This window comes from Chaetodon trifascialis, chromosome 3, assembly GCF_039877785.1.
Source record: "Chaetodon trifascialis isolate fChaTrf1 chromosome 3, fChaTrf1.hap1, whole genome shotgun sequence".
Taxonomy (NCBI): Eukaryota; Metazoa; Chordata; class Actinopteri; order Chaetodontiformes; family Chaetodontidae; genus Chaetodon; species Chaetodon trifascialis.
In genome coordinates, this window is record NC_092058.1 from 28,007,312 (window position 1) to 28,151,490 (window position 144,179).

Here is a 144,179-nt window from a genome sequence, read left to right on the forward strand (position 1 = left end):
GCATTTAGCTGCTAGCATAGCTGTAGACTCTTAGTCCCATTTCAAACTTCCTCTTGTGAGCCCTCCCAACATAGAAATGAAACATTACATAGCTGGAGCAACCTTTAAGACTGAGCAGGATGGAGAAATGTTTTGTGTATGTGTATTTTCATGATGTTTAAACAAATGAACACAATGGAAGTTTAGTCAATAGATCTACCTTCAAACTCCAGACTAATTCTCATAGGTTACTTGTCTCAATGCAATCAATATTTGTGAAAGATGTGAAATCTTGCTCCAAGAAAACATAATTCTATACAAACTGCTTCACTGTTCATTGCTTTTAGATGGTTGTAACAGAACATAACCTTGGATTTCCTCTGGTTATGGCTTCTGGTGGCAAATATTTGCTTTACATAAACATAACTGTCCCAGGGAAATCAATCGACAAAAGGCTTCAGATTGGAATCTACCATCTCAAAGATCTCAGCAAAATCACTGAAAAGACCACGAGTAACTGAGTAACATGTGACATAGTGGGTTCCTGGCTGCGCCGTTAGAGAAAATGGGCCAAACCTCTTGAACAGGGAGGAGATGTAATCTAGATGGAAATTTGATCAGACAGTTGTATTAGCGTTTGCTCATGTGTTTGAACTAAGTTTGCAATTATTGGCATGCTTAGCATAATGTGAGATCTGGATCTCTATCTTTATTTGCTGGCAAACTGTTTCAAAGCAGTGTTTTTTATACCTAGACAGTCCAGATAGTCACACTTCTGTTGTCAGTCCTTCTCACTGTTTTCCAATCCACATGTGCTGACCTTGCCAGTCACATAGAAATCTGATCTGAAAACACAGAGCTGATGGTGTTGACTCTGTGCCTGATTTGTGAAGCCTTTGTTACACCTCAGACCTCATATAACAAAGTCCTCTTCTACAAAGATAGTTTTACTAAGCAGTTTTAATGACTGTTCGAAACTGGAGATCAAAGCGCTTTCCTGGCAGGGCCACAAAATAACTGAGAACAAATTTTGCATGAAAGTACCTCTTTTTCAGGGTAGTTGGCTAGACTTTGACTAAACATTGGTAGACCTTAGAGCTTTTGGTCTGTGGTCAAGTTGAATGTGTCATGAGTGATGTTGGCGAAGATTCAAAGTGACTCAGGCTCACTCAGTGACTTGAGGAAGGAATTAAACCAGCCATTTTGTCTCTCTCAACCCGGCTCTCCTGCCCCTGATAATTGGAAAGTGTGGTGAGCAGGGAATACATAAACTGTAGGTAGAACAGTTTCTGTATTGTTTTGACAGTTGGTGCCAGTGTTTTAGTGGGTGAAGATGCAGCCAGACGTATAACTAATGTGAAGCTGAGTTTTTTTCTCTGACAGTTTTGCCAAAGGGGAGGAAGCTTGAGCAACTGATTTGCATTCGCAAATAAAGATCAGGATAACTGTGCCTTTTTTTAAGATACACGTTGCAAAGCTATTCACCCTAACATAATGTTCTGGGGCTCATGGTGATGTTCAAGTAGGGGAATAAATCTTTTCAAATGTAGGTAATCCACACAGTCAGTGGATTTCAACCAGAGAGAGGCTTGGTATAGTCATTTTTAGCTGGTTTAAATTCAATTGGTGTCCAGCGCTGCACATCCACCACATCTAAGCAAACAGTAAGTTTGGGGGTCATTAGGGACTCAGCTCTTTTGCTGCTGGAAACAAGGTTGATGAGAGTTGTGAGACCAACCATTGATCACCAACAGTGATGTTGAGGGCCATGTAGAGCTGAGGGGAACTGCCGTGCCGAGTGATAATTCTTTATGGGTTCCATTGTTAACCTAAAAATAGTAATCATTGCAGCTTTAAGTTAACTGCTTCTGCATGAGTGTTTTTCAATAACAACTGTCGTCAAGTCCAATGTGACTCTCATGACTAATTGGTTAGAACAAAATAATGAACCCTTCGTTACAAAAAGTCACATTTTCTCCATTTGCTCCAATGGTCTCCCCATGCTGAGATGTTGGATTTTAGTTGGCCAGCTTTTGAAATATCCATCTATGAGAAATATATCAAACATTCTATGAAAACTGTTGAAAAACACTTGAGGGAAGTTAGAATTTCTGTCTTTCATTCTTTATTTATTGTAAATATGGGTGAATTTACCTTTTAACATTGGTATTGTTGAGCGCTGGTTGGCTGGTTGTATTGGTGGTCTTGCCAACCCTCTTTGACAGAAATACAGCAACATGTGACTCCATATCCAGTAGTATACAACCCTGATCTACACCCTGAATGGGAATGCCATGCCATTTGTGTTTTGCGATTCAAATGTCTATGAGCACTGACCCCAATGATACTTGTGGCAGACAGACCTCCTGGGGTGACCAACAGGGATTTTTTTCTCATTGTTTTCCTACAATTCAGCAAATGTCCCACAGTGGAATTTGTTTACTCTGTGATCACATTATTTCCCTGACTATCTCATTTTCCTTCTTACGCTACAAAAGATGATATCATTTGAGTACCTTGAAAGTTATTTGCAGAGGCATAGCTATAATTAAGGACACTGAGTTCATGGTTTCAGTATTTTATAAGGAGCAGTTTATACAGTTCTTGTGAATTTTTAAATAAAATCCAGTGTAAAAATGGCCAGGGCAGCCTGGGCTGGTTGCAAATGAAGGCCTGGTACACTTACAGTACCCACAGTGTAAAGTCAGCATATTGTACATTTCCCCAACACTTAATTAGTACAATAGTCAAATCAGACTGAATACTCTGCTCTTCAGAGTTTCTATTTTTAATAGAAACACTTTTTATGAACTAACCTTTTCCACTTGGCTCCACTAAGCTGCTGTAAAGGGAACTTGACCCTCCCTGCACATTTTTCACATTGAAAGTCTACCAGGAAAGGAAAGGATTATGCTGAGCTGAGGGATGACTTTTAATGAAACATGTTGAGTTATTGATGCTAGCTTGACAAGGATCCAAAAGTAGTAAAATCGAAGAAATCAATGGAAACAGTATTTTTGTCAAAAAATTTTGAGTTTTTAGAGTTAAAAATTAGTATTTAAATTAGAAAGAAGAATGTGCCATTGTTGTAAATACAATATTTTAGAATCTATGCTACAAACAAAATTACATAGATGTCATAGATGGATATTCTTGACTACAGTAAATATGTTTTAAACCCCTGAAACCTTGGTTTTATATTTTAAGCATTTCTCTAGAGCATTAAATATTCACAAGTCAACACACTCCAATAAAAGATAAAGAAAGATAAAGAAACTCAAAAACATACTGTCATTTTAATTCAAATATTGCTCCATCCTGATTGGTGCATGGAAATACAAAACATCAGCTTCTTCCAACTGAGCCACTTCAACCCAGAGACAACAGCAAAGAAGAAAACAAAATAAATACAGACATGCTGCATGTGAAAGAGCCAAAATCATTCAATTTTTTTTTTTCTGTGTGTCCGTATAGGACCACATTCCTCAGGCCCTTGAAATTTGACAGTCTTGTGGACGACATAATTAAATGAAAATGAATTATCAAAAAAGGTAATAGTATTTCTCAAGTGTCATTATATTCCTACTATTGTGGAGAAGGCTGTGAAACAGTATTTAGATCATCACGTTTACTGAAAATATAACTGAATATTTTAAAGAAATAAACGAAATAGGAGAAGTCAAAATAATGAGAAGATGTCACAGATTTTTTTTCTAAATCTTCAGGGTGTGGGGTTTTGCTGGGGGAGTTTGGGCTCATGACCTCAATCTTTAAGATGCTGGCAACAGTCATAGTTTTCTGCAAAAAAAGAAAAAAAAAAACCCCACACCCTTGCCTGTTGTGTATTTCACTCTCAAGCTGCTTTCTCACAGTCAGTGGTACATGGCAGTATTGACAACACACACAACGGTTCAAAGATGTGTTGGACATTTCCTCCTCTGAGGATTTTCTCCTTGTATCTTATCTCATTTTGAACATGTGACTCCTGGTGCAAAAATTATAGTCCAGACATTTGTTGCCAGTATCTGTATTGTGATTCATGATGTTAGGCCAAAAGACTGAAACTGGCAGTTGACTGTGATTTGCTAATATTTTGAATGGTATGATTTTGGCTGTCTTGCTGTTTGGCTAGCCCTTTCCCACCTTACTTTCCTACCACACATGAATTATTCATTTCTTTAAGTTGTAATACTGAACCCTAGCCAGCAGGTGGCCCAATAATGAGGGTAAATACTTTCTATGGAAAGCCGCACTCTTGCTGGGATGGGCAGGCCTTTTCATTGTACCAGATCACTTGGAAGAGAGTCATGCAATTGAGACTTCCAAACTTTTAGGTATGTGAGTGTTCTGACCTACAGAGAGCAGCAATAGCACTGCTTGGAACAACACAAACACTATGCAGCAATGAAGCCTCTTCACTTGTGTTGACCCTTGTTTGTTAACTCTGATTATTGAACATTTTCTCTGAAAAAATCCCACTATGTCTGCAATGGAACGAAAAGATTCTTCAAAACTACAGTAGACAGCAAAAACATGCACGGGAATGGAAAAGTAGAACTGCAGAGGAAAAAAACTGTGGTCATAGGCTCTTTGAGTAATGTTAGGCTGTTATGTAGATGGATGTGCCTATCGCTGGAGATGGTTTTAGAGTAGGCTTTGAGGAAGGTGAGGTTTACCTGGAACAGACATGAAGACTTGTCTACAGCAGAAGGGTTTGCATAAAAATACAGCAGGACACTGGCATTGGAGCCAAGTTTAAAATACATGAGGACAGCAAATCATTGTAAATCACACCCTCAAAGCACCATAATGTTATGTCAGTCAAACAAAAGGACAATAAGCTGTGAAAATGATGGACTTAAGAAATGTACCCCATGGGAGAACAACAGAGACCGCTAAATGTCTGCTGTTGGTTGAAAATTGCATCTGAACTTCAGAGTATTGTCAAAGATTTTTGTTCATGCAGGAGAGGCTATGTGAATACTATAAAATCTTCCTACAACAGATCAAAATATCACAGGAAAGGTACATTTTCCAATGATTTGGAGTAGTACTTTAGCTAAATAGCAACATCGGCATGCTAATGTGCTAACGTGCTAACATTTGCTACATAGAACTAAAAACAAAGGAGGCTGATGGGAATGTCATTTGTTTTGAAGGTGTTTGCTCATAAACTAAAATACTGGGCACATCGAAATTTGACCTTATGATGGTGCTAAGAGAAGGTTAAGGCTTTTTGGGGCTATAGATTTACTTAAAGCATGACGACCTGTGTGCCTCTCCATCTAAACTAATCTGTGTGATGTCGCTAACAATTTACTGAACTCACATGCTCTATCCTTCTATAAATCTTTCTTTTTCTGACATTTAAAAATTAACAAATTAAAAAAACCCTTAAAATTAGCAATTAATAATAATTTGTGGTTTTCCATGATTGAAAGTGCTCAATAAGTAAAAGGTATTATTATTATTATTATTATTATTATTATTATTATTATATAGTCACATTCAGGATTAGGACTGAAAGTTGAGAGTTACTGTGTGCTTGTTTAACATTCCAATATGGTCTATGGTTGCTCACAATTGCCTGTAGGTATCCAAGTTCCCAAGCACCAACAGAATCTGTGCTTATGGAGCCTGGGACAAACCACACAGTCACAACTCCACCCCATCATTAGTCATGTTTTCACATTTTCTGCTCTGCTTTTCCTATCATATCTCTAACTCTCCTGTCGTTGCAGATCCAACTACTCTCTCTTGCTCTTCCATTACCCCATACCTGCCATTCACTGCACCTGAGCTTCCCTGCCAATCTCCCCACCTGCATCCCATCCCTCATTAGCCCCTCAATATGTATACTATTTCCACCCACTCTCCAGATCATTTTGTGTGTCACCTAGCTTCGCTCTGTATTCCTGCCTGCCTGTTTCTGACCGTCCTGCCATCTTTGCAGTCCTTGGATTCCCCTGCCTGTCCATTATTGGATTTGTTTGCCTTATGAACTGACCTTCTGGCACTAACCCTTGCTTGAGATTTCTGAACTTGCCATTATAGTAAGCTTACCTAATTCCTTAACATGCCTGCATTCTGTACCGTACTTCTGGGTGCTAGTCTTCCTCCGGTCTGCTCAACTCCTGGATCCAGTCATTTTATTATAGGAATGAAATGAAAAAAGGTGAGAAATACAACCATAGCTGTGGCGGGGATTGGGGCTGAGAGAACAATCTCTTTCCCAGAGGATAACAGAGCATCTGTCAAAAGTTTGTCAAAAGTCTGTTTTTCGGGGTCTCTGACTGTTGGCTGTTGTGTCATTAGTTCCTGCATGTGCTACTTTTGTAGAGGATTCTGGATGCTGTTTTAAAATAGGAGGCAGTCTTTCAATGATGGTAAAGGAGTGTGCATCTGGGTGGCAATAGGTGCGGGCTCCCTATAACCTTACATCTCTGATTATGGAGTCACAGATGATAACTAAAGAAACATGCCCTGCATAGGGTGCCAACATGTCCATGGATTTGGAGGAAAACCGTGGCACAATGGTACTATCAGGGAGCTCAGACTGTTGCTCCTAAGTGCTGCTAGTGGCATTTATGAAGAGGTTTAGGTGCTTAGCCTTGGATGTTTCAACTGTGGAGAAGCCAAAGATAAGTTCATTCTTTTACCTCAGCTTTCTGTCAGGCGGCAGATGTACTCCTTAAGTTCAGAAATGACAAGCCAACAACTCTCACAGACCGCCATATTGGCCTTGTGCAGATCTTTTATTCATAGACACTTAAAGTAATTTTTGTCTACAGATTCAGTCCGGAGTTCTTTGACAAAACACCTCTTTCAGAATAAAGTTCTTCGGTGTGAAAGATTGACAGCTAGAATCTGTGAAAATTCTGAATGTGATCATTTGAAGCAGCGTTAATGCCAGACAGCAACACGTACCAAGAAATATTTTAATAATTAATCAAAACCATCATCACCACCATAAACCAACATCAACAAACTAATATAGTCAAAAGAAATAAACAGAATTCTAAACGAGAAATCCCAATTCCTCTTCGTGATGTGGTTGGCACTTGGTACAATCTGACTGGCCACTTTCTGTATTTAATACAAACAAAAGCTCTGCATCATCATTTATCAGTTTACTTCAATATGAATGTCATGTGCACATTGTCAAAAGATCAATAAACTTCATGAACTATTAAATGCAAAAAAAAAAAAAAAAATTAAGTTGAGTACAAGAGGGTTATCAACATTCAAATCAGCTGTGTGGCAGCATGAGGAGCCATCTCAATCCATTCATCCGAACAGTTGAAGACTGCTCATTTTAGTCCCCCTATTCCCTCTGCCAAAGAAACAGTTGAGATCATGTTTCATTATGTCTTCGTCTTCTTCTCCTAGGGGTTTTCTCCAAGGAGCTTCTGTCAGTCTGTCCTACAGATTGCACCTCACTCCAATGGCCAATCAGACCACATGAACATAGTGTTCCTGGGGTTATCAACCCCTGCTTTTCCGTGAGCAGCAGCATAAGGTCAGTGTCCCTTCTGTTCAGACTTCTGTCTGCCAGAAACAGCGCAGCTGGATCCAGGCTTTATCTGCTTGTCTGCATTCCTCTGACCACTACCAGAATTGCATCGACTAATGCCATCACCCTGCACCCTGATACCTTTCCTTGGCGGAACATCTGGCGTTCCACTTGGGATCTGCCCCCCAGTTGAGAGCAGAAAGCTGTCCTAGCTTTGTGGGACCATTGTCTCCAAGGCAATCAACCCTGTTGCTGTCTGTCTTTGCCTTCTCTGGTCCATGAGGATACACTCCGTATTCCACATCTCTTAGCTGAAGTCTGTCAAGGAGATTTTGCTACAAAGAAATCTCACCCCACAGCCAGCCTTTCAGACCTTGGATTCCACTGTCTGCCCTCAATTGGATTTGTTTGCCTTAGGAACCAACCTTCACATACTGGTCCCTGTTTGGCATTGTCTGAATTTGGCATTATAGGAAGCTGAAGTGTTTCCTGAACTTGCCTGCATTCTGTGTTGAGCTTCTGGGTTCCAATCTGTCTCCAGAGTTTGTCTTTCTAAAACTGCTGTACACATAATATAGCAGGCATAGTGTATGATGCAAGTAGACTACTGAAAGAGTAAGAGATCTTCTCATGGGATGTTTTCCCCAGAGTCCAAATAAAAGAATATGATGAAAGAATAAGTTTTTCTTTGGGCTCAGATAATCGTACTGTACAAATCAGGAGCTGTATTCAAATATCCCTTGATCCCACTGTGATTATTGGTGCTGGTGCACAGTAAGTGGCCTGCTTTCTGAGGCTACAAATTAAGGAGAGACAATGCACAGCTAAAATGTTCCTTTACTTTCTGCAATTCAGCCCATTTCCAAAATCTAGGCTATCCTTTTGTGGATTGTTACTGTTTGTGAAGTGATGTTATTCCCCTCCTTAATTTCTCACTGTAAAAAATGAATTTAAAGAGGATGTATGTGGGTACTGTATATTCAAGGTAGGTGGAGGCTGCCAGAGTGGAGGCCTCTGGAGCTGCAGGACCACACATGGCTCCAGACTGAGCTTTCATCCTTCAATCCACCAACAGCCGCAGAGACATGGCCCTCTGCCTGGATACAAACCGAACAATAATCTATCAAGCTGTTGACTTATTGCGCCAAGATACACTGCAGTTTTTCAATGTCTACAAAAAAGTCATGACTTTGTGTATTTGCCGGAAAAATGTTATCTATAAATCAGTTTTGTCAGAGATTCCCCGTCCTCTTAGCAGTTCCTGGAAAGTGGTTTCATTTTTGTTTTTTTCTTTTTAAAAAGGTTTGTAAAGGTGCACAAGTGTCTCCAAACAGCCGTGAGAAGTGTTTGAAAAATATGACCTTCAGTACCAAGAAATCATGTAATGCGATGCATGTGATGATTTTATACCAAAACATAAAAAGCCACGAGACTTTATTGAGTCCAGCATTCTTTGGCCAGAGCACTAACTGCTGTTCAGGAGACAGTTTATATTTCCCTCTTAGGAATGCTCCAACATTTGGGGAAAATTGTTGAAGTGCTGTCTTACTGGCAAGTAGAAGAGAAATTTAATGTTAAATCCATGCACTAGTTGAGGGTTAAATGAGATAACTTCTTGACATGTTTAGTCTCTTAGCTTATCCTTAGCACAACGCCTGGACACGGCGGGGCACTGGCTTGTATCAAAAGTTAAAGCAAAAAGCAGCATGTCCAAGACTGTCAGGGACAGTTTTACAGTACAAATAAGTTTAGTGTATAAGCTAACAGCTGCTTAAACCACATTGGTTCATCTCTATATGTATATACTACATGTAAACATGAAATCTGAGAATTTCAGAATACAGATTTTAGCTTGCATTCAACTGTGCAATGCTCAGTTGACACATCCTGGAACTCCCTATGCAGTGAATATTCAGAGGTAGGTAGGTAGGTAGGTAGGTAGGTAGGTAGGTAGGTAGGTAGGCAGGTAGGCAGGCAGGCAGGCAGGCAAGCAGGTAGGCAGGCAGGCAGGCAGATGTTCATATCAAGAATTTGTGGGAAATATGGAGTGAGACATCCATATTAGTTTATTCGTGTTTTGGGGGTTGTAATGTTGCTTTGTTTTGCCCCACCAGTGAGTGACTGAACAATACTTCAGCAGTGGTCACATACCTGGCAATCATACAAATCATAGATTCAAGAGTTGTAATTTCTGTGACTTGACTTGATTGATTTGTATAGTTGTGTTAATCTTATCCTCACTTGGTGTCATCATGGCCATTTTTCCTGTTGCTATTTCATTGATGAAGCTAGGTAGCTATATACGTAGGAACATGACATCCCCAATCATGGCTTCAAAGATCAGATAAGTCGATTGTTTCTCAAATAGATGGGGAGACAGACATTGTTGAGTACAACACCAGACATTTGAAGTGTTGAACAAATCAGAGAAGCAAGCATCGATTCAGTCTCTGAAACAAGGCTACAAATTTAGTCTCTTATTTGAGCGTCATAGGAAGAGATTCTGTTAGTTGTTCATATCTAAATATCTAGGGTTTCCATAAATTAGTGAAAAAGATAGAGAATGCAGCTAAGTCAGAGTATCGTTGCTCATGCAAAGGAAACAGATGGGGAATGTGTTTGCAGGCTCAGAGGTTGATTACCTGACCCATTAAACATTTTCCTCTGGGGAACCGGCTGCTCTTGCTGTGTAGACAGCAAAGAAGTCATGTTCTAGCCCTCATTTGATCAAGCTGCTAGTGGGCCTCAGATGGGTGCCAGGGATATTCTTTTCATCCTCCCCAGACAAAGCTTTCAGGGAAGTCTCTGAAACCGCCATGAACAGTTGGAGAAACCACTGTCCACATCAAAGCTGCCATATTCAATTAGAAGCAAAGAATTAGAAAAACAATAGGTCTTTCAAAACAAAGCAAAGTGTGTTAAGTCTGTTGAATTTTCTGTATGCTCCAAGTACTCTGTTGTTGTTAAATTGTATGAATCTGTTGAGAAGTTTGCATGATAGTGCTGTGCAGTCACAGAATACTTTAGCTGGAGGAGACTTTGCATGATAAAGATTTGATTAACATTAACTGTCACTTGTGTTCAGTGGCACAGCAAAATCAGTATTAATATGTTACCTCATAGTGTGGAGGGAAGTGGAATTAATTTCATATCCATATTTCCCAGAGTGGATTTTTATTGTGATTTATGGACATACCAGAAACATTTTTTTTTTTAATATCTGCAACAACCCTTGATTGATAACTCAGCCAGATTGTTCTCCAAAGTTAATTTAGGAGGCAGACGCTTTTGTAAATTCCACTTTCATCTTTGCCAGCTGTAAAACTTCCAGTACTTTAGTTTGATTGATTCACATACTGGCATTAAAGAAAAAAAAAAAAAATTAATAAAGAAAGAAAGAAAGAAAGAAAGAAAGAAAGAAAGAAAGAAAGAAAGAAAGAAAGAAAGAACAACCTCATTTTAAGTTTGGTATGTTTTCTTAGAGTTGTTACAGAACATATCCGGATGGTGCCACCTGGCGTCTCATTCACACTCCTTTTGTCACTGTTTAACAACAGGAAAAACAGATACAGTAAACCTGAGTGACAAAACCCAGTGCTGAATTCAAGCTACACGATTTCTACATAAGGACTTACAAATAAGCTAGAGCAAAGCTCAGGATTTAATGTTTTTTTATGTTCACAGAATACCTGCTGACTACTGGGATTTGAATTTGTCAAGGACTTTAATCAAAAGCAGGTTTACACTCAACTGACTCAAAATGTTAATGTGCTGACTGAACTTTGATGAATAGGATCAAGGATCAAAGGCAAGTCAATTTGTACTTACCTTGCAGAGGATCTTTAATTGCTCTTCTTTTAGACTAACATCATTTGACAGACCTTAGGTAAGATGATCAAGAGAGATGTAACAGGTACAGCTGTCAATATGATTTATTTCTAAACCCACAATTTAGATTTTTTGGGCAGCAAATTCTCCAAATTAAACCAAAAAGTATCCAAGGATGTTTAACTCAAGGGCAACTGGACTTGGCTGTAGAAACTTCAAACTGTCTCACCTCTCATCCACAGGGCCTCTTCAGGTCTAATTGACTGATGGGGGCTCCCTGGTTTTTAAGTTCTGCAGGGTTGCTGTCATGGTCTTAAGGTTGTCACACAAGACTTGGAAAAATTGTCAAAGCTCCTGGGAAGGGATGAAAGGACAGCATTGTAGGTGTACCCCCCATATCAGGATATTTAACATGTTTTTACATGTGGTTTCAAGGACCATGACAACAGCCCCACAGATATTAAATAGGTGTCCCCACTAGTGTGTTAGAACTGTAGAAGCCCCCTCCAAGTGCTGTAGTTCTTTGTAAGTGATCACCACAATAACACATGTAAGCGTTTTCTGATGCACTGTCAGCAGGATGCCAGTACTTGTCAGATGTCAGTACCTTCAAACCCCCAATCCTGAAATGGCATTGCAAACATAAAATCATTTTCTGGATTTGTTAAGTTTAGACACATACCCAACTTTGTCAGGGTTGGGGATTTTGCTTACAGTCAAACTAACTACTTTTAGGGAACGATTGTGGTCAGGGTTAAAAGAAACCAACATCAGGACTCCCTGGTGGCCTAGGTGTTGAAACCTACCAGGAATGGAAGTGGTGGGTGGGTCCTAAGGGGTGTAATGCAGAGCTACTATTTGTATCTGTTTACAAAAATATCTGAATAACAGCTTATACTCGAAACTGAATGAAATTGTCTAATCTGTTTCATTTTCTGCATTAAATTGTTTACTATGCTAACTTACTACTGAAGTATTTTTATTTATTTTATTTTTTTTCCATATATTTTTTCTGAGAGAGGGGGTTGAAGACTAATATTAGGACAAATGACAGCTGCATGAGGTAGATTGATTTGGGCTAATGTTTATGAGGACAAGAAGGGTCAGGATGTCTTTTATTTTTTATCATGCAGGAATGTGTATATTACTGCACTGTGCAATATTAATAAAGAAAAAACTGTGGCATTTCTAAGAAATGAAAATTTGTTTCCTGTCACTCCTATGCACAAATCTTCATTTGTCTACTTCCTATAAGAGAATGAGCGTGGGAATTAGTATTCTCCTGACTCAGCTGCCACACTGTCCCTACAGTGAAATCATAAATGCAGCACATGCTGTTCCTGCCATCTTTGAAAAATCTCTCGCTGTATATTAGCTGAAATAGAGGGACAGTCAGGGACTTTTACAAGGGTTATCAAAGTTAGTGCTGATGCCGGAATACCTTTAAGGAAGAGATCAAAGGGGGACCTTCTGTTCTGAAAATGAATGCTTCAAGCAGTTTTGTCATTCTGTAGCATATCCGCTTGGGTGTTTGAACTTCTCTTTGTGCCAATCTTCTCCCCTGATGCATCCCAAGTTCCCCTGTAACAGAGATAGAGGAAATATTAAGTCTTAGTTGAATGGAGAGTTGCAGATGGCCTGTTTATTGTCATGCTTAAGTAGATGTTTGAAAAAAAGGCATTTATGCTGGTACAATAGCACCTTAAGAGGGGAAAAACCTCTACAGGCTTCCTGTTTCTTTGCTTTCAACTAGAAACTGAAGAAAGGAAAGCACTCCGTCTATAGGGAGTGCAGGAAGTTGTGGGACACTGATTAGCTGCTGAGACAGATGGAGTTGTGTTTCCAGTGAAATCCTGCAGACTGCCCACAGCTTCAGCTCCCAGAGGGGCTCTGGATCACATAAGATACACCGTGGTAACATGCCAGAAGTCGGTTTCCTCACTTCCACAGCCACAACCAGTTCTGGGGACCACGTTTTGAGGCCTATGCAATGTGAGAATGACGTCAGTATCTCTATTGTTGCATACTTTGGAAGTTAAGATAATGACTGATCAGAGGCCTCACACATCCAAATGTTTTATCCACAGCTTGTTTTTGTAGATGAATCCAGCACAAACTGTATCATCTCAGGTGATGGATTCCTTCTACATATGTTTCATGTCATTAAATAATCAGGAGTGTTCAAAGAACATCAAGGAGCCTTCACCATTCTAGAATCAGCATTTGCTCCTCCCTGGAAAGAGGGAGATATTTGCTGGAAGTTGAGCCAGTGCAGATCAGGAAAGGTCCCAAAGCCTTAGCTCTGTGCCATGGAGCTCTCTTCTGACTACCTCAGCAATGAATGAATTTAAATCATGTAAGTGAACTGCAAGGCACTGCAGCATACAGTCAAGCCCTAGATTTGTTGATAAGAATATTTATCTAAGTCTGATCACAATAAAAAGAAAAAAGTTCACAATATAAATTCAAGCACCATGCAATGTTGTATGTACGAGAGTGAAATGTCATATAAGCGATACTTAATGGACTCATCCAGCTTTGTCTACCTTACAATTTTTGTCTTGCTCGACAGGTCTCATTTGGAGTATTGCCTCTTGTGCATTGCCATGCTCCAAGACTGAGGCAGCATCAGCCTCAGAGATTTCATGGGCTGAATCCTGGCTCACAGATTTGTCAGCATTTCTGATGGTGGGGATTATAGCAGTTGTGTCCATTACATCTTGGGATGGTGGAATACACATAATGGATAAATGCTTCTTTGGGTTCAAGTGCTCTAACTGACTGATCACACAGCCTTGACTCTTCAAGAAACTGCTATAAATTGAATGCATTTCACCCAGCTCTATTTTCACCCATTTCTCTCTGCTGTTGGGGGATAGTGTTTTTTTGTTTGTTTGTTTTGTTTTTTGTTTTGTTTTGTTTTTTTTACTGAGGCAGGACTGAGGTCAGGACAGTCCATGGACAGGGCACACGTGTATCTCCCTTGGTTTGTGGGGGCATACCTCTTCACCTGCTGAGACCCTGCTCATCTACTGAAGGGCATGAAAACAGCTATATGCCAACATGATTTCATACTTTCTGTCACACTGCGGTGAGGTCGTCCTGTCTTGGGTTATTGTCTTGTCATTTCCTGTTTTATTTTGAAAGTCTAACTCTCCTCTCGTTTCAGATCACTTGCCCTTCCTCTTGTGTCACCTGTTCGTCATCCCTGATTCCTGATTGTGTCCACCTGTTCCCCATTACCCTCATGTGTTTAAATAGTCTGCGTCTCCCTTTGTCCTGTGCCGAAGTGTTTCGTCTTATGTCCGATCACCAAAGCCTGCATCATAGCTCACAGCCACAGTCTGTATTTGTAAGTCTTGTTTCCTCGTCAGAGTGATTTTTTGTTGTAACTTCTGTAGTTTAGTTTAGCATTTATAGTCTTTTGAGTAATTTGCTTTCTTGGTTTGCCTCCCTTTGGAGTGATTTTCAGTTCATATAGTTCATAGTTGAAGTGAGTCTAGCCTCCATCTTTTAGGAGAGTTTTTTGTTTCTGTCCTGTTCTTTCTGTTTCTTTGTTAGCTCTTTCTCCATTCGGAGAGACTTTAGTTTAAAGTTTTGTAGCCTCTTGATTTTCCTCTCTGTGAGTGATTTTGATTTTGATAATTTTTATAGATCCGTGATTGAGATATTTTCCTCCTTTGGAGTGTTTTTTGTTTTCTCTAGAGTAGTTGAGTATTTTCATAGATCAGGTTTCATAGCCCCTTTGTTTGCTCTGCATAGAGGTTGTCTTGACTCAAATAAAGTCTGCTCACTGTCATTCTCTGCTCCTGAGTCCTGTTTTGAGTTCGGGCCTGACAGTACACTTCGGCCAGTATGGACTCAGCAGAGGCTGGCCGGTGGGCGGCCATGTTACAGGCTCAGGAAGCCCGCATCTCTCGTCAGGAGGAGTTCCAGACGGCGATGGTGGGTCAGCTTGGCCAGCTTTCGGCCCAGGTGAGGGAGCTGACGGACCACCTGCGGCAGACAGCCCCACCATCAGCGGCGCCGGAACCCCCAGCTCCTGCTGCGGCCGCGTCCCAGGGCGTGGCCGGGATGGGAATCAAGTTGGCTTCCCCGGAGCGATACTCGGGGGAACCAGGACAATGCAGGGCTTTCCTTATTGATTGTTCCATACATTTTGAACAGCTCCCGCACGCATTCATCACAGACAAGTCTAAAATTGCATTCATGATTTCCTACCTGACAGGGAGAGCCAAAGCTTGGGCCGCCGCTGAGTGGGCTCGAGACTCTCCGCTTTGCTCCTCTTTTACAGACTTCAAAACTGCTCTCATGATGACTTTCGATCCTGTGTCGACTGACAGGGAAAAGGCCAGGGAGTTGAGCAGAGTGACACAGGGCCGGGGCTCGGTGTGCGACTATGCTATTCGCTTTCGCACCCTGGCGGCGGAGAGTGGGTGGAATAACACCGCCCTGTACGATGTCTTCCTGAAGGGGCTGGCGACTCATATCCAGGAGCTGCTGTTGCCCCTGGATTTGCCTGCGGACCTGGATTCACTCATCTCGCTTGCCATCCGGACTGACAACCGGGTTCGTGAGCTCCGGCAACCGCGGAGCAGTGGTTCGAGGTCGGAGAGGGCTCCGTGTTTTCCTGCCCCGGGGGGGCAAGTTCTCCGTGATTCACCGCCTGAGCACCGTTTTCCCTCCTTCCCCACCAGGGAAGAGGAGCCCATGCAGCTTGGCAGGACACGGCTGACACCGGAGGAGCGACGACGACGCCAGCAGGAAGGCAGCTGCTTTTACTGCGGCAAATCTAATCACCTCGTCGCTACCTGTCCGGCCAAAAAGATCCAGGAGGTGAGTCAACCCCCAGCCACGGACCGCGCTCCGCGCAGCCTGACGCCTGTTAAGGTAACGCACCATGCCATCACTATGAACATTGAGGCACTCATAGACTCTGGGGCCGATGAGAGCTTAATTGACTGGGGGCTGGCGGAGACATTGGGGTTAAAATCGAACCCCCTGGCCAGCCCCATCAAAGCCAGGGCTCTCAACGGAAAAAAACTGTTTTTGATCACTCACGCCACGGAACCACTGGATCTGCAGATCCAGGGGCATTGGGAACTCCTGACCTTTTACTTGGTTACTTCACCCTCTCAGTCTCTGGTTTTAGGCTACCCTTGGTTATGTCAACACAATCCCCACGTGAACTGGATAACAGGGGCTATTATGGGATGGGGGGAGGATTGTGTGGACCACCGCAAACCGGTTCCGGTCCAGGGGAATAACATGACTGCTATTAATCACTTCTCTGTCACCTCTGCCACAGACTCTGAAACCTCCGACCTGAGCTCCGTGCCTTCCTGCTACCACCACCTCCGAGAGGTTTTTAACAAAAGCAAGGCCTTGTCACTTCCCCCACACCGGCCCTACGACTGCGCCATAGACTTGATTCCTGGCTCCCCCATACCCAAGGGCCGGTTGTACTCCATCTCCGGGCCAGAGAAAGCAGCCATGAAAGATTACATAGAGTCATCATTGAGGGCGGGGCTTATTCGTCCTTCCTCGTCAGCAGCTGGGGCCGGATTCTTTTTTGTGGGGAAAAAGGACGGATCTCTCAGGCCCTGCATCGACTACAGCCCCCTAAACGCCATCACCGTCAAAAATCGCTATCCCCTGCCCCTGATGACGTCTGTTTTCGACCAGCTGCAGCAGGCTAAGGTATTTACCAAGCTAGATTTACGCAATGCCTATCATTTAATCAGGATCAGAGAGGGGGATGAATGGAAAACAGGATTTAATACTCCTAGCGGTCACTACGAGTACTTAGTCATGCCTTTCGGTCTCACTAATGCCCCAGCTGTATTCCAGACTATGATAAATGAGGTGCTCCGGGATTTTTTAGACCGGTTTGTGTATGTTTATTTGGATGACATTCTCATTTACTCACCAGATCTAGAAACTCACAGAAACCATGTATCCCAGGTCCTCCAACGGTTGTTGGAGAATAAGCTCTATGTGAAAGCAGAAAAAAGTGAGTTTCATGCCGACACCGTCTCCTTCCTGGGCTTCATTGTAGCCCCTGGAAGGGTGCAGATGGATCCGGCTAAAGTGAGCGCTGTGGCCAAGTGGCCCACGCCTGATAGCCGCAAAAAAGTCCAGCAGTTCCTCGGCTTTGCTAACTTTTACAGGCGGTTTATCAGACACTTCAGTGCTATAGCGGCTCCGCTCCATGCACTCACCTCCACGAAGCAGCCATTCCTCTGGACTCCGGAGGCAGAGGCAGCCTTTCAGCACCTCAAGACCCGCTTCACCACGGCTCCCATTCTCACGATGCCTGATCCTCTGCGGCAGTTTGTGGTCGAGGTGGACGCCTCCAATGAAGGGGTTGGGGCAGTCCTGTCCCAGCGGTCGGAACAGGACGGGAAGGTGCATCCCTGCGCCTTCTTTTCGCGGCGCCTGTCCAGGGCGGAGCGGAACTATGACGTCGGCGACCGGGAGCTGCTGGCGGTCAAGCTGGCCTTGGAAGAGTGGAGACACTGGCTTGAGGGGGCGGAACATCCGTTTATTGTCTGGACCGACCATAAGAACTTGGAATACATACGTAAAGCCAAGAGACTGAATTCTCGCCAGGCCAGGTGGGGACTCTTTTTTAACCGCTTCTCCTTCTCTCTTTCTTACAGGCCGGGGTCCCAGAATGTCAAGCCCGATGCCCTGTCACGAATCTACGACCCCGAGCCTGTTGCCAAAGAACCAGAGCCAATCCTTCCACGGACCTGTGTGGTTGGAGCGGTGACTTGGCAGATAGAAAATGAGGTTAAGCATGCAAACGGTGAGAGCCTGCCACCTAGTGGGTGTCCCGAGAATCGATTGTTTGTCCCGGCTGAGCTGCGCCCACAGGTGATCCACTGGGCTCACACCTCGCTGCTTTCCTGTCATCCGGGGGTACGGCGCACCATGTATGCCATCTCCCGGAGGTTCTGGTGGTCATCCATGGAACGAGAGGTCCGGGAGTACGTCGAGGCTTGTTCGGTCTGTGCCAGAAATAAGACGTCCTCCAGGCCACGTATGGGACTTCTTCAGCCGCTGCCCATCCCCTCCAGACCATGGGCCGAAATCTCCATGGACTTCGTCACGGGGCTCCCGGTCTCCCAAGGTAACACCACGGTTCTTACGGTGGTAGACAGATTTTCCAAAATGACTAGATTCATAGCCTTGCCCAAATTGCCCACAGCCAAAGAAACGGCTGAGATTATGATTAACCATGTCTTCAGAGTCCACGGATTTCCTAGGGACATTGTTTCTGACCGGGGGCCCCAGTTTGTGTCACGTTTCTGGAAGGAGTTTTGTCGTCTCATCGGGGCCACGGCTAGTCTCACCTCAGGCTATCACCCGGAGGCCAACGGCCAGACCGAACGCATCAACCAGCAGTTGGAAACCGGCCTCCGATGTTTGGTGTCCCAGAACCCCTCAACATGGAGCAAACACCTGGTCTGGGTCGAGTATGCCCACAACTCCCTCCCCACCTCAGCCACAGGTTTTTCACCCTTCAAATGTGCGTATGGTTACGAGCCTCCTGTCTTCGCGGACCAGGAACCTGAAGTGTCGGTGCCCTCCGCCCATGCCATGATCCGCCGTTGCCGACGAATCTGGGCGGCCGCCCGGCAGCTCCTTATCCGCCAGGGAGACCGGGTCAAAAAGGCCGCGGACCGGAGAAGACGGCCCGCTCCTGCATACCAGCCAGGCCAGAGAGTGTGGCTCTCAGCCAAGAACCTTCACCTCCGAACCACCTCGAGGAAATTGGCACCACGCTTCGTGGGGCCATTCCCCATCACTAAGGTTATTGGTCCTGCAGCAGTTCGCCTGCGTCTGCCCCGGTCTCTCCGTGTCCACCCCACGTTCCACGTAAGCCAGGTCAAACCAGTCAAGGACAGTTCCATGGTCCCGGCCACCCCGCCCCCTCCTCCTCCGGAAGTTATAGACGGGGGTCCTGTCTACAAGGTCAAGAGGTTGCTGGCAGTGCGCACCCGGGGTCGGGGCAAGCAGTACCTGGTTGACTGGGAGGGTTATGGCCCAGAGGAGCGTCAGTGGGTCCCGTCCCGCTTCATACTGGACCGGTCCCTCATAGACGACTTTGTCAGGGACCATCCTGAACTTCCTGGGCCGTCAGGAGTCGGCCCTTAGGGGGGGGGTACTGTCACACTGCGGTGAGGTCGTCCTGTCTTGGGTTATTGTCTTGTCATTTCCTGTTTTATTTTGAAAGTCTAACTCTCCTCTCGTTTCAGATCACTTGCCCTTCCTCTTGTGTCACCTGTTCGTCATCCCTGATTCCTGATTGTGTCCACCTGTTCCCCATTACCCTCATGTGTTTAAATAGTCTGCGTCTCCCTTTGTCCTGTGCCGAAGTGTTTCGTCTTATGTCCGATCACCAAAGCCTGCATCATAGCTCACAGCCACAGTCTGTATTTGTAAGTCTTGTTTCCTCGTCAGAGTGATTTTTTGTTGTAACTTCTGTAGTTTAGTTTAGCATTTATAGTCTTTTGAGTAATTTGCTTTCTTGGTTTGCCTCCCTTTGGAGTGATTTTCAGTTCATATAGTTCATAGTTGAAGTGAGTCTAGCCTCCATCTTTTAGGAGAGTTTTTTGTTTCTGTCCTGTTCTTTCTGTTTCTTTGTTAGCTCTTTCTCCATTCGGAGAGACTTTAGTTTAAAGTTTTGTAGCCTCTTGATTTTCCTCTCTGTGAGTGATTTTGATTTTGATAATTTTTATAGATCCGTGATTGAGATATTTTCCTCCTTTGGAGTGTTTTTTGTTTTCTCTAGAGTAGTTGAGTATTTTCATAGATCAGGTTTCATAGCCCCTTTGTTTGCTCTGCATAGAGGTTGTCTTGACTCAAATAAAGTCTGCTCACTGTCATTCTCTGCTCCTGAGTCCTGTTTTGAGTTCGGGCCTGACAACTTTCTATGAAGACAGTGAAAAAACATAATTTACCATCTGACACAGTGAACCAAAAATTATACATAACAGCACATCTTTAGATTAGATTAGATTAGATTAGATTAGATTAGATTAGATTCACTTTATTGTCATGTATATATATATATATATATATATATGGGGGGGTGTTGCACTCTGACCATGACAATAAAGTTGAATTTCTCCTTGAAGTCCTCCTCTGAATGGCTTAACAAAAACAAAATTAAGCTTTTGGAGTGGCCGAGTTAAAGTCTGGACTTAAATCCATTTGAAATGCTGTGGTGTGACCATAAACGGGCAGTTCATGCCCAAAAGCCCTCCAATGTGGCTGAGTTAAAACAATTCTGTGAAGAAGAGTGGGCCAAAATTCCTCCACAGCGATGCCAGTTATCGCAAACGCTTGATTGCAGTAATTACTGCACAACCAGTTGTTAGGCTCAGGGGTCAATTACTTTTCACAAAGGGTCATGTAGGTTTGGATAGCTTTTTTTCCTTAATAAATAAAATCATTATTTCAAAACTGCATTTTGTATTTACTCAGGTATGTTTGTTACAAATATGCAAAAAAATAAGAAATCTAGAAGGGGGCAAATACTTTTTCACAGCACTGTACAGCAGAAAAGCTTGTGCCTGGCATGACAGCCAGGGCCAATTTCACCACCGAAGGTTTTGAAAAATTGAAAATGAAAATGTCATATCCAGCTTTCATCCTAAACAACACATTCATACATTTTGTGTCATAAATGTCAGATGTTTCAATGTCTTATAAAGACTGGACTTTTTCTTCATACAAATTACTGTCCATAGTCTGCGCCAAGGTGTTACCAGCATGCTAAGTGTTTTAACACTCAACAACCAGTGCCATTCAACTGCTGCAGCACTCTGGCATCTTCCCCAAAGGAGTGTGAGACCACAGCCTGGTTTGTCAACTTTGCCAATGACTGGTTTGATTTGATGATGTCAAGAGGTTGTCTTTACTTTCCATGCCCTTACGTTGAGCATGGAAAGTAGATCTAATCCTAAAACAAAGTGTCCAATTATGTCTTTCTTCTATCCTTCAAGGCTCTATCACTGATCCCAGTGTAAACTAATGATAGCCCCAAGACCAAAAATAAGAGTGTACACATGTTTTCACTCTCCAATTGAATCACTTGATACAAGGACTAACACTAGTCAACAGACAAATATTTGTTTTTATATTGCTATATTTACTGTAGTCTGTGGATGGAAAGGCTTGTTGAAGTTGCTGATGGTTGTAAACACTGGAGTAACAAAAACAATTATCAGTACCAGTACTATGGGTTCAATAGCGTATTTTCCATCTACAGTTAAAACTCTTGAGGAGTGTATGTGAATATATCCAACATTGATTTGGTGAAAAAAAATTACAGGTTGAGCCCAGCACGGTCAATATAAACAATTCCAAAATGTGTTTATCCGCCCTTGTCACACAGGTCCATACATCCGGAACAGATGCCCTCCTCATCTGTGAGACAAATTATTAGTATAAACTCCATATCGAAAAATCCATTCTGCAGCACTCTACCCACCAAATAATTGAGTTGGGGCAATGTGGAAGTTGGGGAGACTCTAACCGTCACATGGACAATCCTTGCCTTCAGATCAAAGAAAAAGGCAAAGGCTGAGAGTGACTATTTACAGCCACCTATTCAATTCAATTCAATTTTATTTGTATAGCGCCAAATCACAACAGAAGTTGTCTCAGGACACTTTCCATATAGAGCTGGTACAGACCAAGCTCTTTTATCTACAAAGAAACCAACAATTCCAATACCATCTCTTGTAGGAGTGAGGATGGCAACATGCACCCTGCTGGTGATGGTAACTCAGGAAGCGGACCTGCAGCATGTTCCTCCATTCCCTCAAACATCAGGCAAACGACAGAGTTATGCAGAGACACCCTGGAACATTTACACACTGGTGCCATCTCTACAGATGCTTTGCTCTCAGCTATGTGCACTTAACACCCATATGCACCCAACTGCAAGAGATTGTTGCTCCCGCCTGAAGAATATTGCTTTCAGCCAGTTTCATGGCAAGGCCACTGACAAAAGACTACCCTCATCGACTACACTGACACTGTTCCAAGACTGGCCAAAGACAAAACTGGAAATCCTAGAGCCTCCTAGAGACGAGGAGATGCCTCTGCCACTCCTAAAACTTCAGGTTCTGTACTATCTCACAGGATGAGCTCTTTTCAGAGAGTCGAGGAAGACCACCTATCATGTGTTTTCAGAAGTTTGGCTTTTGTCCAGACTGAAATATCTCAAAAGTGATTGCCCAACTTTTCTTTTAGTGCCACCATCACAATGGCATGTCTCAACAACTACTGGAAGGATTCCCCTACAGTACACACATGACGCATGACTTGCTGTCACCTTGAGGATCCACTATGTTTCTATCTAGTGCCACCATCAGATCAAAATTTCAGTTTGTCTGATACCTGTTTATGACCAAATACCTGCAAAATGAATGACATTCCAATCAGCCTCAGCTGCAATATATGTTTTTTTTTTTTTGTTTGATTGTTTGTTTGTTTTTTGCAAAATGGCAAATGTTAACATGCTGAAATCAGATAGTGAGCATGGTAAACATCATACCTGATAAACATCAGCATGTTCCAGAAGCAGTTCATATTCTAACACACTAAGAAGATGGTTTGGATTTTAAATCATGTTCTTACTTCCCTTATCTTGATTTTAATGTCAGTGCTGTAGATAGTCTAGATTTATTTCTCTTATATTTGTTAGGATCTAGATTATTTTGTGGTTAGTTCCTGTTTTATTTTGGTAATCACCCCTCATGTGTCATAGTTTACTTTACTTCCTGTATGTTTCCCACCCTTGTGATTGTGATTGCGTTGATTTGTTCCCCGCATGTTTAAGTCTGTGTGTTTCCTTTGTCTTTGCGGCATCATCTCCTTTGTGTGGTTTTCCTTGATCCTCCGTGGCTATAGTAGTAGCCAGAATAGCCAGTAGAATAGAATAGTATTCCTGGGGCCCGTTGCACAAAACTAGGATCAGGGATTAAGCCGGGATATGTTGGTTATCCTGGCTCAATTTATCCGTGATCCGGTTGCACAAAAGCAGGAAAGCTGAAAGTGGGATAAGTTATGGGATAAGTTACCATGGGGATTTATTCTGTGGAGCTAACCTGCTCCAGACCAGGCTAAGTTCCAGGATCTATTTAATCTCATCCCTTATCTCAGTCAGCAGTCATCACAAACGGAAACCAATAGTTATTCCACTGACCACTACACATTGTTATCCCATTCAACTAGATCCACTGTCATTATTTAAACATTGACACAAAACATAAGCATCATTCATTTCAATTTTAATTAATTTCATTAATTTCAATCATTGTAGATAAATGATGATTTTAGATGATGTTGCAATCATTAGATAGACAGTTTCCCATAGATTTTATATAAAATACACATCCAATATAAATATAAATACACATCAAGAGTAACATGATGTTCCTTTATTGAATCCGGATAAATCAAAGAATCAGTTCCTTTCAAAACTGAAGTCACAAAGTGACTCTACAAGATAGAAAGCACAGAATCAAAGCATATTATACAACACAACAATAAATACACATTCAAAGGTCTGTATATAATACACCCCACATGTCTGCACACTGATATAAATGCAGCACAAATCCGTACACAACAAATGAACAGACAAATGAATGGATGCAGGAGCCTGCAAGCTTGTATGCAGCACAAATATAAAGGGCCAAATCAATCTAACTTGATAAGATAAGATCAACTTTATTTATCCCAAAGAGAAATTATGTAAAGGATAATGCTCGATGAGGTGTCCATTATCAGAAATGAATGGACGACGTGGAGGCGTGAAGCGTCCAACGCGAAGCTCCACTTATACCACTTACGAAAGAAATAAATATTAAATCAATTATTAATACGTTAATGTTGTTTTTTACCATTAAAATCATAAGTTTTTCCACAAGAAGTGGACTATTTAATATCTCTCGTTGTGACGCGTTGCCAAGGTAACCGGCTCTGACCACAGAACCTGCAGCTCGGTCGGCCGCAGCTGTTATATTAGACCTAATCAGTGGAGGGAAGTGAGAGGATTGCTTAACGTTATGTTACGTGATACAAAGTATCATTTCAGAGGGCAAGTGCACCTCTTACCGCTTGTGTGTATCCAGAGGATGATGCGACATTTTGTTTCAAAGAATCAAAGTCCACAGATAGTTTCCTAAATCGTTTTTATTGCAAGAAATATTATCCACCATTCACTCTGATCATTAAATGTGTATCAAGCGAGTAAGTCTATCCTAAATCGTTTTTAGAAATATTATTTACCATTCACTCTGTATCAAGCGAGTAAGTAAGTAAGGTAAGCAAGACAGTTTCTGTTACCAACTAGCGTTTGAGCCAGCGCAATAATTTAGAACAATCAGGTCATTTGACCGGAACTTTTTTTATGGGTGTCCTACAACACTTTTTAACGGACACCCTGCAGCCAATCAGAATCGAGTATTCACCCAGACCATGGTATAACAAGGAGTTATACAGTCTGATGGAGTTACATTTACACAATTTCACTTACAATTTCAACTGATTCATAATCAGAGTACAGCTATGTTTTCGGAGATGTTAATCAACTATTTGGATTGTAATTGTGATGGTTTCAGCGGAGCAGTGAGTGGGTATTTGTGCGCTACTTGAACTCAGCTCAGTCACTTATCCTCGATGTCTTAATCCTAGTTTTGTGCAATGGGCCCCAGGTCTCGTCCTTGTTTATCCTGTTTGTTAAAAGTTTGTTGTCTTCCTGGTATCACTTTTGTTTTTTGGATTAGTAGATTTTGGTTGCCTTTATTTTGTGCAATAAGTTCAGCCTTTTTTGTGTTGTGTTGTCTGCACCTCTGGGTTCCCACCTTGTTTTTTTGCACAACCACTTATCATAACATTATTTTGCAACACACTAGTCTAGCTACTATGCAGATAAAGGCAACTGAACTGGACTAATACAAAGATATACACATGTAGATGACAGTTAAGCCATGTCCTGTATGTTTAAATAACCTTGGTCACCGCAGTGCTGTCATCGGCCCTGCCCCAGCAGAACAAGCAGTTTCATTCAGCCATGAAGCCCTGGGAAAGGCTTTGAATCTGGTGCTGAAACACATCAATGTCGAGACCGTTGGTCTCCTTTAAGCCCACGTTGCCTTTAACAAGACCAGACCTCATTACTCTTGAATTTTATTGGGTGATTCTTTGTACAAATGTACAGTGTGATTTGTAGGGTTTTACAGCCAATGCATAATGTTTTAAATAGTCTCAGATACTCAGTGCTGCCAAGCTGGCCTCACCAAACTAGAGTGACATGAGTTAAATATAAAACTCTCCCCATAATGTACCACATGGTTGGCACTTTGCCCTGGGCTCTTGCCTCCGACACCACTGACACTCAGGCCACAGTGACTGAGGCCCAGATGCAACCCTGGTGTTCCATTGTGTGTGTTCCTGTGTGTGCTCCTTGTACAGTGATTCAAAGGCATCTTGTTTCCAAATGCCAAATTGGAACTACTTTCTCTGAAAGAAATAGTCCCAATGAAATCTGTCCGCACTGAAGTCTGTTGATTATCCAGAATAAACGGGACATTGTTATTTAAGAATGACAAGAAAAAAGGAAGGACATCCAAACAGTTTTCCCATGAGAGGTTTTTTTGTGTGTGTGTTTTTGTTTGGTCTATGCTCTTGGTTTAAAGTGGATCAGTCTCAGTTATAAAAAAAAAAAAAAGTGATGTCACCAATTTCTTTGCACAAGTCAGAATTTAGCAATATGTTAATCAAACTCTGACAGTTCTTGATGGAACACTTCAAATCAGACTTGATTCAACATCAATTCTCTAAACAGACGAGGGGGCATTATTTTCTGCTTCTTACTCCAGTGCACTTTGTGCCAAACCACTCACTAATGTTTATAGGCCACTGGATTGCAATATGGGACATAACTGGCAGTTAAACTAATTAGTCTTGATGAAGGTCACTGTCTGACCAAACAGAAAAAAAACTGAGGCAAGTTTTGAGACAGGAGTTGACTGGAAGTCAGTGTGTTTGGTTGGTTGGCTTGTGACTGTTTTCAGTGCTCTACCCTGTTAACATTGTGAGTTTTCATGAAATACTTCACCTTTGTTTTACTAAGCAAATCATTTGGTCACTAAATCTGACCAAAAAAAAAAAAAGGTTTCATAAAAGATGAACTCAAAATAAGTCAAGGTTATGAGGATTGTACAATGTGCCTTCACAGCCTTTTTATTCCTTCACCATAGCATTATTAACAACTAAAAACTTTTGGAATCACACTTGTTGTGTGAATCTGTTTCCCTCCGGACCCCGAACATTTGATGGGTTATGTGTTCATGCTGCCTGGGAGATGCCATGGTAATTTAATCTGAAAAAACCACACTCACGTGGTCCTTCTAATGCATTTTTACTGACTTAATACATAATACTTTTTTTATTACAAACTTTTACTTTTTAATGTTTCACATTTAGTGTTGAATATTTAATATGTGAAGCCACGTTTTCAGAGGCTTGAACAATGTCACCACCACACATTTCTGAATGACTGTCTTTTCTTTTTTCAAACCTGGATGCATATAACTAAAATGTTCTGCATAGCTAGATTCTAAGAGATAAGTAGAAATATATGTTGTTTTTTGTTTTTGGGGGGGAACTGCTCTGTAATTAACAAGTTGACTCTTCAGAAGTGATAGTGTTGGTCAGATGAATATGTTGTTAATTTGCTCATATCATAAAAATGTCTGGTGTATTATTAGCTTCACTAAGTTTTCACAGCACTAGACCAAGACTCACATCTATCTAATCCTGCAGAGACAACAAAGATTCATTCCAGTTACAGACACAAGCAGATGTTTTGTGTTTTAGTGCCTCACAGCTGAGAACCTCCCGTATGGCTGCCTGGGGTTGCATTATGTCATCTAAAAGCCTTTTTTATCATCATGTTTGAATGTCCTGGAGCAAATACATTACATTAACATGTTTTGAATTCTCATTGATCACAAACAGTCCTTAAATGTAATGGAATTAGTACAGTCAGACATATGTTTTTGAGCAGGCATCTCACAGCCAGTTTGTCGGTACTTCTGTTCATCTGGGATGACTCAGGACAGCTATGCGAATTTCACGCATCATTAAGCTGAACACAGACCTACACTGGCCTATGGGAGCAGTCAGGCAGAACCGATGTGGCCCATTGGGTTTCATTGAAAGACTCCAAACTTTACACCATGCATTCCTAAACAGTTTGAAAAAAAAAATGATATGCAGAATACCTCCCAATTCTTCTTTAGGGACTTGGTGTTGTACTGCCTAGAAAAAAGTGATGCAACATCACATGGTGGTGTAATAACATGACTCTTGACAAGAACAATAGCAGTTTGAAGAGGATATGTTATGGTTTCTCCCTGTAGTTCCTGCTGGATCCCCTTTGGCAGACAGAGGTGTAGTGCTTGAGCCTGGCTCATGTGGATCTGCTGACCATATGGGAGGAGATTCGTTGTCCTATTTTATACACAATCACTGCCTGCATTAGGGGCTGCATAAAACATTGGCGCACTGTCGACATTCAGTGTGACTGTTGATTGGATTGACATTTGCAGAGTTCAAGGGCTACTCATTTGAATAGCTCTTATAATGCTGTTAAATGATGGGAGGGAAAAAAAAGACATGCTGGCAAAAGCAAACAGTTCTTTACAAATGAGCCAAAACGACAAAGCTTTATGTTTTTTAACATGTGGGCTTCAGCCGCTTTTAGCAAATCAATGTCACTGCTCAATACTGTTGTTTACATGCATTATCTGTAAAGTACAGATTAAAATAATTGGATGAGCATTCTGAAAACTGAGAGAAGGAATTTTCCAAAGCAGACAGGATCATATCTAACATTTACAGAGCTTGTCCAACTTTTTACACATCATCCTTTTGACTCAAAGTAAAGGTCCAAGTGTTGACATGATGAACTGTTCCACATTGCAGTAGTGTTTTTTTTTTTTTTGCATCCAGAAACTTTGCTGAGAGAAGGAACAGCAGAATCTAATTCAGGTGTTGTTGCTGTTTTCATGTTAAAAGTCTGTCTCTGTCCGTAGGCTTAGCATTGACTTATATCACCGCAAAGGGAGATGACAACAGAGGCTGTGGACATTCACTTTACCTGAGGGTCCATTCATCAGCTCATGACAGGAATGCATCTTCTTGTCAACACATGGCATTGAATTGGTGCTGCAGGGAGCCTTCAGAACCACTACAGTTAAAGGGGAGATGGAACATTTGAGGTAATGTGTAGCTCTTGATTTCAGAGTTTTACAATGTGAAACTTTTAAGCGGTAATGCCACAACAGCCTTTTTTCTGCAGTGTAGAACACTGAACACACAGGGAGCCAATTTGGAGCAATGCGTAATCTGGATGCCTCCTCTGCATCAAGCAACATCCCCTGGAAACCAAAGCTCCCTGCCGAGCACCTGCTGGTAGTCCATGCATATTTCATGAAATCAGAAGCTGATTAACTGAATGGGTGTGAATAGTTGCATTCAGCAAAACAATCACTAATATAGAGAAGGATCCTTTTCAGTTAAAATACCAGGTGGAACTAAGTTTTTAGATAAGACAAGGTCACACACTCCATTACCTCTGTGTTTCAGACATACAGGATGCAACATGACATAGAGAGTATAGCGAGTTGATGCAGACATGTCAGTTTCATGAATTTAAAATGAAATATCTCTTTAAATTGCTATTTTACAATCTAGGGAAAGAATCACTATCTAACAACAGTGACTGCATCATCAGTTACACTGTGTAAGCCCGGATGTTTCTTTTTCAATGCACATGAGCATATAGGAAATGTATTATAACGAAGGCTCCAAAGAAATCTACCAACAATTGAAAACTTGTCACACATGGAAAACATAAACTTCTCGCTACTTTTGCCAAGAAATGTTTTAAAGCTGCATTAACAATGGATCAAATAACTATGTAATGGGAAAGGAATGCATAATTCCATCATTCATTCAGCCATTTGTTTATTCCTCAGTAGTCAGTAACATGCTATTAATCTCAATGAGAGCATGGAAGATAAAAGTCGCTAGCATCCTGTTGACTGGCACAGGCAGTAGAGCACATGTCTGTCAAAGCCCCACTCCTCTCTTGCCCTGCTCCGTCCAAACACACTGTGCTGCCAAACAAGACAGGTCAGCCAGTAATTAAGAGAAGCTGACACTCTGAAAAACACAGATGAGGCATTATGACGCTTGTTTGCCCAATTTGGCAACTTGTATTCAGCCAAATTGGTTCAGATTTGGTTTGGTGAGTCACTGTTAATTAATCTAACTGGGAGGTTTAATTCCATTGTGTATAACACATCAACCCGAGGCAAAAAATGTATCATGGCATAAAGCTTTTGTTTATCCGCTCAGGTAACAGTTTTGAGTTAACTTGGGCCGTAATGCTGTTGAATGTGCAGCCCATTCTCTGGAGGCAGATGAAACACAGCATGTAGTGGTGTTAAGACTAGTGAGTCTAAGTATTTTAGATTTTGATCCAAAAAGGCAGAAAACAGCACGAGAACAAAGGGAGCCGTTCAAACACAAACGGTTTATTACAATCAAACTAGATAATTACAAAATACAACCAAAACAAACCCGACAAATAAGAAAACACAAATTCAGCCCTAAACTAAACTGTCTACTACTCCGTGTCGAGCGGGTAGGAAAAGACAAGCTCTAAAGTCAGACTAACTAAGGTAGGACACAAACTGAGGAAGCTGTACTAAGAAAACACACACACCAAGAAACAAATCGAGATCCGCACCATAGCAACTAGGAAACAAGCTAGGACACTCTAAGGACACTATGAGCACAAAGGACTAAATGGCTGAAAAGTCAAGGCACGAAGTGTGGACAATCTGGCAGTGAGGCGAAGCCACCATGCTGCTTAAGTGCAGGCCACATTAGTGGAGTCAGCCTCAGGTGCGCTGTCTGCCCGCAGCACGGCCAGGCCACACCTCCACTGCAGACACAGCGGTAGAGAGGAAAACACACACAAACAACTCACAGGACGACAAAAACAAACTCATATGTAAATATCTAAGTCTTGATCTCAGCATATATTATTCTTATAAAACAGTCCACTGACTGTGTGCTTTGCATTTGCTTTTAAAAGGGCCCTTGGTTACCTGACCCAGTGTTAAGAGGATCAGTGACATGGGGCAGGGCCGTTCTGTCCCCTACAGTGCTGGACTAATGGAGATTCCAGACCACAACACCTCCCACTTCCCTTCTCTCGTCAGAATTCACTTTTGTCCTGCAAATCACTGCAGGGTCGCACACATAACCCTGTAGATTTAGACCCATGTGATGGTCACTCTTTCAAGTCTATGAGGTCCTGCAATAGAGACTAAAATATCTTTTTGCAGAAGTAGGTTTGTTTCTGTGCTTTTACCACAAAGAGTCAGTGATTCTGCATTTAATCTTTGACCAGGTATTCACATTTCCTGTATATAGTAAACCCAGAGGATATATAGTGTCCTGTGTTCTGCAGGAAATAAGAATTTGCAGTTGAACTGGTGCCAGAAGTTAATTGCAACATGCTGCCACATATCACTGTCGATCACAGAGAGGCAGATATTTCCAAACTCTTTATTCTCCCAGTCAGTCAGTGATGGCAAAAAATGTTCCAGAAATATTCTATTTATACTTTCAATACACATTACAGTCTGAATATAGTTAGTCTGGAAGTAATTTCATGCATTTATTCACCAAAATGTTTTCACCAGCAACACACTGACTGGAGCAAGAACATTCCAGAAATTAAATATCTTCATTGTGTTTTCCTGTAGTTTATTTCCTCTCACGATTAAATAGTGACATTCAAAAACAAAACAAAATTCATAAGTGGAGACATGAGCAGAGTTGTACATTGCATTATGATACAGCTACCTAACATGGTGCATTGTAAGCGGTGTCCTGCCTTTAAACAGCACAGTTGATACATATGTAAAGGACAGGATGTGAAGATCATTTGCATGATAATCATTTCAGCTGCAGCCAAACAGGATATTGGTGACCTGTGTGTGAACTGCTCAGCAAATGGAGGTGGCATGTTGTATGTGACTTGTGACCCTGTGTAATGCGGTGCCTGCATCATTAGGTGGCTAATGTGCCCCATCCTGCCTTTTGTGTGTTGTTCCGGCAAAAGTTCAGCATTTACAGTGAAAAAACAAGCAGAACAAGGATATACTGAAGCTTAAGTAGACAATAGCTAGTTAGTCAACAGGAGGCACACAAACACATGACATGACGTGACGGGACAAAGAAATGTTATGTCTATTGCAATAAAGGCCTTGGTATGCTTCAAAAAAGAGTGTATTTCGCATCATCAGATGGTGTACAACATCATCCCTCCCTGCAGCTTTCTGGTGTCAGAGTTGGGGGACCAATGTACATAACTTTTTTTAATTTTCCAAAGCCCAAGAATGAACTGCCATAACTAAGAAGTAAGAAACAAACATCACAACAAATATACAAACATAGTTGTACACAGTTGTGGTCAATTTACCGCCATGGACAAAGCAAAGGGTCATGCCTCAATGAGGGAAGAGTCATTATGATGAAAGCAGTGGAGTCTGACCAGAAAATCTGATGCCTACAGTACATCTGCATAGTTCTGAGGACCTTATCTATAATTTAGCGAGTCTGAAAGGTGACCACTATATATTGTTTTAATTCATAAGATATGATAGCATCTCTTTTGAGACCTTGGAGGATGACATAATAACCTCCTGGCACATAGCCTCTAAGAGTTCTTCCCCTAAGTTCCTGAGTTTCATAAGACTGATAAGACTCGTAAAACTGATAAACCTTTTGAGGTCCCATTTTATGCATCTTGTCAATCTTGCTATGCAGTTTTCTGTTGACTAATACGGCCTGTGTATTTTGAAAACTTTATTTGGGAGCTAAACATTTATTCCAGCTGCTCATTAGGTGAATATCATTGAGTACATCTTGCCCATGGTCTCACTTTCCTCAGGCTGCAGCTGTTTGGGAGAAGACAGTGATAGTATCTCAGTGTTGAGCCAAAACTAGAAACAAAGGTTATCTTAAGAATGTTCCATTTTTCCGTTGACTTTTTCTTGACTTGACTTTGACTTCTTGTCTTTGTTGAATTTTGTTAGAAATGTGTTGAACTGATACTCACCCTGAGCGGTCCTCACACAATTACAGATGTGTGTCGCTCACCTTATAGACGGTACGGATACATGACTTGCGGCCAATTTCCAAGTGGTACACAAAATGGCCCCAGAGATGATGTCCAAGCCATCTGTGAGGCCCCTGACAAGCCTTTCTTCAAGAAACCATACAAGAGGAAGTCTTGAGCAAGATGCTCCCCATTGACCCCACACATGAAGCCTGACTCCCTGAAGCCTCCCCTGCTATTTCAAAGCCTTGTCTCTGTTTGACGGCTTTCCCCGGAGATCACACTGGGATTCCACAAATCTCACCCATGCGTTGTCAAGTCCCCCTCAGTGTTTTATAGCAGGGCTGAGCCTGATCCTGTTATGCGCATGCAAAATCCAAGTTTGTTCACTACACCATGGCAACTCCCTCTCTGATCTTGTTATCCTACACTATGTCATTTGTGCAACTTCAGACAAAACAGCACTTAACTCCAGGGAGCCCCGCTGTCACAGCCCAGTATATTTTTATATGTGAAAAATAAGGCAGCTGGCCCACAGTACTGCAGATTAAATGAAAAAATGTAGGCCTACAAGCAAGTTATGACATGTCCTTCCACTGACCCAGCCTTGAACACTTTGAATGTGAGCCCTCTCTATTGTTTTACCTCATCTCTCATCTCTAGTTGAAAGCTGGCCCTCTCCTCTGGCAGTGATTGTATCTGTGATCAGAGCCGATCTGTTTATCACAGCACCGACCACCACTTCACCCCAGGCCCCGACAGCTCCTCATTAGGACCTTTATACGGCTGCCGGGAGGGGTCCAGACTGCTGATCAGGTCACTGCGCTCCAACATGATGAGTGATGAGTCCTTTCAAACATGGAGCATGCCACATTTATGCCAAACAACTCTCACACTCTTTACACTCTTTGAACTCAGATGTCCTCTGGATGTGCTGTGTTTGGCCAAATTTACGATGCCCTCCAAAGGGGCAGCTTCAAATAAAGGAAGGGGTGTCAGGGAGACACAAGATTGGTCTAAAGTTGTAAAGTTGCTTAGACTTTGGCCATTTGCTGTTGCACCATCATGCTCCATCTAATAGAAAGAAGCATATGAAAATGAACTGAAGATGAATAATTACTTTACCACATGTGAATTCAAAGACATGGAATGACATACATATTTATCTCTCCAGGGAGTAGGGCTCAAACAGGTAATCAAAAACAAGTCTGTATTTGAAGGAGCTCTGTTTTTCATGAGTGCTTAGTTGAGATAGCCTATGGCCTTGTGTCATGCATGGACTGCAACTGGCAGGACACTGACAGACAGCTGCATGAGGAATGATGTAAGAGCAAGGTTCTTGTTTAGCCAAGGTTACAGCCTTCCATTTTAAAGGTACATGTGAGATCCTTAAAACACAGCCATGGACAGCAGCTAAAGTTTACCCTGGGGCCCAACAACATGGCTCTAAAGGAAATATAAGAGAGTGCAGCAGCACAGTAACTCTGGTTATACAATATGCCTATATACCTCAATAAACTTAATGTGAGAGTACAAATATAGTGGAATAATAACCTCAACCAAGTTTATCTTACCTTTTGGACAGATATAAACATTATGTGAGTTCAAAGTAGTTGACCACAGTGGTTTATGTGGAATTTTAAGAAGAAAAACACAGTTTCACAGATTCTTCAGTGTTTGGAAATATTGGTTGCCCCATGACTAGCATAAATTCTGCCTTTTCTGGTTAGAGCAGCAGTCTATGGAAGTTTCCCAAGTCCATTTTTCTGGTTTGGTTGTAACTGTTGGTAAAGAGCATGCAGGACATTGCCGAGCAGTGGTGACTTCACTGTTCCGTTACAACACATAACTGTCATCAACCACAACATTTCGTGTTATATGTGAGTGGACACAACAGTTGAGATACAGTGTGTGAATCAGCTTTAAAGGTGCAGGTAGGCATATTTTTAACTTTGGACAGAGCCACACTAGCTGTTTCACCTTGCCCCGTTCCTATGATACGCTAAGCTACAGTAGTAATGGCTTTCTGGCTTCTCCAGATTCCCCAAACTTGTGGCCAGGCTGTTGTGAATGACACAGCAGTTCTGGTTGGTCTCATAATTTACTGATTTGTAGGTGTGACCCAGAGGGTTAATCTGGTGTCACCCTGCTGGTGTAGTTCCTACAGCATCATAATTAATGTTCCATCAGGATCATTGCTTTGATTTCTTGACTTGTATTTTTAGACTTAATAAACCTATTGGTTTAAGTTTTCAGTTTAGTTAGGTTTAGGCACTAATGCTACTTAGTTAGGTTTAGTCATCAACACTATGTGTTTAGGTTTAGGAAATGATCATGGTTTGGATTCAAATAGACCCTTTCACTACGTTAACCATGTGTTTGAAAGGCTAATTTCTCCCCTGTTCATATGTTTCTGGTCTTTTTCAAAGCTTTGGCATCAAAGCAGTGTGATGGGTTAGTTGTAGTGATGGTCCAAGAGCAACAGAATTCTGATGTTGTAGGAACACCAACACGCTGACATCAGATTGTGCTTTTCCTTCCAGTCTTTTGTGAACATTGTGTCTTTTCTTCCACTGATAAAAACATGCTTTTTCTTTACATCTAACATGCCCTTTTTAGTAACTTTCTGGCTCAAGAAAAACTCCAATCAAAACCAATTCTTATGTGATTCTGTGGGCCGCTCTGATCAATCTGAGGGTCCTACATTATTTGGGTCACATAACTGGGTGTACCACCGGCCCTGCCAGCAGGTGGGATCTCCTCCTGAGTCTCCAGCTGGGCACCGTTTCGCACCTCCCCCTCCGCCTGCTGGCCGCCTGGTCCCAGCAGCGCTGCGATGCTCTGAAGGATCACACTTGCGGCGCACGGAGGACCGGCAGCCGGCGGCTCTCCAGCCCATCAGTCCCTAACGACAAGGTAACACAAACCGGTGTCTGCAAACTGCTTCACTCGTTAAACCGCAGCTTTTTAGCGACACTCTGTCCGCCTGCCTCAAACACACACTTTAATCCGTGGATGTTGTGGTAAGAACTTCGCTAAATACGGATGACTTCTTTTCTAACTTTACTTTCATTGAGACTTCATTGTTCGCACTGTTGACTGCAGTCAGTGGTCAAGTTTGATAGTTTTTCCAGTGATCAGGTGGAGAGAGGTGACAGGTTGCAGAAGGAGACGCACAGTGTGTGTTTAGTTTGTTTTGTCTGATCTGTTGTCAACTGTTGCGATCAGTAACTCAGAGAAAAATGTTTTTATGCTGCTAACAGGTGTGACAACAGCACGGAAACCTCAACAGACTTTAAAAAAGAGTTAATGTAATATTCGTGTCGTTACAGATTGTCTATAATACATAATGATACATTTAAAACGATTTTGACTGCAGTTCATTGCATCTTTAATGTATCACTGCATATAATGATCTGCACACATGTACTCCAGAAAAAAAGTTAGGTTAGATCGTCTTTTCTGTGATACAAAGGTGTTTCTGAGTAGCTGCCCTGTAGCAGTTCTTTTTCAAAAGTGAAGCCTTTAGAGAATCCTCTGATTTTTGTCCGTGTGGGCAGAGCTGTATGGCATCAGACTGTTTAGAGATCAGCTGAGTGTGTGTGCAGGAAGAGAGAAACCCGAGGAATCCCCCATCTCTCACTGCTCTGGGAAACACCGCCTGCATACTCTCTCCCTTTGCAGTCTTCTGCAGCCTTGCCTTGCCAGCCTTTATCACTTCTGTGATCCTCACTTCTCAGGTTAGAAATGAGCTCAGTTGAGTGACAGAAGACCTTTGGGGTGCGCTTGGGCCAGTCATCCACCCAAGTAGGCTGTCACAGAAACTCTGAAAGTTTAGGGCAAGAAATGCCAAACTACTCAAATCCTCTTCTTTTTCTCTGCTTCATGCAGTATTTTGTGGTTCAAACTGCTTGGCCCTGAAACTGTAAAATATCAAAACCAGCCTGAGAGTGGTCTGAGAAGCTTCACAACAAAGGCTTTATGATAGAGCTTGTTGAGGCTTTTGTAACCAAACACAACTGTTTTACATGTACTTTTTGCCACGCCAAGGAAATTCAGTTTGGTGGTTGGGAAACCTGAAACATTAGAAGGTTAATAACAAACAAAATCATTTGTCTCCTTCTGAAATGCTTAAACATTAATAGTTATTAGTCCATAAATAGGCTAGAACAATGTAGCCTTCTTAGTGTCATTTTCTAGGGGCAAGGTGTCAAGTTGTTGATTTGTTTGGCTTCTTTTGTATTACATGAGGCATGGGAAAGATAAGAAAAGCAATTCTTAACAAGATACACCTCTGAGTCACACAGGTTAACTACTTCCAAGCTTTGAAAGTTATTCTCAGATGATGATGTGAATAACTGTCCTTATTTAGAGCATATTTGCTGACTTCTGACAGCACCATTTGTGACAAATCAGTGTTAAATTCAGCACTTCATAGAAACTCATGAATGTCAGCCAAGGAACAGAGCCAGTGTCCATTGCCATGGGAAACTATGCTCAGTGTCTTTGATGATATTTCATATCTGTGCAAATACATTTTGACAAAGAGATATGTCAGCGTTTTAAATTCTGTCACAGTGTGGAGCAGAAGGGACTTATGTCAATTTAGAAGCTTTGATTATGTTGTTGATCCTGTCTGACAAAATGAACAAACAACTTCATAATTTTGTTTGTTTGATTTCTGCATTTCACTGAAATGAACTAGTGAACTGACTGAATGGGGCTGTGTGAAACCAGTCACTTCCAGTCTCAAACTTATTAAATACATCATTTTTGAACAAGAATCATTAGTCAAAGAAGAGTTTGCGCTTTGGTCTTTGGTCCACTTATTACTTCAGAGAATGCACTTTCCATAAAGTGTGATCAATTTCCAACACACTCAACCACTGAAGCATTATGAAATCTCCATGTTCAGCAGTTAGACTTTGGGTTTGATTGCAATCCAAGATTGGTATGGCCATTTTTCTCATGGAGATAATCAGCGATGGGGTAGAAATAAGACTTGGGCAGGTTCCAAGTTTCATCATGACAGTCTGCATAATGATTCAAAACACTGTGCTGCAGCTGATGTTTATGAAGAGTACGTAGCCATAATGTCAGGACAACTATGAGGTTGTAAAAATTGGACTCTCGTGAGCTCAACTATGATGCCAGATGTTGGTCTGCTTTCATTTTGAGAAATAAGCCTGAGTCTGCACATCTGTGTCTATTTCTCTTCTCTCTTGCAGAGTAGACTTGGTTCACAAAGGCAGAATGTACTAGAATCCTTGAAGACCCACTAAAGGCTGAGGACGATACCTGATCTCCTTTGACTGTTCTGCATACACCTGGTGCCATGGCTGGTCTTGTAGAAGCTGAAGTCACACTGCTGAGGTGGACATTCCTCTTTCTCTACTTGAGTGTCTGCTTGTGCCAGCGTGACTGCACCGGTGTGGACTGTCCCCAGCTGGACAACTGTATTGAAGAAGTACTGGAGAGTGGTACCTGTTGCGCTTCATGCCTGCAAAAAGGATGCACATGCGAGGGTTACCAATACTATGATTGCATCAGTGCTGGATTCAAGAATGGCAAGGTGCCTGAGGGGAACTCTTACTTTGTTGACTATGGCAGCACAGAGTGCTCCTGCCCTGCAGGAGGGGGCCGGATCAGCTGCCACTTTATCAGCTGTCCGGATATGCCACCAAACTGCATCGAGGTTTCAGAGCCTGCAGATGGCTGTATGCAGTGTGAACGTGTCGGATGTGTTTATGATGGCCAAAAGTATGAGGCCGGACACTCCTTCCACATTGACTACTGCCGGGTCTGCCACTGCCCCAATGAAGGGGGAAAGCTAATGTGCTACCCTGTGCCAGACTGTGATCCGCACAAAGTCCAGAAACCAATGTTAGCTGCATCAACAGAGGAGGACCGCAGGGGCAACAGTTACACCGACAGGTTTGACCAGGAAGGGCCCATGGATCAATTATCCCCACCACATCGCCTTCCTCCCAATGGGAACCTCCCTCTCTTCAAATTGCCCCCTTTGGATAAGGAGGAACCAGAAGATTATGATTACGGCCCTACAGACTCTCCAGAGACCTACCCTCGATCTGTGGTCTTCCCCACCCAGTCCTCCTCCTCCCACAAGGTCATCTCTGTGTCCCGCAACTCTGACAGAACCTCTGCCCTTCAGAGCTTTGGCAGACAAAGCAAGCTGGAGCTGAGAGAGCGATATGGAGTTCATGGCCATCCTGCAGACAGAGAGGAAGTGACAGAAAGTCCTCTGAGAGTAGAGCAGAGTACTGTCAGGTCACATATGAACAAGGATGCCACTACTTCTTGGCAGCCCTCACAGGATCTAATGAGTGTACAAAGTGTCACATTCAGTGATCTTAGTACACAGACAGATTTTGAGAATCCTTTGCATGTGCTCAGAAGTTCAGATAGCGTCATATTTCCACAAAACCAAGGATTAGGGAGCGGAAAACACCCTGAGTATCCACCTAAGGTTTCAGACAGTGCAGATCATCATCAGAGAGGCTCTGAGTTTATGACACATCACCAAAATGCATCAGATAGTGTGATACCAAGTGGTTCAGTGAGTCAGATCAATGTTAGTCCTTCAGTGGCGGGTGTGGACAGTCAAGACAGTCAGCAGAGGCTTTCAGATGAAGTGAACTTTCCACTACACGTGCTGAGAAGCACAGAGAGCCCAGTCCATCCCCAGGCAAGTTCACATGCTCAGAAAGAATTACAGGGGACAGTCGTACCAGACAGCGAGGGAGGGGTGGGTGGAGAAGATATAGAGGAAGAAGAGGAGGAAGAAATAGTAGTATCTCATAGTGTCACTGGGCCTGAAGGTGGGGATGTGCCCTACAAGATAAAGTCAGCACAACAGGAGAGAAGCCATGAGGAGTCAGAGAGCAGGGATCCAACCAGCAGCTACAAAAAGACCACATCTGATCTCAGCACCAGCTTCCCCAGGTGGCCTGAGTACCTGACAACCCCCATGGTCCATTTCATTACCACCACCACCACCCAGCCACCAGTAAGGTTCAGGCTGGATAAGAGTGAGGCCAGCAAAAAGCCAGGTCAGGAGCTGTTTAACCCTCACAGTGAAGACCACAAAGAGGTGAAGGAAGAGGTGACAGAGAGAGAGGCGGAGAGGAAAGATCTTCCTGTCTTGTTCGTCAAACCTGATGGAGGTAAGTCAAAGGATGCTTTCACAGCACAGACCATACTGTGTTCACAGCTGTATTTATTTATTTTTTTTACAAGACTGTGATTTCTATCTCAGAAAATAGAGACTGACTGTAGACTACTTCACACATTGTCAGTTTGCATGTAAAAACAATGAGAATGTGAGAAATTTGGAGAAACAATGATTTTCAATTGTTTTTCCACATTTGGCTGAGCTGGAAAAGAGAACATACAATAATGTATCTTGTAGTAAATGTTACATTTTTTACTTTTTAATCAACCTATAACAATAAATTGGCCACTTGTATCAACGTTAAAGTCAGCTGATAAGTAAATGAAATTGCAGTATAGAAATACCAATCTATGCTTTTAAAAATTACTGTTGGCCAATATATCATAATCCAATTTCCTTAAGTCCCAAATATTGACATTGTTCTTCAACATCCAGTAATGCTGTGTTATTTGAGTTAGTGTTTTACTAGGCTGTTTGTGTTCACCCCCATGAGAACTTTAACAGCTTCTTTGGCTGTGATATTGGGATCTTAAAATGATGAAAACGGTCCCTCCTGTAATTAAGCGGGTAGCAAAATATAAAATATTAATTTAAATATTAATAGGTAAATAGGGTGTGCAGGTGGTAAAAGAAGGTCTTCAGTCTTTTGTGAGGACCAGTTTTGTGGCATAATTTGCAAAGCATGATTTTCTGGTCTTTGACAGTCTTTTCATTCCGAATCGACAGATTTAGCTCCTCTTTTAGGTATGAGCTCCTCATTTTGTCGTGGGGAATCCTCCTGTTCTGAAATATCCTATTCTGTGCGGCGTTCACTTTGTTTGTGTTATCTCTATGCAAATTTCCTGCCTGTGTCACCCAAATGATGAAAAATATGGCTATAAAATTGTGATTTGTGACACAATGAAATAAACAATAGATCATAATAGGAAAGGATAGTTGTTTTTCTATTCTCACGCGATATATGTCATCATATCGCACAGCCCTAGACCCTTGTTGCATGTCACTCACCTCTCTATCAACATAGAGGCACTGCCTTCTTTGGTGGGAAGCAGCAATTAATGCATCAGCTCCTGCTATTTGATAAACAATGTAATCTTGTCTCCTCCTCCTGGATATGCATTATAGATTGTGGACATTTTAATGAAAATATAAGAAGTTCACAAAGTGCTGCTGCTGGATACTAAGTTAATAAAAATGGTGAGACTGAAACAGAACAGTACATTTTTCTGTAGCACTTTATAGACCTTCATTGTATTGCTTAAGTTCTGAGAATTCTTTCTGCAGTCCAGCATTTAGCACCCCATTTTGAATCTAACACAAATCATTTAAAACTTCTTCCTAATGTTTAGCTATACAGTGCTCCCTTTTTTGGCCCGTTCTCAATACCAAGCCAAGCCATATGTCATGAGCATATGAAAGGAGTGGAGACACTCGCTGGTCCCCAGGTATCTGAATAGGAACATAAATAGTGAGCCCAGGGTCTGCCTGGAGCAGGGAGTCAAACACTCCTCCTGTTGTGAACATCCTCTCACAGCAGTCTCATACCAGTCACCACCATCCCTCACCATACTGCATGCTGCTGCAGCTCTCCCACTGTGGACAGACAGGAGCTGGAGAATCTGGATTGGCACATAAATTCTCTCTGGTCTCCAGCCTTCAGATACTTTTATTTCAGAGGTGTGTCTTAGATTTAAAAGTTTGGAATACTAAATGAATATACAGTGTATTAGTGTATTTCATAGTATCCCGAGGTGGTTGTAGTGTCCATTAAGAAGTGTGGCTGGTGCTATGGGGGTACTGTTCTTCTGGGATTTTGTGTTGAAAAGAGTCTTTTCAGTCATACAGCATCACTGCTCATACAAAACATACTGCTCTTCTATTTACTTCAAAGAAAGTAGAGAAGTGAAACACATCTGTTCCTGTCCAATTTCAGAAAAGCAGCAAATGTCAAAGCTCTCATGTAGAGATTGAATCACTGCGTGTGTTGTATAAACTGATGATAGAGTGAAGCTTGAAGGACTTTTATTTAGCTGAAAACATCATGAACTATGAATTAAACATTTAGCTGAAATGGTTTAGCAGGTCAGTGCACTATATAGATGGATATCTGAGTTATTTGATCCGTTTCTGATGCAAATGAAAGGGCTTTTAAAAGTCAAAAGTCGGAGGTGTGTGCAGCAGAGGCAGTAGCAGATCCAGATGTTCGGGTCCTGGAGAAATTATATGTACAGAGGTAGACTCTACACTGTAGCGACACTAAAGACTAATACAGGGACTGACCATAATAATAGAAATACCATTGCAGTATAATGTAATGCAATACAATAATGATTCAGTAATCACTGCCTATGTAAATATATTGTACACGTTCATAAGATTTATAAACTTAGGATTTATTTCAGGACTGTTTTAGTCCTGTGTTATTGGACTAGATTGCACCGTGTGTAAAGCTCTGCACTAAAATGACATCATGTGAGACATATACACTCAACACATTTCATCAAAGTGCTCTTTAAATAGAGCATGTGGATGATAAAATGACTTAAGACTTTAGACTGCTTCTTTATTGATCCCTATCTAGGAAAAATGAGCCACTTCTTCATCTACAACTATTAGGGGGCTGGTCTTAATTAATCTTTTGATGAGATAATGTAATTACATAATCACTGCGTGCCACATTTGATTTATTCTAAAACCATTTGCACATTGATTCATGGTAATAAGGAGGGACTTGTGTGCAGTGGACTGGCTAGTGGATCACGACCCGATCCCAAAGTTTCTTCCTAAAAATGACACATTGATGTGTTCTCTGTAGCATATGCAGGAGGATAAGCTGAGGAGGAGTTATCTGGCAGGGTACTTTTATTCCTGATAAAGTGCTTCCTCCACATAGAAACGCCCCGGACCAAAGACAGGTGTCTGCTCACAATCTTGTAGTGGAGATAGAGGGGAGGGCCAGGCAGGGCCTCTTCAGGTTGCTGATAATGAAGTTTATCGTTGCAGTATAGCACCAGCAAAGCACACAGGATTTGGCAACTCTTGAACATCTGACACAAGTGGCCCAATTTTTCTATAAAATTGTCTTTGCAGTAATCTTTTTGAAGATGAAAGGGAATTTGCATGTTATCCACTAGAAATATATCTGGTTGCCTTTTGGCATTTGTGACTCTTTCTGAAGTTTTTTGAAAGTCTTATTAAAATGATTTTTTTTTGCCTTTATACCTCTGTGTATTATCTCATGACATTAATGAGAATAATGTCATTTTTAAACAGAAAATCATTTGTGACATAGATGGCCATTAAAACTCTTCGTTTTTTTACTAGTGTCTTTCTCTTACATATTATCAGAATCAGAACATACAATCAAGCTTATGTTCAGTCAGTGCAATAGGCTGCAGCGTTCTTTTCCAGCTCTGTGGCAGTACATATAATCTTCAGAACATGAACAAACTGACACACATTAAAAAAAATCCAAGGTAAAAGAAAAACACAATGCCTTGTCTGATCTGGTTAACAGAAGGAGAATGTTTTTTGCAGTGCAGCACTTCACCTGTTTCCTGCCTGCAGTGAGTTGGATAAACTAGAACACAGTTCCCTTTAGACATTGCAGCCTTTTCCCCTGACCCTCCCCTGACCCCTGAGACTTTTTTGTCCCTGTACTCCAGCCCTCTCCATTGCTTTCACTACTTTCCCAGCCTCCCCTGATTCCTCTGGGCCCACCCCTTTAAAATATCCTGTACATTGGGCAAACCTCCAGGCAATGTTAATAGTGAATCTGGAAGAGATGTGATGAAGGGTGAAGTACATACCCCTAAACGCACAGAAAACTCAAATTATAGTGCAGTAATAATGATATGTATATTTTTATATTAAGATCATAGTAATTATTTGTCAAACACACACATTTATATTGTTTTTCTTCTCCTGTAGTTCTGTAAGAGGATAGAGGAGTGACATTTGGATGGAAGCTTTGACTATTTGAACCCTGCCTGCTGTTTTGACAACTGGGAGTGTCTGCTTAGGATCTCCACCAAGCAGGGCAGCTTTGTAGCCCCATGGGAGCTCTGAACCATCAGAGATCTTTCCACATACTCAACATGAAAGTGGTGGACACTAAAGATGTCATCTCAAATGATCAACCTGCTCTCTTTGATCACTTTAGCCAGGGAGGACTCAGCACAGACTGAGTTTTCAAAGATCAGCTGGACAGCAAGGGGCTTTGTTAGCATGGCAATGCTAGTAGCTAGCTAGGACAGTGAATCATCACCTCCAATAACCTGGTCTCAATCTCTGGTGATTGTCCACACAGCGCTTAGCTGAAAAGTCAGAGAGTTGTGTGAATTGAGACAACCAGTGATGTCACCATGCATTAATGGAGTCAATACACTGATAATGACACTGCTGGAAAATGTTCATATTGGCTATGACTCACAGTAACATGCGTATAGTGGACACCGTGCATGAAAGGGTTAGCCTTTACATGCATAATCTCATTGTGAACTATGAGTTAGTTGTTAATGAAAACATAATCATAACATAACAAAAATTTAAATGTTAATTTCTATATCTTGGATATCAGTGGAGTGTGTGTGCTGTTTGCACCACGTAGACTGCACCGACTGCAAGAAGTATGAAACTCAAGTGATGAGCTAGCTTGGTACTTTCTTGGCATGCTAACACCAAACGGTGACTTACTTCAAATCACTTTAGGACTCTTATCTGACTTCTCTGGAAATAAGCTCCCACACACAGACTTCCTAAGCAGTCTGTCAGGGTGACAGAGTGGCCGGTCAATCAAAAGAAAATTATTTATTTGTCAGGTAGCTGCTTCACACGCTCTGTCCCTGGACTCAGGTGAGTCAGTTCTGAAGTGGCTTTTCAAAAGTCATGTCTTAATTAATGAGTATGATGACAGAAGCTGTCAATGTAAATGACAGAAGTGTGTATGTGGCTTACATTTCCATCTTCTAAATCTTCCTTCTTTGGACTTTTTGATAGACACTTGTGATTTACCCAAACTTAACAAGAAAAGGTACAGTTTTTGTGGCACTCATTTAATTTCTGTTGTATTGATTGCACTTATTTGAAGAATTAAAGGGATATTGTGTAATTTTATTCTAGCATGTAGGCTACTATAACTGTGACAAGAAACAGTCACTGATGAGTCTCGCACATTAAACAAAGTATGCTTGCGAGTATGCTTACCAGTGATTCCAGTCATCAGCCACAAAGCCGGAAAGCTGAATCTCATTGTGCCAGTAGAATCACTGCAGTTCTTTTCATCTGTGTCATAACACGGAGTAGCACAGGAAAACGGCATTGCAGGCTATAAACTTTGACAACCCGAGTCTTGTCTCAGAATTATCTAACAAAACTAAAACAACATTCTTCTGTTAGTTGCTAAGATATGAAGTGATTTTGGGCACTACTCTTTGATAAATTCATCTCTAGCAGCCCAGATGACATCTGTTAAAATGAATATCCTCCCAAAGTTTTCCAGTGTCTACCCATTCTTCTTCCTCAGCCCTTCTTTTGTAAGACTGATAATGTCTTAATTTATCTGGAACAGGAAGACTCCAAGACTCTGTAAAGCCTTCAGAGGCCAGGGTCTAGCATTGCCAAATATTAGATTTTATGACAAGGCCTCTAACTAGGAATTCAATTCATTTCTGGCTTCGTCTGGAGGCCTCATATTCTCCCCCAACATGGATAATAATGGAATCCTCCTCTTCTAGACCAGCCTGTCTGCTCTTGTTCATACTTCTGTGAATCTCTGTCTCTCCCCATTCAAAAAATGTAACAGTTAAATCAATGCTAAGGATATGGAAACAATTTAGCCAGTGTTCTGGCATTCAGAGCGTCTCTTTCCTAGTATCCATTATTCCACGTTTCTTTAGAACATTTTCTTCCTGATGTGCTTGTGGTATCCAAACAATCATTCATATGCTGATAATATATTGGCATCTTTCCAACAACTCTCAGAAGTTTAATCTTCCTAAACATCATTTGTAGGTACTTTGAGGTTTGCACTTTTCTAAGAAATGCTTACCCTAGTTTTCCTAATTTACCTGCAGGCTAGTGTCGACCCCTTTGTGACCCTACTACCCGCTATGAAGGGCATGATCTCTGTTTTGTGTAGTTTCATCAATTAACTGAATCCTACCTCACTGCACTCTATTAAAACACAATTGGAGGACGATTTACAATTTGAAGTTGAAGATGATGGATGGGATGAGTGTTCACTTCTTCTTCATCTCTGCTACAGTGTAAGGTTCCTCACCTTCGCTCACCTTTGATCCTGTCTGCGAAACATGTCATCAATCTACAGCTACCGCTATCCATATGCTTTGGACATGTCCCTCTCTCCGTAACATTTGGTTGGAAATATTCAGTACAATTTCACAAATGATCTTTGTCTCTGTCAAACCATCTGCAGTCACTGCTTTAGTTGAAGTCGTCCTCTTGCCTGCAATGTCAAGTCACAAGAAGAACTTTGTGGCTTTAGTAACGTTCTTGGCTAGAGGCCTGATTCTTCTCTAGTGGAAATCCCCTGCTCCACCTATCCATCACTTGGATTAGAGATACCTTCTGCTTTGGTAATATGGAAAAACTTAAAGGATAGTTTTATGAAGGCATGGGGCCATTTTTTGCATATGCTCACAAACTAATCTTTACTACAACAAACTCTTAGACCATTTTCAATATCAATATCTAATCTATTGAAATGATTCCCTTTAGTTTAAGTGACCGATTCTGTTCATTTGTCTTTGTTTGTTAAGTTCTTGTGCAGTGTTTCTTTTCTTTCTCTGACCTTCTGCTTGTAATGTCCACCATTATCTGTCTTTTATCAACAACCCATTAAAAACAGTTTAAAAAAAACAACTAATGGAGACTGAGAGGGTGATAGACGCTTTTGGACAACTGATGTGCTCTGCAGGTGTGTTGGATTGTAAATGTAAAGATATCTTTAGATACACTCATTTTGAGTATTCAGGCTAAACTGGCAATTCAGAGTTAACTTGGAAATTTCTGCACAGCTGCAGTTGCTGAAGTGTAACCGTTACCTTAAACTCTGATATAAAAGCATGTAGGACTGCCTACCACACCTTGGGGGAATTTGAAACAGTGCCTGTGTAAGTCCCGAGTGAAGCTTTTTCTAACATAAATACAGAACAATGCAGCCAGAAGCACTACACTAACATTTCTGCTTTAGGTAGTAAGCTAGTTATAGTTTTCAGCATTTTCAGCTTCTGTTCAAGATGAAAAACACACACAGAGTTTAATCCAGTCTTTAAACTTATGCTGATGTGTTTTCACTGTTTGAAAGGCATAGAAAAAGACCCCACCCTTCACTATTTGTAGAACACATATTGCTATTGACAGGCCTGCTGAGTTGCAGTTGCCAAGTTTGATTAACATTTGCAAGCGGGTGGTTAGAGAACAGTCAATCACAGCTAAGATCTAATAGAGACATGCATGTATACCACTATGATAAATAGGGCAATGACAGCACTGGCTTTCCAATTGCCTTTCTGGCTTAAAAAAGGAGACTCCCAGTCTCTCTCCTTTCAGAAATATGTTGCAGCATTTGGTACTGCTGGAAGTGTCCTGACACTCTAATAGCTGGTGACTGTTTCAGTACACAATGCAGCCTATAAGTGTGTTGAAAAGCATGAAATCTCAGCTCCCAGTGAAGTAACAGTGAAGTCACTGGTATCAATAAACAACCCTGCCAGAGTTATTATGGCCATCTACTGTAAAGCTCTAAAACATGAGTTATTACATCTTCAGAAATAAGATACACAACTGAGCAAATAACACACTATAATATTTCATAGCAGAAAGCATGTTTTTTTTTTCCTCAAGACAAGCCCCCACTGGATCCTGTGGGCCTATACAACCAATGCACGTGATCCAGAGTCAAGGTCCCAGACAGTCCCCTGAGAAAAACTGCAGTCAAAATGCCAGTCATACTCAGCTCATGGCTGTCCATGCTGCTACACTGCAAAAAGACAAAAAGAGCTTTCACATGATCATTTCCACAGAATCTTTTTCAACTCTATGAGCAGAGCTCATCGAGTAGACTCTCTCAGACCTGCATTGTGGTAGTCTGCACGTGTTCAGTAAATACAGAACAAAAGTTTCCATCTGTTCATCGATAATCACGCTTCCTCTGGGATATACAACAGCAAACACTGAGCTTGTGCGCTTTAGAAAAACATGACTTTGATCTGAAATCTGGACTGAATCCAAGTAGCAGAGTTTATACAGAAAGCTTAAAAGACACATGTCTATATGTCTGAATTAGTGACAGAAATGTATTAGCTCTTCAAAGGAATTACCATACCAACAGTTCAAACTGAGCAATGTATAACATGAGTGAGTTGATGAAATGCTGTTCCACATGTGATGTTGGCTGAAGTGACTGCGACTGGATTTCCTGGCTGAAGGTCATTTATCTTACTTACATCACGTAGAAGCATTTGGCTCATACATTAAGGGATTCAAACCACATGGAAAGATTGGAGTCACTGCAGTGTGTTGTGCTTCGTGTCACTGACATGTGTAGGATCCCACCCAAAAGCTACACTTAATCTACTTGGAAGATGTCAAGTGCATACTTGTGATGGATTTATGGTTATTGTCAACAGTGCCCAAGTGCCTAAGTGCCTGAAGACTGCAAGTGTATAGAAGAATGTGTTGTCAATTAAATTACTTTTTGCTGATTTGGCAATTTTAAAACCTCTTGCTAGAAAATGTGCCTAGTGACAAATATAATGACATTTTGGGCCGACCTGAAATCCGACCTGAAATATGTGTTCACGAAGGGAGCACCAGCACATTCAGCTGACCAATCGACTTCCTTTTCCTTTGTTTTTGTTGTGTATGATTTATCTTTAAACTTAACTTAAAGTTAAATATGTTCACAGTGAGTTTATTCCACAGTCTGGATCCTCTCTATTGATGATACAGTTGTTCTTCAGTCCCACAGCCTCTGGAACAGCCATCATAAAAAGTATTTGAAAATAGGAGAAGATTTAGATTCATGTTGATGAAATCTTTTAATTTTGAAAGCATGTAAATATTTATGTGGTAATATCACAAACATGTAAATTAGCATATGGCCTCACCTAGCAATATTGAGTGACTTTTGAGTAGGCTTCAGCTACTTTCCATTGAAATAGTTTTTGCAGTGGTGGAGGTTTTTTCAGAGCACACTGGGGCACACATGTCCGTCTTAATGAAGCATATTATTTTAACTTTCATGGGAAGAATGAGTCACATTTTTAACCTCAATCTGAAAATCTCTTCAAAGTTAAAATCTCTTCAAGTCCAGGTTTATTACGATCTTTGCATGCAGCAGCAGTAGGTCCAACAGGGCAACACACACGAGAAGTCAGGCAAAGAACAGTTTAGCTTCCTCTTCACAGTACATGCAACCAAGGCAAGTATGGTGGGTCACTGTCATGCTGTAAACTGCGATGTTGCATTAATTTAACTGGGAATATGTTATTGCTGATGGGTATGGTCAGAGCCACAAAACTCTCAACTTCTAAGAAACCATTTTTTACTTCAAGGTAGCAAGTGTTGGTGTTGGGACAGATTGTGATTGTGCTATGATTTCATATATTGGATGTGATGTTACCCAAAGTGAAATTCCAGCATGTCTGTTTATCAGAGTTTCTTCATGGCTTGCTTCATCAGCTCAGCAGTGTTTCGGTTTGCTAACAGATCAGTCATGGTGAAAGGCAGAGGGAGCAGATTTCTCTGTGACATAAACCAGAGTTAATCACTGTAATGGTTCACAGAGAGTCAGAGAGTTTTTTGGATCAGCTCCATGTCAACACGCCAAAATCATGCTGTTTTTAATGCTCCTATCCCAGCACGGCCCTGGCACCTGGCTCAATATGCCTCCACTCCCAGTTTCTAATTATGAAAATATTCTAATTATCACACTAAGGTCATCCTAAAAAACTCAAAAAGGACTATTTTTTACATTACAAAAATCAACAAATGGAGGACAGTTAGAGCCACTAAATCCATTTGCAGTTTGTCCTTGGCTCTGCTGCTTTCAGTTGAAGCCAAGGCTGTTTTTAATCACCCAAACGCTTCCTTCAACACCAGTGATGATGAGGGGCATTCGCATTTGATTATTTAAAATCTCAAAACGGCAAATTAATTAGTGTTGGGGGTTGAGAGGAAAAGGGTTATTTTGGGACAGGCACAATATTTTAATAGTTTCTGTTCAGAGGCAATTAAAACAGTCTGTGACATTTTTTCATAACTGAAAGTTCGTGTTCTCATTTTTGTCATTAGTTTATGTAAAACAATGGTGATTCAGCAAATGAAAGTTTTTTGTTTTCTGTTCTTTACACACACTGCCAGTTAGGTCTTCTCGGAATAAACTTCTAGTGCACAGAAGGTGATGAGTTTGATATTTCTGACTTGTTTGGAAACAATGGGTAGTCAGCATGAGCAGCGTTAACCACCGTGGCTGAAAAGACAAAGAACAGGGCTCCACTTAAAGACTTAAAAACAGATTTAGTCGTTTCCTAAAAGAGACCTACAGTGCTTTTATTTGAATACTGAGACAACAAACTAGTCAAAAAGCAGTTTCTGTCTGTCCTCAGCTGTCTGGCTTTGTGCTTTGTTCTGACCTTGGTTTCTCAGCAGGATAACTTTCCAACTTGTCGTCATGCTTTAGCAATTTGATCAGCACCTCATGCAAAAGTAACAGACTTGAATGGATCCTTCAGCAGGGTCTTGTGGTGTTCAATTGTTACATAGAAGCATTATAAATTGAGAAAATTCTGAGGTGAGGACATTTTGGGTGTTGCTCACTCTCTCAGTATGTTAGGTTTAGGTGAGGGTTGCAGTCTAGTTACAATATTGCATAGTTGATCCGAAGGTGCGATGTTTGAGATTTGGTTCCCTAATATTTGACCCAAAAATGACAAGGTTTCAATCTGACCCCATAACTGGACTGGGTATAGGGAACGGATGATTGCATGAAGTATAAGAGAGTATGTGTTTGTGTAGAAGCCAAAATAGGACACTAAGCTGACATTTAGAGGAAAATGGCAGCGTCGACCTGTTGAAGAGATCAGTTCTAGGAATAGTCACTTGCCGCAATGACTGAAATAAACTCAGCCAAAACAATCTGTGACAAACACATCCAAAACAAGCAGACATCAGTTTCTTCCAGATGGCCGTGTAATCATCTCTCATTATCTGAAATGATTTCAGCATTTCAGTCTTTCTTTCTACACTTTGAAGCAGGGCATTTTTCTTGTTTTCAGCCTCATTGTATCCACGTCTTTTCAGATGACTTTGAGGATTTTCATGATACTCCATAATTCAATGGGTTGAAGAAATCAAATCAGTTAAAAAAAATTCAAAACCACTTTGTCATAGAGACTTGAAAATCTGTCATTACACCACCACCATTACACTAGTTCCTGTAGCTCAGTACAATACCTCATTACAGTAAAGTTATCTTTTTCATTGAAAGCTACACATGTTCCTGATCAGTTACAGCTACCATTGTATAAGCTTATGTTTGGTAGACCTGGGTTTGGTCATCTCAGTATGGCAAATGAGAAATGTGTTGTTGGGTCTTGGTTTATTTTCTTAGTTGTCACTTCCTAGTGCAGTATGCAGTTGGCCTTCAGAGGACTCCATAGAGCAGGGTCGACTCTTGGTAGGTCAAAAGGAAAATGAAGTCACCCAGGCTCGGCAGCGGACACAAATCATCAGGCACTCTAACTGTGTTGCTGACAGTATTGACTTGACCGAGGCAGGGTGTCAGTAACTTGAAGGCAATCAGAGTACGATGTCAGTGGAAGCTCCGTCTCATAATCAGTGCCAAAATGGAAGACCCTCAGGTGTCCTGCATCTGTGTCATTTCCAATCCCTCGATATAAGCAGGATCTTCAAGGACCCTAAGTTTATATTTTTTTCCTTTGTGAAGTCTGGGTCTGAAAGCAGTGTTACATGTGATAGATGGGACAGTTCTGCAATTGCCTTGGCCCCAACGGGAAGTCAGTACGACCCCCTCAAGTCTCAACAGTTGTTGCCTCCTGCTGTCCCTGGATAATACTTAAATTATGAAGGTTTGGTCCTCTGCACACTCACACCCGGTGTCAGCCCGAGCCACTGTATGACCCCAATCAACAAAACAATACTGCATCCTCTGCAGATAAGTACATAGACTGCACTGATGATTACCAAGAAATATGGGCCCCTGAAGATTTCACATTGCACTATGCTGGTTTTGAATCACACTGTGCATGAGCCAGAAGCATGTGCCAATGTTTACATAGTGGCCCAGAAAAAAGCACTGATCCTTACTTGGACTGATCCCATTTGTGTCACTGTATCGTATTGTCTGAGCAGAATGTAAGTCGCACAAAAGAACACGTACTTCCTTTACTTCCACTGCCTCCAGCGTTTTTCCTTGGCTCTGAATGGAATAAAGCTCAGCTCTTTGCCCACTGCCTGGGTGAAAAATCAGAGACAGATTTTTTTTGCTATTGTTATTCCCAACAATGGAGAGAGTCTCTCTTAAGATGTCAGCATTAAAAGCAGCTGGCATAGATATGGTGAATAATGGATGATATTGATTCTCATCTCGTGTTATATTTCTTGCATATAACTCCGCTTGATGGCTTTCTTTTACATATCTTAAGTGGATCTGTGAAAGCTTTCGCCTCTGAGCCCGCTATCTCCTGCCTTTGTTCTCAGCCGATTTCTGAGCCATTTTGCTTGTGGGACTTGTTGGCAGGAAGCAAATCATCTAAATTAAAACAGATGACAATGTAGAGTGGCTCCCTCATCTGTCATTGAGGTCGTTTTCCTTATCTCTTAATGTGGAGATATAGCTGGGTCATGAGCGTGGGTTGCCTACTTTTGTTATGACCCCAGTCATGTGGCTTTCATTGCCGCCTGGCAGCAGTACAATGGAGCATCAAGCAGCTAATCATGCAAAAACTGCATTTGTTTCTCTGTTTGTCGAACTTAAGCGTGAGACTGAATCAACAAACAATTGGTTCTGCTGTTGAGTACAGAAAAAATATGAGGAGTGGAGGTAATTAAGGAAACAGAAAATTGTTATTTTTGCAACTAATCAACAAGCCCTCTTGTAATAACCTGGTTTTGCGAGGAAGACATCTGAGGCAGTTGAATGTTGAAAATGTTGAAGCTTAAGACCCAGAGCACTGTGTTTTGGTGCCGAAGGAGAAAGGGAAAGTAAAAAGAAAGTAAGTAAAACATTTTTTACGCCTTTTCCAAAAAAATTTAATAGATCGCGTGTCATCTTTAAAGGGTCAGTTCACCAAAATTACAACAAAAACTTACTCACATCTAGTGTAGCTAAGCCATTGTTTTATTCCTGCCTCTGCCCAATACAATGGAGGAACAACTGCAATCTTTACAGAAACTGTGTTGTCATTACACATGAAGGAGACATGAACACTTCTTATAGGGGCTATTTATTCAGTTCTATGGATTTTCCCAAAGGTTGTCCATTTACCTCCGTTATACTGAGGAGGTGGCAGACATGCGTGTAAATCAAAGAATAACTACGTTATCTGTGTGACTACATATTGTACCATTACAGACAAGTTTATTTTTTGGGTGAATACTGGGAGCAGATCCGTCACCATGCCTAACATACATTGAAAAGTGCTATCTATTATGCATCTGACCTGTGTAGTCAGATGTCATAGGGTTAGGGAATCAAGCCTGATAAGTCTTTTAATATGTATGTGAGAATACTCCACTTTACTGTGCAGTGGAGTTACTCTACATGAACAAGTTAAAAATGATTTAGTGGCCCAGGGAGGATTTCATGGACAGTGAAAGAACAGACAGTGAAGAATTTGGCATCGCATCAAATGGGCTCAGAACTGTCCATGAATTGTGAATCATATCATAAATTGCAAAAGTTATATTAAAGCAGCTGTGCAAAGCGTGAAGTATGGATATTGTTATATGGCAGAAACTGCATATGGGTTGTAACGGAGTAGTAGTACAGTGAGTAGTTTGAGGTCTTTTGATGAAAGCATACATTTATTTAAAGTGGCTATGATATTATATTTGTACAGGTATACAGTCAGTGAGGACATGTTTCTGAACAAACATGGTGGCACCAAGCATGGCAACGTGTCTAGGACAACATATTTCAGGAAGTTACGGCCAGCTGTTGTTCACCAAGACATAGTCACACCACACAAAGAACAAGCACATTTTGGGTGGAACAAGGTGTGAAGCTAGCCAGTTCCCTTTGAATCCAGTTGCTAAGATAAGCTACAGTGACATATCTCGACTCAGCTCTGTCCTAAACGTATGAGCATGAGATTGATAAGCCTATCGATCTTCACATCTCTCTCGGCAAGAAAGCGAATAAGTGTGAAAGTGTGTGGTGACTGGAACCTCTGGTGCAGTGGCCTGCTTAATCCAACCTAGAGCGTAGCCAGTTTCCCCAAATAAATCTTTCTCATCTCATCTTCTTTCATTCTCACCTTCGCTACTCTGACAAATGGTAGGGACTATTACCTATTTTAGAGTCTAATATTAGGAGCTTGACATCTCTATTTTTTCTCTCATATGCCAGGATATATGTCCTCTGACTGCTGGAACGTTTCTTTTTTCTATTAGAAAAGCATTCAAATTGGATTTATTTCACATTTTCAACTTTGGGACCAAACCTGTCTGGCTGGCAGATATGAGAGGTGGATTTGAAAAGAGAGTCTGGCATTTTGTTGCCAGGAGGGCAGCTCTTTCAAACTCTGTTTTCAAGGCCATGTCTGGTCCATAGCTCAGATCTCATCCTGACTTCTGCTTCTGGTGGATCCCTGCCAGAATGATCTTGCCTGATGCTGCCAGCATTGAACATAATTTAGTATGACAGTGAGAGGATGTCCAAGAATATAAAGGAAATCAGTCATTGCTCACTTTTGGTGTGAATAAGCTGAGAGTTTATGAACCAATCTAACGTGTGTATGAAGCGCATTGGCACACAGGCAAGGCAGCATTTATCTTGTACTTTAAAAGCTGAATCAGATGTAGACCTTCAGCCGGAGAACACACCCATTGCAACAATTTCAATAGGGCAGACAGGCCATTGTATAAATCTGGCTGGAAAAACAGGTGTGTTTTTACATAAAACATTGCTTTTAGTGTTGCTTTTTAAAAATACTGGCTTCCTGTGCAAACAGCCCATCAATCAGTGCATTTTTGTCCTTGGTGGAATGTCTGTATCTCAACAATATCATGTGTAAGCAGCCTTGTTTTCAGTCACACTTTTTGACGGTCAGTCCAAGGATTGTTGAGGTTTTAACATGAGCACGGCTATATGCAAGTATCATCTCCATTTCTTCCCTGCCTTTCTTCTCATGCAGCCCCCCAGGGTCTCATCTGTAAAGCAGATGGGAATATAATGGACTGTAGGCTTGAAAGGACTGTCCCTTACACTGAGTCAGAGCTGTCCCTGAAATATATGCTTTCACTGAAATAGAAAAAGAGTGGCCTGTACAGCATTGTCTTGTCTTTGTCTGACTCAGCCAGAAATACAGTATTTTCCACTCTCCTTTTGCCTTTTGTTCATCAAACAACAGAGCTAGTGGCTTGTTTCTCTCAACAATTATTCCTTTTTGCCTAGAAATTCTAATCCCTTTTTTGCCAAGCATGCCCATCCGGCCTCCCACCATCGGTCAGCCCTTTTCATGTCCTGCAATCTATCAGCCGTCAACAGCCTCCTGTCCACAGCGGCACCCTGGGCCCAGCTCTAGCTGCCTCCTGAGACATGTCTGCTGCTGTTTTCCTCTAAATATGAGACAGTGGGGTGGCTCAAACACAAAATACAAGTCAGTGTTCCAAATTTGAGCTGAAAACTTTATTTCACTCTCTGATAAGCATGGTCAAATTAAACCTCATGTGGATGTGGAAAATTCAACAATCCTTGGACTGACCTTCAAAATGTGTGACTGAAGCAATGCTGTTGCTTACCAGGTGATGTTGTATCATTACAGAAATTCCACCTGAGACAACAATGCACTGATTACTGACTGATTGCATAGGAAGACACTATTTTTAAAGCAGCACTAAAAGCAATCTTTTATGTAAAAACACACCTGTTTTTCCAGACAGATTTAAAAAACGGCCTGTCTGCCAAATTGAAATCTTTACAGTGGACGTGATCTCTGGCTGGAAATGTTTTCTTCTCACAGGAAACAGCAAATTTTAACTAAGTGAGTGAGATAGACCCAGTGTGTGAAGATACAGAAACAACTGAACTCAGCAGCATGTTTTCCTCTCATAGCCTTTTGGAATAAGTATAGTTTATACTGCTAAGAATTCTGCAAGGCATAAACCTGATCCAACTAGACTAGTGCTACCAAATTTAGCTTGCAAATGTAGGCAAACAATTTAACAATTAGAGCAATTAAATGAACACTTTTCAGGTGCTACTGAATGAACAAACTGGGTAAAGTTATACCGTATACACTGTATTATACCTATATACCCTATAGGTTGGACTCAGACTGGCAGTGACCTCACCTCCTCAGTATCATTATTATCATCATCACCAGGGACAATACAGTGTCTGAGTGGCCTTCTTACTAACACAGTGTTTATGCATGTGCATATAGACGCACAATGTGCTGCCACCTGAAATCTAAGTTACCAATTTGACTGAGCATTTTTAAAGCTTTAAGCTTAAAGCTTAGTTCTGAGTAAACACATCTTACTTCACTTTTAGCAGTCTGAATGTCAATACATGAAAGCCACTGGGAACTCACCCGGCTGGTGCTCAGTGTTGCCAGTGTTGCCAGATTGGACTGGGAAAAACTAGTCCAATCAGAGCCTGGAACCTGCCCAATCATCATAAAAGTAATCCAATGTTTGATTTTCACTTAGGACAGGGTTTTGAGCTTCGGCAAGACTATTATCAAAGAGCTACAGTATGAGAGACTAATGGTTGGAATAGGACACAAGTTTCAACTGAGCTGTAGTATACTAAAATGACATTTGGTTTTGATGGTCATCATCAGTCTGTGCGTTTTGAGCTGAGCTATTGAAGTCAGTGCCCTGTCAAGCTCAATCACACTTCTCAAATGAGAAGAGGGCCAGATTTATTGGGATGTAGCCCAACCTAATATTGGTGGAAACTGCCCAAATGGTACAAAATAAATAAAAAGCAGCCTAACTGACTGGAAATCAGGCAACATTGCTGGTACTGGCAGCATCACGACAGGGCCTGAGATAAAAGACTACACAAGGAGGAGGAGGGACTCTGATTTCCATTCTATCAGCCAACCATTTTCTTCAAAACACATGCGTTCCTATTCAGATCTGAGTGAAGTACAACAAATATCACATATAAACAGTTAAGACTTTGAGCATTGCTGAATCCTGTAAGCGAAGCCCAGTCAAATCAATCAAAGTGAAAGTGATAACGGAATATACAGTATAGCCTGTACAGTGAAACAAGCATTGAAGACACAGAGCAAAGGACATAAGTAGAACGTAGGGATATCACAAGTTTCTGAAATCCATGTTTTTTGTGTGTTTTTCACACATCTCATTCGAATTGAAGTGATTCCTTACATCTCCAGAACTAATTCCAGTGTTGTTATGCTGAACTGAAAAGGTCAGAGTCACGATACTCTGAAATTGCTCCTCATCATCCTTTACAAGAACTCAGTATTTCAGCAATTTGAGATGTAACATGGCTCTGAATATTTTAGAATATCCCCGCCAATCTGCTGCATTGTATGTAGTGTATAATTTTGACAGTTTCCTCATATTGTTGTGGAAAAGGAAAAAGTCTGTTCCACTCTGCCTGGTTTTCTTGTTTAGCAAACGTATTGATGAATGACTGTCACTGTGTGTTTCAAGGCGAGAAAAGCTTGTGACTGTGCCAGAGCAGTGGGAGCTGAGGCAGTTAGCATCCTGGCATTGTTCTAAGCCATTACCCACTCTAGCCTGCTCCTAACATTACATCGTAAAAACGACACTCCTGGAATGCCTTGAGTGCCTCATCAGTCCATTCATACTGGCAGCACAAATAAACACATCGAAAGAGAAAGCACTCAGAGCGTCTGTGAATGTTCCACAGGAACAGAGGGGGTCCCAACACCAAAAATAAATAAATAAAATAAATAAATAAAATGAAGTGGTGCACTGGAGATATGGTGTCAATCCAGTTGGTATGTTTACAGTTAAACTTATTACTCTGACTCCTCGCCCTTGTGGCCAGATGGGGTTTATGAGCCTATGAATATATCAGGATTTTTTAAATTTAGCTACCAATTCAACTTCTGGTGCAAGATAAAAGTTGTTAATTTCCCCCAGAATGTAACTGCAAAAGGTTTGTTGAGTAGGGTTTGCAGCTCCTTAAAGCTGCAGCAACTAAATGAGAACATGTAATGTAAAAGCTGTTACTCATTGTGACATACCCACAGAATATTCTCACCAAGGTCTGCACTGTCAAAGAGCTTTGATTAACTCACTCTACACGACCAGCCCAGCACCACACAGACAGATACTGATAGCATCTAGCTGCTAAACATGGTGAAGCATTGAGCAGCTAAAGAGAAAGCTACTTTTCTCATTAGTTGGTTGAGACCAAAAACAGAGCTGAAAGGAGAGTAACTATTGGACTGACATTTAACAGACACTGCTCTGAATGAATGCTAATGTTACTCTCTGCCTGCTCGATGTTTTAATCAGCAACTGTTCTCAAACACATTTGCTGTATCAACTTGTATTTATAGTTGATCTGCTTCCCTCAAATGTCAAATGATAATAAAAATAAATAAATAAAAATTATCTATCAGTGGTGCAAGCTTAAAGAAACAATTTCTTTCGACACTGGCATAAGATCTCTACAACTTTTATGGCGAATATGTTATTCTTGATTAAAAATCGAAAAGTTTTGATGAAGAATTAATTGAAACAATTTCACATAGTTAAATGCTGATTTTTTTTTAAATTTAATTTTTGTAATAATTTTGTTTTTCTATCAGCGCCCATTTATCATAGTGGTCAACACTATGATAGACACAACACTATATCAGCGTGATAAATATGCAAATTAATATATCATGACTTCATTAGCACCAACTACAGTTGTTAGTGGCTGCAAACATTAATTACATTACACGCGGCTGTTGGTGCCAGGATGTTGTCATACATTCTCAGGCGGCACAGGTGTGTCTGACATGTGTCTCAGTGTGGTGTGAGACAGGTCTGTTCGGCCAGACAGAGTAATGATGAGTGAGCAGTGTGAGGCTAATCAGTGCAGACAAACCCCATGGGACAAACCCCACGGGTGTCTCCTATTTTTGGTCTATCTGCTACATAACAGGCCAGTTTGGGGGAGAGGTGGTGGCAACCAGAAATATTTAGACTCTTTTAACAAAAGCTATTTACAAAAGTGTGGTTTCCGAGTTATAAATATATATGTTTGTTTCTATTGTTTCTCTGGTAATTAGGAGGCTATCCTGTGTGTTAAGCTGCATCTGATCCTCCGGTTGAACCTCATGTTTGGACTTTGGCAAGCACTCCTGGAACATGCTTCATATAACAGTGGGAAATTACACTGCTTCCAACTTTCCTACTTTGTATCACATGCATTTGTGACTTCAAATACAATCCCAGCATTTCTAAAGACTCTGTACAAAATCAAAGCAGCAGAGATGCTGTGTGAGGAATCTTTTCCTGTTGTATTTATCCGTCTGTCCTCAGAGCTGCTGTAATAATGAAAGGAAACAAACTTCAAACCATACCACATTCCCTGTTAGCATTAGAACCAGATTGTACTGAGGATTATTAATAAAACCTGGAGATGTCAGTTTCAGACATTACTGTGTTTGAGATGAAAGTCTTTTTAAAGTAGGCTCTCAACAAGGACATAGATTCTACAGTGATAATGTTTTACATTGTGAAACACAAATGTGTTGGGGGTAAAATAAGAAGTTGCTTTAACTTTCAAGTGTCTTCCTTTCTGAAGTTGACACTATTTTCTGAAGACAGTGCTTATAAATTATGCATAGTAAGCTGCAGACAGCCTTTGCTTTAAATGATTGTTTACTGAGCTTTAAAGGATCAGGGACTCGGATGAAACTAGTGCACCAAAGGAAAATAAAAGGAATTCCAAAGTTAAGCTCAAAGCAGAGCTATTTAAGGCATCCCTGCCTATATGCTTCTGTTCTGTCTGAATGTACACTGTGCAGTATGGGATTAGCATAGTTTAGACGTATTGTACTTTGAGGTGAATACACTTGATACAGTACATCAAGGAAATGATGCATGCAGGAAACTGCTGGATCTGATCACCCTGCTTTATTTGACACCATGAGGAGCAAATTCTCTGATGTAGCTGTTTTTAACTCCAAGAAATAAGCTTCATGTTTCGACTAGAATTCTCACAATGAAGTGCAATGAACTCTGCTCTGTGTGTGTGTGTGTGTGTGTGTGTGTGTGTGTGTGTGTGTGTGTGTGTGTGTGTATTCATGACTGATTTTTATGCATCAGAACAGTATGACAGTATGTTATGAGACACATTTTTTTTAGATTTACTGTGTTTTTTGTCGACATAAATGAAGTTCGTGTCCTCAGATTTATACAACAAAGCTTCATTTCATGGCACCTTGAATGTGAAGAATATGCAAATGTTGTATACTGTATATAAGGCAACAAAGGTTCATTGAACTGAAAAACAAAAGCTCTTTGTCTGTGGATTTTCTTCAAAGGGCACAGAGAGACGTTTGTTGTGTGTGTATGTGTGTGTGCTTGTGTGTTCATGCTAATATGTGGATAAAAGCAGCAGGGAGGGACAGCTTTGAGTCTGACGTGTGTGCGATGAGGAGGCTGACGAGCTCTTGGCGCTCCACAGTGCTAAGCAGCACGAGTAGCTTGCCTCATGGTGTGTTCATCCACTGACTGAGCTCCATGCGGAGCAGCTGGGCTCCACACCCAGCAGTGGGGGGGCATTTCAGTCTCTGTGGGACCCATAGTGTAGCGAAGAATGTCAGTGATCACTATGATGGCTGCCACGTCAACAGCCTCATGACGCAGACAAGCTTTGCTGCAAATCAGCTCATTGGAAGCAAAAAAGTGAAACTGATTTTTTTTTGCATCAACAGAAATGTGAGGTTTAGAAATATGGAATGCATTCATTCAGTTATGGGGATTTAATGGGTTCCTGGTTTAACACATGTTTTATACTTGTTTCCTTCAGTTGATGATGTTGAAATGATGCCAGTTTTCCTCTGAGTGGAGGGTAGAGTGGAGACGGTTTTGAAGAGAAGTCATGACTGGAATTTTAATTTTCATATTCTTTGACTGGCCAGTTAGTAATAACAACGGATTTAATTAACAGAGTCATTAAAAAAGCCATCTAACGTTACCTTCATTAACCAATATTACTTTCTTAGTGTTGCACAACCAGCTTTGTGTCAGTGAATGGAGTAATAGCTCTGCTCCACATAGAACCTCTTGTTTCAGCTCATCCAATGGGAGGATCTTTTTTTTTTTTTCCATTATCAGCTTCCATTTCAAAGTTTTCTGTCTTTGATATTGTCAGTGTTCCTCAATATAGTAATTCAACAGTACTGTAGGTCCCTTTTATGGCCCGTTTTAGTTTTTCACCTTTTTTCTGAGCAACAGATTTTTCCATCAGCTTCATATGGTTGGTGGTCCTAACAACAAATACAGGGCTGCTAAAGGTTTTATTTGAAATGCACTTTGGGAGTTGTAGATGTCAAGCTAGGAAGAGCTGCAGTATGGATGGCAATGTGTGTTGTTGGTCCACCACCAGTCCACACTGAAATGTCTCAACTACTATTGGATGAATTGTTTGTTTTATTAAACTATGAATTATTACTATTATTAAACTTGTAATAGTTATTAAATTTGGTCACTCAGTGTAACCAGGTAACAAGTCTGACCAACTCTGATCCCCTTAGTTTTTATCAAGTGTCACCACCAAGTATGGGAAATGGACTGGCATAAGTAGATATTCATGCTCCTATATGATGAATCCCAATGACTTATTTGATCTCCTGACGTTTCCTCTTGCGCCACGATGAGCTTCACAGTTTTGGATCAGAGTAAAGCAGTTCAAATGAAATGAAATGTTCAAATGAGTGGCTCGTTATCAGGCCACTGCAGAGCTTGATGACGAGCCGATCATTTGAATCAGGTGTGGAGGAGGAGGGAAACATTTAAAACATGCAGAGCAGGGGGGCCTAAGGACCGGGAGTGAGAAACACTGGAGTGAAGATTGGGGATGAACTGTACCAACTTCAGTTTTCCCTCGACTTTTCATCTAATGTCAAAAATTTTGAGTTATGACCCTGTACCTGCAAAAATAATGGCATTCCCATCAGTACGTTTTATTTAGTGGTAATTAGGAAATGTTAGCATGCTAGCATGCTAAACCAAGATGATGACCAGGTTAAACATTAGACCTGCTAAATATCACTTTGTTAGTGCTAGCTGATGTTAGCATTTAGCTCAAAATACTGTTGTTGTTGTTGTTGTTGTTGAGTACAACCTCACAGAGCTGCTAATGTGGCTGAATTGAATATTAGTCTAGAACCCACTGCTTTTCTTTTTATTGCAGTTGTTCATCATTTGCACTGATGATTCACCCTGGAGAATTCAATGTCCATCTAATGGTGATGAAGCTGATTATTTGCAAGTAATGCAAATAAACAGAAATGATCAAACCATGTTACCCCAATAGCTACAAACCTGCACATTAGCCTTAGGCTAGCACACAGGTGCCGACTGTGTGTGTGCGTGTGTGCGTGCGTGTGTGTGTTCAGCTTCTGACTGAACTCAGCACTCATCATAGACACCTGTTTTTTCTGTTTCCCCTCTCCAGTCTGTACGTTCATGCAGTAAAGCACATTCAGTAGTTAACATGGACAGAGCGTCTAATTACAAACACCTGACAGAAGGTCAGCACTCTGCTGCAGACAGGGGAAGAAGCACGAGTGATGAAAAATCCACTTTTTAATCCCAAAAGTTTCAAAAATAAATGCTGAGCGAGACCTATCAGCCCTCCTTTTTCTGACAGTCTGCATTTAAATATTTTCCAATAAATCTCCTGAATTCTAACCTTACAGGAGGCATAACCACCAATTTGATGCATTTTCTACCTTCTCCTCCAGTACAGCAGGTGGCAGTATGCAGAACATTTGCTGTTACATCTATTGATAAGAAATCATTCACTCGAATGGCACCCAATAATAAGAGAGGGATGGAGTGCCAAAAAGTCTAAAGGTTTGTGCAAGTATCTCAGAGAGAAGTTTACCCGTACTTAAAGAAGAGCAACATCAGTCAAAGTCATGCTTTCTGTAACCTATGCCACAGATTTTAGTGGAAAGGGTACAAATGTGACAAACATAAGTGCACCCAAGAGGCACAGAAACATGCTCCACCAATGACTATCTTTATACTATCAGCCTCTAACACAAATAGCCTCTCTTGGCAGCTCTCAAAATCACAAGTGAGTCATAATGTCTAAATGATGTGCACATATCCTTCAATAATACATGAATAAACAAAGTGCAGAATTCCTATGTAGTTTTGTGTTTTCATTGATATAATGCATTGATGATCACAGCATTTCACTTTCAACCATGCATCTGATTCTGACTACCTAACTGTAGTCACCAGTTAATCCAATCCCTGTTGGGGGTAAGGGGTTATGTGGACAGCGGTAAGGGTGGTGGCATGGAAATTTTCCCTTGTTTTCAAATCCCGCTGTTGACAGGTATGCTCTGAGCTCTGCTCCTGCTGGTAAATGGCTCCAGATCAGAGCAGAATCCGGTGTGACTCCATGTGTTTATTCCTCCAGAGGCTCTGGCTCTGCCCCAGGCGTCCTCGTCCAGAGCTCCCTGGGCAGCAGCTGTCTTTCAGCGAACAGCAGCTCTGTCCCTCTGCTCTGCCCAGTCCTCCCCAAACAACACTCTGCAAAGCTGTACAATAAACTGAATATTTTACAAATTGCATAATTTCAACTCGTGGAAATAATCAAGTCATGCAAATTTTGCATTGTGTCATTTATGCGAGAAATTTGCTTTGCGTTTGGTGTGAACACACCATAAAACGTGGACGTGCTCCAAATGCCTGCTACACACATTGTCTGTTCAGAAACCACCTTGCTGCCCTGTCGTGGCCCGTGGCTCTGTGGACTGCCATTCTACTTGTGAAAACTATTTATAGAATAAACTGTGACTTTCTCCAGACCCGAGTAAAAAGTTTCCGATCATAAAAGGGGCTACTGTATTCTGGTAACGTGACTGCACCTCTTTAGTCAGCTGTAGAAATCTTAAAGGCGCCTCTGAGACCTGGTGCAGTCTACCATATGTTTCTGTCTGACTGCATACTGTATTCACTGTATTCTTCAGGTTTTTGTCTGTTGCATAGAGTGTAACTGTGCAGACACAGAGGATTTACTGCAGAACTGTTTTTATTCCATCCATCTTGTGTGTGCTGATGTGTGCATACCTACATGTCTCTGGGCTGCAGGTCCAAGTGGCTCTGCTGAAGACCTTCTGCAGAGCTGCTGTGCTGCTGGCCAGAAATGGGCCTCAGAAAATCACCACTGCAATGACATGCTAGTCCTGAATCCTGATGAGCACTCCATATGCAGGTAAGTGACCTAACCTTAGGTGTCAGATTGTAACATTTTTGGAAACTGCTTTAGAGGAAGAAATTTATATAGTATTTATGTAAGAAATCTGGATTTTGGTGAAATGTCAGTGGGTGGAGCCAAAGAACCACAGTTCCAGGTGTTGCTACAAGTGCTAGGTCTATTTATGTTTTCATTGACCGCTCAAAATTACAACTGTTTAAAGGGGGACACATCAAATGTACATGTAAGGATCATTTTATTAATCATGAGGAGCACTACTCTATATGTGAGAGCAGTTGTAGTCTTCTGCAGCCTGGGAGGGGGCTTTCTCAGGTTAGGTTTGGCTTGAGACTTCAAAAAACCTGCATTGCAATCTGGAGGTTCAGAGTTTGAAAGATGTGGGAGTTTATTAGGCAGCTAAGGTCCAATGAAAGTTGCTAAAGTAATTTGTGAAACACTATTAAAAGCATAGCATCCAGGTTTTAGTAGAAATACTGATGCTAAGGGCTAAAAGTCAGGATATCTATGCCTTCAATTTTGACCATTCCCTTTTTAATTTACCTCTTACAAGGCCCCTAACTTTGTGGAGATACAGTGTTCAATTACTGCAAAACCCCTTTAAAGTTGTAATGCTTAAAATTTTAATTATGCCAAACGACAGTTTTGACACTATGACAAATGCTTTGCATTATTTAGCATATCAGCAATGTATCTCTCTCTCTCTCTCTCTCTCTCTCTCTCTCTCTGTTTCTGGTGGAGTCTGCTGAGATTAAATTTGTCTATGCACACGAGAGATGCATGCATGCACTAAACATGATGTTCAGCAGTGTGCGCACATTTCACATTTTGGCAAAAGCCATTGCAGTGATATAATATTGCATAATTACATAAAATACTAAGCCAATTAGCCAGATGAGAGCAATACAGATGGAGGATGAAACATCATTACAGATTTGTCATTACGGATTTGGCTTGAGTTTGATTAATGTGTGCAATAACTTAACTTCACCTACCTTTGTTCTTAGATCTCTTTTTAACCACTTCAGTCACCTCTGTGCAGTGTGTCTCCTCTGCCAGTTCAGTCTGGTCAGTTCACAGGACTAATACACTGTACTGCAATTTTGTCTGCATCACATTTATCTCAACGTGATTTTAATGCAGGATACTGTATTGATATATGTACATATGTTTGTACATGTGTTTGTGTCAGTGTTGCAGAGAAGCAGTGCTGCCTTAGCTCTCTAAAGGAGAGCCAGTGTGAATCAGGTATGACAGCAGCCAGAGGAGGGGACACCTGTGAAGTGGATGAGGAGAAGCAGTGCACAGATGACACCTATCAGGTATGTCACCGTCTCACCACTCTTACAGCACAAAAGCTAAGGCACCCACCATAGATGTTCTAGATAGCGTGCAGAGGAAAGGGTCAAGATGGTTGAGTCATGAATGAAATACATGAAGTCATGGGAGAATAGTGCACACATTAGCCATTAAGTTCTCCATAAAACAAACACTGAATTGATTATAGGAAGTTACATCTTCCTCTGTTGTTGTGAGTCAGGTAGGGTATGACTCACCGTTTCAAATGGTTCAAGGTGACAAAAGTGGACAGTGTAAACAATCCAAACCATAGGCAGCAGGCAAGCACTGTGGATCCTTGTGAACTGCCACAATAACATGGTGAGAACTGAGTTTGCCAGAATGAGATTTCAATTTCAGATACCCATGCCAGCAGAGAGGCTTTTGTAAAGGTCAGACAGTTTGTTTGTGTTTTTTGGCAAACAGGTTGAAATATATTAGCGAAGAACTGCCAAAGTGTCCCATTTCTGTATGTATCCTTCAGACCTGTGAATGCTTCCATATGGAAATGGGAATCATGCCTTTGCTCAGAGTCAGCTCAAATAGCATTGCCTGCTCCTCCAAGAGGAAACCCGGGGGTTTGGCCCTTCAGCCAAGTGTTCATGTGTTGAGGCAGCTGAGCCAAACCATTGTGCCAGGTCATTGTTTTAGAGGAAAGTAAAAATAAAAAAAGGTGCAAGTCTGTTTTTTTTTGCAAGACATGTGGTTCAGCTTGGGGCAGCAGCTGAAATCTTTTGCAGTGTGTTCACAGGGCTGAACTGGCCTGCTTGCCTGTTAAGCTGTTATGTCTCCCCCTCCTCTGCTGTTTGCTAAACAGGGCTGAAAGTGGAGGGCCATAAAGAGAGGTGGTGATTAGAGATGTGAAGGGCACCCCAGTGACACACTCCTAATTGGCTCTGCTGTTTTGTCTGGATGGGCAGGTGTGCTGCAGCTGCTGTGCCCTTGGCTTACGGGTGCGTAGCGAAGGACGGGGTTGCAATGCCCACCAGTACCTGGGCTACCCGTGCGGTCACGTCTTCCTCACTTGCTGCGAAGAAGAGGAAAGTCTGAGCCAGATCCTTCTGAAAAGAAAGCAGATGCCCAGATCAACTTCTGTGCCTACAAAAGGTATCTGTTACCCACTAAATAGTCATGCTTCACTGGTATGGAGTTTTCAACATGGAGAACACATTCATCATGTCAGGATTCACTGTATGTGAACTTTACTCGGAGCCAAACCTGCTCTGTTGAAAAGGCCAAGAGAAAAGGAAGCTAATAATCCCAGCATATTTACTAACAAAAATACATAGAGTGACAAACTCTATGTATTTTTGTTTTGTTTTGTCCAATTGTTATAGATACAAATTTCAACTTGTGAGCCATATGGATGAGAAGTTTGAAATTCAGCCAGATTAGCTATGCATTCCTGATATTCATCCCTGTTCCATGCAACATACTAATTGTTTACAGTATGTTCTATGCTAATTATTATGATGTTTTCAAAGTAATAATGAATCGGCAGCTGGAGAAGTGACAAAACGCTGCTGTCAAATTGGAAAGTTTCCAGTAGCCTTCCAGTCTAGAGAGGAAAACATTTACGGGATTCCAACTTAATAATTTGTTTAACAGCCTGATTTATACAACTTACTTGCTTGAATGGTGCTCTGTATGATAGAGTATTAAAATGCCATTAATCTATGAGAATCAGAACCTCAATTTTCACTGAATTGTTTCATATAAAATTTTAAACTCATTCTCAGGAATAAATTAAGCTAAAATGCCTCACTGTCTTACAATTACATGCATACATTGAAAGAGGCAGAAGCAGGAATACAAGACATAAATTGCCTTAATTGATATTTCAGGCATAATTACATTATCAGGGCTTAACATCTGTCCATACAGATGTTAAAAATACTCATATCAAACTTGTTACCAAAACTTTTGTTTTGCTTCATGATCGTTACAAGAATTAAATACCACTGAAGATCCATTTTTGTATCTGGGATAATTTATTCAGTCTCTCTAGACTTCTAAAAGTTATCAACCCCCTCAACATTTACTCTTTTAATAGAGTAAATGTCCATGATATAAGATCATAAGTATATATGCATCACTGTTGCCATGATGCACTGAGGTTTTGGCATTGATGGAGAGTAAATAAAACTGCAGCTCTTTGGTCTTGTGATGTCGTTGTTGCTGATGTCAACATGTTTGAAACAAGACATGCAGAAATGAGACTTACTGCTGGTGATTGATTCTTCATAGTGCTGGCTCATCTGAAACAAGCCCACTGTACCTTTTAAGATATTTCACTAACTGGTAATGGTGTCATACATTCATGGACGTCAATTAAAACATTTAGCCCTAATTGGAATGCTGTTACCGATCAAAGAGAAAGAGAAATCAAAACTTCCTAAAAAATGGTAAAAATAAAAGAGTTAATACTTCACACAGATTGCAAATAGCTTAGACACAAAACATTTGGTTATTTCTGCCTCCACAACAACTCCACCTATAAAAATTGTTTACTGTCACTACCTTCAACAAACTTTGCGCTGTACTGGAATATGTCATTCTGTGTTGGGCCATCACTATTTTGTCCTCACTGAAGTTTATGTCAGAGGTAGAGTATGGGCCCAGTTTGATCTTTCAGAAGACAGATGCTCAAGGTTGATTGGTCACGAGTCACGTTACCATTCAGAGTAATGGGAAAAGATGTATGCAAGCTGTGATGAATCAGGAACAGATGGCAGCTCAGGCTGTTGTCTCTTTACTAGTGCCAGCAAAGTTTTCCTCTGTCTCTGATCCATCAAATACCTAATGCCAGTGACATTTACTTCAGTCAGTCTTCAAGCAGCTGAGGTTCAGGATAAACATACCACAGTGCAAATGCTTTCCAATACCCATTTGTATCTACTTATCTCGACAGAAACGTGGTTGAAGCAGTTTGTTTGTGAACACTTCTGCTTCTGTTCAGTCCGTTGGCCTCTGACGATGACCTACATACAGTGTCTTATTTGCAGCTGGAAGCTCCATGGCAAGGTTTTGTCATCAATGACATCACAGGTGTGATGAATGAAATAAGACTTTAAATGATTACAGTATGACACTGTATATGTCAGTGTGTGAGTCTGTTTGTACTTTCCCGTGCAATTAGAGCATTAAATCCACTTGATAAAAGCACAAGACATGTCCTGACTCAAGACCTTTTCCCAATATCATCAAGTAGGGCTTTGGTAGATCTGTGTTCATCTTTTTAGTTTGTATATTGGGACCAGACACACAGCATGGAATTGCAATTTGTTATTAGTGAGCCTTTGTGGTTGTCCTTTAATGGGAATAGTTGTATCCAAGTATGATGATGAGGTAAGGTCATTCTCCTCACTGCCTCACTTAGCCTGTTATTTCATTCACAACATCAGAGGAATTCCTCCTAATCCCGCCCTTTAATAGGCTCTGTTCTAACCATCGACTGCAGCTCATTTCCTTCAGCTTTAAAGAGGAAATTTGAATGATGTCATTCTGAAGTGGGAATCAATTAACCTGCTGAAAGCTGTGAAAGGTTTAGGAGCTGCAAAAACTGTTCAGGCTCTCAGTTAGTGTGTGTACAGCTGTCTCTCACACACACTCTCTCTCTCACAGGATGCATGAAGGATGCCTTTACTCTGTGAGTGTTTTATGGATGAAAATATGGATGAGATGCACTGTAATTATTTCCATGGGGAATATGTTTTCAGTCTTATGACTCACCGCCTTTTAATTAAAACAGGAAACATTTAATCGCCTTGCTCCTCTGAATTTAAACCCCAGATAATGATTGAGGGAAATATTTACTTAAAACCCACAACTGGCCTCATCATCCCTTGACATATGTGAAAGGGTTTCTATAATGAATTGACATGTTCATGCACAGTGCTGCGTGGTTTTGGTGCAGTATAGATCAGGCAACAGTCCTAGTAACAGCAAACCCACTGGAATAGCTTTGTGTATTTTTGCCTTTAGGTTCTTGCTAATGCTCGGTAGATACTGTACAGATTAAAGGAGCACTCCACCAGTTTGACACATGGAGATCAGTTTACTCGTCATGGTTACCAACTCGCTACCATTTCATCATGGGTTTAGTTTGAAAGACATGGGTATCAACCAGTCATCTGCCATCTTGCAAATCCCCTTTATGGAAATGCAATACCCCTTTTAGATTTGAACCTCAGTTAATTTTATAATCAAGCCAAATTTCCGGGCTCAGCGGGTTGTCAAGCCTGACTAAGTGCCCTATTTACGATCAGGCTGTTTGATGATCAGATTGGTCAATTTATCACTTGAAATCCACTGAAATGTTTGTAATGGTTGGTCTTTGAATTCTCACAAACTAAAAAAAAAAGAGCAGGCTTCTCATTTTTAAGGTACAACTGTGGATTTTGTTGTCTGCAGTAACAACTGTTGCAGACTGTAGCCCGCTAATACCAACACTAAACTCAGTGAGAAGGATGAAAAATCATCTCCAGCTGCCTTTTTAACATCATGTTTGTTAAAAACAAAAAGGTTCCACAGGGTCCTTTAAACATGATGACCAAATACATGACAAAATGCTAAAAGACTGAGGCTACAGAAAGTGAGCAATTCTCAGCCCTTTTTTGGTCCACTGGCTCCCACACAGTGGATGTTCCAGTTCCAATCTAACCTGTAACTAATAATGCAGTGATGACATGACCCTTGCTTTTGGAAGGAACATCAGGTTACTATGATTGGAAGTAAGCTAGTTAGCTGGGCATCCTAGCATTTACAGCTTACTGAGATCAGATGAACGCACAGATTTGTCCTTTGCTGTTGTATTTTTGGTTTTGGAAAAGTTGATAAAAAGATACCAAGATTTTAGAGCTCCATGCATAGAGCACTTCATCATGCTGAGAAATTCAGTACTTCAGTAATTCAGTACTTCACACATGTGCCTAGCTACAATTGCCAAGCTACCAACTGTCAGTTGTGCAAAGTAATGCCACCTCTTTCATTTTTGTCTTTTAGGATAAAGGTATTTTGTTTGAATAAAACTTAATTGGAATTGTTAGTTGACAAAACTGATCAGGAGTTCCATGGGTATATGTTTTGGCCACGCAGAGCAAGAGATGGCGACATGGCAATGCATTACAGAAGCTGGATAAAGCTTACATACCCAGACTAGTGAAAAACTGTGATAGAGTCAGTGTGCAGAAGCAGTAAGCAATCAGGCTGCAAGCGATCTTCTCAGTAAGTGCCTCATGTCAGTCCCTTTCTGCCAAACGATTTTCCCTATCTACTCAATCTAATTGCCCTCTAAAATGCTTAGCATTTTGTGCATTGCTTTTCCCAGCACTTCACTCTCACATTAGTGTCCTGCGGTCATAAGAATTCCACTACTGAGGGCCTGACCTTTGCACTTGTTACTGGTGGTTTCTTGTAATGATAGTAATTTAGGAATTAAAGCTCTGGATTAAAGCATCACATACGCTCTGAATGTAAATGTAAAGGAGGAGCAGATGTTGTTTGGTATCTTCTAGTCAGTTTCATGAAGTAAGTGTGCAGGATAAATTATACAGGCAATCTGGTGCTGTATCTAATTTGAGAGCCACCCCACCCCCACCCCACCCCACCCCATTCTTTCTCTCACTTCTTCCAGTCTCAGACAGCAAGTTCCCCAAGGAGGCCTTCTCCATCAGTGCCACAGATGAAGCTGCCAACGCAGTGGAGGAGCAGGAGGATGTGGATGAGTGTCAGCTCTACCTGGGCCAGCTGTGCCAGCACACATGCACCAACATCTGGGGCTCCTACCGCTGTGGCTGCCACCAGGGCTACATACTGCAGCAGGACAGACACTCCTGTGCACCAGGTATGCCTCCTGTAACTCACCATGGACGATTCATTTCACAAACTCTCTATCTTGTAAGTCATCTGGTTTTGGTTGTACATTTAAGAATTCATTAAAACATGAACCAGGTAAGGTCATGTTTAAAAAAAACCCTGGCTCACTCCAGTATTAAACAGGATTATGTGACGTGTAAACATTGCTCCCCCAAATTTTGGTTTTCACCATCTGCACAAACTCATCATTAATGCATTTAGGTGCCAATAAAAACACAGCTGCAAGTATTACTTATCTTTACAGTTTTTATTGGGATTATGCACTAACTATGTACCTGGTGGCTGCAGATTTGAAACATTTTCCCACTGAGCCATGACAGGGTACCCCAGGTATTAATGTTGAACTTCCAAAAGCTGGGGGTCTCCGTTGAGACTGTGGGAAAAAAAAGAGATCCTCATCCAGAAAAACTGGCTCCTACATTCCTGATAATGCAGCTTGATAGTGTCTTTCATTGCCTGGCAAAAGTCCACGTTTCAAACGTTATGCTCTCAGTTTGCAACACAGGCTTTCTCTTAAAATTCAAAGTCTCCCAATCTGAAAATAATTACTTACTCAGACTCAACAAAGCTCCCCAGGAGTGACAGACAAAACAACACAACATCAAGTTAGTTTATTCATAGAGAACATTTTAAAAACAACAAACATTGACCAAAGTGCTTTACAGAGAGATTGAATTATGGGATTATTGGATTGATGATTACAATCAAACAAAAACAGGAAAAACTCAATATAAACACAGAAATGATCAAATAAGAGCACAGACATAAATGCGAGGGTGTAAGCGTACGATATTGTGCTAAATTCATAACACAAACGGCATTGCACAAACAATGAACACATGCAAACAAATAAAACATAGTGTGGTCAGGCATGTCTTCATGATGAAGACTGAAGGAAAGAGATGGATCTTTAAAAGGGTTTTGAAGGTATCAGTGATCTAATTGTAATTGTTAGTAATAAAATATTCCACAATGAATCACCTTCCTACATTGCAAGCAGACAAGCAAGCAAAGCTGCCAGTGCCTACAAATGCTTTCAGCTGTCTCCATCAGTCAGGTGATCCTCACCTACAGGTCCTTTGAGTGTCCCCTTTAAGTCAGAGGGTGGGTCCCTACAGCTGGACTGAAAATTGGACAGAATGTCTGACTAAATGATGATTTTCCATCAAACTATTTCAGAATGTGTGTGGATATAAAGACCCTCACATTTGTGGCATATTTATAGTGTGTTTGTCGCTGTGAGCGTTGATTCCTTCAGAATGTCAGTCCGAATGAAATGCACTAAAAGGCTGTTGCCATGAATGTGTGGCTAAACTACTGACCTCACAGCTATGATACTAACCACATAATGAAAAGATTGGCCTTATCAAACAGAGTTTGGTCTGTTCGAGTTGTGTTTATGTTGTGTAGTCTTCTTCACATTTTTGAAATGCACTTCATGTCGTCTCCTGTTTGACCTTGTGCTGGTTGCCTTTTACGGAGATACAAATGTCTGATTGGAATTCACTGAGAGGGATGAGGGAATTGCTGAACAATAAAAGTCAAGTATTTCAGTTCCATTAAAAGTTTAGATACAGGAATCATTATTTTTATTGTATGTGTATTTTTAGTCATTTTACTGTCATTACGCCATGGTTAAACCAACAACAGATTTCATCATCATACTTATGGCACTTGAACATGAGCCATATAAACAGGCTCATCAAAATTCCCCACAACCTCAAATGAAAGATAATTCATTCACGGACCTCTCTCTGCTCTGTGAAAGAGTTTAATGACTAAAACACCCAGCATGGGTCAAATTATGTCTTGCATTACGAAATGGATATTATAATGAATATTACTGCTTTCAGCACACGGTGGCGCAGCAGGTAGTGCACGTGCCTCACAGCAAGAAGGTCACCGGTTCGATTCCCGGGTCGGGTAGGGGCCTCTCTGTGTGAAGTTTGTGTGTTCTTCCTGTGCATGTGTGGGTTCTCTCTGGGCACTCCGGCTTCCTCCCACAGACCAAAAATATGCTCATTAGGTTAATTGGTGACTCTTAATTGTCCTTAGGTGTGAGCGCGAATGGTTGTATGTCTTTGTATGCTTCCCTGCAATCGACTGGCAACCGGTTCAGGGTGTACCCCGCCTTCCGCTCAATGACAGCAGGGATAGGCTCCAGCCCCCTCGCTGGACTCTGATGTCAGCCCCTGGTCGGGTATAGACAATGGATGGATGGATTACTCCTTTCAAATGGGTTCATATATCAAGAATATGTGAATCAACCTGCCTTCATTCTGCAAGGTCTTCAGCTGATGAAACCTCATAAATGAACATTGTCTCTTTTGTTGTGTTTCCAATGTAAAGTGAGTCCTGACGAAGACAACAGAGTCAGAGAGGACAGTCCTGCTGTGATCCCAACACAATCTACTGCTGCCACCACTACAACCAGAACAACAACCACCAGCCCCAGACACCTCAGTCCTTGTGCAGGTGCAGTAATGCTAACATTACAGTATAATGCATGTGACAGCCCTGGGCACAGGTGTCGCAATGGTCATGCCTTCCCTGAATGATAAACATTAAAACCTTCAGCATCTGTGCGTTTATATTAAAAATATGTGTTTGGCATGTTTGATGTTTACAAAGATTCAGGATTAGGTTTTTACAGACTTCTAAAAGCAGAAAAGGGAAGAAAATGTATCCTTTCAGTGCCAAGATGATGGGCAACCTGGAGCCATTTTCAGGTAAAATCAGTCCTTAAATCATTGGATTACTCCATGAAAAATGGAGTCACGTGTCCTTCCTGGTGTTTACGCCTTCAGTCTTAGTTCAGCACAGTACAGTTTCCCCAGTTGTTGAAAATATATATGTCAGAATATGTATTATTGATTGTGTTGGCCTCTAGTCTTTTTGTTTGTTTGTTTTGCTCCTCAGAGATGGTGAAGTACACACACCACATGAACAAACTCAACCAGTGATGATCAAAGATTCTGAAGTTTCTCCTACCTTTCCCAGTTTATGTAACTATACTTACACTATACTTACATGAACTAAACTATACTTAACTGTAGTTGCAAATCCAAATCATGTTTTACAAATAAGGCTAGAGTTAAGTTTTTAAACCTTAAAGTCTTTTATGAAAGTATTTATAAAATAATCCCTATTTATGAAATAATCACTTTCACCCTGTGAATGTCCACTGAAGTGCTGAAAGTTTTTTTTTTTTTGACACTGCAGGGTAATGTCAAATTCTTTAATAAAGGTCATTTCACATGAAAGAATTTACATTTTGATTCTATTAATTCACATGCAGGACAGAGGTTATGATATGTGCTGGCTGCCAGTATGGTAGCTGTAACAGGCTCTGATGTCAGCTGCAGAACTTGAATGTCCATAGTGTAACTGAAAATTGATGAAATGATAGAGATAGATATTGATTTTACACATTAATTACATTAAATATGGTCAGAAACTACATAATCAGCTGCAGATACTCAGAAAAACTGCCTTCAGCTGTCATCATTAACAAAAGTAGCAATAGCAAAAATGAAGTTCCAAGAGCACTGCAGCCTGAAGCTTAGTATAATGCTAATAATGTAAAACTTTAAAATTGCAGATAAAAAGAAACTTTTAAGTCCAGGCTTTTTGACAACCCTCCATATGTCAGAGCCACAGGCACTTAGTTCCACTGTTCTCTCACAGCTGCACTCCTGATCATTATTATGGTAACAAAAAAAACTTGAAAAAAGGAACTTACTGTAAAACTTACCTATCTAAGTAGCTAATGAACTGACTAGTCGACCTATTCATCTGAGTTGTTATATTTATGTAAGATGCCCAGGTACAATCCACATCTCTTCACCATCTGAACCAGTCAGTCCTACTGCACTGAACTTGATCTTGTTCAACATAAGTTGATCTATAATAGGTGATTCATAAGCAATGAAGGATTTGAAGATGATTCACCAAAATTACATTACCAACTGTATAAAGGAGCATAAAGGTGTAGATACCTGGGTTTTACTTAATCTAGGAATATGATACATGATTTGTAGATTCCGGGCTCTGATATGCACTCCCTGCTGTGAGACTCATTACGGATATGGCTAAAGTTGTGTCTTACAGCATTATGTGTAATGGGCAAAGAGATCATTTTGGGCCTTAGGGAGTGTTTGATATAAGGCAGTGATGTGTACAAGCAGCCACTGGTTTTTCTAGCCTAGAGCCCAGTAGCATGGTTACTGCTCAATACATCAGCTCTGCTTTTATTGAAACAAAGAAGGGAAGTTTAGCTGAGAAGGGCTGACATGATGTGCCCAAGTACCGTCTGACTGCCCTGATGCGAATAACTCTCTTATCTACAGAAGCTAAAAACTGGGACGGTTGCCTGCACTTTGTCTGCATGTACTTTCACCCATAAACTGTTCAGTCATAGTTGATCTGCTGTGCTTATGCTGCTGTAGCTTCGTGAGCTGAGTCTTGATCAAGTCAGGAGGAGATCAGCAGTGCAAGCCCTCGAGCAGCTGGAGTCTCTACCCCAGGCCCCAACAAAAGCTCTGCTCCTGCAAAGTAGTGCTGATTGTTAGTTATGAGAATATCCTGGTCAATGTATCGAGCCGCCTCCCGATACTTCACCACCACAGAGCTTTAGTGGGGAATGTGTTGGTGAAAAATTGTGGGGAAACAGTTCTTGGCCCATGCCTCTGACAGGACTATCGAGCTCTTAAATAGAGAGAATTGATTCTGCTGTGTTGGATGCAATGGCTCATGAGAGGCTGCAGCAAGTGATGATCAGTGTGAAGGGTCCACAGGAGCCTTGGGGAGCAAGACAGCAGGGCAATGAATTACAAGGATGAGGAATTAAGACATTGAGTGAATGATAGTCCTGGAGGCGTAGCTGTGTATAATCCAGAGACAATTGTGATCATGCTGCTCATATTTTTGTCTCTTGCAGAAAATGGTCTTTGCAGTCAGCAGTGTACGGTGGTGGCAGGCCGGGCTCGCTGCTCCTGCTTCCCAGGGTTCTCGCTGATGACAGATGGACGCATGTGTGAAGGTAAGAGTTGCTGCTTGCTTTTTTTTTGTGGTACTGTTGGTAATTGGAGCGATTCACAATACTTGCATGTATCCCTTAAGCTGTCTCCCTCAAGCAGGGTTTGCGCAAGGTAACAAACAACCCAACACCATCAACAATAGCACTCACTGCTGTATGAATGAACAACAACAAACACATACGGCCTTGACAACAGGACAAAAGTGCAATGGAGCAGTTTGTCCAGAGATCGGGATAGATTTTAATTGGATGCAGTCACTCATGAAGAAGGAAAATGCAGGTCTTGTGATACTAAACAATGCATCGACTGATTGGGCTCCCATTTCCTGGTGGTGGAGGCCGTTGCCTGGAGCATTAGTCAACCATAGCCAATTACTCTGTGCAGCTATAGCTGCAATAACAAACACTGCACATAGGATCTGTTTACTTAGCTACCTTCCTTTCCTGAAGCTCGGTGTGACACATTTGCACTACAGTGGCACCTTTGACAAGTGAAGGTCAGAATTCACATCTGCAGTTTGTTGTAGTTTAAACGACAATAATCAAGCATGTGCTGCCTGGTGCCTGTCTGAAGAAACACTTGACAGCACAATTGTTTGTATCATATCTTCTCATATCTTCTTTTGATGATCTCCCCCAGTTTTCACATTTACATCAGTCAAAAGACAATGGTTGAGTAGAGTTTTATTTTCAACCTTAACAAAAACTGTTTAGTTACTAGTTATTTTTCAGGTTTCATTTTTCATAGCCTTCCTGTGCAGTGAATACCGTGTATCTCCAAATTTGGTGATTTGTCTGATAATCTGAAGGATAAGCTAAATAAACTATAAAAAATAGCTTATTAAAATTTGACTTTTTGGAGATATGTTGTTTGTACAGGACAACTATGCTACAAACATGTGATGATCTTATAGAATATGATGATCCGGGTGTCATTTGAGTGACACTTCTCGTCTCTAGATGCCACAACTAATGCCCTACACACTGCCACCTGCTGTGCCTGAGGGGAATGTAGCAAACACATCAAAAAGTGTCACATTATCTAAGTTATGCCTCCCATCAGCATTTTTAATAAAGCTTAAACTCGAGAGCAACGGGAAAATATTTAAACAGGAGTACAGTGGGGGAGAAGTGCAAAATATGGGAAAATTCGGGGGGAAAGGGGGGGGGGGGTTGACAGGTCTGTTCGTAAATGTATTGAGAGCCTTCAGATGATGGACAAACAATCGGCAACAATCAGCAGAAATTGCATTACTGGTTTGCACTTGATCTACAATGGAAAAAAAACTGTTGCAATGGCTCTGTCCTCCTTGTAGCATAAAAATGATATAGTTTATTGAAAGAAAAATTGAAAAAAAAAAAAAAATCAAAATTTAACCAGATCATATCATTTTAAAATGACAGAATTCAGACACTGTCATCATTTTTCCACAGGTAACAATATTTGCGTTTACTACCTGACCACTGAGGTGGGAACTGTGGTTCATTTCAAGTAGATCCATCAGCAATGATTAACAGCCTAATAATGAAGTTAATTTGAGTGGTTAGCCGTTTACAACTCCTACTGTATTTGCGAAACTGGCATTGTATTCAGGGTTTTGAAGATTTTACATCATGTAGGCCCAGCAGTAATGGTAGTTGGTGTTTCCATGATGACGCTGATTTTGTATTGAGACATTCAAGTCGCTGGAATATTCATGTACAGATTATGTGGTAAATCAAATCTGAACCCCTTCTTCCTTCTGTAAATTTCACATTTTTTCAAGAATGTGCAGCACTCACAAATTTGCATGGAAAAAGTCCATTTAGAAGTACATTTTAAAAAAGAGCTTTTTGAGAAGAATCTGGGCTCAGCCCTGATGGTTAACAGCTCAGCCACGCCCCTGTTAAGAGTTGGTGGAGACCAAAAACAGAGCTGAAAATACACTTATTGGACTTACTTTCTTCAGGAGGCCACAAACACAGCCCCAAATGAATGCTAATGTTGCTCCATGTCTGCTGAATGTCTAAATAGGCAATTGTTTGCTAATGTGCTTGCCATTACAAATTTATAAGGTGATAATGCACTCAGATGGCAGTTTATTTGGTTCATTTAGCTAAAGCTAAAGCAGTCTAATACAACAGTCCTGTAATAAATCCTGCTTTCATCAAGCTGTAATCAGTTTTTGTCCAAGCTGTTGGGGAGGTGTTGAATCAACTTTATGGTTAATTTGGAGGCTGCAGTTAGCGCTGCTGTTGAATTTTGCTGCAGAATTCTGAAAGGTGTTTGTGGCATTTAGGCTTCTCTCACTGATATAAATTATTGATTGGTATAACGCATTGCTGCTATCCAAGATAGCATAGATCCAAAGAGGTAGCTCTGAAAGCTAAAGTTCTAATCTTGAAATGTTTTTACTTAAATAAATGTTTGTTAAATCACTGGCTATGGCCGAATGAGTAGCACAATGGCGACTGAGCCAATGGCCCGCTGATGAAAGTATTGCATCATAAGCTGTTAGATGAAGAGCTACAGGCTGTAAACCTCCAACTTCTCAGCAAGGTAATCAACTCTTTTCATTGTACTCTGCTGTTTGCATACTTATGCAGTGTGCAGCATCAGATCACAGGATGATGGAAAAAGCCCAATTACTGCCTGACTTCTCTATCAGTGCAACTACAGTTTGTTTTGCTGGTCCCAGAATTATGTGACCGGCTGTTTAAAACTGCATTCATTGTTACCACCAGTAACTACAGGTGTCATCAATTCACTGAGGTTTGAAAACTCTTAAAGCTTAATGCATTTACATCCTGAAGGAGTCGACTACATCGCTGTTAAAAAAAAAAAAAAAAAAGACCACTGCTCCCCAAATAAGTGTGTGTTGGAGGGCTGGGCTAGAGAATCCCAGAAATGCATCTGCATGCAAGTTAACATTTCACTGTGGAAAAAGTCATCATATAGATAGACCACCAACATGAAACCTCTCCCCAGAAGAGAATGTAATTGTTACCATGCCAAAGATCATTTTCCATGAGTGGCCTTACAGTAATACATTTGCTGCAGTAGTTTGTAAATTGATCCATGAATTTAAACTGGGGGAAAACTTGGCAGCAATTTTCTTTGTTTAAAAAAAAAGTGATATATAGTCCAGCTCCAGAATTCAATATACACCTGCTCTATAAGTGTTGCTCATGCAAATCCCTTCTTCCACCACATGTACTTTTAAGTGCACACAATGTAGTTTCACCATAGGACAGGAAGGAAGTGAGTGATATTAACATGAAAATGGTTTGCTTGTATGAATGCTTTTTTCAGATCATGCACTGATAAAAACTGAAGACCTAAATATATGCACTGGAAGGGCAGTCCAGGATGAGTTTATTTAATCTGCCAGTCAGCAGACAGAATAATACCTCTGGATGTATAAGCACTACACAGGAGTTAGTGTTTCCCCTCCTATCACTCCATCCAGTGAGTAGAGTGGGGACTTGCTCTCCAAAAGTGTTCCCACATGTGAAGATGTGGGTGGGCAACTTTTGGTTTGGACTGGAATGAAACAAAGCAAATAGCACTACAAGATGTGGGTGTGAGGGGGGAATTTGAGGATTTGACAGAGATATGAGTAGACTGTGAAGTAAACCATTGAGAACTTGTTGTACATACTGTATATCACACAGTTTGCAGTAATCTGTAATCTGACATTTGTTTAGCAAATGCATGCACTCCAGTCAGAAATATGGATTGAGTTGATCCATTCTCATGACTGTTCGGTATTTTGATTTACAGGTTTAAAGGTCAATAAGGCCGCTCCTCTCTATGGTGTACTCAGCTGCACATGATTGTAAATAAATGTAAGATTTTAACAGACAGCTGTTCCCATGGTGATGTGAACAAGTGAAGATCCTTCCAGTGTGTCAACTCGGACAGGATGTGTGGGCTCTATGCACAACCTGAATAGTAAATATGTGGCTTAGACAATTGATCAGTGCTCTGACATTATCTCTGCTCATCACCAGTCTGTGAATTGATATTCGTAAGTTTCCCAGGCAAACACACACATACACACAAGCCCACTGACAATCCACATTGAGACATAGTGGTTTCTAACATTAACACATGTGGTTGCCCACCTTCACCTGTTTATGAAATTCACTCTGAGGACTAAACAAGCTGTTGTGGGCAGTGTTGGATGTGTTTTGCATGGTGATCATGTTGCAGCGTTATTACATGAATAGCTATGGATTGGAGCCTGCACTGAAGTGTCATCAGGCCTGCTGTGTTATCATGTCTGCTTTCACATTGCTGACATGATATTTAACTTTACATGGCTGGGATTGCTGGAGAAAATATTAGTCTGCTCCACTAATCCTTGTGGAAGATATTCACACTCACTGAACCACATAGTTTTCAGACTAATTGACCAGCCCAGTCAAACCAAGAGACTGGTGGTTCGATCCAGGGTAAAGGTCTTTTTTTTTTAGCTGTTGGGGCCAAAATGGGAAATCATTACAATTGATACCATCTGACTATAGAGAGTTGCCATATAGGGCTGTAGAAATGTTTTATTTGTGTGCTTTTGAAAGGTGTGATAGTATCACTATTTCCATAGAAGCACTGAAAGCAGTATAACTGCATGATGGTGTTTTCATAACCTTGAAATGCTTCCTTCTAGGCTGGTGCAGCACACATGGTGCAAAGGTGGAAGGTGGGGGCCCAGTGAGATCGGAGTAACATGCAGATGAGCTGTATCAAAACGTGCTATTGGTAATTTGTTGTTTGTTGATAATTCGATGAGAACAGATCAGGTCAATTATCAGCATGACACTCATCCGATCATTTTGATAGCAGATTCTCATTACAAGGTCCACTGACTTGGGTTTTCCTTAGCATTCACCCTCTGGTTCATATCTTGACTCGCCCAGCACTTTTTCACATAGCATTGTGCATGTGTATGAGCAAGACTTGCAGGTGAATTTTATGGATGTGAAAAAATATTGCTCACATGTATATATCTGAGTTTATCTGCGCGCTCTGTGAGGCGCATCCTCCTGACTTCATCCCCTGTTGTCGATGACTGGGAAATCAGCCTCACATCTTGTGATCCTCACAGTCCCTCCAGTCTGCATCTGTGTAACTCTAACCCAGTCTTAAACCAAATCTGCAAATAAGCCAAGGCTGACTTCATCCACCTCAGCTTGAACTTTTCAAAAATCTCATCATCTGCGGGGTCCAGCGTGAAAGAACAAGAGGGTGTGTGCTCCCTTCTGTGTTTCATAGTGTTGCCTCTCAGACATCTCCCAGTGCATAGCCTCCACTGGTGTCTTGGTGGAATTCTTCTAAAATTGCTGTCTCTTCTGTCTGTTTGACTGAGCATTTGTATATTTCAAAAATAGAGTCTTTGTTTCCACCTTGTATTGGATCACTTCCCTCCTCACAACTGTGTAATGCAGCTGCCCCTGGGGACCAGTAGGGGAAGGTAGGGACCTTGAGCCAATAGGCTCTTTTTCCTTTTATTTTTCTTTTTTTCCCTCTTCGAATGACGCACTGGAAATAATGCCGGCCACCAGAGTGGAAGGGGAAGGCGACTTTCTGCACCACTGGCAATACGCAAACATTGGTAATGGTCCCGTCCATCCCTAGGCTTGACGGAGAGCAGGGCCCAGAGGACAAGGCCGACTCAGTCCTCAGTGTGATTTGCCCCTGGAAATATACTCCCTGCAATGAAGATAGCAGATGTCTTTCGGCTGGGGAACGAATGGGGACACTTACAAAGGCAGGCCCCAAAACTAGAGTGTATCACCACTGCATGAGCAGTGTGAGTCCTGTAGACTCTCCAAAGTGTGTTACACAATGTCAAAAGGAGAACCTGTTAATTTCAGTGAGTAAGATGAATGTGTGCTGCAGCTCCACAGAGGCTTTGTATAATACAATAAACTATGTTCTGATGCTGTGAGAGGTGATGCTTGTGTAGTTTCCTGATGTGAAAAACCTTACGGGAAAAGAGCTGCAGGATGTTACTCACACACCAGGTAAAATCTCAGATCAGAGTTTTTCCTCCTCCTATTCTCTGTGGGAAGGTGTTGTAAGGCACACGGTTCATTCAAATTCCCTGTAGCAAAAGCTTTGAAAGTCGAGAAAGGCATTTCAGCAAGGGACTGCCAACAGATACACAGGCAACACGGGAGAATATGTTCTCCTCTTGTTCCTGCCTTTTGTTTTTCAGCCTTGGCTCCTTCATGCAGATTTGTACAAGACCTTTTCGTCGGGTTCCCTGTGGAATGCGCCATATTTTGGGGTGATCTTCAAATCTGGATGCCTGCCACACTCCCACATGCACACAAACGCGCAGATGCACACTAAATAATCCCAGTCCAACGCTATCAGTGCATCCAGCTAATCGGCCATGCACTGCGATGCATGATAAGGGAATGCAGCAGTTTGATAAAGATGAGCCACAACAGAGCAACGATCCACTGTCTCGGCATGAGCCCACCAGTGTCATAAATCAACAGCGCCTGTTTGCTTACTGCAGTGCTGTTTGACTGATAAAGATTTAAAGGTTTGCAACTGTGGATTTTATTTTCTACGAGCAAGCATAACAAACAAAATATCGTTTGGCTTTTGACAAGACCTGATATTTTGAATTTGACCTGGGATACATAAAGCAGTCACAATCCAAAGTTGGTATAATGGCCTGCCAAACACTCCAGGACACTTTCTGTGAGTGCTGTGTCAGTTAATCCAGCTACGATTGAGCTGCAAGTTGTTTGGTGCTCCAAATATCTGGTTGTTCAGATGTTAAATGCTCCACTATGTTCACCAGCTAGTTGCTAACCTTGTCTGTCTGCTGTTGAGGGTTGGGTTTCTTACTGAAACAGCTACCTGTTCTATATAGACAACAGATTAATGAGAGCACTTCATCTGAAACGACCTTAAAGTTGCAGGCCCTAAAAAAGCAAAACAATGAGCTGAATGACAGTAAAATGCTCCATCAGGCTGAGGGATCTGTGGGTTCATCACTACAAGTGACCCCTTAAATATTATACAGTACGCAGTCACTCGATCCATTGTTAATATCAAATTACTGATTAGTGCAGCTTTAATCTTCCGAACCACTACAAGCAAAACGCTGTCTGTCCTTGGTTTGTAAGTGAGTTTCCAGTGTTGTGTGTCCCTGCTGGTCAGCCCACTCAGAGGCTTTGAAGCTAAAAGAGCATTTATGATCATCTCCAAAATGCCTCTTTCTTCCTTTCTTCCTTCCTCAAACAAGTGTCTCAGTCTGATACTATCAGGCCAGATTTTTATACAGGTAAGAGCAAAACATGTCATTTCCTGGTATGCCTCCTCAATGTAAAAATGGATGTAATGAAAAAATTTACTTTCTTCTGTGTTTTTTGCTGCTGTCCATGTGCTGCTGACATCCATCATGGTGACAGTCAAGGAGTCTGCTTCACCTCCACCTCATAGTCATACATGCTCTGACCGCCTCCCTCTCCTCCTGGTCATTTCACACAGTCACCCTTGTTCTTCTTCTGCAGATGTGGACGAATGTGTGACCAACACCCACAGTTGTCGGCCCAGTGAGCACTGTATGAACACAGTGGGTTCATTTGTATGCGAGGTGCAGGTCACTTGTCCTGCAGGCTACCAGCTGAGGAACAGTATTTGCGAGGGTGAGTTCATTGTTCCTGATGTATTTCATTAAGCCAATTTACCCAGCAGTCTTCTCCAGAACCACTTAAGTAGTCGGTGGAAATGCTGATGATGTCTTCTTCAATATGCAGTACAGGAATTTTTGCTTCTTTCTAGTCGTAAGAAAAAAGAAAATAAGACAGAGCGGACAGTAAAAGTAAGTAAGTAAAACCGCAACCCTATTGCCAGACTATAACGTCAATTTTCCAATTATTCTGCAAATGCCTGGATTACTTTCAGCGACAGCAGGGTTTTTAAAATTCAATGCCGATGGTTTTTAGAAAGAAAAGAAAAGATTAGAGTTGATAAAAAGAAAATTGCTGATCTGTAACAAGATGCAAACTCTGGTGAACCCTGTGTGAAAGCCATAAGAGTTACATGCCCATCTACCACCCTGACCTCCGCCTCCTTACTTTTCACCTCATTACACATCCATCACTGACACTGAATGTTGGCCTTGGACTTCAATCATGAGCTGTAGATTAGTCCTATTTGGACAGGATAGCTAGGGATACTGGGCCGTCTAGATGAAACCCAAATTACTCATTCACATATAGGTGTAGACTTCATGCTGTGAGGTTCTAAACATTACCTTCAGTGTATTTCCACTTCCTAACACAACTTGGCACTTATGTTTGGCCGGGGCTCATGTTTGTGTTGGAGTGTGTTACTTGTTGCCAGTTTCTCAGCAACTTAAAGAGGAGCCAGCAACCAACAGCACACAAGTCCAATGCCCCTGGCTTCAACTGCAGCGCAGCGTAATAGATGCTCATGCATGCACTCAGAGTCTATTCTGGTCCTAAAGTTTGTCATCACGTCCCCTCTATTGCTCTTTCTAATTGTATTGCTGAAAACCAAGAATCATTTGTCCTTAAAAGGCCCCTTGAGCACCACAAGTCCCTGAATACAAGACTGCAGTGTAGTACATCATGGTGTGGATGCTATTGGAGTGCCCAGGCATTATTTATGGCAGACAATTGTTTTCAAAGAGTGTCTTTAAAAGGAACAGGATATATTTAAACAGTTCATTTTCACCTTCAACCACTGTTTAGATGGAGACAATCAATATTAGTAACAGAAAAAGCTGCACAAATTGTCAGAGCAATGTGTAGAAACCAGAGAGTTATATGGAGATTCCTACTATACTGTGGCAGTGTGTCTGTGGTCATGGCTTAAAGTCAACTCAGCCAGCAAGGCTTTATTAAGATTTATGCAAATGTTTTTGGCCCCAGTAGTCATATTTGTGTTTCAGCAGATGTCCAGGTTCAGCATGTGACAAGATAATCACCCAGAGGGGCAGCATTGCATGCAGGCGTTAAAGTACTTTTAAGCTCTGTGACTCGTGTCATCAGCATTTGGCACCAGGGAGGACTAATCAATGTAGCCAGATAATGAAGGTAATATTTAGTCGACCATCCAACAGGGAAGAACCAATTAGCTGCATGAAAAAAGAGAGATCTCTACTATGGCGTTGGAAATGTATCCCTCTGATGATGATTGGTAGAAAAAACCCCAAATTAAGACCATAAGTGCTTATGTGCCACCGAACGAACCTCAGTGGACTCGATATAATGTGAACTCCTGAGAAACGAGCTCGCAGCACAAAAGAACAAATCTTCCATTTAAACTCCATCCATCGCTCATGAGATTCAATAACTGTCATTTAAGAAGTTTTGTTCATCTTCTGTTAATTGCAGAGTTGGAACGAGTGATATTTTTATGGGAGGGGAATTCTTCCACAGTTAAACACTGACAAAGTGAAAGTTTGAATTCCTGGTGCACATGTTTGCTCTGTGCTTGAGTCACAGTGCCACCTACTGCACGGTTAACAAACTGAGAGCTCAGACTGAAGCTCCGAGAGTTGACAACAGATTTTTAAACTCTTTACAACTTAATGAAGTGTGATCTCTTTGACTGTGTGTTTGTATGTTCTTTCTTCCAGACATTGATGAATGTGTTCTGCGAACCCATAACTGTGGTATGGGCTTCGTGTGTGAGAACACAGTCGGCTCTTTCCTGTGTAATCCCAAACATAAGTGCGTCAGCGGCTTCACACAGGACTCCCATGGCAACTGTATTGGTAAGAGGCTGTCAATGCTGCTCTCTGCTGGCTAATGGAAACTCATGACCGTTAAATAGCCATTGGGGAGAAGAACCTGATCAAACAGCTCCAGCGCCCCTCGTCCTGCTTCCGCCGGCACTGTGAGAGCGGTGAGAGTGAACCAGAACTGCAAAGCTGTGGATCAGATGGCTGAACAATGAGTTTAAACTTCAAAGCTCCTTTCAGACACCTTTCACATTCTCACATTGTTTTGACATGCTCATTTCATGCATTGTTATTGTAAAAATATCCATTATAGCTGCCTTTAATTAATAACACAACTGGGCAAGTGTAAAAATAACAAATTGTGATTTTATTGAGTTTTGTGTGCGACTGTTAGCTGGCTGGGTACAGTTTGAAAATACTCCCGCACACTGTCTTGCTTTCAGCTGAAATATTCATAAGATGATAACGACCTCTACGACCTTCATCAGGTGTATGGGTGGCATCACAACACTAGAAGCCATCTGAGGAAGAACCCAGTGCTCCAAACGTCACGCAGCAGCTAATTAAATTCCCTCAGACAGGAGCTATTTGCTATGTGACTCTTTTTTTTCGCTTTGCCAGGCACTTCCAACACCCATCCAGTTGGGTATCGGAGTGTACATGTCTTTTTCATTTTTCTTTCAGCACATCAAGACTTCCATGCATACAGTATGTACAGTACATATAGCAGCTACCTCAATCATTCAGTCATCCAATCAGAGGACTGCAGAGATTGGACTGACCAATGATCACCCTGAGTTTACTCAAATCATCTGTGCCACTAGACAGAAAATAGCATTAAAAAGATTAGAAAGATACAAAATGACTCAATATAATGAGACCAATAAATCCTAAGCAGCATTGTTGTCCAAAACTTCAAAAGAACAAGTGATGCATAAGTTCAGGGTGATCATTAGTCAAACCAGTCTCTGTCGTCCTCTGATTGGATGATTGGATTATTGAGGAGTTCTTCTTGTTGATCTCACACTCAGGTGTGCAGAGATGTTTCTCAAAATACTTTGCAACACATTTTGGTTGGTCACACTGACTTTGTGGAGTCTCTCCATTGGTTGCCAGGTACCCTTACAATGACATGACCGGCCAAGAAAGAGTCCAGCACATAACCCCCAAGTAAAACCACATCCTGCTTTTCTTGATATTACTTACAGTTTGTTTAGCAAATGTGAAGGGAAACATCATCTCACGGGGTTCACGCCTGGGTGCTCCTGATATCATAAAGGCTTCATACCCCTCAGCTGATATAAAGCCAAGTAATCATATGACAGCACAGACATTACAGATCTGTCACTGTGGCTGGAAGACTTCCTTTAGCTTTCTTAGTATGTAAACTTGTGTGTTGTTGGAAACGTTTATTCTGATTATACAGACTAACCCATTTTGTCACAGTTTTGCAAATTCTGTGACTTTTGCACCCTCTATTCAAGCACTGCTTGGCATTTCTGTGACTTTGTTTTTTGCCTCGAGCTGCTGACTCACATCAACATCCTCCTGACATGCACATATATTAAATCTACAGTTCATAACCTGCTCCACCAACACTGCTCCCCGAGTATTGGAACCACCATGTATTAGGAAGACATGATTACTGCCAACAAGTCAGCAAGTAAATGCATGACTGCATAATTGTTCTGTTAAAATGACTGTGAGGAAGTAGACATAGGTTGGTCTGTCAATCAGGATTAAACATCCTAACAATCATTCTCCTGAGGAAGTGTCATTGTTTCAGCTGTGAGGCTTGATTCTCTCTCTGTGTTTCTGCAGACATAAATGAGTGCAGCAGCCTGAGTGAGCCATGCAGTTTAGGCTTTAACTGTATCAACACAGTGGGCTCCTACACGTGCCAGAAGAAGGTCAAAATGTGCAGCCATGGCTACCAAAGCAGCCCCGATGGAGCCAAGTGTGTCGGTGAGATTTACCTCTTAAACACAACAGCATGGACAAAGGAGCCTGGCAGCCATGAAACAATGTGAATGAAAACATTAATATTGTATTTGTTTTGGCTAAGACACAAGTGCTCACAAGCATAGTTACAAAATACCATGATAGAGAAGAATGAGCCTGAATATCAACCAGTTAGGGTCAGTTACATTATATGGACACCAAATCACACATAATAAAATGAATTAATAAGACATTATAAAATAATCTAAATATATATAAAATACATATAAAATATATAGCCATGAAATTCTGAAATAAATTAATTTTGAAAAAAACTCACCTTGTTACTATGATTTCTTTATAGAAACAGAGTTTATTGCAATTAATTTTTAATCGGGGTCCAACCACCACAGGCGCTGGAACGCTAGTGGAATTATCCAGATTATCACTGCGTGAGTGCTGGACAAAGGCCAACACAGGGAGAGCCAGTAATTGGTTGTTGCTTTGGTCTGAATGAACAGTAACACTAAAAAACAGAAAGTTTTGAAACAATAAATGAGTACAAATGTTTTCATATGAATAAATTGTGTAAATATCTAAATGAAATCTCACAATAAAGTCTTATTATGTAGCTGTTCTGGAGCTTTTGATCGTAATCACATGATCTTCATCAGCATATTAAGTGCTCAAAGTGCTCAGATAAACAAATCTGTGAAAAGCTTCAGAACAGCTACTAAAAGGATTTTGCTGTCAGGTTTTCTCGATCTGTTGATTCATTTTAGCTACACTAGCAGCATGGCTTTAGGCTACTTTGGTCCTGATGAGCTGTCTATTCATTTTCTGCTAATCAATTAATGGACTCGTCATTTCAGCACTTGTTTATATGTAACACAGTTTGTATAGAACGCAGCAGTTTTCCAGATATAAAGAGTTGTCATTTTTGTGAACGTGTGAGAGACACAGAGTGAGCATGACATGCATATGTATGTATTTCTGAGTGTGTGCTTGTGTTTGTGCTGTGTGTGGTGGTGTGGGTGGGAGTTGCTGTGTTTAAGTTAGACCCAGTCAGGTGCAGAGTGGGTCATTGCTGAGGCGCTTTATTGCTCTCTCTGCCTGTCTAGACATTGATGAGTGTCAGATGGGGACACACCGCTGTGGAGTGGGCCAGATCTGTCACAACCTCCCTGGCAGCTACCGCTGTGACTGTCAGACGGGCTACCAATATGACGCCTTCCGCAAAGCCTGCATTGGTACGTATTGCTGTGTCAGGTCTATGAGATGATAATGAGCAGATTGGAGGTTTAGTGGTCCAAGCCAGAGCTGCTCTGGAAGCAGGAAATGGGCTCAGTTAAACTCAGTGTGCGGAGCCAAAAAAACAAAGTTTCTGTGCTACTTGCGATGGCAGATAAGAGTAAACAGAACAGGGAGGGCACTTCCTGTCAGGCTTTTACTGATAATCAGAGCTAATTATATGAGGATTTGATTTTTTTGTGTCAGCAACACAGTGATAAAAATCCAAACGAAATTAAAGCATTGACATAAAATCTGTGTTTGCACATTCAAAGTATTTTTGGATATGGGTGTTACATTTCCCATCACATTTCAAAATGTGGGAGAATAAATAATGGCAATTTAAAGCCAAAAAGGACTCTCAAGGAACTAGGCATCAGAGAAGACGACCCGAAATTAAATTGTTTCCATCCACCTGTTTCTATGCGCATTTTTAATTCGCACATAAAAAAACCTTAATATCAGAGACAGACTTAACAAATAAATCATGAACCAAGCAAAACTTCCCCTCCACCGAAAACATTAAAAATTAATGGCACACAAAAACAGATTTGTGTGGATGAGACTAACTTTCCTCAAACACTGTTAATACATTTAAAGAAACATAAATGCCATATTTCTTTCGATGTTTCCTTCATTATTTCCCAGTATTTGACTGGCACTCTTTTCATGATGTCATCTCCTTGTGCCCTCTTATTACCTCCACCAGCGAGGTTGTTTTTGGTACGGTTTGTTGGTTTGTTTGTCTGTCAGCAGGATCGTAGAGAAACTGCTGGCCTGATTTTCATGAAACTGGATGGAAGAGTGTAGCATGGGGAGAGAAGAACCCAAAAATTGTGGAGCACATATGAATCATGGGGCAGACACACAAACAATGTTTTGTTAACATGGCGAGATGAGATGTGAGAGCATGTGGGCACGGCGGAATAAAAATTTAGAAATGTCATACATCTTAAATGTATCTGCGCTCTGAAATTACCCTTCTGGATCTGAAATGGTTTAATGGCACCCGACTGGAGAATTAGTGCCACCAGCTGTTAATTTCAGTGTGCTCAAATCCTAATATTCACATAGTTTAACTCTTACTGATCATAACACACATTCATTTGCAGGAAGGTTGGTACATGAACAAAGACAGGAGCAGGAACAGCAACAAGGCAATGATGAAAGATGCAGTGAGCACAGTTCTGCTGCTCTGTACCTGTCAGTGATGATTTATAAGTGCCTCTAATCTCCATTTACTGCTCACTATGCAGTAAAGTAATACTTTTATATAGGTAGTCAAGAATACATGAATAAGGGAGTGATTTTGGACACAGGACAGGTGACTGGTAAAGGTCGGACCACATTAATGAAAATGCAGAGCTGAAAGAAACACACAGGTGTGAGCCTGCAAGGGGACGAAATGGAGGATTCATCACAACAGGCAATGCAATCAAGCACTGTTAACTCAAATATCTAAAATACCCATCCTGACCCATAGTGTAGCTTTGTAGGTGAGTTAGTTAGCTAACCTGCTGACCTTGCTGCCTTGTCACAGTCAATGGATTTCATGTTTATGTTTGGAATAGAGTTTACTGCATCTTAGAGGAAATATCCTTCAACTGGACTGAACTGACAGACGTCCGGAACTGTTACAACACAGACTGTTTGATTGTATGTCAGTGGTGAACGTGACCTACCTGAGTTTATATCTATGATTTCATCACCATCTTTCCTAAAGTCGTGGAGAGTGTCTTTCTTATAGCAATAATCAGACAGGTGAGACTAAGGCAGGAATAGCTTATAGGTGGGCCCAGAAGCAGATGCTTTCTCTCACAACACCTGCATCACTGTAGGAGGGAGGCAGTGGAACTGTGTATGGAGGATGAAGGTTTGAGGTTGTGTTCTGAAATCCATTCAGGTAGCATGGATGGGTTTCCCAACACACGGGGCAGAAATAAGAATGGACTGACTGAGTGCCCAGTAACCCTGTGCTGACACAGGCTGTTTTCAGTGCTGCCATTGCATTTTCAGACACACATATGTTGTGTCTGATATCTCGTCATGGTAAACAGCAGCAGTTTAATGTAGCCTAACATTACTTTGTCTAAATGCAAATCCTGTGCATCATGTTCGTCAGCTAAGTTAGAGCCAACTTATGTGGGAAAAGCTTTAGAAATGCAGACAAGTGCCCCATAGAAATTCACTTCAAAACTTCTGGTTTCTAGCAACTTTTCTCTTCAGTAAATTGGACAAACATCCATATAAAATCTATCATGACATTGTGGTTACAAGTGATTAACTGGAAGCCCTTATATAGGTTTGAATTGTCCCACTTCAGTGACGTCTTAATTGAAAATCCACTGTGAAATGCTTGGCTTCTTGTTAAATAGATGTACAGTAAGTGGGGTACAGAAAAAGAGCACAGAACATGAAAAAGTCACTCTCCACATCACTGGGTGTGTGTCTGAATGAGTTCTTCGTGGCCTGGAGGTATCTGTCTGTTGTCTAATGGCTCCTGCTCCTGCACTGACAGATGTAAATGAGTGCCGGCGCTATCCTGGCAGGCTGTGTGCCCAGACCTGTGAAAACACCCCAGGCTCCTACCACTGCTCATGCACAGCTGGCTTCTCCCTAGCATTTGATGGCAAGAACTGTGAAGGTACAATAGACTTTTTTTTTTTCTCAAACATATTGCAAACTTAAATGTCACCTGCTCAGATGGTCTGTCTTATTTTCTTTGAAGAATTTAAGGTGAAGGGGTGAGCCTCTGGGGAGAGCGCTGGCATCTAAAGCTAAATGCAGCCTTTGCACAGACCATGCAGATTCTGTACACTGATAGGAAACTGTCTCTGAGTCTTTTGTAAGGCTTTGCTCTCAAAAACGCAAAAACTGTTTTCCTTTGGAATTTAATTTAGTCTCCGTCTCTTGGATGTGGAGGCGTCTGACATGCACACATAATGGTTTCCAGGTTCAGGTGCTGTCAGTCATCAGTGTGTTGGAGACATGGTTGTGCTCTAAAGAGCAAAGCTGACCAGGAGCATGATTTACATTGCTTTTAGCATGTCACAGTCATTATTCAGAGAACTTAATCAAGTTATGAGGGTTTCTGTTCATGCTCCATTTGTCAGGGTTTGAGCAGCGGCATAATTAGATTTTGATTGGTGCTTTGCAGATGAATTCGTTCCAGACATTTGAGGCTTTCTTCAGACAATAAATATAGAAATAAACATGTTTTTAAATGACATCAGAAACCATTGAATTGAATTCCACAATGCCCCAGAAACACCCCCCAGATCAACAAAACAAAGACCCAGAGTCTTAACAACCCTAAAAAAATCATGTAGCAACCAAACAACAACAACAACAACAACTACAACAACAACAACAACAACACCTCATTATCGTCATACCTGATCAAATTAAATATTTTATATAGAAATAACCAAAAACACATCATATATACCTTGAATACCATTCATCTCTATGGAGTACCCCTTCCCATCCATTATCTTTCACCAGCTTACAGTAAATGTCAACAATAACATCATGGTCTTTAGATTCTTACCACTCCATTTTTATACCCAAAGCAGCATTATTGCCCAACTGTCCTAACAAACCAAAACAAAAAAAAAGAATGAAAACAACCAAAAACCTTAAAACTAAGGCCATTTTTTCTGTACTCAGTGCTGATAATACTTTCCCCCTTATGACTGAGTTAATGTGTCTTTTCTGTTGGCTGTTGTCTTTTCTGTGTTCAAATAATGATACATTTCTTTTTCCCAGTGTAATAGCAGGAGGGTTTGTGGTTTTCCAGTGTTTGAGGATCAGTTTCTTTCATACAGTTGATGAAAGAGAATAATCCAACTCCACGGACACAGCACTGTGTCCTGTTACATATCTTGAAATTGATGGATTTCACATTGAAAACCCCTCATTAACCATGATTATGCTACGTCAAAGTGTGGATCAATGAATGTGAAATGTTATATTATATGTAATATTTGCATTCATATTTGAGATTCATCATATAAGTTCAGACATTCCTTCTATCATATCTTAAGAGTCTTCAAAATATGATTTCTGTAGGATTGTGTGAACCTCCCATGGCAAATACAGTTTCCCCTAGATTGCTCTGTTATGCTAATGAACAGAAATCAAAGGTTTGTGATGATCTTCTGAATTGCAAATACTTGAGAAAATTCTTCATTAAACAGACATTTATTTTTCCTTTTTTTGCAAATCAGTCCAGGAATTAAATGAAAAAGATACGTTAGTTTCAGGTCAAGCATCATTAACAAGGAGGAGTGCTGCCTGAACATTAGAGTGGCCTTCATCAGATCCACTTACCCGCTGTGTTCAAGCTGCATATGGTGGCTGTCCTGCAGAAGATTCATGTAATTAGAAATAATGCTGATAATGTCAAATAATTCATTGATATTCATTACATTTTGACAATTTTGTTATTGAATTGTTTACATTTTATCCATCCTCTACATGATTAGACACTCTTTCTAACGACAATATATGCTTTAATCATAAAACACAGAATTCAGAAAAAAGAGAAAACATGGTATTTGGATAAAAATAACACGGAGTCTAAAAGTCAAACAGATTCCACAGGGCCCTAAATGTCTGTTTCCCCTGCGTCACAGAGCTCCATCATTGTCCAGTCACACTGTTACACTGGGTGACATGTTTCTTCATTACCATGAACACACACACTTTCTCCACTGTGGAACTAATAAAGGTATATCTTATCTTATCTTATCTTATCTTATCTTATCTTATCTTATCTTATCTTATCTTATCTTATCTTATCTTCAGTTTGACCCAGTCCATATACACCATCCTGCCATCCCAAGTACTAAGTATTAATCCTCATCTGATAGTCCTCGACAAATGCACTTTCCTTCTGTTTGAGTAATATTCGCTAAACACCGCAGTGCCCAGCTGGTTTATGATTTATTTTGTGACTGATTTTAAGATTTACTACTTTAATTTCAAAGACTTACATTTTCTGAAGGGGCTGAATGCCACAGAGATGATAGGGATGTCTGAGACAACCAGCCTTATCCTTGATATGCAAAACAGGAAGAACTCTAACCATGTCTTTTCTGTGTTTAGATGTAAATGAATGTGACAAAAACCCGTGTAGCCAAGAGTGTGCCAACATCTACGGCTCATATCAATGCTACTGTCGCCAAGGCTACTACCTGAAAGAAGACGGACACACCTGTGAAGGTATTCTCTATCGAGTTCACGAGGCAGAGACTGGTAGAGTTGGTGGAGACCAAAAACAAATCTAAAAGGAGGTTGAATGTAGGACAGGACAGTAAATAATTGGACAGACACATAACTTCAGATGAATATTATATGTAGGCGTACAGTGGCCTACAATATGATACTCGTGGTCTGTTTGAAGTTTAGATATATAATTGATAACACATTCATAAAAACAACTTAAGAAAGCAATTATATGTCAGAGGTACTCTCAGGGGCCACTTTTAGGTCCAGCTTAGTTCAGCACCACTCAGCCATCAGCTCTACCTTTACAAAGATAATAATGTTCAGTTTTGATTGACACTGCGAGAGAAGCGGTAATTTAACTACATATATGTTACTGAGCTCGTAATTTTCAGTCATGATGAACTGGACTGTACTATATTTCTAATGTCTCTAATGTTGCCCACTGGGGGCAGAAGAAACACATTTTAATAATATACAGTCCAGTAAAACACCACCACAAACTACGTCCTCAGTAATGAACAAATAGATAAATTAACTTGACTTTACAAGCTTCGTAAAGGTAGAATATATGTCAGAGCTGTTGTACTGGAGTACATTAGATTGTACAGGTTTGCTTAATAAAGGGAGTGCATGTGTTTTTCACTTCCCATGAATTGGCCAAAACAACAAGTTTTAGACTTTGGCACCCCCTATTGGTCTTGTCAAAAAAAGACAATGTAGCAGACACAATACAAACACATGCCCTCCTTTTCCTGCATCCCATGGGTCCAATACTGTCAATCATTTGCAAGAAAAAACTTCTAATCGCACAAAAAATGTAATCTAATTGGAGGGGCTTGAAATTAGCCTTCAACAGTAGTTGTTATTGCAACCTCATGTATGTACTTTTCAAAATCAACCAAATCAGGTTTTACATGATAATGTGTAAAAAAAATGATGGATGTAAAAGTAACACAGGTAAGGCATTAAGGTGCTGCACCGTCAGCTTGACATAATATTAAAGATGTGAGGTACTTTGAGGAAAGTGGCTCATGCAAGTCACATCAGTAGCTGTCTGCATTTCAGATCTCGAGAAAGCAGTGCAAATATTTTTGAGTCTCAATAAATTCTCACACGAGCAGTGTGTACCAGAGGGGAGTACAGTGGAGGAACAGAACAGCTGTGCAGCACTCTTTTGCTTCAGCACCCAAAAAACGCAGCTGATGTGTCTGCAGCAGTTTAAACTGAATGGTACTCAACAGTGAGGCTGTGGAAGAGCAGAGCAGGAAACAGAGTGTGGAAAATACAGTGGACACTTACACTTAGAACACTCACACACACACACACACACACACACACACACACACACACACACACACACACACACACACACACACACACACACACACACACACAAATAAAAAGGAAAAGACCCACTGCTTTATTTGAGTCTGCCTTTGACTTGCACACTGGCTTCTAATCTGACTGATGAGCTGTGTGTGTCTTTATTAACAGATATTGATGAGTGCTCTCAGAGCATCGGGAACCTTTGTGCCTTCCAGTGTGTCAATGTTGCTGGCAGTTACCAGTGTTCCTGTCCTCCTCATGGATATGTTATGTCCTCCAATGGGCGCACCTGCAGAGGTGAGTCTTAATGAACATGCAGTACCTCACAGCATGTCAGAACAGGCAGTTTTCCAGGGTCTTACTGCATACATGCATTACATTTGTAATTTGTGTTCTCTGCATTTAGAATTTAATTCTGTCAAGTGAAACAGTCTTCAAAAGTGTTTTGATTCTCATTATTTAATGTATTTTTCCACAAATTGGAAACTGCAAGCAAACAGAACAACTTTAATTGATCTGAACTGAATCAAAAATGAGTTGAAACTATGTTGATGTAGACAGTGTGCAGCTGAAGTAGTTTATGCATTCATTCAAGATATCAGTTACTCTGCAATATACCATTACTCTCTCTCTCTCTCTCTCTCTATATATATATATATATATATATATATATATATATACAAAATATCCATTTCTCTCAAATATTGTTCACAAATCTGTCTAAATCTGTGTTAGTGAGCGCTTCTCCTTTGCAGAGATAATCCCTCCCTCCTCACAGGTGTGGCATATCAAGATGCTGAGTAGACAGCATGGTTATTGCACAGGTGTGCCAGGCTGGCCACAATAAAAGGCCACTCTGAAATGTGCAGTTTTACTTTATTGGGGGGGTCTGGGGGGGTCAGAAAACCAGTCAGTATCTGGAGCCACCACCATTTGCCTCACGCAGTGCAACACATCTCCTTCACATAGAGCTGATCAGGTTGTTGATTGTGGCCTGTGGAATGTTGGTCCACTCCTCTTCAATGGCTCTGCGAAGTTGCTGGATATTGGCAGGAACTGGAACACGCTGTCGTATACGCCGATCCAGAGCATCCCAAACATGCTCAATGGGTGACATGACCGGTGACATGCTGGCCATGCAAGAACTGGGATGTTTTCAGCTTGCAGGAATTGTGTACGGATCCTTGCAACATGGGGCCGTGCATTATCATGCTGCAACATGAGGTGATGGTCGTGGATGAATGACACAACAATGGGCCTCAGGATCTCGTCAAGCTATCTCTGCACATTCAAAATGCCATCAATAAAATGCACCTGTGTTAGTTGTCCATAACATACGCCTGCCCATACCATAACCCCACCTCCACCATGGGCCACTCGATCCATAAGCTGACATCAGCAAACCGCTCACCCACACGACACCACGCACGCCGTCTGCCATCTGCCCTGAACAGTGAAAACCGGGATTCATCTGTGAAGAGAACACCTCTCCAACATGCCAGACGCCATCAAATGTGAGCATTTGCCCACTCAAGTCGGTTATGACGATGAACTGCAATCAGGTCGAGACCCTGATGAGGATGACAAGCATGTAGATGAGCTTTCCTGAGACGGTTTCTGACAGTTTGTGCAGAAATTCTTTGGTTATGCAAACGGATTGTTGAAGCAGCTGTCCAGGTGGCTGGTCTCAGACGATCTTGGAGGTGAACATGCTGGATGTGGAGGTCCTGGGCTGGTGTGGTTACACGTGGTCTGCGGTTGTGAGGCCAATTGGACGTACTGCCAAATTGTCTGAAACGCCTTTGGAGACGGCTTATGGTAGAGAAATGAACATTCAATTCACGGGCAACAGCTCTGGTGGACATTCCTGCAGTCAGCATGCCAATTGCACACTCCCTCAAAACTTAAGACATCTGTGGCATCTTGCTGTGTGATAAACCTGCACATTTCAGAGTGGCCTTTTATTGTGGCCAGCCTGGCACACCTGTGCAATAATCATTCTGTCTACTCAGCATCTTGATATGCCACACCTGTGAGGAGGGATGGATTATCTCGGCAAAGGAGAAGCGCTCACTAACACAGATGTAGACAGATTTGTGAACAATATTTGAGAGAAATGGATCTTTTGTGTATATAGAAAATGTTTTAGATCTTTGAGTTCAGCTCATGAAAAATAGGAGCAAAAACAAAAGTGTTGCATTTATATTTTTGTTCTGTGTGTGTGTGTGTGTGTGTGTGTGTGTGTGTGTGTGTGTGTGTATACTCTACATCTGAGACTTTTTGAAAGTGAAGAAAAATAACACTGAGAAGGAACTGCACTGTGTGCCTACACAGTGACTCAGAAAAGTTTCAGCCCATTTCTTTTGTACATGTAAAAATAATGAAGAAAATCAAAGCCTGTTTAAAAGAATAAAGAGAGCTAATTACAAAAAAAAAAAAAAAAAAAAAACAGTGCCACACAGTGCATTTTGAGGGAGGGTTGTCACATAACATTCACAGCTGTGAATCTCATTTTTTGGTTGAAATTTACATAAAAAAATGCACATTCATCTCATTCATCCTTTGATACAGTGTAAGAAAACTGTCCCAACCATCTTTGTGTAATTTGTACACAAACAGAGATGTAAAACCACTGTTTGTGGTTTTACAGGGAGCTCCATGCTATATTGTAAATATAGCTGTAATCGGAACAGCCTACTACATACGACTGATGAGCATGCTTTTCATAGCAGTATGCAGTATGAAACTGTTGAATTGATTTATTTTGAAGGCTGCTGGGCCAGACTTAGCTGGTTTCCTGTTTTGGAAAGTGGAAGTAAACAATAACTCGGCTAATGGCAAACCACCACTACTGTGCAGCATCCCCTTATCCTCTGAAAAACAAGAAATTATAAATGTGGGTTTTCACAATTTTTAGGAAGATGAACATTTACCTGAGAGATGGAAATTTTTGTCAAATCAGTAGGACATCCAAGTTTTTTTGCATACTGCTGATCTTTCTTTTTCTTTGCGTACTGCATACTACAGTACGTGCTACATTTTGGCCAAATCAGTACATACTGTTAGTATAGCAGGTGGTTTGGAATCCAGCCTGTTTTGGTTGGGTGCAGTGACTTCCTGGAGGCTCAGAAAGCACTTTACAACTTTCTTAACCCTGGCCCAAACTTTCACTTGAACTCAAGGATGAAGTGATTCGATTTTGGTGGTCTGTAGTCAAAGGTCGAGGCTCCTGCAACCTCACAGGTTTTCAACCATAACTCAAGAACTAATACACAAATTTTGACAAAATCTCACACAAGTGTCTCACAGGATAAAATGATGATGACATTTTCTATCCAAAAGGTCAAAGGTCACCTTCACTGTGACATCATGAGGTTCTGCAGAAACACTTTCCAGTTCATTATTCAACACCATACCTCAGGAACAGAAGGGGAGACTGTGACCATGTTTCACTTTTGGTCAGATACTGAGTTGGTGACACTAATCTTGGGTGTTCACCTTCAAACTGTGCTGAGAGTTTAGATCTTCTGTGCTGTCGGGTTGAAGATGTGTGTGAAGCACCCAAGTTTGACAGTTTGTAGCTTCTTTGCAGCAGCATCCATACTTGAAGCATTGCAGTCCACCACAAGCTGATTGGTTCTGCTGATACTGAGCTTCAGGTGATTGTTGTCGCACCATGTGATGAAGCTGTCTATCAGTCCTCTGTACTCCTCTGGAAAATGAGTCTCTACGTGAAGACAGCATGTTTCTCACTGGAAATGACTGGATTCACACAATATAGTGGTAATAGTGGTAACTTCCATTTTGCCATAAATACACTTAATACTTTTTTAAATTCCTTCAAAGTCTTTACTGCATATATTATATGAGTCTGGCCTCTGCTGGTTGGCAGGTAAATGGACAATAAGACTCAGCACCTGGCCGCCTTTCAGCAAGCAGTAGTTTTTATACTTGTCTTGAAGCTAATCACCAGCTGGCTGTGGCTTAATATTTACAAGACAGACATGAAAGGGAATCATATCATCTAACTTTCAGCAAGAGAGCAAATACATGTCTTTCCCACAATATTTATGTCCTTCTGTAACTTAATTTTAAGCAAACACAGAGCGGAAGATGACTGAGTTATGTTCAAAATTATATGATTGAAAACCCTTTTTTCTGTCAGTGTGGATATCTATTTTATTTATTCTTTTTTACAGATGTTGATGAATGCACAACTGGCACGCACAACTGTTCATATGGACAGACATGCTATAACCTCCAGGGAGGCTTCAGATGTCTCTCCTTTGATTGCCCTCACAACTACAAGAAAGTGTCCGACACGTGAGTCAGCTTTCATTCTCTCTCCCTCTTTAGACTCTTCAAATGTTCTCCTCCAATGCCACCGTTTATCTTATTTGATGACAATGTTAAGAGCATTTCCTAAGTTTAATTAGTAAACGGGACTAATAAAGTCTCTGCTCACAGGTTAACTGTATTATGGTTATTTTGCAATACCTGGGCTTTTTAAACCTGACGTACTGCCCCTTTAAGCACTGACCTGTAAGATATTTCAGTAGGTTTCCCCAAGTTTAACTCTGCCTGTGCTCCTCTAATGAGAAGTACATCCATGCCCTTACAGTGCAGCGTGCTGTACAGAAGGGTCTTGTTAGCTGGGAACCTGTGGCAGCTGTAGAGGCTGGTTGGTAACCGAACATGACTCCCATCGAGCGGTACAATGAAGTCAGATGGTTTTGATCAGCTCGGTGCTTCCTCGGGCCGTCTCTGCAGGTCTGCCCGCTCTGCGCTCCAGTGGACAGAAACAGCACACACTCTGCTCAGCCCACAGGAGGCGTCTTATCAATGCCATCAAGAGACACCTTATTAACCTCAGTGTGATGTGGTCTGGCTCGGCGTGGAGAGGCATCTTTCATTCATGAGTGGACTTGGCAGCCACAGATACACATTCGAGATTAAAATGCCTCCCAGTCTGCCTTTAGTGCCACCCTGTGATTCATTGGAGCAGGTTCTAAAACACTCTTGTTTTGGCATGAGCTGTGCAAATTTTATGGTGCACTGCATCAAGTTGTAGTCCATGTTGTAAATTCTGATGTGTAATGGAAACGCAGTCACAGAGTATTAGAATAAAGACCTGTAAGTGGCCACTGCAGGACGCCTGTTCTCTGCACTGTGTTACTGTGCTGGTCTGTGCTCATTTCTGTTGTCAAGAAATCCTCGCAGTGATGTTGACAAGCAATGCTACATGTAGTGATACTGCTCGTGTAATTTCAGTAATTTCCCAGTAGTTTATAACTGTATTGTGAAATTGAGTTGGAGTGCATGAAGTAGCGGTGCACAGACTCTCACACAACTAACTTTACTGAAACTCAGCTCCGTTAAGTAGTTAATGAATTCCTTGCATTCCTTCCTTCCCAACTGCACTGCAAACGGGAGATTCTGAAAACCAGACGTTTTGTTGCCATGAATGACCGTAAAATAATGAGCGCATGTGTTCAATGTAACTCTTTACAGTAGATGTGAAATAGCTGAAATGGGAGTAGCTTGTAACTTCACTAGCTACCAGTGTGTGGTCAAGGTAAGTGACACCTTTCCCCACACTTTAAAAACTTCTAGAGCTGATTTAGTGACCATTCTTACGCTGTGTTCACATTAAGCAGAATGATCACTAAACTCCTGTGCTTCGTCCCTGACAGTAGCTCAGTGCAGGCAGATAATTTGTTGCAAGTATCTACAAGTCTCAGAACTAATTTTGACTTCTAGTGATTTTTTTCACAACCCTACAGGCTACAGTGTGAATGCATTGTTCTCTTTTGATCACTCCAGAGAACAAGAAATCTGACTGCTGAATCTTAGGGCCCAGAAAGAGCTGTTAAGTTTGGTCTCAGTATGAATATGATTACTTACGTTACAGACACATTCAGAAACACCCTTTATTTAATTTTATCTTGAGCCTTCAACTGCAAGCTGCACTCACAAAGGTCAGTGAAGCTCTGGTTTTTGTTTTTTACTGATTATTTGTAGGATATTTATTTATTGTTTTGTCACTTTTATTTTTTTACTAAAAAACTTGCCTATCCATCCTCTTCCCTTCTGTCTCTCTGTCATGACTTCTTGTCCTCTTCAGACGCTGTGAGAGGACCAGCTGTCCCAGTAATTCCTTAGACTGTCAGAACTCCCCCATCCGCATCACGTACTACCAGCTCAGCTTCCAGACCAACATCATCATTCCCGCCCAGATCTTCCGAATCGGACCATCCCCGGCATATTCCGGTGATCACATCATCATCGGCATCATCAAAGGCAATGAGGAGGGCTACTTCAGCACCAGGAAGCTGAACAGTTTCACAGGGGCCGTCTACCTGCAGAGACAAGTCCGCGAGCCCAAAGACTTCCTGATAGACGTGGAGATGAAGCTGCTGAGGCAGGGCTCGTTCACCTCATTCCTCGCCAGGATCTACGTCTTTATCACATCCAGCACCATGTAACGCCAGAAAGAAACACACAGATGGACTGGAAATTTCATATGGTGCTAAACTTTAAGTGCAGACTCTTTTTGTAACGCCTCCCCACAATCAAGCATTAATCAAGAATCTTGTAAAATGCTGCCAAAGGCCTTACTGTATGCTTTCTTTGTTTGTGGCAGGTTATCTGCTTGTTTCTGCAGACTCTCTATGACAGTTGTATTTCCTGAGAACATTGTATTTACCAAAGTATTTTTCAGTTTGACTCTTTATTAATTGCAATTGAAAGTAATTTAGCTTTAGCTTTAGCTTGTCTACTCCAGCTGTCGGTTCGTACAGACGGTGGAAAGGTGCTGCACAGGTCACTGACCAACTCTGGCTGCTGGTTTTGTTCTGCTCTCTTGAAGAACTGGTCTTTGACCGCTTTATTTAAATGTCCATTTTTAAGACAATTATTCATGAAAGCCTGAGGAATCAAATAAACCTTTACAGCACTAGAATTTAAGAGCACTTGTCACGATGGAGGAACAAAACTGACAAAATGTACTTGAAGCCTGTCGAGTCATTACGAGTCAAAAACATGCCTGAACACATCAAATAGTCAAACTTAATAGAGTGGAAAAACAATATGTCTATGAATTATGTTGTTTTTCCTTTCCAATCAGTTGGTCAAAAAAAGGAAAGTTTTTTGTGCTTACCCTTTTCTTTTTTCTTTTTTTTTTGTCTTAGAGTTATAATCATTTACCTGTTTTCTATAAGATTGGTTCAGCATGGGAGTAAAATAAAAGTAAAATAAATTGTAATTGTAGACAAAATTTTAATTTGTTTGGAATTAGATAACTTAGGGGCTGCACGGTGACGCAGCAGGTAGTGCGCGTGCCTCACAGCAAGAAAGTCGCCGGTTCGATTCCGGAGCAGGGCCTTTCTGTGTGAAGTTTGCATGTTCTTCCTGTGCATGCGTGGGTTCTCTCCGGGCACTCTGGCTTCCTCCCACAGACCAAAAACATGCTCATTAGGTTGATTGGTGACTCTAAATTGCACCTAGGTGTGAGTGTGAGTGTGAATGGTTGTTTGTGTAAATATGTGATCGGCTGGCCACCGGTCCAGGGTGTACCCCGCCTCTCGCCCATTGACAGCCGAGATAGGCTCCAGCCCCTCGCGACCCCGAAAGGGATAAGCGGCATAGAAAATGGATGGATGGATGGATGGATGGATGGATAGATAACTTAGGCTGTGATTTATTTTACCAAGTGTTGAGGTCAAAAGAAAAATGTAAATCTTTATATTTCGTGTTAGACTTAATTATATGTCAAACATTGTCATTTATTGATGCATTCCATTCCATTGTTGATATACGTTTGTCAGTTTTGAGCCCCCACAGTCACCACCCACCTTTGTTAATGTGATTAGATAAAAATAGCAGAAACTTCAAATAGTTAATTTTGCTCTGCATTCGGTGTATATTATTTTTTAAAAATGTGATCTGATGACATGTAAGTGTTCAAATTCAGCGCAAATGTCACTAGAAAACAAGTCTTGTATGGTAAATTACAGCACTGAGAATATTAATGAAGCGTTACTGTTGATCATTTTAAGTGTCATATTCTTTCCTGTATTACTGCACATATCTTTGTATGTTACTGTGTTGTAATTATCTCAGGGTAAAATTCATGTAATTTTGTATACACTCGACAAATTCCTGTGTAGTTTGCAGGAATGAATCAGTCTGCTGTTGTAACTCCAGACTGGCCTCACACAGCCTGTACAGCTTCAGCTTCCACATGACATCTATAAACCAATCAATAAATGATGATCAAACTGTTGTCAGTTGCTCTATAAAATTACAGATCAAACTCAAGGTCAGTGTCAGGTTTTCCACATCAGTTCTTGACACTGATGCTGTGGTATCGCTGCTGCTGGACCCTTTTGTATGTGTCAGGGTAAGTAGTATTAGTGTAATCAGTGTTGCATTGCATTCAATGGAAAGAGAGTGTCTTTAAACATCAGTTTGTCACATGGAGCAATAAGTCCTTCTAAAAGAAAGACACATTTTCATAATTTTCTCATGAGAACTACATTTTTAAAAAATCTGCCTTAACAATCAACCCAGGTGACTGTCTAAGTCACAGTGTTAAGTGATCTATGGTTTCTCCAGACTTACCCTTGTGAGTGATGCAGAACAAACATCTTCTACCTACTCAGACATTGTGCCGTGTGGATTAGAGACACATTTCTATGTTTAATGATAGTTTTGGTCCAGACAGTTCTGCTAATGGGGGCTCCTGGACTTCTGCTTTGTCTTTCACCCCTTGCTTTTTTATCTTCCTCTTTCACCTTCTTCCTCCTCAAACTGCACAGCCCTGACTCAGCTCTGTGCAGCGCCTATAGGCTCCAACGTGAGTAAACAGAGAGACAACATCTCCATCTAGTGGTGACAGTATGAACAGACCAAGGCCGCAGCCCCTGAAAGTGACCCCACTCTATTGAAGGCTGGTTTATTTGAATATCACTTTTTAACAGCAAAGCAATTCAAAGTGACTTACATAAGACAGAACGACATTAAAAATAGATATAATAAATATTCAAGTCAGTGAGTACTCATTTATTTTACTCTCAGTATCTCAGCATTTTCATTTATATGTTATTTTGAAAATTAACTGCTTCACAGTAAGTCTGAGCAGTCCTTATCTTAGCTGCTTTAATCAGCTATTCCACTGCTCCACAAGGAACATTTAGTGTGTGTTACACCCTCCGAAATGCCCACCCGGAAAGTGTGTGGTGCTTTGTTACGTCAGCCTATTGATACAACCCAACAGATAGCCTTTCAAATGGAAAGTAGGCAGGGTGAATCTCTCACAGGTCACAATATAAATAAACACCACACTGATACAAGGTATCATGTGACTGATCCAGGATCATATCAACACTGATATTTTTGGGTGGAAGCTATAGCAACAGGATGTGTCTTCATAAAAATGTTATTTCACCGCCACGAGCCTCCAGAGCAGCTTCACTGTGGCTTGGCACATTCTTCAACTGGAGAGATGAGCAGCATTCTTCCAAGAGATATTCCCTCTTTTGGAGTTTTGATGATGGTGGATGGTGGAGAGTGCTCCCAAATCTCCCATAGGTGTTCCGCTGAGTTCAGATGTGGTGATTCACATAATTTTTAATGTTTTTCCATCCATCTGTAGGCGTTCATTAGTAAGTATTTGACCTGATCTGTACTTTTGTCAACCTACAAAACGACTAATGACTAATGTGTTATGTTTTTAATATAATATAATATGAAAGTGAAATAAGAAAATGTTATGCACATCTTAATTTACCTCAAGAAGTAAAAAAAAAAAAAAAAAAAAAGGTCCTTACAGTCCCCTGTGTTTTGTGTGATTAGACAGTTTGTTCAGGAAACTGCCCAGCCAGTGCAGCAGTGACACTGGTCTGCACTGGGAGGCCTCTTTCCTCTCCGCTGAAGCCCAAACACATCCGGCCATTGAGGTGGCGTCCCACACATGTGAGGGTGTGATCTCTGATTATCTATCTCAGCTTCAAAGGGTTATCAAGACAACTAAATATAATTGATGAGGTCCCACAGTGTTACTGTAACATGACAACAACCAGACCTCTGGTAACATCATTCTGTAGATGCCTAAATGCCAACAGGTAATCACCACATTTACTGCACAGTTTTCCCAGGTTTTCACACTTGCAACCTCAGCATAGATTATACAGTATGTTTCAGTGTATCTGCAAAACATTTAGAATGAATAAGAGGTTTCAGGCTGAAAACCATGATCAGGAGCAGGTAGAGGTGTCAGGAAACAATAGTTACTGAATACCAGGTGTGCTAGCTGATTGCTCCGCTGCATGAATTAAGACGGAGATGATGTTAATTATGTAAAACATAAGATCGACACATACACCCAGTACTCAATGTCACATGTAGACTTTCAGGTACTTGAATATTTGTATTTTATGCTAGTTTTTACTGATACACCACAACATTTCAGAGGGACTAATACACTTTTTACTGCCGTTGTTCAACAGCTACAGTTATTATGTCCTTTCAGATTTAAAACTCCATATACTTCAATATTTGTATGGATAACACAAAACAAATATGACTTATTAATTAGTGGGCTTTAGAGTTGCTAGCCAGGCTGTTTCTGTTAAACTGCTTCCCCTGTTTCTGTTGTTTATGCTAAGCTAAACGAACCTGCAGCTGGCTGCAGCTTCATATCTAATGTACACCTATAATAGTGGTACCAATCTTCTGATCTAACAGTGAGTAAGAGAGTGAGTAAGTGTGGTTCAACTAACTAACAATATATCAATTAGTTCACATTAATTCATCCATCCATCCATTTTCTATACCGCCTATCCCTTTCGGGGTTGCGGGGGTCTGGAGCCTATCCCAGCTGTCAGCGGGCGAGAGGCGGGGTACACCCTGAACCGGTCGCCAGTCAATTGCAGGGCAACATATACACAGACAGCCATTCACACTCACACTCACACCTAGGGGCAATTTTAGAGTCCAATTAACCTAATGAGCATGTTTTTGGTCTGTAGGAGGAAGCCGGAGTACCCGGAGAGAACCCACACATGCACAGGAAGAACATGCAAATTCACACAGAAAGGCCTCGCTTGGGGATCAAACCAGCAACCTTCTTTCTGTGAGGCACACACACTACCTGCTGTTCCACCGTGCTGCCCTTCACATTAATCATTTTAAAACAAATTATTCAAATGAATAATTGATTACATTAATAACAACAAGCATTCCATTTAGTCAAGCTTGTTCCAGGGTGTTGGTATTGTGCATGCTGGCTCACTGTCATGTCTTACTGAGACACTTAACTCTTAACCTCATTTGTTTCTCTTAGACCCCTGTCAGCGATAGAACTCCCTGTAATCTTTGAACATAAAAAGAATGGTTGCACTGATATAGAGCATACGTTAGCCAATATTGCCTTTAACTAATGAATAGCAGCCAGTCAGTGATGTCAGTTCCACATTGACCACAAGCATATAAAATGGTTAAAAGTGCAGTTAGATTTTATTTGGTATTTGCATTTTACTTCAACATGTTCAGTAGTGTATATTAATTCCAGAGCTATCCATAAAATTCAGTTCTTCATAAATGTATATGTAGAATATAAATGTTGATTGAGAGGATTTGACAGCTCGTAAGAATAAGAATCAGAGAGACAGAGACAGACTCTTGTAGAATCATGGCAGCTCCATTACAAAACCATCAGGACAGCCTTCAGAGATATATCAGTAAAACTCTTGTAAAAGCACATCAGAGCTTACGCAATGAATCGAAAGTGATCAGTGACCCTGATGCTGAGCACTAACGCCGACCAGCTTTGATCTTAAAAGCAGATGTGAAGAAAGTGGAGCTTGGCTCTTACGGGTAGATGGTGAAGAGGCCTGGAGCTTAGGCACTGTGCTATGGAGAAATCCAGCACATTTTACTTCAAACAGCTACCGGCTGCAAGGCAGTTTACCAAATTAACTCAAACTCTGCACCTCAGTGCTTCAGACTGTACGCTAACCAATACTCCTGCTGGAGCATAACCACTGCAACCCCTGTCAGAATGCTTAGTACCCTATTTAAAGTTTGGTGGAGCAGGGGGTAATGTGCTGTGAAGGGTCTTCTTAATGCTAAAACAAAGTGCAATTAGGCAATTCCAACTTTGTGGGTTAGTTTAGGGAGGGGCCTTTACTTCCAGTTCCAGTATGACGAAATTAAACCGATAAAGACACAGAGCCCCGGTCTCAACCCCACTGACCACCTTTGGAAGATTTTTGAATGGCAACCGTGAGCCAGGCCTTCTCATCCAACATCCCTGCAATTACAATTATTCATTTGGCAGACACATTTATCCTATCCAAAGTGACGTACATACGAATTCACACAGCGATGGCACAGCATCGGAGGCAGTTTTGGGGTTCAATATCTCACCTGACCTCAAGAATGATTTTTTGGCTGATTGGGCAGAAATTCGTACAAAAATTCACGCTCCCAATTCTTGTGGAAAGCCTTCCAGAAGAGTGGCAGCCATTATAGCTGCAAAGGGAAAATTCCATTAATACCCATGGTTTCAGATTGGAGTGTCCAGCTCATACAGATATGAAGGTCAGGCATCTACTGACTTTGGGCCATACTGGGTAATGATATTAAGGGTGGCTCTGTTCCATCCAAGTGTCCAATAGGAGGCAGCCATCATGCACAATACTAAAATGCTCTAACTAGCTGAAGTAAATGGGTGTGTGTGTGTGTGTGTGTGTGTGTGTGTGTGTGTGTGTGTGTGTGTGTGTGTGTGTGTGTGTGTGTGTGTGTGTGTGTCCATGTTTTTATTGTTTCCTTCTGTCATGTGTCAAAATGTCTACAGTGAAAAACATACACATGTATGAAATTATTTTTCACTTTAATATATTCCGTTCAAGTCTGGTTACAGAAGCTCACAAGCAAATGTCAGTTTAGCCTATAAATGATTTAACAGCAGGTCACTTCATTAATCACATCACCTATAGATTTCATGTATTATGTATCTGAACCGTCATGGATGTGATACCTGGGCCTTCAGCTGAGTAGCACTTTAAACTGTGCTCGTGGTAACCTCAGTGAGCTGCAGGTTGGGGGCAGCAGACTGTACCACTGCAGTGCTCATGGTACGCTGTTGAAAGAATGTTAACTTGCACAATACACTTGCGTAATCTGTCTGGAAAATGTAGGCATGTATTTGTGCATGCCTACATTTTCCATTCCAGCACATGTGAGCACAAACACATTCCCATTCTTCTCACAGGGGCTTCCTCACTAACACACCACTGATTCCACTCAAATGTTGTGTTTAGTCACATTCCCACTGTAATAATGTCTCAGCCCAAGTTATTAGCGGATGGTTATCATGCACACTCTGTGTGAAATCATGAGTCAGCTTTTCCATGGAGAAATGTGATGTGTTGCTTCCAAAGCACAGAACTCCCTCTGTGACAGCAATACCAGGTCTTGTCAGGGGCTCCAGTTGAATGATGACTTTGATTTTCTGATTATACACTATCCATCTTCTACTGACTGATCACAGAGATACCAAAGTTCTCTGTTATCGTGCTGTACCAGTCTGTGAGGCCTGAGTATGCTGAACAAAACCCACAGAAAAATCAAAGAGCTTCTGTTTGCGTAAGATCCTTGTTTTGTTTACTTCACCATGCAATTGTTGGCACACTCATGATTAGTCATACTTATCTGAGTCTTCCCAGGTTTAATGTTGTTTAATACTGTTCCTTGATGTGACAGGTATCATCTCATTTTGATTAATTCATCTTTGTCATAAGTGCAATCATGATGGAATGCGGTTTCAGGTGAGTATTTTTATTGGATAAGCCCATAATGGAAAACTCTGCCTCATTTTTATCGTAAAAGCACCTCCCACTGCTCCTCTTAATCACACAGTATATGTATGTGGAAAGGCACACAAATTGAAAAATGCAACCAAACAAAAAAATAAGATGAAGGATAATATTTGCATTTCTGCTGCAGCATGTGGAATATACACTGGTGGAAAATCAGATCAGTTCATCCTGGGAATTATTATTTTTGTTTTGTCACACATGTGCCAGTAGCAACAACAAAACAGGACATTAAAACGTCTACACAGCCTTGGTTTTTGTACCTTTACAGATTCCTTTACATGAATTTACACAAAAGAGAAGGCAGTGAGGACAAGCACAAAAACTGAACAATAGGCCAGCAACTTTTAGCCTGAAACAGCTTGTATAGTGAGGATGATTTTTCTCCTTTTCTATGGTTTACGTTCTGTCAATTTTGATTTTACTCATCATTACCAAACAGTATGAACGAACAGTAGTTGTACACAACTATTCAATATGATTCCATTGTTGCTTTAAAAAGTCTGGAATTGATGATTAAAAAACAAATGGCTGACCTCTTACTTTGCTCTGGCAATAATTCACACAGCTGAGGGTCGATGGCATGTAAACATAAAACACAGTAATTTTAGGCAATGCTGTTATTTTTCTTGTGAGGGCCTTTAAGCCTAACATTAGCTTCATTTGTTGCATTAGTCCAACTAATGGCTATGTTATGAAAACTGGATTCCAGACACTAAGATAGGACAGATTCTGCTCATCCAGCATATGCCAGTGAAGTTTCTCTACTCGTTTGCTTCCCTGTTGTGCAGCTATCAGCACATGCTCATTAGTGTCTCTTCTACTGAACCTGCGTCCTTCCCCCGAGACTTCATAGACATCACGTTAAAGCTGCTCTTCTTGGGTCTGGGAAATGTCATCTTCACAATTTATAAATTCGTATTGAGTAGGAGTAAGAGCAATCATGTTATTTAAAATAGTAATCCAGGTACAAAATGCTTTTTGTGCCACAGGGATTCTTTTGTTCCACTAATGTGGTGCACCATTACGACAATTTGATAGCAAAAGGCTGCACCAACTCCACCTTGGTACTGATGGTTTTCAGACTGTAACATCTACCTACCTTGATGCACTGATGTTAGTTGGGTTTTAAAGAAGCTTTAAGTGAGCTGTTCACAGTTGGGCCTGGAAGATTGCAGCATTCCCAGTAAAAATACAGTTGGTCACTTTGAGGTCAAAACCAATAAAATATTATTGACTGCTCCTTCAAAATTAAAACATTGCGAAGGCATTGTGCTCCATTAAAAGTCCTGAAATGAGTCAAAAATGTAAAACCCTGCCTGTTAACTGATTTGGTATTATGCGAACCAAGAGGAGTGAGAGTGAATACATTAAGTACATAGAAATATGACAAGAGGAAGGGAGAGACATTCCTTGACACACCAAGCACTGACTTTCCCCACGGCGCTGACAGTCAAGAGAGTGCAAAAGGTATGAAAGCTCACTTCATCATTCCTCAGCATGCTTGTTTCCGGCCTTTAGGGAACCTTGCTGACATGTAACTTATCATTGTTTGGTTCAGTTTTGTGTTTTTTATATGTACAAGATTGTTCAAAGGAGCTGTCTGTCATAAAACTTTCCACAGACATCGATACAGCATTCCAACAAACACAACTGAGAAAACATAAAATATGCATGTTTATTCTGATTCTATTTTTTACAGATGGTTAAATTATGCTTGCATTAACTAATTCAGAAGGAAGCTTGTGGGTATGTTTTACTTTTTATTTTCTTAACAGTGAAATAATTGCATAAATGGCTATGTGTAATGTTTAAGGGGTCACTCATTGTGGATGATAGTTGAGCTCTACAGGACAATGCAATGTCTTTTGGCTCATTGTTTTGGTTTTACAGCAGCTTTACTGTTTGGTTTAGTCTCACAGCTTTTACTAATTTATTTGCTAGGCAAAAAGCCCCTGATAAATCCACTGTACACTACCTGCTTGGCACCAAAACAGCAGATAGACAAAATTAGCAGATAGACAGTGGAGAATTTAGCATCTACAGAGCCAGATATTTCTGTCAGGAATCCGTGGGGACCAAAACAGAGATAAAAGGATTTAAATCTATCAGGTGGGTAGACACACGACTTCATATGAATGCTAATGTTGTTCTGTGTCTACTGGATGTATAAATAGGCAACTCTTAGCTAACACATTTGCCACAACATTTTGATGTCACTGTTGTGTTTCCAGCTGAATTGTTCCCCCTATGTGGCCAAAAAAAAATCCATTATGGCTGCTTGAAGGCTTTTCAACAATAAAACCAGTAAAATGCTAATGCATAATTTTAGCAGAAATCCAGTGATTCTTTCAAACAACTGAAGAGTTACATTTGTAAATCAAATTCTAAATTTGCTTATCTTTGTAACCATAGGATAAAAAAAACAAAGAAAAGGATTTTCTGCAGTTCATCAGCCTGCAGTCATTTTAATGAGGTGCCTGTAAGGGCCAAGTGTTGTAGCTAATTCACTGGGAAACATGCTTTCTATTGATAGATAGTAGTGGCTTGACAGGTAATTTTCAAATCTGCTCCACACAGTCCTGCACTGCTCCCCTTGGCTAGGTGAGAAAAATTACCTTCCCCCAACTCTGAAATGTTTTGCTTGCCATGTTCACTGAGGAGTAACTGCTTTGTATGAGCTGCTGCAACAGAAACATTAGGAAGTGAGCTCCTCCACTGATATCCAGAGTAGTGTGTAATGAGGACATTATCTTTGTCAAAGGCCTTCAAAAGAGCTTCATTAGCATTATCATTCATAATAAAGGTATTCTGATTATCATATGAAAAAGGTCATTTCTATACAGGTCCATGTTGGAATGGTGTAGTACTGCATGCTTTGTAATCATGTGTGTGAGACATGGACCTGCTTGCGAGAACCAAACCTCCACTGTGCCCATATAGGTCAGTGCATTGCATCAAACAAGACGTCTGACTCAAATGAAAGATGAATCTTTGTCTTTCATGTGAGGTAATGAAGTTCAGAGCTGACTGCAGTGTTTGAAGTTGTCCAGCAGTGTGTTTGTTGAGGCTCGGTGAGTTCATGTCTGAGTCAGCTTGGGTGCAGCAGGTCAGCTACTTGGAGGGTCAGCCTGACAGAGCAGGCCTTTGTACTCAACTAGGGATGCTCACACAGGTACGCCGTGCTGCTTTGATCCTCGGGTCAGTTGAATCACCCACAGGTCACTCCAGAGCTGTGATTATGGAGCTCAGAGTTGCTCTCAGGAAGATTTGTTTCAGTCTGTAAGAACAAAGAATCCGCACCTCCAGAGAAGCTGTCGATTTGAATTTCCAACTTGAACAAGATTTCATCATCTTTACTTCATTGAATTGGGATCGCTACAGCTTTCCTGTGACACACACAGGTAAAACATAACTGTACACAGCAGCAAATGTTTTCTTTCCTTCTCTGAAGACACCATAGTGCATTCACGGTGGCTGTAATGTATCAATCTTTAGTCATCCGATTTATGTGACGCAGCAGAATTCTGTCTAAAAAGCATGAGTTCCCTCTTTCATTCAGTCACTTCCTGCACCACTAGAAAATGGAAACCAGTCCCTTACCTTGACCTTCAGAGCTGGTCACATGTTTTGTAAGGCAGCAAGAAACTACAGGTACCTTCTTAATTACTCATGGCACGCCATGATGAGCACAGTGCAGCTATTATCAGCTCTGTCTCAGTCCCTGAGGCACTGTGGTAATTCCCTCTGCTCTTCCAAAAGCGCTTAGTTTACAGGACATACCCATGATGAGTCTACTGTGACGATAACAGCAGGGATTTTCTTTCTCTGAGCAGCTTCATTAATCTTCCAGGGTTTCAAAGTAGTGCGATCATTACATCTAAAGAGTTCATTTGGTTGTTTTTTTTTTTTTTAAACAAAATTAGTTGGTTTCGAGAAATTGTATGGTGTTCACAGTCTTTTCACCAAGATCAAATTTCAACAACGCATGTTTAACCCTGTCTTATTCTATGCTTACGTGTTATTTGATAATGGACACAAACACGACATGCATGTGTTTAGCAGTCCCATGTTACAGCCCAGTTTTCCCAGCTATAATGACTGATTGCTTTCTACTGAGAAACTCATTTTGTCCATGCACTTATCATGTGTAAATATCAGCCAGTGTCCATCAGTGACAGAGCAGTAGTATGCAAATATATGGTCTATGCCTAAGGCTTTATGAGGGGCCTCTTTGAAAATGGCAGACTATTAACATCCTGCTCAGTACAGTGTAATTCTCCATAGGTCATGCTGTGGCTTTGTTCATTCAGTTGATCAAGACGGGAGATTAATAATCAAGCTTCTGTGGCTCCCTGCACTGAGACACTCAGACTCGAGGATGCTGGCATTTCAGACAAATGAGATTTTAAAAAAGGAATTCAGGTAGGAGAGGGAGAGGTGTGAGTTGCCCCTCGTGAGAGGCAGTTTTTTTTAATTTTCGGACAAACTTGTTGTCCCCACACCAGCTGTCAGAGTCTCAAAAATCCACCACCTGTCAGTAGCTACAGCCCTCTTCCTAATGTGAAGAGAAACATCATGAGCCCTTGGACAAGAACAATAACTAACAAAACTGGGAGGTCCTGGGTGCTGCTAAACACACCTGCTATTTCGGTTCATGTATGTAAAGTGCAGAAGGGCTGGGCAAAGCGGAATGAGGGAGTGGTGATTAATAAATACACTCTCAGCCAATCATTGCTCTGGAACAACTGGGCCAATCACAGTGAGCTTTCTGCAGAAAAATATCATATTGTCTGGATGGTGCACAACAGCATCATATGAACACATAGCACCAACTATTTAATTTTTTCAACCATCAATTAGTAAAATGACAACAGAAATAATTTTTAAAAGGTTTTTATACAAAAACATCAACTCAGTGCTACTTCAGTCATAAATCTGCTGTATTTCACATTGTAAATGGTCAGATCGTAACTGTGACACAGCAGCAAACTTGCTTTGTGATACATAATGATTTTTGGTATTGGAAAGGAGACTGTGACAGGATTAACAAACTCTGCTTATCTGATCAACTGCTGAGGAACATAAGAGAGATCTATTCTTTGGTGGCAGCTGATGGGGGTCCAGTGTGGGGAGGAAGACAGCATTTGAGGTGGGCCTCCCCACACTGGACCCCCATCAGTTTGCCTATCATCCAAACAGGTCGACAGAGGATGCTATCTCCACGGCACTGCACTCCACCCTGATGCACCTGGACAACAACATATTTTTTTGGATATTTGACTCTTTGCACTTCTGGTTTGATGCTAAACTTCATTTCGCTGTCTCTGTGTTGCACTCCGACAACAACAATAAAGTTGAATCTAATCTAATCTAATCTAATCTAATCTAATCTAATCTATGCAATCATGGAGGGAGGACTGTCGATTTAGACTACTAGATTTAGCAGAGAGATAGATTTGTATGTCATCAACATAACAGTAATATGACACGTCTTGAAAGCAGCTGAACACATGACCAGAGGAAGCATGTACAATCTGAAGAAGACTGGTCCAAGAGCCAACCTCTGAGGGACACCACATAGCAGGAGCTGAGGGGGACACATTGAAATATCTGTTAATCAAAATTATATTTTCTCGTGTTTTACTGACAATGGTTGTCTGCTGGAAGCTGAGTTGATATGAGTGAGACTGATCCAAACAGTAAAGTTGTTGACCAGAACAACAAAACAAGAGCCTAAAAAGCTCTCTAGAGCCGTGGGGAGTGAGGTGATAATTGTCTGTGGGTTTTACATCTTCTTAATTCCACATTTCATCATTTGACCCATTGTTAAAATCTAAATATTCATTAGTGCAGACTTAGACTTAGAAGATTGTTGCCTTTTGAATATTCAAAAAGTCAACAGTGACTTGAAGACAGGACATGTTTGTAAGACTCCCTACACTAGAAAATACATTGCATTGAACAGAGGAACTTATTAAAGGTTCAATGTGTAGAATTTAGTGGGATCTATTGGCTGATTTGGAATATAATACTCATAATAATGTTTTTGTTTGTATGTAATCACCTGAAAAAAAGAAATGTTGTGATGTGATTACTTGGAATGAGCTTTTTATTTACAGATCTACAGAGTAAGCAGGTCCTCTGCTATTGACCCCACCATGATATACTCTACCTCCACATTATTACAGCAGCCCAAAATGGACAAACCAAACACTGGCTCAAGAAGAGTGCCTTTTGTGTTTTCCATGGCTCCTGTAGGGGAACGTGACGCAAGGGGTATTCAATTGGTTGCAATCTGCAACCTCAGTGCTAGATGCCTCTAAATCCCACACACTGGTCCTTTATGAGACAGGGTGGGAGGATATTGTGGTCTGTGTTGCTGACTCACCACACACTAAAAATACATGGAATGCACAGAATCTGCTCAGATACTGTGGCTTTGTTGTGCACTCATTCATATCCCAGCGGGTTCATCTCATCTTTGTTTCCCTTATCTGCAGAAAATCTGTGTAACAGGCTTCAGTGTGTGTATACATTAGTGTGTGCTCACTTTTTTTGTTTTATCAAAAATATCCCATATGTGGACTTGATTTGCGATTTTGCATGTTTGCTGACATGACACTTTTCAATAAAACAATACAGCTACTTTTTATGTAGCTGTATTGGACCGTCTCAGCCAATTATGGCCCAATACAGCCACGTAAAAGTGTTTTGCAATAGCAGTTGATTGTGTCTGACATCTGGGAAAGAGACGGAAGGTGAATGATTTTGCTCTCTGTTGAAACACTAGTTTGACTCAACAGTTTGAAGCAGTTAAAAAGGTCATTCGTCAGGTTGTAACTCTGTCCAACTAATTTCTTTTCATTCTGCATTCTTAAGTGGTTGTGAAATGTTGCACAAGTGAGGTGAATGCTTGAGTTGTTACATGACACAAAGGTAGGGGTCCGATCATGAAAAGAACTCTGCTGTGTGATGGGGGATAAACAGGTATTGAGCTCCAGACCATAGAGAAACTTTGCTCCATATTGATTCTTGTAGTAAGTATGGTCCTGTGTTGAAGTGTCTGGGAATTCCCAGCGCGCATGGTTGCGTTGATGCGAGGCACACGGTAGGTGCTGTAGATCACTATCTTATGGTACAGAAAAGATGAAAGGCTGATTTATGAAAGACCGTGCTTCTGCTTGTGCTTGTTGGTGTTAGTGTGCAAATATGATCTCATAAGGATTTAGAACTTATGTGTTTCATATATTAAACTTGATTTGATTTTTAGATTTGTTACCCAGAAATTCAGGTGGGTGACATCAATAAAGTCACTCGTTCTTCAGGTCTATATATACCATCTTCCACTTGAGGAGTGAAATGTTAAGTTTGGCCTGCATGTTGCCAGAAGGCAGAAGTTTTTACCTCCATTTCAAAGGTGTAACGCTGTACAATGACCACTGTAAACCATATGATGTGTCTGACTCAGGTCTGTTAAATTTTCTTAGTCCAATCTGAACTTTGTCAGCCTTAACTGTACTTAAACACATGTACTTTGAGCTGAATGGTTACTTTAGAATTAATGAATACTACCATGCTCATTAGTAGCATGCATGTTAAATACATAACTACTGGAGGTGCTAACATGATGACATGCTTACTGCCCTGTAATGGAGGGGGTTACAATGATAACATTCTTATAGTTAGCATATTGTACTACATTTACACAACACTATCAGAATGGGAAGGACAGTAAAAAAAACATTATTCTGACTTACAAATATGGCGACTAGGGGAAACTGTGTGAAGCGCCTTTTGAATTAGCTCAATCAGCTGTATAAGTGTCTATTTTGTATTTTAGCCTCACAGCCAGTAATGGTGGCTCAGCCGCCAACCATTTCCTACTAGCTGGACATGTCAAGGAAACCTGCTCAGGAGGCATCCTTATCAGATGCCCGAACTGCCTCAACTGGCTCCTTTTGATGCAAAGGACCAATGGCTTTACTCCAAGCTGAGTCTGAGCTTCGACTTTACCTTCCAGTTTAGCTCCCTCTTCACCACAATGGCCTGTCAACGAGCCCGCATCACTGCTGGAGCAACAATCTGCCTGTCCATCTCACACTCAATTTTACCCTCACTTATGAACACGACCCAGAGATACTTGAACTCCATCACTTGGGACAGCAACCCACTCCCGAGGGGAGCAATCCACCGTTTCCCACAGAGAACCATGGCCTCAGACTAAGTAGTGATAACTTTCATCTGAACCGCTTCTCGCAAACCCCTACAATGCATGTTGAAGGTCACAGTTTGATGAAGCCAACAGAACCACATCATCTGCAAAAAGCAGCAAAGCAATTCTCAGGTCCCCAGACCGGACTCCACAGGCCATTTGCTTTTATAAGTCAATTATCTAACAGCCATTATAAAATGTCACAAGGAGGGTTCTTCAGTGCCAGCAGCATTACAGGGAATTCCCACTTTTCCAATGTACAAAATCTCAGCCTGTTGGTCATGCCGTGTTTGTCAGATCCTGCACATTCTCAGGAGGTGAGACTAAACAGCAGAGTTAAGCTTGAATCCTCAGGCAAAATAGACATAATCATAGTGGGGGAATACACAGACACCAAAGACAGTCATGACAGACAACTGCCACAGGAGACAGCGCTGTCAGATTCACAGAAATACTGTGAGTCTATACAAACTTTTTGCTCATAAGGATATTTTTATCACAGGTAAAATCACTTTAATAATCCTAGAATCTTTCTGCAGGGCATTTACACTTTTGCTGTTTTTGGTCTGATGTGGTTGAACGGACTGTGTGCAATGCAGTCAGTTAGTTGTTCTGTGTTCTACTGGAATCTATGCGATAGTTCCTCATAACTACAAAAACCTTTATAAGGTAATTGGAGGCAGGGAGCGAGATAGTTGTATATTTATTTTATTTTACAGCTGTCTGCATTCTGTAGTGCAGTTAGTGTAGTCTCATTGCATATTTCCATTAACCATCCATGTGCTGTCACAATGTTTCTTAAAGCAACAATAATATTACTCTAATTTATTTATTATTTTTTGTTATTTTATTATATTATTATTTTTTATTTATATTTTATTATGTTTACACTAAACATCCATCCATCCATTATCTATACCGCCTATCCCTTTCGGGGTTGCGGGGGGGCTGGAGCCTATCCCAGCTGTCAACGGGTGAGAGGCGGGGTACACCCTGGACCGGTCGCCAGCCGATCGCAGGGCTACATATACACAGACAACCATTCACACTCACACTCACACCTAGGGGCAATTTTAGAGTCACCAATTAACTTAATGAGCATGTTTTTGGTCTGTGGGAGGAAGCCGGAGTGCCTGGAGAGAACCCACGCATGCACGGGAAGAACATGCAAACTTCACACAGAAAGGCCTGACCTGGGATCAAACCGGCAACCTTCTTGCTGTGAGGTATGCGCACTACCTGCTGCTAGCTACACTGAATAAACTATTTAATTAATGTTTAATGGTTTCTTTAAGAGACAGCAAGGTACCCTGGTAATTCTGTATTTTAGTCTAGTGCTCATTAGAATTCAACAACATCCCCAAACAGTCCTTGTGAAAAAGTGAGCCTGAGGAAGGTATTGACCTCCAAAAGGTTTCAGGAGAAATACCTTCAGGGGAAATGCCGCATCAACCACTATGCAGCACTCCCCATAGGGGAACATCAGAAAAAATAAAATAAAAATAAAGGGTATTTCATAGGTTGACTGCAGAGATAAATAATTTATGCAGTACATGTATTCAAATGTGACAACTTTTAAGTAATCTGAGACACTTAAATGCAAAAATGGAAAGCCTAATTTAAGAATTAACGCTGGGCTGTGGAGTTTCTTATGAATATACTGGAATAATGTTTACATTTTGGTGTAACCCACCAAGCACATTGTGTGTATCCCACCCATTCTCACTCCTAATGCAACAAATATGGAAGCTTGGTCAGTGGTCTTCAATCTATGGTGCTGTTGAAAGCCCTCTAGCATCATTTTAGGAGGTGCTCTTCTAGTGTAAAGATTTGATGTGCCATTGAAGTCAAGTAGCAATCAAGTATAAATGGTGAGAAAAGTGCACATATGGAGGAGGTTAGAGTGATCAAAGATAGGACTTTAACCCAGGAGACCAAGGGTTGTGTCCTGTGTGAAGCCAAAAATGAAGGCTGACTTCTTTTTAATTCTTGATAATTAGTTCTTGATGTTGATGTGAATTGTTCTAAAACTCTGAACAGCAGTATCTTTCCTGATTTACTGAATGTGCTTTTCTTAACAACACACACTTCACTGTTTTCAGTTTTCAGAGGAAAGTAGCTCCAATAAAAACTATTCACAGCAAGAGGAGAGCTTACAGTACACTTCTGCCTCTAAATCAAAGATTCAAATAATGAAACTTGGATATTAAAATGTGTGCAGAAAACAGAATTGAATTTCAGGTTTTCAGGTGCAGAGCCTCCACCATCAGGCAACGATATAGGACCACATCCAAAGCATATAAAATGATTCTGAAAAAGTCTGAAGGACTCTAGCTGTTTCACATGGAAGGTATGTTTGTTTTCTGAAAGCTCCGGCTTAGAGAGTCAGAGGAGAGACGACACCTGACCGGCCAACAAAGCACAACTCTGCTTCCGTTCCATCAGTCGTCTTTCGACACACGACTTTGTGTTTCCTGTTAATTCCCCTTCAAGAATAGCCAGACGGTTTTACCCCTCTGAAGTGGCAGATATCTTACCAAGCTCCCTGTTTGATAAACAAAAAGAGTTCAAGGAGCTTTCATTCATTCAACATGTACACATCAGAGGTGATAATGAATTCAGTGGTTTAGCGTGTGCACAGACAGTTCAAAAACACACAGGGTTAGCACAAATCATGTATGACTGAAATATTTCAGCTTAATTGCAGAACAGACATTATTTAACCACGGTGTGACATTTCAACTGTTAGATTAGATTAGATTAGACTTTATTGATCCCTTTGGGAGGACCCCTCAGGGAAATTGGAGTTCCAGCAGCTCAAGGTGATACAGATAAAAAGGTAATAAAATGCAATAAAATACAATAGAAATAGAGAAAAATATGTGCTATAAAATACATACAATGATGAAGTGAACTGTAGTAGACCAGTAAGTGTCCCAGTGCTCTTTCCCTTCCCACCCTCTGTCCCATGTTACCTCCTCACCTCGAGTGAGGACAGGCAATAACAAAATGTAACTTAGAAGAAGGTAATTCACAGGTTTCTACTGATCCCTGAACCAGATTTCTGGAAAGTTCCAAGAAGAAGAGTTTCACCTCTGGCAGTGATGAGCCGACATCAGAGGACCTGTAACGTTAGTTGGGGTGTGGCAGACTTAAAAGAGAGATGTTGACCAACTGCCTTGCACACTCCAGCAGTATTTACAGTGTAAACTAGGAGGCTGGCAGAGGTGTGTGTTCTTATTTATCTTGGCTCTGGGCTTATCAGTAGAGATTGGAGCTGTTATGAGAAACATTTTTGTGGGTGGCCTCTCCTGTGTTTGTGGTTTGGCTTTGAGGCTTGGAGAAAATTAACTGTAGTCTTGTGTGAAGCTGTATCCTGCTGTTGTCCGTCTGCACACTCAATAATCACCTCATCTCAGCTCTCTCTGGTGGGCAGTGTTGCAACGTCACAATTCACAAGAGCTAGCTCAAACACTGAACTAGTTCACCTTAATTTCTTCCTTTTTTAAAATGAGCAGCAAAGGCGGCAGATGTGAAGTAAAAGTCTGTCTACCAGTTGGGAAACAAAGGTAACTGCTCCCTTAGAAAATGTTGTGAGTTTGACATGGGTAGAGAAACTTTGTGGTTGTTGTCTTCAGCTGTTACCCTCTGTTACTGATTTCTTGTGATCATCATTCACTGACAGATTTATCCCAAGACTGCTCAGTTGCTTAAATTTGATACATCATTTCAAATTTCGAATTTTCCTGACCTGTTTTTTCAGGTTCGGTGGGCACAGTATGACATTTTTTTCCATTGGAAATGGATTCTGGGTCGTGTAAAACACAGTGCATGAGCATCTTTCACTCTCATGGGAATTTACAGCACATTCATGCAAAATACTGGCTGTGGGAATGTGAAGTTATGAGCAAAGCCGTAACAATGGGATGAATATCAAATACCAAACACGCTTTTTTTAAATGATTAAAATGACACACAAGGGTTTTTCCAATGTGTCCTGTCCGACTGCAGGGAGTGGGAGACAGTCACAGTTAAGAATGGGCATTTTTATCTTGTCTCCATCTAAATAAATCAGTTTTGAAGACACATGTTGACTGATGCACAGACATGTCAGTCATCGAACTGATGTTTTTTTCTGAAGAGTAATGAGCAACTTGTTTTCACCGTATTGTTTATGCTTTCATAAACAACATATTTGGATTCAGGTACATCCCTAGTTTGGACAATAAGAGGAAATTGATGCATGAGAATGAGAGCTTACAGAGGCCAGAAAGTAATGTGATGATGAACAGGAAGTCAACAGTTTGGAGAGAGATTGGGAGAGCTCTGAATCCAAACAGGGGAGGTTAAGCTTGAAGTACAAGGAAATTATTTAAAAAGGAGAAAGAAAGTGACTGCCTTTGTCATCCAGATGGAGAACAGAGAGGAAGAGACAGATGGTCTGAACTTGGTGGCAGGAAGGAGACAAAAAGACCAAAGTAGAAGAAGAGTGACAAGGTAAAAACAGCCTTTGAGATTAGCTGGAGGCACTGATGTGTCAGGAGCAAGAACTGGTGATCAGAAAAAAAGGATAGCGAGATCACCAGATTCAGGACAGAAATGATGGTTCCAACCAAAGAGCATCTTCAAATGACAGCCCAACTGAGCCACGAGGTAGACGTCCTCATCCTCCAACTGGAAGAGGAGATGTGGCAGATAAGCTCGATGAAAAGATGAAGGAAATGAGACTCCTGGCTGCTCAGAATACCCAGCTTCAGAATGCTGCTTCAGCTGTTGATCTAGAAGAATAATCAGTGGATTCTAATAACCTGTCTGTCAGTCTGCTTCAGCCACATCTAGCTCCAACTACATGAACTGTCTGATGGAGTGAAGATTTGAGAGGGAGGGGCGTAAAGAACACAGAAATCTGACCATAAAATGCAGTCGAGTCCAAGTAAAAAAAAAAAAAAAGTATTTTTATATAAAATATTATCTTATACATCGACATAGATGTCAATTTCATAAAAGAACATGCTATATTGGGTGACTCATATTTAAGTCTCATTGCTTCTGCAGGTGGGGAATGGTGTCACAGGTAGTTTGCCTGGTGGCTGCAGGGAACCAGCAGATTATCTGATAATGATGAGGTTATGTGGCTTTTGAGAACATACAATTATTTTTCAAAGTCTGACAGAATTACAGCTCATGGCAGAGGAGATATCGGCTGTGTCGAGTAACACCAAGCAGCAGACAGGCAGACCTCAGTCAGGCAGTCAACTTTGATCAGTCTCCTCCTCTCATTTCCAGCCCCTGCACCAAGCCAATATGGCCCCATTCACATAGTTAGTAGCAGGTCGGATTTAGATTCATTCATTTTGAACAATTCGTGACTCATACATCACTAATGAAAACTCCTGTGTGATTCCTTGCACATGCTGGTTATATTGTCCAGAGCACACATAGCTTACTATACGTCTACCATTGAATCTATTGACTTTATTGTCATTGCACAGCCTAGTCTATGGCCCATAATCTGTAACTCTGCAGGGTAATACCAGCAATAACAGATGCAATATCTCCTTTACAGCTATTTATCAATAGTATGTTTGATTACAGTGAAATATAAAAACCAGATGCCACTGCAAATCAGTGCATATCATGTCCAGTAACATACAATAACATAATATAATTGTTCCAACAACATTATAGCACCACAGTACATGGTCTACACAAATCAGGTCTGCCAAATTGAACTTGAACTTTTTTTTTTTTTTTTTTCACAAAAGTGGCCTTTTTTGTTGTGCGTTTAACTGGAAGTTAACAACTCTGAAGCAATGTGTTAACATGTGGGGGAAATGTTTTTAGCATTATCAGATAAAGGACATGTTTAACCCTCAGGAATGTGCACTGGACAAAGGTTAAACACTGAAATACTTTTGGACGGAGAGACAGTTCCATACTGTTAGGGACAAATACATACATAGCTATTGCAAACAATTAATAGTGTTAATATTGTATGTTGACATAACTTGAGTGGCTTTGGCCCTTTGTCTGACTTCTTTTCTTCACTTATTTTGAAGGCCCTGACCTTGCTGTCTTTGCCAAAAACACAATGCTAACATTTTATTTATGTTACATTCAAAATTAAATCGTCTTTAACCCATTACCTTGAGTTTTGTTGTCAGTGTGTCACTGAGAGAAAACAGGTATTGAACCCAGATGCAGACTACACAATGCAGGACTGATGCAGCTCAACAAATTTGATAGCAAAAGCAAACCAAGCAAAGACTTACGGGAGGGTGAGGCAGGTGAGGTCAGAACCAAAGCAAAAATCCATTTGACAAACAAAAGTTCGAGTTAAAAAAAACAAAAACAAGCAAGGTCCAGGAGAAAACGAGGCAAAGGTCCAAATACATCTGTGAAACAGGGAAAAAAAACAGGGAAACACAAACCGACTGGAAATCCTGACACACACATACAAAGAACAAACTGAGAAACACAAAGGGGAACACACAGGCTTACATAGAAGAGGAGAACGAATGAGGCACAGGTGAAACAAATCAAACAATCACAAGGGTGGGAAAACACAGGAAGTAAAGCAAAAGCTGACACATGAGACGAACCTTCAACATAAAACAGGAAGTAACACAATAAACCAGATCATAACAAATTTATTATTATTATTATTATTATTATTATTATTATTATTATTATTATTAGTAGTAGTAGTAGTAGTAGTAGTAGTAGTAGTAGTAGTAGAAGTATTCAAGATAAGCATCTCAGAAGACAAGTGGATAGAGTTAAGGATACAATTTGGTTCAGATTTAGGGCAAACACATATCACCAGCTACACTTGATGTCTGACGTCTGACATGCTGGCAACCTGCCAGCTGCTGCCAACAATTACAGCTATGAAACTTGAAATCAGTAAATTCAATATCTGAGACTGAGAAGCAAACTGTACAGTTGATGATTATACTCGAGCAGATACAACACCAGTGGACTGAATGTTTTGACATACCTCTTGTTTAAAAGTGTTTCGTATGTGATGTCAGAAATGAAGAAGAATGCAAATCTAGGCAGTAGAAGCGACTGGAAATATACCTGTACTCTCAATTATTAAAGCATTGAAAAAAGCTCCTCTTGAAGGTCACTGTGCACAGTTGCACAGTCTTGTAATTTATGTAAGCATTTCCATCCTATCAAGCCAAATTAATTTGGTTATTTGAGAAAGCAGAGAGCTTTTCTCAGTCGAGTGCACTTTAACCTGAACTTTCATCGCCTGACGTAGGTCGGTCTGGCTACAACAAAAGATAATGGTTCTGATGACGGATCCCAGTGCTGTCTTACTGTGTGGCATGCAGTCCTCTTCTTTGCTACTGCTACAACACACACACACACACACACACACACACACACACACACACACACACACACACACACACAGACTGTGACATTACTTTATGCCTCAGTCAAAGCTACTTGTTGAGCTCTGCCAAGATCAGCTAGTTTCAAGGTGATTTATTATTATTATATGTGAAAAGACTTCCACCAGACTTCACTAGATACAAGTGAATCATGCTTGCAGGGTTTTACCCAAGTGCTTACATGCACAAAAAAACCCAGCAAGCAATGGCAAGCAGAGTTACTCATAGCCCCAGAACACATTTTCTTTCTTCTTTGAATCATTATATGGAAATTTCAGTGTGATTTGTCAAGATTTTCAGACAAGTACTGAACCTTCCCGTACAGAAGACTTAGAAAACATGCTAATATAATGTTCATGTAGATGATATTTATCACGTTTAATGCAGGTTTGAGCAGTTTATTTTGGCTTATACTTCTAATGTCCAAAATGTTTGTTCATCTGCATTTAAATACACATTTTTGGTTGTTTTTGCCTAGACGTGACCAGATCTGCGCTGATTTATAATATACAGACACAATGGTATTATTACTATAATAACTATGAAAAGCTATGAAAATAATAATGTATGTAATAAATCAGAGTTATCAATTTTCATAGAAACCTCAGTTCTACCTGCTGTACAAGTTTTATCATGATTACCACATGTGCTCTTTCCTCTTCCTCTCTATCTGTACGTCCATCTCGATCTTCCTCTCAGCGGGACATTTCTCGATGGTTTCCGGTGAGTTGTTGCCTTGAGTAAAAATCAGCTCAGGAATGTGTGTTGTCTTTTACAAATGGATTTAGGGCCAATACATTTCCCAAAGCCAAGTAATGGACAGCACTTTATAATGATGAAGAGTTGGGGCTTGCCTTGAAAGAAACAATGTTTCTGGAGTATTGAGTTCTCTTGGAGTGTTTGTTATTACAATGGCCATTTTCTCTCTCTTTAGTGTGGAGTCTTCTCTGGGTTTTAGTCTCTACTGAGCTCTGACTCCTTGTGAATTAGAGCAGGAAGCCCCCTGTGATTTACACCTCATCCGCTCCCAGGGACAGCGTGGCAGACAAAAACCTGCTAAATGAACAGGTACTGCAGGCTAAATGTGGCCTGACCCTGACACTGAGCGGTAGGGTTTCTGCCTGCAGTCGCCCACACCACAAAGGCCAGATGCTCTCTTCTTCTGCTTTTCATGATTGGAAATGGCTCCCATCCACAGCTAATGAAGGTCCTTTCACTGGATGACAAATTGAGGAGAGAAAATGTGTGTCAGGTCATCATAAAGTATTCTCCCACAGAGCGGTGCAGAGTGCTGCCTTTGGATGTGGGGAATGTGAATCTGTTCTGTTGTGCTGCAGTCAGGCAGACAAAGAGCCGGGCCAGGGCCGTCAGCGACTGTGGGACACACTAAGCATCTGGTGACAGATCCGTCGGGATGCATGACCACTTTACACTGGGCTGCCTGTGTGTGGGAGACCTGGACAGATACATGGAGTGTTTTTACTGCCGACTTAGTGCACACCTCAGGAATTCCAGCACGGTCCTGTCCTCACTAGTAAAACCTGCTTGTGTGCTCTACTCCAAACAGCCATGTGTTTAATTGTCTGTGGTAGGGGCCTGCTAAGCACAAGTGCCTTCTTTTTCTCCATTTGTCACATGTACACATCAGTAGGTGTTCTTCCTTGGGCTGAATAAATCAGGACATACAGCAACACCCTGCTGCATTCACGCAACTGCTGGAAGTGTTTATGAGAATCTGGAGGCTTTTCAGACAGAGTTTGATGATTCAGTGCAGATGATTCAGCAGAATGATAATGAAATGTTTTTCTTAAAGGTCAGCCTTTGTAGAAGGACCTTTTATTTTGAAAGAACCTCACTTTTGAATCTCACTGTTGTTCATTTAATCTCACCTGTTACTGATATAGAACTCACTTGAGATAGTTCAGTCTTTATAATTTTGCTGACACAATGCAATGAATCCTGTCGTGTGTGTGGCACTTTGGGTAACAGTATCACAAGTGGAACCCTGTGCTTTATGATCTTAGCCACTTCTGAGCATTTTAAATCTGTACACTGTACAGTTATGTTGAACAATGGATCCATGTGAAAGACTCCTTATGTGATTTCTATGTGTCAGTCAGACCCTGTCGAGATAATATCAACATATACTTCTTAATAGATCATATGTTTCTTATAGTTTTGAAATTTTAACTTACCAGTGATGATGATCTTAACAGGCTATTAAACAGGGAAATTGAAGTTGTTTATACGTGGAAAATACTTTCAGGTCGATAACAGTAATGTTCAGCCAAAATATGGTTCTTCTTCGAGGCAGAGCTGACATACAACACACTGAACATATACTTTAAATGAAAACAATCTATGTTGCTATTCCAATCTATATTCCTGTTTGTTGGCTGGCTGGCACTGTGATAATTGAGGAATTTTTAAATTTAAAAATACATTCTGATTTCAACTTGACCTCCTCCTAAACCCAGAGAGCATTCACACACTTCCTCACACTGTGCATGTAACTGCCAGTGATTCTGCAGTCACTGTCCACTAGCACTACAACTATTTTAAAACTCCAGTGTTTGTTGAACACTCATCTGTGCTGCATGTGCCAAAATATTGGTACAGATCATTGACTGGATGAAATGGACATTTTTGTTATCTGTAAAACTTGTTAACTTGCATTTTAGTATTTGCATTCCCATAACGATGGTGGACCAGCCAAAGGCAGACTGTCACCAATGGTCAAATGTTCTGGCTTTTTCTGATCTTGATGTTTAAAACCATTGGAGAGGTGGTGAAGTGGCACAAATAGTTGCTGCATATCTCCACACTATAAAAAGGAAGAAGAAGGAATTCACTTTATAGACTTGGCTAGGCTGCCAAATCCTCAGACAGCTCCCTCTCTACTCCTCTGTTGTACAGCTGCTCCACTGGAATCCACCAACATCACAGCACAGTCTGCAACTGCTTGTCTTCAGCACATACTGTACTGTACTTTGCATACACACTGTATAGACATATTCTAGACTCACACATGAAATGCCCTGAGGTGCGCAGGTCTTATTCTAAATTCTGTAAACAGACGTGTTTACATGTTTGTCTGAGGATGAGGGGACTCACAGGCCTAAAGTTGGCAGTCTTATTCTCAACAACTGCCAGTAACCTGATGTATTGTTCCTTCGGTTTAAAATATCTGCAAGCATCCCAGGCAGGAAATGTATGGGAGAGCTCTTAGTGTATATCTAGTCATGCTACAGAGCAACAAAAAAAGGATTGTGGTAAAACTTGGGCATCTGTAATACATTTTTTCCTTTGGAAAATACTTCCAAAGTTGAAAAATAAACACAGAAGCAATTCATAAATTCTAAATATGAAATACCCTATATGGCCTATATAGAATAGAAAGATGTAATACACAGATCTGATTGTGGTTGCATTTAATTGCTCTTGTATAGTTGGTCGTAGTCTTAAATATATATTTAGTTTATCCATTTATCTCCACTTATTTCTCTCCTTGTGCTTCTGCAACAAGTGAATTCTCTCCTATGGAGATCATAAAGACCTCTCACACTTGTGCCATGGCCACTTACCATGGGGGTATAAGTAGGCAGTCTTCATCAAAATCCATATTTCAAACTTTTGTTTGTGGCCCCCTTAAATGCGTGTCCTGTCAGCCTCAATAACAGTTATTATCTGGGTATTATCTAGCAAGCAGTTTCCTACACCGATTTAGAACAATGTTTAAACTGTTGAATGGTTATGTTATAAGTGTTCTGCTCCTCTTTACAGCACCTGAGATCATAGCATTGGCTACAGATTTGAAGCCATAGACTCCTGCTAGAATTTAATTTTGGTGACCAACTGCGACAAAGTCAGGTACATGATATATTTTCAGCACAATATGACTAAAGTAAAACCACAATCATTCATTATATTACCACATTATAATCTACTTGACTGCAGAGGTTTACGCAGAGTCACCATAAAATGAATTTACCATCAGGCTGACATGATTGCTGAAGTGTTGCATTTTGCCTGATTGATGCCATTTGTCAGAGGAGTTCAGGTTGTTTCACTTTCACATTTCTGTTTTTCTTTTCTTTTTCTTTTCAGCTCTTCTCACTGACTTTAGATAGGCGGGGCTCAGTTGATCACGATGTTACATGCTTTTTGGCACCAATCAGGATTTAGCAACATTTGGCTTTTTTTTTCTTTGTTGTATATTTTGTTATGAATATTTTAAGTTCTAAATAGAAACTTAAAGCTGGAATGCAGGAACTTTACATAGGAATGAATGTCCCTTACATAAAACCACATGAGTTCACACAATTCTGATTAAGCCTATCACTGCCAGGTAAGTCTCTCTGCATTTCGCAGTGTAATGGAGTTTTTAAATCTGGTGTCTGTGGTCACATTCCTGTACTGGTGTACTGGTAGTGATGCATTTTTGCCAACTTCAAATGACTGCCTAGACAGAGCTGAAGCTGGGAGCAACTGTGGTGAAGGAGTTAGCTACAGCAGCTAGGAGTACGGCGGAGCCTATAGCGTCATTAGCACGTCAACAGTGTTTCTGGAAATCCTGTCATTGCCAGAAGGGGGAGACAAAAGTTCTGCACTACAAGTTTGAAATTTGAGCCACTTTTTATGGAGCTTTAAAAAGAGATTAAAACCTAGTTTTTCAAAATCATGTCTTAAAATTGCCATTCACGTCCATACCAGGACTACCTATCATGTAATACCATATATAAACAGTGATTGTCTGCTAATATTTTATTTGAAAAACAGCTAAGACGAGTGATCTACCCTTGTGTAAAACAGCAGGAGAATATTGAACTGAGCAAATATTTCAGCAGGTTGAAATTAGCATTCACAGTAAAACAATGTAAATGTCATTTTAAGCAAGGAAATTTTCTACAAACCAGCAACATGATCTTTTTCCTAGATATGAACTGCAGCAGAGGGATAAATCCTCCCTTTCTCTATTAGCAGCTCCATGTAAAGGCATATTAGGGCAATGTGTGGTGGAAGTATCACAGCCTTGGGGCATGAACCTGGAATTCACCATTTGTTTAGTGGATAAGAGTGCACTGCCGGTGCTGCCGGCTACAATAGGAGGTGGTGCAGAGTTCAGCTGCAGGTAAAACTTACCTGACAGACTGACCTGGAGCTGTCTGACTGCTGGGAAACCCAAATGGGAGGGAGGGTGAAAGAGGGAGCTGACAAACGATCACAGGAGAGGACGCATAAAGGGTACATTGTTCAAAATAGGCCACCTCTGAATCAGCCACTCATATTGTGTATCCATGTTTACAAATGACCTGCAGACAGTAGAAATCCAGCTAATCTGAGCGTCCCTAAAACACTTGAAAAGACAAAAATGTCATAAACGCAGTGGCATAATTTCTCTCCAAAACATGCAGAAAAATTAAAATTGAATTAGCTATCACAGACCAGGCCACAGGCCACACACGCCAAGGGCTTCAATTTGTCAACTAATGATTGATCAAAACTATCGAAGACATACACACACACATAAAGCTAATACTTGTGATATATTCATTTCACTTCCACTGCAGCATGGCAGTACACAGGCTTGCTACCAAGCTGAATCCATAGTGTGTTTTACAAATTAACAAACCTCTCTCTTTATGACCCCTGAGGCTGTTGACATGAGTGTATCAGCTTGATCTGCAGGACTGCGACTTATCCATCTTCCAGAAGATTGGGATCTCACTTCAAAGAGAAGCTCAGTGCTTCCTATCATTACTGGTGAGTTATAAACCTGTAATTAAGTCCAAATTATGTCTATTAATAACCTGAATGGGAGAGGTTGAGAACTTAATGACTTAATATGGAGGTAGGATCAGTGAGGGGACGTCTATAAAGACATGATAATTTAAGGAGACAGGCTGCATGCGCTCACTGTGACAATGAACAGCATAGACCAGGTGTTGAACTTCCTGAATACAGATATTCAGCATGCTTGTGAAAGGGCTGTCACCCTCCCTCTCATTACCTGCAAATACCTCTTCCAGGTTACCCCTGTCCAGCCCAAACTAGACCTATGACTGAATCCATGAACACCATGAACACAAAAGTTGTCTGCCAGTGTTTTCCACAGATCCCATTTACACTCATATCTATGCAGATTAAATCCAGATGCAACTTGATACACTTTCCTTTTCACTTTCACACATACATGATTCTACTAGTGCTGCCAAAAAATGATTTAATCTCTTTTGCCCTGATACTTCTGTGACTTTGATTCATACTGTGTCTGCACTGGTACACACTGCCTCCTGGAAATAGCCAAATATTCCACTGACAGGCTTTTGCTTTTGTGGTTTAAGTTTGATAACCAGTGTATTGGAATTAAGAGCACTTACTACTAGTGCTGTCAGGCGATAAAAAAAAAAAATCTAATTAATTACAGGATTTGTAATTAATTAATCTAATTAATCACATTTTAATCTCATATCTGCTAAAGGTCCCCAAATAAAGAATTTGAATTCTAGGACATTACAATTCACTGACATTCACATTACAGCTGGTGAATTCTTTTCATCACTGTAGTTCTCGACAGTAGCTGGAAATTAGAGTCAGATGACGCTATCTGAAACGCCTCTTTTAGGCCCTCGTCTTCCACGATTGAAATCGGCCTGCAATCAGCAGCAACCCACTTTGCGATTGAGTTTGTCAGTTTTTCTGTCGTGGCTCTGCTCATTCGTTTTCCTAACTCAGCAAGTGTGGGCTGGCGGAGTGAGCTCACGGTAGCACTAGCGGCACTAGCAGCAACTACATGTTTACATGTAGCATTTAAATGATAATTCAGGCTGGAGCTGCTACGGTGATAGGAAAACTCTTTTTTACACAAGGCACAAATCACTGCGTTCTTGTTAATAGTCCCGTCTTTGTTCTTTTTATAAATAAACTTGCCGTTCAAAGGTCCAAGTAGGCTTGCCTCGCTCTCCGGTGTCGCATCCATGTCTGTTGTCACCCTGCTTTTGACTAGTGGCGCAGGTAGGGTGCGACCTCACTGCAGCCTACGGGTCACTCAAAGGGCCAAATTTGAAATGCTTGCGCATTGACTTGACACTCATGATTAATTGCGTTAATTTTTATAGCGCGTTAATTTGCAGCGTAATTAATTAATCTAATTAACGCGTTAAACTGACAGCCCTACTTACTACACATGGAGCGAATAAAATCTTAAACCTGTTGCACCTAATTTTTGAAAAGCTGTATCTCTGTTCAGAGGGGAGGATGTCGGATTCCTTGAAGAGAGGATTGTTTGAAATGCTGCTGCTCACCAAAGATTAAACCCACCACCTTAACAATGTTTGCAGCCTCAATTGTCTCTTCATGCAAATTCTTGCTCAGTTTCTTATAAACATCAGTGCTGAATGTCATTTTGGCTTTTGACAAAGATCTGGAAAAGGTGAAGGTTTTAAGTCAGTAAGCATATCTTTGGCTCTGAGATTGTTAAGTCTCAGAAAGTGATCATCGCACAGACCCTCAAACCTGCAGAACAGCTGAGTCCTGACCAGTCTCTCAAATACCTTCATTGGCAGGAAGTTCATGCCACAGGCCTGAAGTCATTCCTTCTGGGACATTTTCTTTGCTGCTGTGCAATAAATGACTCCTGTATTCTAGGAACTCTGCGTAAGACATGAAATATCTGTGCAGGAGCTGAACAGTGTCCCAGTAATTTGGTTATTTGGTTGTTTGTCATCCAGCACAGAAGCCTAAATGGTCAGAACCTAATGGTGCTCTCCCCATAGTGGTTCTGGGAAGGTGGGTACATCTCACTCCTTTTATAAGGATCCTGAAAGAGGTGAAGGTCTGTGTAAGGGCCACACTAAACATCCAGTAACAGTCATTCACAATGATACACCCGATGGTTTGTTCCACAGAACCACCCGGAATTTCATCTTTGGAAACTGTTTGGAAAATTGCAGGGACTTTTCAAAGAATTCTTGACAGATGATTGGATGAATCATCTGTCTATCACCTGCATAGGCTAAGTTCAACCAATCAGATCAACAAATCAACAAATTTTATAGTAGGACTCATGCTGAAGCCTCTGTGGTTTAACTTGAAGCCTGGCAACGTGGGTTCTGGCTCGTGTGATCCTGTGGTAGCATGAAGCCCATTCAATGGGTCAAAGATGCAAGATGGGGTTTTCCACCCTTATCAATTATTACTCTTCTGTGTCCTTTCAGTAGTAATTCTGTTTTCGAGTCTGCTGTTGAGAGCTCCTCGACTTGCCTCTAAACGTCTGATGATTGACATCAGCCCTCGGCCTTCATCCCTCTGCTGTCTGTGTGTGAACAGTAGCGGAGCTGTGATGTAGAACTGGGTACCATCAGGCTCTATCATGCTGTCTTTGTTATCACTTATCTATCAGCCATTGTGCTACCAAAGGCTTCAGGAAAGTGACAGTTCTTTCATCGGCCCCCTGGCAGGAAACAGGAGGAGGGCCTCTGCCTCATATCTATCTCAGTTTGCCGTGATGTAGCATTCCTCCCCGGACGGCCCTTTGACTGATGGGGACAGCTCAGTAATTTTCCTGCTGTCTGAGTCATCAGAGTACATGAAGACATAATTAGCTTCCAGGTGAAGGGCAAGCTTTGGTTTAGACTGTAACACTCACCACAAATGTTTCACTTTTCTAACTTAAGAAACTTAAAGATTCTTTTTGAAAAACAAGTGTGGAGACACGTTTTATTGTTGCAGATTAGATGATTAGAAATGCTTTATTCAGTGCAGCGCTCCTTTGTGAGTGTGTTCACCTGCAAGGTTCCTTCTCTCAGCACATTCAATATAAAGACATTCATTTAGCTCCAAAGTGCAGCTATGTGCAGGTGATGATAGAAGAGATAAAACATTTGCCCTCTAATTCGGATCATTTATGTCATTAAAACCACCAGGTGCAGATGTGAACTGTGACCTTCATCTGTCATAACAGTCTTCTACCAACTTCACTAACATCTCTGCCCCCAAACAACTGTAACATTTGTAGCCAGATACATATTTGTAGTTGATTAATATTTGTTTTTTTTACTTTATTTACTTACTTTACAGTTCATTTTAATGAGCCTGTAATTGTGATATTTGCAAATGTCAAAGGATTTTTTAAGTAATAGCGTAGCCAAGAAGAGCAAATCTGTTAAGCTCCAGTCGAATTTGATTTGAAATGCTTTGAAATATAGTTATGAAATTTCTACAGTACAGAGGAGAATACACTCATTTAATCAACATAGAAGTCATCAAAATGTAAAGCCCAAAGGCTTTGCCAGAGACTAACTGGAGCTGCAAACTCCACCTCTACCTCACCCCACCCTTTCTCTCCACTTTTGTGGATAGTCCAATTATAACCTTTAATTGCTTGGTGCTGTTTTAAAGCGCTGTCATCTCTCACTCCTCTCCACATTCACATGAGAAACACTATACTCTTCCATATTTCTAACATATGTGAAGCGGATCAGCGTGAAACTACTACTGTTTTGCCAGCCAGTGTGTTATTTATTGCAACTTCAAGAGATGCATACATAAGATATACATCCTCCATTTGTTTTCAAAGAGAACATGCTGTTGGTGCCATGAGGACATCCATCCCTCCCATCCAGCTATCCCACACCAAGTAACAAAGAAAATAGTTCTGTCAGAAAAATTAATGCTAAGATGTTCAAGGTTGCACCCCAGGAGACCCTGAGAGGGGGCTGGATAAGATGGAAGTGTCTACCCCCATTTGGACAGCTCATGGTTGGGGAGTCCTTCTGTCCACCGAGCAGCCAGAACAGTCCATTTCCAATTCCTACTTAGGGCCAAGTATGTCTTTCCATTTGGACAGTTTAACCCTATGTGGCAGAGAGTGTCTCTCTCCAAGGTGCTGAAAAAGATTTTGTCTTCTCTATTTTGTTATGTTCCCCTTTCAGAACAACTAAAGGATGATGACACCCTGCTGCTTTAGCCTAAAATTATTTGGATACTTCATAGCCCTCTGGCTTCTATCTATGGCCACCACCCTGTCAGGTGAAGAAGGAAGGCCATCATGGCACTGACTGTGCATGTCAGTATGGGTCACAACTTATGTGTTATGATATTGTTTGTATCAGAAATGTTTCATCTGACAGAGAGGGGTGTCTGCTTTCAGTACATGTCAGGTCATGGAAGGGCTGTGGTCTGCTTTAATTTGGGGTTGTATAACGATCATGTCTGAAATGGTGTTAACATCGGTGATAATTAGTTTTAACATGAATCCTAATAATCACTGACAGAACTACTTGGACTGCTTTCACACCATCATGATGTAATAATACAACTGATGATATGATGTCTGTTCTGACAGGTTGATTCAGACATGTGAAATGAACTGGGTACGTATCTGTAGGTGACACTTTCCTGGCACCACAAACAAAGTTATTAATGGGTAAGTATGAGCATTCAGGAGCTGCTGAGAGGGGTTCAATTACACTGCCTGGTTTGTATTCATGTGGAAACATTGGTCTGTACTCTTCTGGGGGTTGAGCTATCGCCTTAGCTCACTTACAAAATACAAAACTGCTTTAAAAAAAAATCATTTTTTATGGAATATAACACTTGACCAAAAGAAGATATGTAATCTTTTTCTAAAGTTGCAGCTGTTCCCAGCCCAGGTAGCCGTGGGGCTGTCATTGTTGTTTGCATTCAGAGACAGAGGTTCAAATTTAACAGGTTAAAAATCTTGTTCAGCATTCAGCGGATAGAATATTTTTTCATCCAGATTGTTAAAAGAATCATTGAGGATTTTGAAAATACTGTCAGAAGAGTGTTAAGAGACTTTCTGCGTTTTTCAAGCAGAAAAAAGCATCATTACCTCTGTGACCCAAATCTATCGTAATAAACCAGTGGCATATAGTGGGGCGACTTCCCCCTACTAATAATTAACCAGAAGAAGGATGAGAATAAGTTACCATTACATAAAGATCTGGACTGGGTGTTGGGAGGAAGAAGCTGTCTTTGGAGATCTAAAGAGTGATTATGAATGGCAGATTTAGGGGTTAAACTGGAAAAGTTTGTCTTCTTTATCTTGAGCTGTGCCTGCTAGCTCCTGTACTTCCACAATGCCTCTCACAAATGAATGTGGAGCCTTGAGGGCCTGGAAACTGTTTTGGTGGAGAGGCAGAAAACCTGTCCAACAAGCTGAGGGGAATCACAAAAAAATATACATCTCCCTTATTTCCCCTGAGTCTGTGAGGACTTTCAGCCAGTTGCATTTGCACACTGTATTCTAGTCAATATTACACAAATGTCAGGGAATGGAGACAGAGGAGATAAAGTGTGGCATCCACCAGAACACTTCAGTATAAATACAGTTTCTTTAGTTTTTAAGATCCTATGTAATGAGCTGAGGTGTTGTGCCAAGCTAAACAGTGTGGAGTTTATGTTTGCTATGTGCAGGAGTTTACCTTACCCACAGCAAGCACATCCCAGATCTCCTAAATTGCATCCATGTTTCCCTCACTTGTGTCTTTTCCTTGCACCTCAGTCCCTCCCACTGAGGATGCATGGAGAGATGCAAGGAAGCGCATACGAGGAGACAAGAAATGAGGAAATATGTCTTCAGAGAAATGAGACCCCTTTCCTCTGAAGTGTCATGTGTCTTTTGAATGCTGGTTATCATTTATTAGTCTAAACATTTCACTGGAAATTGAAGTAATGTATCAAACCTGAGACTCAGGAATGATCAGCCTCACATGTGACTAAATGGAAATGATGATAAATGATGTCAAGTGTTTCTTGCTGACAGACAGACTCTCCTACGCTCTTTGACTTTGATCACAATCAAAATAATAGTTAATGAGGGAAATAACAGATCATGAAACGAAAAAGCTTTGTCATCAAAGAAGAAAGTTGTTTGTGGTCCTTTTGTTGTTCAGACCTACAATTAACACAGATGTGTAACTAGACGGTGATTCAGAAAACAAATGAAAAAATGTCCGTCTTCACTCTGCGATGAAACTCCAATCATGTTGTGAAGTGTTACATGAATCCTGTCAGCTGCGTAGTCCTTCAGCAACTGATTTCCAGGTATGTTGGCCAGTGAAATGCATCCTTGAAGGCTGGCCTGGTGTATCCTCGCTCATGGCTCCTCAGAGCAGTAATAAGAGATGTGAGACAGCCTTCAAGATGGCTGAACAGAATAACGTCCAGTCCTGTCAAATGAGGCGCCAGGAAATCAGCAATGTGATATATTAGTGTCTGTTTCCTAAATCACTGTCCTTTTAAGGAGTTTTGTTTTATTTTGTGGGACTGACCTGGATTCAGCTGTTGGCTTTCAAGGCCAGCTGAGATGCATACTATACACACACACGCGTATATATATATATATATATATATATTTATTTTTTATATTTATTTATTTATTTATTTATATATAGTACGACTAAAAGTAATAGCTAAGCTTATTCCATCTTGTGTGTGTGTGTGTGTGTGTGTGTGTGTGTGTGTGTGTGTGTCTAAGATGTGGACAGGTGATGTGTGAGTGATGACATATGATATACACAGCTGCCTCGTTGGCGGTTTGACACTTAAGCTTTGTGGTGATATCCATTCTCAGATATGTTGTCTGAAGCTCTTCAAAGAGCTCCAATAATAAACACACATGAACCACCTCAGCTTGATCGTATCCGTAAGTTTTCCAGCACTTATCATTAATGGCATGACTGAACAGTTCATTACCTTTGCATGAACCTGGTGTGTTACATGTACATACAAGTACCCAGCAAATTCTAAATCATATTTAATTAGCCATGTGAAGCATCATCAAAAAGACACCATCAAAATACATTGGTTAAACATGATTGAAGGGATTTACAACACTCACAGAACCACACTGATGGCATATCAAGTTGAAACAATTAAAATAATAAAACTGTATCTAATTGAAAATAGTATTCCTTTCATATCCCAAAATTCTGGACTAATTAATTGAAAACATTTAATTAATTCATCTGTCGTCAATCTGTAAGATGAAGAAAAACAAAATGTGATCACATGCAGTGTATGTTTGTCACTCAGTGGTACAACTATCCAATGAGGACTGGAGCTCAGCCCTCTCACAAGGTAATCCTGCAGATGGCGCTCCAGCTCCTGAGCTCTGTAATAATCAACCAAGCACTGAGGAGACTGTCTTCACAGACATAAATGTGGAATAGAGATCAACGATTAATTCATATTCAATCAATCATATAATCAGAGACAGGTCGATCATATTTTGTCCCATGCTGCCATCAATTGCACCCTGAAATTCTTATTAAAATCATCATCGTGTCTTTTAGCTCTCAGAGTTGAAAAATCATTCCTGGCCTCAAGTAAAAATATTTCATCAAATGACACATGGTAATGAAACAAAAAAATAAAAAATAAAAAAGAAGAAGAAGAAAAATGATGAACATGTGGCGATGTGAACTTCTGTCCCATAGCATGTAAATGGAACTGTGTTTGCTTGTTTTCAAATAGAAGCATCCTGTGTCTTGCAGGGGATTAAGCCAATGTCAACAGAGAGCTGAGCTTTCAACAAACTGTGCTTTAGGGACCGTCAACTGGTTGTAATCTGGGGCCAACAACCATAGAGCAGGGGTCTATTAGAAAATAAACACTTCAATAAATTTAGAAGGGAAACATGTTGCCTAAAAATAGCTTTTCTAAAAATAAAAAAACACTAAGAGGAGTTTGTCTGAACCTCTATATTTGTCTTCAATGTACCTGCATCAAAACATGTATTACACCAAACAAATGTGCTGGTTTTTGGGATGTGAGTCAGACTTATGATCTATGAGTTATGTCCATTTGGCTTCATCATATTGAGTCAAAATGTGCATGTATTATCAAGGTTTTGTTGCAGTTGCATTCAACAATGACAATAAATGGACTATATTCATTTAGTGCTTTTGTTTTTACCATAATGGACAAATCACTTTTCAAAATGTACCTCTCACACAGCTGCCATGCAAGATGCTGGCCTGGCCATCAGGTGAAACGTGATTAACCATTGCTGGTGAGATCAAAATATGTCACATCACAAACTTGGTGAAGACTGAATATTCATTGGAGGAAGTGTGGGGGGAAAAAACAGAAGGGCAGAAAATCAGTCCCTTTATAGAAAGATTTGTCTTGAACCAAAGGATCCATGTTAGATCATTTAGGATTTACACAGACCTGATGTTAAGGAATCTGGCTCTCCCAAGAGAGATCAGCATTATTTATTATTATCATTATTGTTATTATTCAATATGTGCTTCAGAAAAATGTTCTTTTGTATCAAATGATATCATGTTTTTCTGAAAGAATTGTCTCTGCTTTTTGAAAATATGGTCTGAGTCCACCCTCTGCTGATGATCCGCTGCGCTGGTTGTGAGTTGTGTGTAACTACGTGGATGAATTGAATGAATGTGTTTAAGTCAGTGCGACGCTTCACTTCAACCAGCATCTGGCTAGCTTGGTTTAAGTGTTGACAATGATATTTCTCTGTATACATGGACATAATGAAGTGGTTTACCAACAAGAAGAGCTCACATAATGAGGTTGGTCACTCAGCAGGTCCCACCATCTCCTCTTCCCTCTCCTCCTCCACCACTAACAGAGCCTGGGTGCTGTTTTCTCCACCAGCAGCTACCTCAGAGCCAGATGACAGGCGTGCATCTGTTAGCAGCCCTTCTAACCCCTTCACCCAGAAGTGTATTAACTAGACCACAATCCCATGCTGTCATAGTCATATCATTTTTGTGTACATTGCTTTCCTTCCTCTTTTTGTCTTTCATCTTTTAGATCCCTAAAAATAATGGGTCTTTTTTAGTGTATGTGTGCTAATATTGAGTCATAGATATGTGAGTAGAAAAAAATGTCTCATGAGCTGCACGCACTTGTAGCCTTGCTTGTTTGAGGTTTAGTGCAGTCCATGGAGCCAATGCTGCTGTCATGATGTTGCTATTTTAGTGACTTTGTTCTGCACTAGTAACTGTCTTAAGCCTTGGACTGTTTGTGTATGAATTTCAGTGGTGCAATTGCAATAATAGTGGGGTGAGACTGACTTTATCATTGTTAGAAATCACAGGCTGCACTACCAGGTCACAATTAATTCATATCAACTGAACCAAATTTTAAGTGTCTGGAGAAAATAAGCATAATTTCATGGTGGTCTTTCAACAGATGAATAATTCAATATGAATCCATTGTTTGCATTAAAAGTCCAAAGTCAGCCAGGGAGTGACGGGCTGAAACATAAAGCACGTTATAAATGTCCATGCGGTGGTGCTGACCACAAGAAAAATCAGTTCTTCCTCAATTCAAGGATTTTACTGACATTTGCACAGCAGACAAACATAAATTTCCTTGGCAAAGGTCATTATTAATGCAATGCTTAATGCTCTTAAAACAACTGATCAGAGCTGTTCAGTATTGCCAGTGACCAAATCTGCACATTTCAGCCAAATGCTGTCTCCACTTTAAATCTGTTTTACATTTGATGTAATTAAAAAAGTCATATACAGTAATAAAACAGCAGGTTGTCTTTCTATGCCATATTTTTGAAAAAATAAAAAACTTGTGAACCCATGACTTCATAGATATCAGCTTATATATCTTGACTATGACAAATATATCTGTAGCTTTACATGTTTAATAGATTCATGGCACAGCCAAAACAAAAACAAAAACAAAAACAAAAAAAAACTGCAATGGCTGCTTATGTTACTGGTTGCAGCTTTGCTTAAATTCAAACCCCACATTACTGCAGTCCAACCTCAGAGCTGGGGAGCATTTGCACCCCTGCACTGGGAGGAGTTGTGCTGAATGACTAACCTTGTCTGTGAGTGGGTCACCATGGCTGGCTAGCTGCCATTGGGAACACTGGAAGTGTGAAAGGGATAGCAAAGCCCTTCAATTGGCTTCCAAAGCTGAGCTTAGTGAGGCCTCTTTTTCTTCCTCAGTGTGACTAGCCACTGAGGCAGGATCCCCAAGAAGCCTGTCATTTTGACCTAATCCGTTTTCTGCCCAGCTGTGGGGGGAAAGTCACCTCTTAGTTTTATCACATTTGAATGCAAACAAGGCCGGAAGGGTGCTTGTGTGTGACATCGGAGGGCCTGAGAGCTCCTCTGAAAGGGAGCCCCTGTAGTCAGGGAGAAAAATGTGACAGGCAGCTCTATCATTGCTCACCAGCCAGACAATTTGAAAAATATTGCTCATTTTAAGGTGCACTCTTCTTTTTGGGGGCCTAACCCAACACACCAGGCTGTTTAGCATGTCCACAGCCATGAGATTGCTCCTGATAGCCACATTATGGGGCCTCATTGTCAGTGTTTAACATTGCATTGGAACTAAGAGGATTAACTTTAACAATCCAGCAGTCAACAGGCGCATACATTCATTCATATGGAACCCCTCCACCACAAGTCAGTGGACCATCTTCTCTGAGAAAAAAAAATCTGACTTTAAACTCTTTAATATGAACTTTTATTTAACTTTCAGTGGAATAACCTGTTAAGATGATAAAAGAAATAGCTTAACTTGCTGCACACTTTGACATGTCTTTTTCTTCATCTTAGGCTGGCTGCAGCTTTTAACTCAATGCATGTGGTTGTTCCACTGACATCAATGTATAAGTCTCACAACAGCTTTGTCTGACTTAATTATAAAGGAAAGCATGAGTTTGTTATTCAGACAATGACCATGTGCCATGTGCCATGTGTTGTTCTGACACAACGATGAGGTCATTAGTTAACTGTTAACTTAAGGTCCAGATGTGGGGGCTCAGTAGTAAATTGCGATGCAATGGACAAACATAACTATGCATATATAAACCATGTGTGTTCTCTGTGATTGCTGAGATGAAATGTTCTACCTCAGGAGGCCTGACCCTGAAAGATCTAAAGAGCTCCATAAGTGCTTTATCGTATTTTATATACTTCAACACATTCAAATAGACATCCAAAGCCTCAAACAGTGCAAACACTGTAGTTTCATATGGCTGCATTCTGCAGCAGGACAAGGTCCTGTATGCGAGCAGTTTATGGAGAGAAGATAGCACTAAGTCAAAAATCTTCACCCAAATCAAGACACAATAAAGGAATGCTGATTATTCCAGTTCAAATTCTGTGTTGGTTGTGTCCTCCAGCTACAACACTGCTGTGACAGTCTGCACTGGGTGAAATGATGAATGGGTTTAATAAGTCTGTAGCTCACGGTTACACCACAGGCAGATGAGACAAAACAAACCTGTGTGTTTCTGTGTGTTTTAAAGAGCATGTAGAAAACACACATGTACAGACTAGCTTTATGACTCTCTGGCACCCCATCTTGTAGACTTCTGAGGGATCGCAAGTCTCAGCAGTTTTCACACGCGCAGATGACTTTAAAAGATTGTTGTCAGAATTTAACTGGCATTTTCTATTGTGCCAAATGAGAGCAGCCAGTGTAGCATTCCCAGAAGAAAGAAAAAATAGACCAAACAAAGAGCAGCAACACAGCACAAAAACTGAGACTATATCATGGAAAACTGTGAATAAATGGAAGCCAACAACGTTTGATTGACAGACGATTTCTGGGAAGCACTTAGCATCAAACATATGAGACAAAAGTTAAATGTATTCACACCTAATTTGGTCAAACTAAATATAGAATGGCAATCTCAAGATTACTGGTCTTCATTCTACATTATTTTGGACTGTAAAAGGACTCCAGCATTGGTGGTTGTAACCAAAGACAAGCTCATGTTCGAATTCTGCCATATTTTTTCTCTGTATTTTTTCCTGTTGGACACATGAAGGATTTCGACTGGGGACAGGCCTTTGTTGTACTTGCCGCTGTAACCAGAGAATCATTGGACCTCAGGAACTGCAATTTATGGCGGTTGTGATCGCACAAGTATCGTCTGACCATGCCTTTGCCACATTTTATTTCAAAGAAGTACTGTAGCTGTGTCAATGGCCACTGGTAATAATAGTATAGCTTTCCCCTCTGGGAAAAAAAAAGTAAATGCAATCTTGCCACACCATCTCTCTGCTTTTAAGCCCTGCACACACTGCTGACATATCACACAAATGCTTCTTTTATTACCTGGCAGTGATTGTTTGCTGAATGGGGAATGGCCTCCAGGAACCTGCGAAGCATTCCAGTGGAGGACTGCATTATTCCACGGGGAGGAATGGCCATTGTGTCTCTGCTAGGTCTGCCTATCATGTAGCAAAGAAATTAAGGACGAGTTTGTAAATAGCTAGATTTGATCTGATTTTCCCTTTTAAGTCAGGTGCACAATGGGAGTACAGTCTTACAGGTGCACAATTTTGCTTTATAAATCTGCACACTGCACTTTTATTCTCCCAGAAGCCTCTTTGTATGGAAGTGTGTTTTTAGGACATCACTGAAGCTGCATTATTATGTACTAGTGTTCACAGCAATATACCTCATTAAAGGGATGGCTCACCCAGTTAACAAAAAGTATGTTTTCTCTCTTCACTGTCTACTCACTG

General features: G+C 41.0%; 1 protein-coding gene across 1 annotated transcript; it reads left to right on the forward strand.

Moving 5' to 3' along the window:
- Window positions 1-34,442: 34,442 nt before the first annotated feature.
- Window positions 34,443-103,287, forward strand: fbln2 (fibulin 2). The gene is made up of 18 exons (XM_070959730.1): window positions 34,443-34,486; window positions 35,300-35,468; window positions 37,781-39,736; window positions 64,294-64,417; window positions 65,610-65,739; window positions 66,676-66,862; window positions 71,391-71,600; window positions 73,982-74,107; window positions 76,572-76,673; window positions 84,186-84,320; window positions 86,282-86,419; window positions 88,208-88,351; window positions 89,449-89,577; window positions 92,136-92,261; window positions 94,727-94,843; window positions 96,344-96,472; window positions 100,375-100,498; window positions 102,300-103,287. Exons 3-18 carry the CDS (start codon window positions 37,888-37,890, stop codon window positions 102,658-102,660), a joined length of 4,131 nt encoding a protein of 1,376 aa, XP_070815831.1. The 5' UTR covers window positions 34,443-34,486; window positions 35,300-35,468; window positions 37,781-37,887; the 3' UTR covers window positions 102,661-103,287.
- The last annotated feature ends 40,892 nt before the right edge of the window (window positions 103,288-144,179 follow it).

Coding starts and splice junctions, on each gene's coding strand:
- fbln2 (XM_070959730.1), top strand. CDS start 37,888: ATGGCTGGTCTTGTAGAAGCTGAAGTCACACTGCTGAGGTGGACATTC. Junction 65,740..66,675: donor GCACAGATGACACCTATCAG/GTATGTCACCGT, acceptor CTGGATGGGCAG/GTGTGCTGCAGCTGCTGTGC. Junction 96,473..100,374: donor CAATGGGCGCACCTGCAGAG/GTGAGTCTTAAT, acceptor TCTTTTTTACAG/ATGTTGATGAATGCACAACT.